Raw genomic sequence first — 114,460 nt, 5'->3', positions numbered from 1 at the left:
AGTCAACAGAACCATACCAGTCAACTCTAGCCGGTTTTGCAAAATAGCCCCTCGGTTTTCTTGAAATCAACTCGTAGTCCGCCCTAGTTCAAAAGCAATTAGATCTAGGTCCTTCTTCTTCTGTTTTAGCCCTTGAACTTTTCTAAAATATAACCCGCCATCCAAATCTCTCTATTTTCAAATCTAAACCCTAGATTTTAAGTTTATTTATGTTTTAGCTCTCGGTTTCTTCATTCAGAGCCCTTTTTATTCCAAATCTTTTACAAATAAGCCCTTGGAACCATGTTTTAGCCGTAACTTCTGCGTTTTAACTCCATTTTCATCTATTCTTGTGCTCACGCAATCCTTGCGATGTGTACAGTAGCTTTATAATGTTGTTTTGTTCTGTTTACATTGTTTGGTGTACTGTTTCTTATTTGTTGTACTTATTTGCTTGTATGAACTTGTGTGGTGCGATAGACGGTGCGCAATTCAAGGATGCACAAGGCCAAGGCTTTGAAGATGCCCTTGAGCAGCAGCCCTGCTTTGAGGAATGGAAGTGATCCTTGATCATACTTCGGTCTCAATAATCTTAATACACACCTTTACTTTATATGCATGCATGTGTTTATAACATGATGGATCCCAAACTAAGGATATGCCTAGTTTCTCTTGTACTTCCTTGATTAAACCTGGGTTGTTTTACTTTATGTTGTAGCTATACTAGTTGCTCATCTACTTAGACTTTGGTTGGTTAACTTGGAAACAATGCTACACTTATTTTACTTCATGTTCTGGAATACTTTATGGTGATGATTATAAGATCATTATTTTAATTGGAATATGGAGAACCACCTAGGAAAGCAGTGCAACCACAATACTACATGGCTCTGGTCTTGGCTAATTAATTAGAAACTTTAGCTTATGATAATCTTACCGAAAGGGCAAGAGGGGTTGCATCGTCGGGGTATAGCTTGGCCCTCTTGATGTGATGATATGGTTCTGGTTAAGGCATCTTCCTCATTAGGAAGAGTTATGACCGCTTTGACTTGAAACCTTAGCGGATTGTTATAAATTAGGGAATCTTTGTAAAGATCTCGTAGTGAATCCCTGCCACTCACCTCGGAAGTGTTTAAGGGCCTTGCAAACCCAAGCATCAAGGGAAACACGAATTGTGGGTAAAGTGTACAACCTCTGCAGAGTGAAAACTGATATATCAGCCGTGCTCACGGTTAAGAGCGGCTTGGACCCTCATATGATAATTGAACTTGAGGATCATCTATATTGATGTTCTTTATTTATGTTGTTGTTACTTATCTCTTTTACTTACTTAAGGGTTTATGATATATACTTACACTTAGTTAATGCTTGCTAAATAAAACTTGACCAACTAAAAGTTCTTATCGTAATCAAATGATATCAGCTATTCCTTGAAATTGGCCTTGCATGTCATATAATTTACTCCACTTGTTGAGTACCAACCATAAATGTACTTACGCCTGTTTTGTTAAAACCAATGGTGCTCAGAACAAGATAGTTATCCAGAGTTCCCTAAAGACTTTGAGGAGTTCTAGGTGTATGTCTCCCAGTCATCTGCCTGCGAAGATGAAGTTCCGCTGCTAGTTAAAGACTTTCATTGGTTTGCTTAAGATTAAGACTTTTGGTCATGTAATAAAGTACTTTAACACTCTCTTTCATTATGATATTATTTTGGATATACACTTATATCGTCTATCATATGTGTGTGAACTTGATCCTATCGTACATATGAGATGCATCTGGTTTCTTCTTAAAACCGAGTGTGACAACATTTCAAAAACTAAGTAAGCAATAAACAAAAAATATTCACAACCACATAGACAAAATAAGTTTACAGCCACATAGACAAATTAAGTTCACAACCACATAAATAAATTAAGTTCACAACCACAAAGAAGACATAAGTACTACTTGATTTCTTGACAGCCACTTAAACATAGATTCCTAACTATATAGCTTGTTATGAGCACACATTCTCTTGATCCAATCTAACTTTTCTTCATTTGTTGGAATGGGCTTGAAGACCACCCTGTTATACTCATCTTTCAAGAACAAGGTACATCCAAAAAGCTCAACACTGTCCGGTGCTGTCCCACACTCCATAGCCAAGTCCATGCAGAACTGCACATCAGCCCCAAATTTGTCCATCTTTCTTGCTTTCTCCTCTTTTTATTCCTCCTCCTCATCTTCCTCTCCTGGTATGTAGGAAGTGGTTCCATCAACAGCCACATTCTTGAACATGATCTCAGGATGAGTGCAATCATCAGGCTCCCTATGGATTAGCTTGCTCAACTTAGCTTTATTTTGCTTACCGTGCAGTATGACAAACAAGTTCACAATCAAAGAAATTTAGTTCATCAAAATAAATACTTTGAACATGCAAATAAATAATGTACCTCAAGGTTGGTCTTCCACCAGTGATGACTGGCTATTACTTTCCCACGAGGACCACAGTTAATACCACTAGAGTTGTTACACATCTTCCAGAACAGGTAGAATTGTTTGAGTATACCAACATAGTTCCTGAGTTGTTTCTTATCATGCCTCAAACCAGTTCTTGCATAATATTTTTCAGACACAATCTTATATCCTCTTCCACTCATAGTGCCACTGTTGCAATTCCCTACCTCTATTTGGTCACCACAGCTCACACAAGGTGTAAAGATTTTCTTCTGACCAATCGGCCTTGTAAATGCACATCTAGTAAAACAAAAAAATTATTGGAAATAAATACTAATATCCCTCCATGAACAACTCTAAAAACTAAATGTCACCAATCACTGCATGGATCAAACAACCTGCTGCAAGCATCAAACAACCTAATCCAAGCATCAAACAACCTACAACAACCATGAAACAGCCAATTGCATCAAGGATTAATGTGAAGTGAAGGATAAACTTGCATTGGAGCTCCCTTAGGCAACTTCTTCTACATCGTCTTCGTCGCCATCCCAATCATCAGCAGCGTTGCTGCCGGCAGGCCTTGCCCTGCCCGAGCCAGATCGAGCAGCACGAGGTCCTACGTGGGATCCATGACCAGATCCACGGGAACCTGCTCCATGCCCGCCGCGTCCGCCGGTACCATGTCCATGTGGATGAGCTCCGAAATCCAGGGATCTTGCGAGACCCTCACCAACCCGACCTCCTCCACGGGCACCTTGAACAGATCGAGCAGCGCGAGGCGGGCGCACCGGTAGGATCCTCGTGGCGGCACCTCCACTTCTCGGCGCGGATTGGAGGATCTACTGGTATTGATCCATGTACAAGAAATCCGCCTGAGAGTTGAGATCCAGCGCCGCCATGCCTCTCCAGGGACCATGGACGGCCGGATCCAAGGAAACTGCCTGAGAGAACAAATCAAAGCTGGCGGCAGGACCAGGTTACGAGAGGTACTCCGGGTAGCCGTCGTTCCCATCTCCGTCCATCTCCCAACGAGGTTGAAGGCAGCAAGCAGGGGCGGGGATGGGGGCGTGCAGTGGCGGGGGAACCACGGCGGCGAGGGAGCTTTACGGTGGCGCGTAGGGACGGGTGTGCGCGGTGGCGGTTGGAGCGCAACGACGAGGGCCGCCGGGAAGGGAGACGTGGGACCGCGCGCGACCAGCGGACGGACCGCGGCGGCGACGGCGGAGGATCTGCGAGCGCGAGGGGCGGAGAGGCTGCAAGCGCGAGGGGCGGAGAGGCTGCGAGCGCGAGTGTGTGGGATGCGGGGTAGGTGAGGGAGACGTGGGTAGTGGGAGAAAAAAGGAGATATTTTGGTGGGGTCCACAGAAAATAAGCCCCGTAAATATCCCTTGGAGGAGCTTATGGGGCTTATGGACATAAGCCTCACCTATAAGTTCTCATTTTTGGATAAAAAAATTTATTAGGAGGTTATAATAAACCCTTTCAAACTAAACACTCCTGATAATGTACCTATGGTAGGAGGAATAATAAATAGGGTACCTACATTTGATCGCGATTCGTGAATGCCGGTATCATCACTGATCACTGTTTACAGTGCAAGTTGTGCATTGGGGGATTTGTGAATGGAGTTCGAGAAAGTAACCCGAGGTTAATTAATTAGAGAGCAGCACGTACACTAACGGATTTTACTTGATTATTTTCCGTGCAGTTTTAATTTGTACCATCTCAAGAGATAAGCATAATGTATGTCAAATGCTCCTAACGATGATAATAATCACAAAAAAAAATATGAAATTCTTTTATGATAAAGGATATAATGTCAACAGCCACTCTACGAGAAGATTGTGTGTGGGTGTGGGTGGCTGGGGATTTGCAAATTTCATTAGGGGGATTTTTTTTTAACGAACAACATTCGACGAGTGTATTTGTATTGATATAACAGAAAAGTACAATGTTATATCCCTAAGTGGTCATAACAAGGAAAAAGAAATATAAAAAAATAAACCGCGAAAACAACACCGGCAGGTTGGATTGGGGCATCAACACTCGCTGAACTCATCAACTGAACACAACTCACGCTGGTCTAACTGGAACATCGACACAAACCACGCATACATGTCTCCACGAGCAAACTTAATTTTTTGGCACAGTAATGTTGGTGAGCTATTCTCATGGTTTATGTGTGTATCCTCCAAGAACCAGTATTTGAAGCCCATTTATATGTATGCGTATGGGCGGCTGAACGAATTGACCTGAATAGAATTGGTATGTAATGTGTACTCGTACAGAAAGCGAGGGTGGGAAGCTATCAATAATAAGCAACTTGACCCGGCCGGATTCGCACCCGTGTGTTGGGGCTTGCGGCTGTGGGTTGCTGCAGGTATATTTGCACGGCTCAGATATATAGTGGTATCTAAACAAGTTCTCAGCCGCTTGATGCAAGCTAATTGTTTTTCCTCAAGGTTTGCAAGGCTGGACAAGGACTTGGTCGGCAGGGAGACCGCGCGCCTGTTCGTCATTGTACTTAGCATGCAGGCGTTCACCAAACACCAATCTGAAGTCTGAACATTTGAAGAGTGGTAGCTAGTCAAAAGTCAAACTGGCAATAAGATATTCGATCTATCTCCTCGCCGAAAAAAAGAGAGAAGCATTTGATCTGCAAACCTGGTTTGCAGTTCTGACCCGGTCGGGTTGAATGAAACAGGATTACACACACCTAATTCTAGTTTTGTTTTGCTTTTTTGGGTGGGGGGTGCGGGTGTAGGCGGAGAGCTTAAAAAAAAACTGAACTGGTTCGCTTGGGAGCATCCAACAGAGATTGAAGAAGAGGGTGAGGCAATGGCATTGACGTGGTCGGAGGAGGAAGAAGAAGAAGCATCGCTGCTGTGGTGAAGGAAGATGACAGAAAAATGGCCACCAAGCTGGAATTAGTGGTGAAGAAAGCTGGACAGCATGGAATGAACTACCCTGAACGGATTTCGTCGAAAGCCCGGCGACGACGATGCACATTGCATTGCGCGGGCATGATCACGTACTGTGCGTGGGCAGTTTGTTTCCGGCGCAACTGCTTCCTTATCCCCCCCACGTTGTAGGTGCAGCCGTCGTCTGTCTTCGACGGGCGGCGCATGACGTCATAGACTCATAGCACAGCGAAGCACGTCGCCGATGCCCTGGAGAGATTCTCTCCGGTGTGCTCGTCGCCGTCAATCTCTCTCTATAGCGGGTCCCACGGGATCGGAGGCGCAGGCCATCGTCCGCGTGGCCGCGTCAACCTCACACAGTCACACTCCCGTGAGAAAGCAATGGATCACCTTATTAGTTATTCCTGAAATCAAACAGATACCGTGTTAGTTTATTACACGAGATCTCAAAGTCTAGTCAAAGAGATCGATGATGTGGTCGAAAGAAATTTGATGTTCGTGAAAACTAAACCGATTCAATATAGGTAGCATCACGTGGTTTGAAGAAAGAAGTTTAGAGCAATATGAAGAAAACAAATTACTACTTATACGAGCAGCAGTACTATTGATAACGGCGCGAGTGTTATGCGTTGACCAGAAATTTCAAAAGGGTTTCAGTTTATTTGTCAACCAGCAGCTCACAAAGAATAAAGTAATTGTTGCTATACATATAGCTCATTTGTACAATTCACATTGAACTATCCAAATTACTTGTGAGTCAAAATTATCCAAACATTCAAACCACATGGCTTCATACTTCTTACTCTAGAAATGGTGCTTAAACACTTTGGTCTATGCACACGGTCAAGGGCTTGTTTTCGTCTTCATCTCTCTTTCTTTGGAAAAATCGTTACTTCTTTTGTATCGATCTCACACCGCTAGTGCTCGTCAAGGTTAAGTTCAACCAGCGTGTTCGCTTCACAGCCTCATTAGCCGCGTGTGATAATTAAGCGACTATAGTGGACATATAAAGATAAGAACACCGCATATGATAGATGCACTCTATACCGTGGAAAAGAAAGCTAGTAATAATTTTCTAAGTAAAATTTCCGGCCGGTTTTTGAACTTGGCTCGTAGCACCATCTAGATCACTAAAGTTTCAAAATGCATATTAAAATCCTTCAACTTGCTAACTGTATCACGTGAACTCCAAATCACCATTTTTAAATTATAAAGCGAAAATATTTTTGCTAATGTCAAGCTTACGTGTGTTCCCAAATTATAATTTTGAATTTTTATGCTCAACTCTTATATTTTCTAAACTTCCTTCAAAAATTTCCAAAACTTTATGCTCGAATATTTTTCTAATGTTTCCTCCAAAATTTGTTCCTTTTTGCTATTTTTTTTTACAAATTCTGTAGTACGAGTTTCATTTTCATACAATTTTTTATATGGATCTTATATTTGAATATATTTGTACAAGTAAATTTGCTATAAATTTTTGGCGTGTATACGTTTTGTACATAATTTTGTATTTGAATAAATTATATAACTTTCAATTTTTCTTAAGTAACTGTGGTTTTGACCTCACGCAATACGATTAGCAAGATAAAGACTCTAAATGTACATTTTAAAAGTTTACGGATGTGAATGATATTCTGAGCCAGATTTAAGAATCGACGATGCATTTTACTTTAATTTTCTTCTCGAATTCGATAAACAGCAAAAGGGCTATTATATTTATGTACATGTGGGCTGATCTCCATCACATTATTTTTGCAGAAGGCCGTTTAAAATTTGTGGAAATTTGGGATATATACTGGTTCCTCCTTATCCTTTTTCATTGTTCAGTTGCCGCCTCAGAATACGTACGCAATCAATATCATGGCACCATTAATATGATCAAGACTGTCGATACAAATGCGTGGAAGTCTGCAATACCTGTGTAGCTGGTACTGCCATACAAACACAGCCATGAAACAAAAATTGGTCGTCGGTGCCCTGGGAGCCATACAAACGCATGGCCCGGCAATCAAAACAGCAGGCCACAGGCTGCCATGATACGGGTGATGAAGCCACACAAGCCGGTCGCTCGGCTCGCGTATAACAAGGAGCCCAGGCCAGTCCGTCGGAGACGGAAGCGTTTATTCCTAGCATATGCGTATGCTATATGCTATTGGAATTGATCCAATCGTACACGTCGATGCCTCCACCTTCTCCGGCTTTCTGCCACTGCCACCGCTAATCACCTTCGACCGAGCTTCTCCGTCCGGTCCCTAACCCACCGGATATCAAGCTGCAGACCCTGGCCGGCGGTATCCCCACCGCCGACCAGCAACCCACCACCGCCGCCAGGCTTCCCTGCCCCCCTCCCTCTCTTCTAAGGCCCGGTGGCCAGCGGCGCCCTAGCAACCCCATCTCCGAAGTTTGGCCGCCAGAGCTTAGGGAGAAAGACGAACAAGGACGGGGATGCTCTTTGCGATTGGATCAATTCCACTTACATATGTAAGGAATAAATATTCCGATTGGAGGCACCCAATGGCGGAACCAGAGGGGCGAGCAGGGGCCACGGCCCCCTAACACTAGTGAAAATTTTTAACCTCCTGCCTATATTCTAAAGTCCAACACATAGATCATCAATACAACAATGCTTTGCACTTAAGTTCTTCAGCTATCATCTTTAACGTATCCAACAACACATGCTCAACGGTGCATGTAATACTCATCTAGCTAGGCAGCTAGCTACATACTAATCAAATCTAATAAGAAGACTTCGATATGGACCACTGAGGTCTAAATCTCTGACAATAAATCGAATGTCACTCGGCGCTCACGCGCATGACAGCTTCTGCCTCGGTTTCTTGCAGGCTGCAGCGGGAAATATTGCTGGCTAGCCAGCATAGGGTAGCATGGTATGCAGTCATGCAATTTAGCCCTTGGCAAGCAGATAATGCACGGACATATAATTCACGCATATATAGGCAATCAAGCATAGTAAGCGATTGTTATTCTCAAATGTCCATGTTTATTTTTCTTATCTTAAATACACATAGTATAATGGAAAAATTAAAAATTATGTTTTAATCTTTTCAGTGAATATTGCTAAACTAAAAAAGAAGACATTTGTATTATTTTAGAAAGGAAAGAACGTTAGCAGATATCTGGTTGTATGCTACAAAATTTATAAGTTCAAATAGAACATATGTGAAGTATTTTCTCTATCTAAAATGTTGATGATATATATATATATATACACACGATGAGACTAAAATGCAACAAGATGCATTCTTTATGCAAAATACACCCACCCTGCAGTTGCAACCGAGAAATTACATCGATTGCGACCGGGAGAATAGACCAATTGCAGCTGGACGAAAATGATTGCAACTGGGCACAAACCAATTGCAACTGGACGCGAATTAGTTGCAACTCAGACCGACCCGCTTGCAACTGGACGCGAACCGGTTGCAACACAGACTGATCCGGTTGCAACTCAAACCGACCCGATTGCAACTAGACACAATCCAATTGCAACTAAAACTATCACAATTGCAACTGAGAGGGTGGGTGCATTCTCTATACAAAATGCGCCCGAGTGCATTATAACAAAATAATATATATATTAATGTATTTTCTCACGTATAGTCGATGCCTCTTATTCAAAATTGCTGGTTCCGCCGATGGAGATACCGGTACGTGCATGTCAGGTACCGCAACAACGACCCGGTGGGCCGCCCAAACTTTTCCAACCGTGTCGTACAACCACCCAACAAGCTGACAAGCATTTATCTAGCGCCGATAAATGGCTGTGGGCCCCACATCCGGGCCGTGGCTATGTGGGGCCCACTTTCGAACCAGGAAACAACGACCGTGTGTATGGCTCCCATCGCGTGCTGTTGGAAACTTGGAATGGGGTTGCTCGTAGTCGAAGGTGATGGTATGTAGCAAAGAGCTGCATTTGACCCTTTTTACTGGCTGGCCGGCTAGCACCCTCAGCTAGGTCTCATTGTGTTGACCTCCATGTGTCACTGCTGCTTCCCAAATTGTGTATTGTGTGCATTGGAGGTTCTACTTAGTAATCCAACAATTCATCCACTAAAAAGAGAGCCACAAATCTATTTTTCTCTTTCTGGTTCAGAACGAAAAATCCCTCCCAAACCTTCTTGTAGTCGAGGAAGGGAGTGCTGGACTGCTTCGTCTTCCTCACTAGGGGCTGAGCCTGACGGCCTTGATCCCTGTTCCTCACAGTGCAGCCTTCTCGTCGTGATGTAGGCCGACAGCTAGCGTCTCCATTGTCGATCGTTCAGCTGGCCGGTTGATTACCTCATTGACTTTGTCAAAACTCATGCATGGAAGAAACATGGTATGAGCGATCACGTGTGAAGAACATTACATTAACATGGTATGAACGACTCAATATTGGAAGGAAAAAAAACAATGGATTATCAAAGAAATAAATTACCTTTTACATTAACAAAGAAATAAATTATCAAACTGAAAGAGAGTACTTGTGGTCAGTGGCGGAGCTACGGACAAATCAGGGGCGATTCCATGTAAACAACTATAATTAACAATTATATGCATGCATGAAACCGGCCTACCACAAGGTTCTTTGAAAATCCCTTGGGGGGGCCGGAGCCCACTGTGACCCTAACGTAGCTCCGCCAGTGCTTGTGGAAACCAATAGATCCAGCTCATGGCGTCTAGGGATACAATGTCTTTCACCCTGTTACCGTGGAAGTTTTCTTTGTATGCTTTTGGAGCTACTGGGCGGTGGCACCCCCATTATCAGCTCTGTAAACCTCATATGTTGTCTTTTGCTTGCTTAAGACAGTGGTAGCTAGGTGAAGTGCGGGTAGCTCAACTGGTAAGGTTCCTTGTGATGGAACCTGTCCATCCAGATTCGAGTCCTCAACTCGATACGAGTGTTCGCATTTTTCTATATTTATTTTATAATTTAATCGGCACTACTCTTCCAGTGGTAGGCGACCTGTCTGTCGACAGCGAGACATCTTTGGTGACTTCATCAATCTCGAGGATCAGCCGGCTTAGTCTTTCGGGGATGATCATAAAGGTAGGGTTGCGTGCGTGTAATATTAGAAAATTTATATCGTGCATGCGAGGCTAATTATGAATGAAAAAACATGATGCTTCAGTTTTGAAACACGTGCTCCTTGTAAAAGGAAATGTAGGTTCAGGGAAGATCCCATTATTTAAAAAAACAGAGAGAATGTCCCCATTGGGCTGCACTGGCACATACATACATACACTGCTACAGATCGGAGCATTAGTACCGGACGAGAACCCCTGTTGCTACAGATTGGACCATTAGTACCAGACGAGAATCCCCTGTTAGTACCGGATACCGTCTAGGCGGTACTAAGGTAGCATGCATTTAGTACCGACTGGTAATACTAGCCGGTACTAAACTGCTCGCCTCGCAGGGCAGTTGGGGCGGCAGTTTAGTACCAGCTGGTGTTTACTAAGTCGTTTTTTTGTTTTATTGTTTGCTTATTTTTTTCTTTCCTTTTCCTTTTTAGTTTTAATTCGTATTCGTATTCGTATTATCCGTCTGCATATAGCTAGCATTCATATTCGTATTCATATCTTGCATAGCAAAGACTACGTATATATTAATACTTTATATACACTTCAAATATTACACTTGGAATCAAATATTACAAATATTACAAGTAGCCACATAAGTTGTTTCATTACAAGTACTTTAAATATTACTCTTGTTCATCGTCTTCCTTGTTTTCATCCAATTGACCCACGCTTAACCTATAATCGATATAAAATTCACCAGCAGGATTTATCACCTCATCCACCAAGAATCCACAAAGTGATTCTTGAATTGCCCTGAATCTTTCCGATTCGATGAGGCCTTCTTTCATTTTTCAAATCTGTCACATGCAAACATCATTATTTAAAATTCATACATGTACGTAATTAAATGCAAGAAATTGTTATTAATTTGATACGTACATCGAAATCTTTTTGTGTCATTTTCTTTGGGCTGGTAAAGTCGTAGATCCACCCACATACGTAATAGCCACATAAGTTGTTTCCTTCCGTCTATCTCGTACACTATATATAGATGGGTTATAAAATATTCATGGTGTTTAAAGAAATGACATTAGGTGTGCGAATTGTATCCATACCGGAAAATCTGTCTTGATATAAAGATCACACGGCGTGTCTACGACTCCTATATGCTTTTTGATGAAGCGACCCCATGCCTTCTGGAGGATGTCTATGAAGTTTTGATATTGTGTTATTGGTGTCCTCTTTCCATCAAACACCACAACTCGGGCTCGATCAATCTCGATACTGAGCAAGATCCAGTGAAAACATATACAGATTAAATGTTGGATACACTTATTATCAAATTGAAGGGATGAAAATAGAGTCGAAGTACTCACTTGAAGTTGTACGGCAACAGAATGAATGTACAAGTATGCTGCCTATCCAAGCCCTGAATACATTGTTCTCGATCTGAATTGGCCATTTGTTTACACTATTCTCATTTATAATATCTAGGTCCATGAAGCCGATGTGACAGTACCCCTTTCTTCGGCATTCTTTCACCTTCATCCTACACGGTAAAAAAAAGGAGGGAATGAGAAAGCACATAAGTAATTGAGCTATAATATAGAAATGAGAGGAAACACTTCCATAAGAAATACACTGACGAGGGACTTTTCCAGGGCGTCTTGATGGTATAGAAACCAAAGAATCTCAAACTCGATCCATACGTCAGCTAGCCCCTGATGTAAATCTCTATCTTTAACTCAAGCTGTGAACATTACGTCTCCATCTGCAGTGGTCCTCATGTACCATTCATTCAACTCACGCATTCTCGTTGGTAGCATGTTTAGCAACTCAGGCCACATAAGAGGTTCCCCCATTACAAATCGTTTTCTTCCTACCCCTGGGTGAATCAGGATAGGAACATCCCCTAAGAGTTGAGCTTTGTGAGTTTCATTTCCTCCACGAACTCGGCCGTAGCTTCATCCTCTTTTGATAGCATTTGGAGTGGAGGTATTGATTGTTGGGGTTGTTCTCCGAGCTGGGGAATGTTTTTGGCAGACGATGACTCTTCTTCTGATAAGACTTTGTGATTGAGCGGTTGTAGTCCGACAGTGTTTCTTTCTCCCTTGGTTGGCACATGGTTACGAAGAACTTCTGCCCGACTGGATTCACTAGTTGCTTTGGCTCAGGCTTCCTTAGCGCGAATTGTTCTCGAACCTCCTTTCGTACATGCTCATTCAATTCCTGTTGAGTCATTTCATATGCTAACTTTGGAGGTGGAGGCTTCTCTTTCTTCGTAGCTGGGTTATTCTTCGCCTTAGGAGGTGGCGGTGGCAAGACCCAAGCCTTTGTGTTCTTCTTCGCCTTAGGAGGTGGCGGCGGACTCATGCTAGGGTCCCTTGGAGTGTGTGGTGACTGCGGATCCATGCTGGGGTCCCTTTGTGCAGGTGGTGACGGCGGACTCATGCTGGGGTCCCTTTGTGCGTGTGGTGAAGTTGGACCCATGCTGGGTGTTTGTGTTGGCGATTTTGGCTCTAGGCTCTGAGCCGATGCTGCGGGATCTATGGCTCCTTGCGGAAATCTTATGTAGCGCTTGTTCCAACAGATCCAAGTGTGGAGCGCATGTTGTAGTTCCTCTTCTCTAACACCTCCAGGGATATCGAGGTTGAAGTCTTCCCATCCTTTCTCGACCCGGTCAACCATGACTCTAGCATATTCTTTAGGAATCAGCACGCGATGAAATGTCCCGCCTTGGACAGGTACTTCGGCAATACCGTGAGCCACTAATTTGACCTTTTTCGTCTGCTGACAAAGAAGCTCGAAGGGGGTCCTCATGGTGATGTCGTCCATGGGGTAATGTTGTTGATTGTCCCCAACCATTTCAGTTCAGTCTCCGCCGGCCGGATGCTCCGTGGAAGCGATGCTGCTATGGCGTTGAGAGCCGGGGCTGCTCTCCATATTAGGAGCTGAAGGAGCTTCTTGCAGTTGTTGGCTAGCTGCCATTGCACCTTCAATCGAAGCTACTCGTTCTTGTAAGGCATGCATCTTCTCTTTCTGTTCAGCCTTCCTTCTGCATCGGCTTCGATAAGTGTCGATATCTGCACTGAAGCCATGCTTCCATGGAAGTACGCCCATGCCTCGGACACGTACTGTGTGCTCTGGTGTTCCAAGAGCATATGTCAGCTCGTCTTTCTCTCTATCAGGCTTCAAAGTGCCTTCGGCAACGGCCTTTAGTGTCGTATCGAGCTTGTCGACCGCTTCTCTTATTCGATTGGTAGTCACGAACGATCCATCTTCAATGTTTAGTGTGCCTCCATGAGCATAGAAGAAATATTTTGCTCACAATGGCCAATTGAAAGTCGCCGGTGTGATTCCTCTTGCCATTATCTTCTTCCATTTCAGAATCGCCAAAGAATAACCTCCTTGGCCAAGATGATTGAAGTGCTTCTTCTTACCCGCATTGTCTTTGTTCTATCTTGCTCGCTCCTCGCTTTCCTCAGATAACTTGTACTGCACGAATTTATCCCCAAAAGGACGTTGCTTCTTGTAGTTATTCTCAAAGTCTGGCGTGAGGCCCTTTTTGACATAGTCTTTGCTCAAGTTTTTCTTGAATGTCTAAAAAGCAATAGCCATCTTCTTCATGACCCAATCCTTCAAGAATTCCTCTTTGTCCTCTGGAAAATTGAAATGCAGTTTCACCTCTCTCCATAACATTTCCTTCTCCGTGTCGGGGATGATGTCTATATCATTATCAGTAACTTTATTTTTCTTTCATAGTTTGTATCTAATGGGGATATTTTACCGGATAAAATATCCATATTGATTGACCAATGTCCTGTCAACACCCTTGGGAGCTATTGGTTCATCGTCCTCTTTCAATAAGGTGATGTTTGTATGCCCCGCCATATTTTTCTTCGAGCCTCATTTCCATTTTGCCTTCCTCGATTGAGATGCCTAGAAAAATATCTATTAATGCACGCATTTCATACATAGAGAACTCATATATATATATGTATGTATATATATATGTATGTATGTATATATATGTATATATATAGGAAAAATCCATTCTACACGTACTTGTAGCTACTCCTACATGTGTATCTCATGATGGAGGGCGTATCTGATCCAACAAAGGTACGTACGAGGTGTATATGATCATACTAGATCATCTGTGATGGTATATACTTTAAGTATGTGATCATACATGGAGTATATGGACATACTCATTTTTATATACTAGTACTGATGTATAACATGATATATTTAAAAAATAGGGATGCTTTTGAAATTTTTCGTACATATCCCTTTGAAGTATCTTAGAATTAGTATATGAACATATTCAAAGTGATAAATGAGTATGCGGATATATGTATGGTGGTATATTGATGATGAGTGTAGCTATATAGGTATATATATATATATATATGAAAAATCCATTCTACACGCGCTTGTAGCTACTCCTACATGTGTATCTTATTATGTAGGGCGTATCTGACCCAATGAAAGGTATGTACGAGGTGTATATGATCATACTAGACCATCTGTGATGATATATACATTGGGTATTGATGAGGACATCACCACCAACGATACATCCACACCTACACCAGCATCTACTTCGCCAACACCACTTGGTCCTATTACTCGCGCTCGTGCTCATCAGCTTACCCATCAAGTAAGTTTACTCTTAAGCTCAGGTGCATCATATTTAGACAAACTTGTTTTACTCAGGACCAATGGATTGGATCAAAAGGGAGGAGGCATCACGCAGGCTGGATTCGGACTGCAGAACAGACACAATTTGTGACGGCCGCCACGACTTCTTCCGGACTCCCTTTTGGGTGTTCAAGTACTTCTTGAAAAGCTTATCAAATCTACTTTCTAACGGATCTGAAATCACCTCCATATCTAGTCGGAGTCAACCGCAATAGTCAATTTACTGTAGAGTCCTTTTCAGCCTACGGTGCTGCGTCACCCTATTTTGGTCCAATGGGTTGTGTATCAAGTTGAGTCCAATTCGGACGTGTCCTAGGGTTGGGATACGATCCCAACACCCTTGTGGTCGTTATTCCACTTTCTTATAACCCTTAGCCGCTGCCAATAACACTTGGGTTTTGTTAGATGTAAGTTTAGCTTTTGCTACTTCCTTGTTGCGCGCGTGCTGATCTAGCCGCCCGTCTACTTGTTTTCGGAACCCCACCATATTTGAGATTTAGTTTGAGACCTTCAATTGCATCTCGTATTTTCAGTACTTGCTCTAATTGTTATTGCTAGTTCTTCGATTGCTTTCAGGATGAGTGCCCTAGTGGTCGGGTGTCACGCTCCACAAGATCACGGCAACCATAGGAGCTGGTGTATCGGTTGCTAAGGCGCAGCATCCTTGGAAGGCTGTAGTCGGGCCGTGAACGTCGTCTCCTCCATCAATCGAGTTATCCCACGCCTCTTATCGAAAGATCTGGAACAAACCCTAGCGGGTCATATCAGGTATATGACCACACATAGGGTATGTGGACATACTCAAATTTATATACTAGTATTAAGGTATAATAATATATATTTAAAAAATAGGGATGCTTTTGAAAATTTTCATATATATCCTTTTGAAGTATCTTAGAATAAGTATATAAATATACTCAAAGTGATAAATGAGTATGTGAACATAAGCACGATGGTATACTGATGGTGAGAGTAGCTACACGCGAATGTAGAAAAAACTCATCCTATATAAATATATATATATATATCATGTTCATTTAGATATCATTTTATATGTGCATAAATTTCATATACCTCAGCTTGAACCTCTTCCTGAGCAATTTCCATCTACTCATCATCTCCTTCGGCAGTATCGTTGAGATATTGGCTGCCATCATCCTTGGGTGCATCATCTTCAAGGGACGGTGGGTGATTGGTACCTTCACGAATTACATTATGAAGGAACTCCTCGTCGTCATCAATAGGACTCACTTCGATTCCTATGCGAACAAAATATGCAATGTCTATAATATTCTAATATATTCAATAATTTTCTACTATTCCCTACAAGTTTTCACCTTCTTCTACACTATTCTACATTATTCTACCATTTTCTATAATATTCTAAAAATTTCTATAATTTCCTACAATTCTCTACTATTCCCTACAATTTTTCACCTTCTTCTAAATATTCTACACTATTCTACAATATTCTACAATAAATATATTTTTCTACAATATTCTACAATTTTCTACAATTTCTATGTTTTCTACAATTTTCTAAAATTTTCTACAATATTCTACAATTTTCTACTTTTTTATAATTTTCTACCACACTTACAAAATTTATTAAAAAATAAAAAATAGGCTGACGTCAACACATTGTAGTGCTGATGTCAACGTGGGGCTTACGTAGGGGGCTCAGGGACTCGACAGCGCGCGCAAGGTTGGCGGGCGGCCGGGCACGGGGTGGCCGGCGGCCGAGGGCGTGGTGGCGGCGCCGTGGCGCACATGCGGCAGAGGCCGGCGGTGCAGGGCCAGGGCCGATGCGACGCGACGGTGAGGGGTCGTGGCACGGCGGTGCGGAGGCTGGACGCGGGGTAGGGCGGCGCGCGGTGGGGAGGGCGGGCCGCAGCGGTGGCGGGCTGGGACGGGGACGAGGCGGAGCGGCGGCTGGCGATGGAGATGAGAGGGGCCAGGACTAGGCATCGATTGGGATCAACGCCAAGTCTTGTGCACTATATATAGGGCAGGACGTTTAGTACCGGGTCGTGGCCGTGCGTGGTACTAAACTGGCGTAGTCGCCATTTAGTATCAGGCATAGCTAAGGCTCGGTACTAAACTGCCTCCACTGGCGGGAAATTCTGGTGGAGGCAGTTTAGTACCGGGTAATTTTTCGTCCCGGTAGTAAAGAGGCAAATTCCAATATATTTTTTATGTTTAATAAATTAAATATAGGCAAAAATATAAAAATATATAATATTTTGAGCATCCAAAGTTATAGTATTATATAGTTTACATCACTTGGCACATGACATTGTTATCGCCGTATTTTGACCGGGCCAGAAGTGGGCCATGGAGCAAGGTGGGCTTAGAAGGCAGTCGTGACAAGCTTGCGAATTAGGCCTTGTGCGGATAATGGAGGCCAGTAAGGCCGTGTAAGTTAGGAATAAGCAGTTAAGATTCGTGTCGTGTTAGGATAGGGTTAGTTAAAGAGAACAAGTCTACGGACTATAAATATGTATCACGAATAAACAGGAGGGACAGAATCGTTCATCATCAACTTTCGGCGTATCGCCTCCCCTGTTCTAGGGTTTCTCATCGGGTGAGTGCCATGCGACCCCGATCACGTTCCGCGTGATCGGGGTAGCATTACCCTTGCTCGTACATTCATACGTTGCTCGTGCTGAAGCCTTGTAGATGGCGAGTAGCGTTATTTATCTTAGCGTACATAAAGTGATCTTTTTCTTTTGTGCTTTAATCATGCTTTATGTGTTGCTCCTGCAAGTTTGATCGTCGTATTCGTTTACGGATACGATGGTTTCGTCTTGTTTTGTATTTATCAGTAGATCCAATCTGTTATGGCTGGTTTCTATTTGTTTAGAAGCTTGGTTTAATATGTGCATGGTTAGGCCTTGCAAACGGGTTGAATGATCCGATGATATGCTTTGTATCGGCTTGTCGCTTGAATAGGGGTTGTTTCAGGAATCGGCTTTCCAGTTGTTTCTTCGATCTCTGTTTAGATCTTTATTCCGATGCTGTCGCGTATTTATTAGGCTCAATTACGTGTAGGATGTTCCGGTCGTGCAGTGAGAGCTTAGTCGTCGTAGATTGGATTAGATTGATATTTATGGAGCAAGTTATATTTAAATATATGCATATGTTTCTATATTGCCTGTTCCAAGGATCCGATCCGGTATTGATGCAATCGGCTCCTTATAGCCGATACCGGGGAGGAAGTGATGAGCCGATCACGGCTCGGTTTAATCTTTACACATGTCTGTGCACGCAGGAGTTTGACACGTCACACCCTCCTGATCGGGTGCAGGATCAGGTGGCACGCCTAGCGACTCCAAGCCAGGGCGTGTGCCGGATCGCTGGGCCGTTGACCGAGGGACCGGGGCCCACCAGCCGCCCCGGAAGCCTCCCGGCTCCTCGTGTTGCCTGTCGCTGCCCGCCGGCGGGTTTTGACCGACAACACATTCTGGCACGCCCAGTGGGACACTCTTCATCGACTTCGTCATCATCATCAGCATCATCTACATCGACTCCGTTATCTTCGTCGACTCCGTTAGTGGTGGTCAACAAGATGGCAAGGGATGATCCGATCACTTACGAGGAGCTCTCTGCTGAACACAAGCAGAGGTACGACGAAATCAGGACTCAGATTGAAGCTGATCTAATCGGCTCTTTCGAAAGGACTCGCAGCCACGGTATCAGGTGGAGAGGGTTTTCACCTGAAGGTGCTCTTGATGGAGTAGATCTATCTACCCCATCCGAGGATCGTACCAGAGCTCTGCGGCAAGAGGTGAATTATGCAGTGGCTCATTCGTTGCACCGGCATTCAGAAAGTTTGGTTAATGCTTTTGAGCGTGTAGCTTTACGGGTGGTCCAAGAAATTATGAAGCATCAACATTCTCCGACTGGGCCTGCTCTGGGAAGCCATAAGGGAGAGTTGCCGTTCCAGACCAGACCTCCTTTGCCTTATGCGCTTGCAGCGGCGGAATCACACGGTGCTCCAGCTTACGTGGTTTACAAAGTGGGAGGTGATCCCACGGACCATCAGTTCTTCAGTGAGCCGCCCAAGGAAATCCCACATGGTTACATGTGCGCATACATTCCGGATAGCAATAACCCAATGCATCTCTCACAGAAAGTAGCTGGGGGGGTTTCTGGAGCTGACGCGGACAAACAAGCTTGGCTAGCAACTTATGCTACAGGGCCGAATCATGATAGTATGCACTCGGCCCCCGGGTTACAAACGGCGGAGCAAATTGGTGCCATCCTAAGGGATCAGTTTGGCATTTTGCCAAAAAGGAGAGCGATCGGCTATACAAAGCCGTATCCAAGCGATTATGACCTGATTCCATTACCACCCAAGTATCGGCTCCCTGAGTTTACCAAATTCAGTGGAGCGGAGGGTTCTAGTTCTATCGAACACGTGAGCCGATATTTGGCACAGTTAGGTATGATTTCTGTGTCGGATCCGCTACGAGTAAGGTTCTTCTCACAATCACTTACGGGATCGGCCTTCGGGTGGTATACGTCATTGGGTCCTGACTCCATCTGTACATGGAAGCAGTTAGAAGAACAATTTCATATTCAGTATCATTCGGAAGCTGCAGAAGCAAGGATTGCCGATCTGGCGCAAATGCGACACAAGCGTGGAGAAACTGTGGTGGAATTTATTCGACGCTTCAGGGAAATGAAGAATAGATGTTATTCAACACGGATCCCAGAAAAGGAAGCTGTGGAATTGGCATCTCTAGGGTTATTGAAGCCGATCAGAGATCTGGCTTTTCAATTGGAATTCACTTCACTGGCACATCTCGTCCAGAAGTTGACGATGCATGAGCAGCGTCACCCTGAGTTGTACCAGGAAAAGTTCAAGCGCCAAGTAGCGCTAGCTGACACTGAAGAAGCCGATGACTCCGGGGAAGAAGCAGAAGTATCGGTTGCAGAATGGGCTCGTGGTGCAAATCCCGTATCGTGCAAGTGGGTAAAGCAAACAGGACCAGCAAAGGGGTTTGATTTTGATGTGAGCAAAGTGGAGCAAATTTTTGACTTATTGTTAAAAGAAAAGCAGTTGAAGTTTCCAGAAGGTTACAAACCCCCTACGGCGCAAGAGTTGAAAGGAAGATCATATTGCAAATGGCATGATTCTTTCACCCACAGCACAAGCGATTGTAAGGAGCTCCGTCGGCAGATCCAATCGGCTATTGAGCAGGGCCGATTGATCCTGGGTCAGACCGCTATGAAAGTTGACACTCAGCCGTTCCCTGGTGTCAATATGGTGGAAAGTAACAATCGGACGGCAAGACGACAACTGGACTTCGCGCTGGGCATCAACATGGCGGGGGTGGCATCACGCCGCCAGAGCAGGGATGGAGAGGCTGATTCGAGCAATCGGCCCCAAAAAGAAAAGAATGAATATGTTACAGAAAGACAAGTAAGGTACGTGAAGAATCAACGGCCAACTTCTTCTGATCTTCTCAGGAAGTACGAATACCAGTACCAGCAACGTCTCCAACGGGAGTCTGAAGAAGAGGAGTATGAGCGCCGCACCGGGAAGCGCCTGAAGAAGCACGAAGATACCCGCGATCATTGGCACTGCCCGTTTTTCAGATACTGTTGGGATTCAGGTATGAGCCGATTGCCTACAATTAGGGATTGCCCAGAGTGTGGAACAAGGAGACCAGAAGCAAGGGATTCGGTTTTCCAGTGGATAGGACCTGCCCCAATCCGGCAAGTGCGGGTTCGGTCACCACGAAAGGAAGACGAAGAAGAAGATAGGTATCATCGTCCTCGTTGGTGCCCCGATGGACTTAATCGTTCCCAGAAGTGCAGGGTTCAGCGGCTGCGTAACTTGGAGGAGGCCGAAGCCAGGTACATCGAAACTTTAAGGAAGGCGCGGCCGAATTTGGCAGAACAAGTTCATTATGTGCAGGAAAAGGAGTCGCGCCCGCCCAGGAAAGAATGGCGGCCCAAGTCAACAAAAGCCGACAAGAAGGTATCGGCTGATGCACATATGGTTTTTGTGCTTCCTGCAGAGTTCCATGCTCGGCCTCAGGAGGAGCCATCGGTAGCCCAACTTGATTTGGGACCTCGGCCGGTGATATTCGAGAAGCCGCAAGCTAAGAATTACAAACACCTGAAGGCCTTATATCTTAAGGGGTTTATTAACGGTCAGCCCGTGAATAAGATGTTGGTGGACACGGGAGCGGCGGTCAACATTATGCCGTACTCAGTCCTGCGCCGTTTGTGGCGGTCCACTGCAGACTTAATCAAGACCAATGTCACCCTAAGTGATTTTAATGGGCAAACTTCAGAAGCCCAAGGTGTCCTCAGTGTGGATCTCACCATTGGAAACAAAACCGTCCCAACTTCGTTCTTCGTCGTCAACAGCAAGAGCACCTACAATGTTTTACTCGGCAGGGATTGGATCCACACCAACTGTTGCATCCCTTCCACGATGCATCAATGTTTGATCCAATGGGATGGAGACGAGGTGGAAGTGGTTCAAGCAGACGACTCGATCGAAATTTCACATGCTGCCATGAGTATTTGGGATGCAGAGGACCAAGAGCCGATTTCAGGGATAAGCCTAGAAGGGTGTGACCGCATCGAGGCTACAAAAAACGGAGTAAGGCTGGTCTTATCCACCGGCCTCACAGAGTAAAAGAGCCGCCAGGGGCGACATGTTGTAGCGAAACCATAGAGGCCGATTCTCGCAATCGGCCCCGAAAAATCGAAGTTGTAAAGACAAGTATTTTACATGGTTGTTATGAGATGGCCAGCATTGGCAGCCGGCCTTATTCTTTTTACAAAAACTTGGAAAACAATGGGATGTGTGGAACGGCCGACCTTAACGATCGGCCGAGTTTTTTTTACGCTGTGTCCTCTCTTCATCTGCAATGTTGATCTAACGGAAGAAGGGAAGTTAGGGTATGGTTTCACATCGGCTGATGAACTTGAGGAGATAGACATCGGTCCTGGGGATAAGCCACGACCAACCTTCATAAGTAGGAAATTACACCCGTCACTACGAGAGCCGATGATAGCTTTGCTGAAGGGATATGCCGATTGCTTCGCCTGGGATTACACAGAGATGCCTGGACTGGATAGGAGTATAGTAGAGCATCGGCTCCCCCTTAAGAGTGGTTTTTGACCGTTCCAGCAGCGGGCACGGTAGATGAAAGCCGAAGTCCTGGTTGAAGTAAAGAAAGAAATAGAAAAGATGTTGGAAGCCGGATTTATGAGAACTTGCAGGTACGCTGAATGGATTTCGAGCGTCGTGCCCGTATAAAAGAAAGATGGCCGATGGAGGGTGTGCGTGGACTTCAGGGATCTTAATAGGGCCACTCCAAAGGATGAATACCCGATGCCCATTGCAGAAACATTGATCAATGCTGCCGCTGGCCACAAGGTTTTGAGTTTCATGGATGGTAATGCAGGATATAATCAAATCTTCATGGCCCCTGAAGATATACACAAAACTGCGTTTAGAGTGCCTGGAGCAGTGGGTTTGTTCGAGTACGTGGTTATGACTTTCGGCTTGAAGAACGCTGGTGCTACGTATCAACGGGCTATGAACCACATCTTCCATGATTTGATTGGCAACCTAGTAGAAATTTATATCGACGACGTCGTGGTAAAGTCAGCATCGGTCGAGGGACATCTAGACGACCTGCGGCGGGTTCTGGAACGAATTAGAAAGTTCGGGCTCAGGATGAACCCAAAGAAGTGCGCTTTTGGTGTGTCGGCTGGGCAGTTCCTGGGATTTCTGGTTCATGAAAGAGGAATCGAAATTGGCCTAAAAAGTCAGGAAGCCGTACGCACCATGGTGCCACCCACCACCAAGAAAGAGCTCCAGCAGCTCATTGGTAAGATTAACTTCGTCAGGAGGTTTATCTCTAATTTATCTGGGCGAATTGAGCCTTTTATGGAGTTAGTTAAGATCAGAACCACTGACGAGTTCCGCTGGGGGGTAGAACAGCAACGGGCATTCGAAGAGATCAAAGAATATTTGTCAAAACCGCCTGTGCTGGTGCCACCACAACAAGATAGACCATTCTATATATATTTATCAGTGGGCAACACTTCTATCACTTCAGTAGTGGTACAATTATATGATGGCAAAGAAAGAGTGGTCTTTTATCTCAGTAGAAGGTTGCTGGATGCAGAAACAAGGTACCCCGATATGGAAAAACTTTGTTTATGTTTATTTTTTACATGCACCAAGCTTCGCCATATCCTACTATCGGCTGAAGTGGTCATCATCTGCAAATCGGATGTCATAAAACACATGCTATCGGCTCCTGTTCTGAAAGGCCGATTGGGGAAATGGATGTTCGCGTTATCAGAATTTGATATCCGATATCAACCTGCAAAAGCGGTTAAAGGGCAGGCGCTAGCGGATCTCATTGCTGAGAGGGTTAACACCAGTATTGCAGCACTTTCTATACGAGCCTGGGCTATGTACTTTGACGGATCAGTTTGTGGAGATGGATGCGGCATCGGCGTCTTACTGGTATCGCCTCGGGGGGCAACGTATTCTTTCTCGATCAGATTGCTTGCTGCCTGTACCAACAATCTGGCGGAATATGAGGCGGTACGAAAAGGTATGGAATTACTTCTGGAGGCCGGAGCCGAAGCAGTGGAAGTTTTTGGGGATTCAAAATTGGTGATTTCCCAGCTTACAGAAGAATACAGGTGCGAGAGCGAGTTGTTGTTTCCAATGTGGGTCCAATGCCAGGAGCTAATAGCTCAGTTCAGGTACATCAATTTTTATTGGATACCTAGAGCTCGGAATACCGAAGCCAATGATCTAGCACAACTGGCTTCAGGGTATAAAGCCGATGGGTCACTTCATCAGGCATATTTCCTGGACCAGGGAGATTGGAGAGCCGATATCTTCTATTACTTGAAGGATTCGGCTCGGGGGGCACCCAAGAGGATACGATACAAAGCTATGAAATATGTCCTCATAGGGGACGATATGTTTTACAGGACCTTGGAGGGGTTACTGCTTAAGTGTTTGGGGCCAGTTGAATCCAATCGGCTCCTGCATGAAGTTCACGAAGGAACATGTGGGACCCATCAGTCGGCCCACAAGATGAAGTGGCTGATTAGGCGATCAGGATATTACTGGCCCACCATGCTTGAAGATTGTTTTAAGTATTACAAAGGATGTCAGGCATGTCAGAGGTTCGGAAAGATCCAGATGGTGCCAGCGTCCGTTATGAACCCCATCATTAAACCATGGCCGTTCAGAGGCTGGGGTATGGACATGATCGGCAAAATTAATCCTCCATCTAGCAAGGGTCATCAGTTCATCCTAGCTATCACAGATTATTTTACCAAATGGGTGGAAGCGGTCCCGATGAAGTCGGTGGCATCCAGGGATGTTATTCAGTTCGTCAAGGAGCACGTCATTCACAGATTCGGGATTCCACAGACTATTACAACAGATGGTGGCTCGGTTTTTGTTTCAGAAGAATTCAAGAAGTTTGCTGCTGATATGGGAATCAAGCTGATTAGATCGTCCCCATATTATGCTCAGGCAAATGGACAGGCCGAAGCGTCCAACCAGAGTCTTATCAAGTTGATCAAAAGGAAGATCGATGAGTACCCTAGACGTTGGCACGAAGTCCTGTCGGAAGCACTTTGGGCATACCGCATATCATGTCACGGGGCAACAAAAACTTCTCCTTACCACCTGGTCTACGGGCAGGAGGCCGTGTTACCATGGGAAGTTACGGCCGGGTCAAGGCGCGTGGAATTCCAGAATGACTTATCCGCTGAAGAATATGCTACTCTGATGAGTGATAATGTGGAAGATCTCACGGAACTCAGGCTATGGTCACTAGAGAAGATTAAGGAGAATAAGGCTAAAGTGGCCCGTGCATATAATAAAAGGTTAAGCCAAAGGAGTTCCAAGTAGGAGACTTGGTTTGGGAAGCAGTATTACCATTGGGAACTAAAGACGCGGCATATGGCAAGTGGTCCCCAAATTGGCACGGGCCGTACAGGGTTGACCAGGTCCTACCTGGGAACGTGTACATGCTTGAAGAATTGGACGGCGTTAAGTTCCCAGTAGCAGTCAATGGCCAACACCTTAAGAAATACTTCCCAAGTATGTGGGCTAATGAACAATAAAGCCAATGATACCCATCAGGCCGCAAGCCGATGCGACCAGCAAGCTAAGTAGGGGGGCAAAGGCTGAGTCAACAGCGATCGGCGTTGGCGATACAGGAAACGAAGAAGGACCACTAAGTATTGATCGGCTCGATCAGATTAGAACAGCCGATGCGGTGCCATTGACTTTAGAAGTGCGCTTATGGCAATCAAGCATAACAGATTACCAAACAGCCGATGTGCCATCATCGACTCTAGGTTCGCTACATAAAAACACTACAGGTTCACCACACAAAAGCAAAGTTTATCGTGGACAGGACTGCAGAAGGAAGGCATCGATGGCAGCAATAGCATCAAGGCGGATGCGGTCAACCTCAGCGAGCACTGCTTCATCTTCTTCGTCTGCCCCTGGCACCACCTGTTTGTTTAAGCTGTTCAGCTCGGCCAAGTCCGTCTTCAGCTCGGTGGTCAAGACTTCTGCCTCCTGCTTGGAACCCGCGATGAGATCCTTCTCCTCCTGGATGCGCTGTTTGGTGGCCCGGACCTTAGCTTCAAGGTCTTCCAGTTCTTTCTCCAAGAGGTGAAGCCGATGGGCAGAAGCAGATGTATCGATCTTAGCGTCGAGTGCGGCCTTCTTCTTGTTGATCGACTGACACATCTCAGCGATAATGGCCCTTAAGAGCGATTGGGAACGCCGAGTCTCGATCCTGCGACGAGCTTCTGCCACTTTCGCTTGAAAGGAAGAAAGGTACCCTGCCGGTAAGATCTTGACCTGGAGGCTTACAGGGAGCTGGGAGTTAACCTCGTCGAGGATCTGCTTGATTGCACTGGAATCTTGAATCAAAGTGGAGATGGGACCCGACAGAAGATCCTTCACGCGGAGAAGTTGATCGGCAGCGCTGGTTGGGCCTGAGGAAGAGTCATCGGCCTCCAATATGGTTGACCCGATCGAGGCAGGGTCAAACGCAAGGAGCTCCGAAAGATCCAGGTTCTGAAAGGAAAAGAGGGTAAGATAGGCATTACGGGAAAAGACCAAAATGGTTACAAAGAGAAGACGTACCTGTCTTGAGAAGGAAGTGGCGATGGCCAACGAAGGGGCAATCGGTTCCCGGGAGTGTGTTCCTTTCGAGGGATGAACGGTGGTGGCAGAGGCCATATGGGTTGCACCTCCAGAGGGAGAAGCGACAGCCGATGGAGCAGCAATCGGCTCTGCGGAAGCAACAGCCGATGAAATGGCGATCGGCTCCGTTGAGCGCACCTCTCACGCAGGGGAATCAGCAATAGCTGGGGCAGGAGAGGGTCCTTCCAGACAAGGGCCGACGACCTGCAGGCCTGGCGAAGCAGCTAGGGCAGCAGCCAATGCAGAAGGGCCCTCCAAGTTCGTTGCACCAGGATCATGGAGGGTGATCAAGGCCCTGATGGGTACATCCACATCCTCTGGCGCTTCCGAAGACGAACCTTTCTGGCACGGGGGCTCCTCCCCGCTAGAGACTTCTACAACGGCAGGCTACAAGGAAAGAGAGCATCACTAAAAGGGATATGAGCAAAAAACACCGATTGCAAAGTGGGAGAAGGGGCCAAACCTGGTTGGTGACTGGAGAAGGTGGATTAGGGGAAGACGGCGCAGTTTCCTTTCGGACCTTTCTGACGAGAGTCTTCTTCGTCTTAGTGTGGGCCCGGGGGGCAGCAGCCTCAGAAAGCCGTTTTCGCTTGGGGGTCAACTTGGCGGTGCTCGGCTGAATCTGCATCACACTCTTTGATGGAGGGGGTGCGTTCCTGCCAAAAAGGACCACAGGAGCGACCGCCCGGAAACAAAAAGGGGATCCATCTTCATTCATCGGCTCTGGGCCATCTTCTTGCTGCAGGAATAAAGTGAATTCAGGAGGGATCCAGCAAATCTTAAAGAAGAAACATTAATTCAAAAGTCGGTACCTCTCCATCGGGGATGTCATATTCGGGATGAATCTGTTGGAGCATCGGACCCAGAGCTCTTCGGAAAACGTGAGTTTGCCACATCGACCACCATCCCTCAAAGTCAACAGCCGAAGAGGTAAAGGTAAAATTGGCAGGCACAGATAAGGAAAGGTCCGCAAACAGGCTATAGCATCTCTGGGCGGTCAGAGCGTCAGGAAGATCCACCCTGTTGGATGTCAGCAGGTGGAGAAGGAAGTGGGGAGGCACTTGTGCAAGACCAAATTGCCGGGCTGCTACGACCGGCTGGTAAAATTCATAACCGGGTTTGAGAATCCGGTTAGAGGTGCTCATGCCGACTGGGAGAAGGCAGGGCCGAACCATAATGGAATAAAGGTGCCTAGTGTCAGCATCATCGGCAATATCAGCCAAACGGAAGGTAGCCGGATTCTCAAAGAGCTCAGAATCGGCATAAGGAAGAAAATCAGGGTTGTCAAGGCCTGTATAGAAAATCTTGAACCAACGAGAAGCATCTGGAGGATTCAATTTCCCACCAGGAAGACTGTATAAGGCCTGCCCGAAGCTAGTACACCTAATTTGTCTTCCACTCAGATCAGGGAAGGAATTGCTGACTAAAGGGGGGAAATCAGGGTCAGAATTGTGGAAATAAAGACGAGCCCACAATTGGATGAACCACCATGGGCCACCAGTTCTGATTTTCTTCTGAGTAAGGAGGCTGGAAGTCATCAGATGGAGATATCTGTAAAGTTCCCCCAGAAATAGTTTACCAAGGCCAACAAGTTGACCCTTGGCCAGTTCATAGGCCAACGAGAGGTAGTTTTTGGTCGGGGCAAGGGAAGGACCACAGAAGAGGAAGTGTTCAAGCCATAAGTTCAGAAAGGCCGTGTGCTCCTTCTCTGATACAGGGCCCTTGTGTTTCTGGTGTTGGCTCAGGTATGTGCTCCAGTTGGTGCATTCAGTTTTTGAAGACAGTTTGTAAGGGACTACATGGAGGCTATAGGTAGAAGGGCAAGCTGAAGATATGTTCAGGCCGGTGATCATTACAACATCTAACAATGTTGGTGCCAATGGGCCATGCCCAAAGAGGAAGCAATTCAAGGCGTCAGACCAGAAATAGCCGATGGTCTTTAGAAGGTTCTCATCTTTTTCAAGGGGCGAGAGGGACAAAGACAGAGCATCGGCTATCCCGATTGATTCCCATAAGGGCTGGTAGGTGTTCGCTACCCTGTTGTACCAAACTGTCCAGTTTTCAGGGGGGTTTGGCCAGGCGCGGAGGCTATCCGACCAAGATTCTAGGTCTACATCCTGGCTCACAAAGGGGATCCGGTTGGCCTCACACGAGATCAGATCTACGGGTTTCTCGTAGGAACGAGGGCCAAGGCAGAAGGAATCGGGGGAAGAAGGATGTGGCAAGAAGATATCGGAAGCCTGAAAAACCCCAAGAAATCAAGATTGCCGAGGGAAAAGTCATTTAACCGCGCAGTGAAAATTTGCGGATGCTGCATTAAATTAATGGGGGTCGGAGTTTACCTTCAGACCAAAGGCGGCGGCGGCGGTACGCGAGGATTCCGCCATCGGGAATCTTGAATCGAGACCTTGGAGAGTGGATTTAGGCTCGGCGGCGCAAGATCGGTCGGGTGTCTCAAGGATTAGGGGGGATCTTGCGGCTAGGGTTTATGAGCGAAAAGGAGGTCGGAGTTAACCTTCAGAGATTTGCGCTGGATTGAAAGGCCGGCAGAGGGTAAAGTAAATTGAAGAGCGATTTCAGATCCGTATTGGTATACCCTAAGGCCGATGCGTTGCCATCGGCTCTTGAACAAATTATTATACACAAGAAGAGGGGCCAATACAAAAGCAGATTCCATTCATAACAAGGCAGTAACAACAAAAGAGGAGCTAGCTACTCCTAAACTAGCAGGGATACTACGGTCTACCACCAGTACACATCGGAGGTCTTGCGGCGTTTGGATGGTGGAGCAACACTAGCGTCGCTGCTGCTGCTACCATTGTGGCCATCATCGTCATCCTCGCCATTGCTGTTGGTGAAGCTGTCGTCATCGTCGGCTCCTTCGCGGCTGTCGGAAGTATCGTCCGATGACCTGTCAAAAAGAAAGGTACCTGCCATCGGGTCTTCCTCGGAGGAGATGGAATCGGATTCTTCCTCTGAGAGAGAAAGGTCTTCTCCCCAAAGGGCATCGTCTTCCTCTTCCTCCAGCTCGGCTCCGAGGAGGAGTGCGAGATCCTCGCCATCAGTCAAAGATTCGTCCTCCTCCGACTGGTAATGGAAGTCCCATTCCTCTGCATCCCAATGCAGAGGGGCATGGACCTCATAAGCGGCGATTGGGTCATATTCTGGAGTTGGTACACGAGAGGATTCGGACTCATAAGTGATGACGGAGGAGGCAGAAGAGGAAGAGGCCATGGTAAAAGGAGGAAGAAGGAGTTGGCAATGGCCGCGAGAGGAAGTGGTTAAGGAAGGTGCTGGAATCGAGTTTATAAAAGCCAACGAGTGGGTGAAATGAATCGGCACCGTAACGATTCCCTAGGAAGCCGACGCAGAGCAGTCACGTCCGCCGGAAGTCGAAAGGGCACGGCTGTACGGATCGGAAGATGAAGGGTCAAGGCGGTGATGATTTCGGAATTACCATTACCGAAACCAGGGGGGCATGTGTTATCGCCGTATTTTGACCGGGCCAGAAGTGGGCCATGGAGCAAGGTGGGCTTAGAAGGCAGTCGTGACAAGCTTGCGAATTAGGCCTTGTGCGGATAATGGAGGCCAGTAAGGCCGTGTAAGTTAGGAATAAGCAGTTAAGATTCGTGTCGTGTTAGGATAGGGTTAGTTAAAGAGAACAAGTCTACGGACTATAAATATGTATCACGAATAAACAGGAGGGACAGAATCATTCATCATCAACTTTCGGCGTATCGCCTCCCCTGTTCTAGGGTTTCTCATCGGGTGAGTGCCATGCGACCCCGATCACGTTCCGCGTGATCGGGGTAGCATTACCCTTGCTCGTACATTCATACGTTGCTCGTGCTGAAGCCTTGTAGATGGCGAGTAGCGTTATTTATCTTAGCGTACATAAAGTGATCTTTTTCTTTTGTGCTTTAATCATGCTTTATGTGTTGCTCCCGCAAGTTTGATCGTCGTATTCGTTTACGGATACGATGGTTTCGTCTTGTTTTGTATTTATCAGTAGATCCAATCTGTTATGGCTGGTTTCTATTTGTTTAGAAGCTTGGTTTAATATGTGCATGGTTAGGCCTTGCAAACGGGTTGAATGATCCGATGATATGCTTTGTATCGGCTTGTCGCTTGAATAGGGGTTGTTTCAGGAATCGGCTTTCCGGTTGTTTCTTCGATCTCTGTTTAGATCTTTATTCCGATGCTGTCGCGTATTTATTAGGCTCAATTACGTGTAGGATGTTCCGGTCGTGCAGTGAGAGCTTAGTCGTCGTAGATTGGATTAGATTGATATTTATGGAGCAAGTTATATTTAAATATATGCATATGTTTCTATATTGCCTGTTCCAAGGATCCGATCCGGTATTGATGCAATCGGCTCCTTATAGCCGATACCGGGGAGGAAGTGATGAGCCGATCACGGCTCGGTTTAATCTTTACACATGTCTGTGCACGCAGGAGTTTGACACGTCACACCCTCCTGATCGGGTGCAGGATCAGGTGGCACGCCTAGCGACTCCAAGCCAGGGCGTGTGCCGGATCGCTGGGCCGTTGACCGAGGGACCGGGGCCCACCAGCCGCCCCGGAAGCCTCCCGGCTCCTCGTGTTGTCTGTCGCTGCCCGCCGGCGGGTTTTGACCGACAACAGACATATAGTTTTATGCACTTAATTCAACATAAGTGTTTTAAATATTTTTTGTGTGTAATAAATTAAATATTGGTGCAAAAAATGCAAATATATAATATTTTGAGCATGCAAAATTATAGTATTGTATAGTTTACATCACTTGGTCACATGACATATAGTTCTGTGCATTTAATTCAACATATTGATTCCAAATTGCCTTTTATAAGTGTTTTAAATATTTTTTGTGTGTAATAAATTCAATATAGGTGCAAAAAATACAAATATATAACATTTTGAGCATGAAAAATTATAGCACTGTATAGTTTACATCACTTGGTCACATGACATATAGTTCTATGTACTTAATTCAACATATTGATTCCAAATTGCCTTTTACCAGTGTTTTAAATATTTTTTGGGTGCAATAAATTAAATATAGGTGCAAAAAATGAAATATATAATATTTTGACCATATTGTCTGAATAGTATCGTTAGTCGAAAGATAGGACAACACACATTACATAATCACCCAATAGAACATAATGGTTAAAAAAACTACTCATCGTTATTTAATGGAACATTGATAATCTTCCGTTTGACGAAGGAATTGTCATCCCATACCGGTCTATCGTCATGCCTCCTCCAGCTCGATTCATCCATTGGCAGCGAAACAAAGGAATCTTCAAAGGTCCATAGTCTAGTTCCCATATCTCCTCTATGACACCATAGTAGCTGTCCTTTTTTCCATCATTGCATATTGCATCTATACGCGCACCACTATTTTGGTTCGTGCTCTGGTGTAAAATGTATACCCATTTATCTCGTACCCTTGGTATTGCATGATTGTGATTGATGGTTCCCTAGCCAACCATTGAAATTGTTCATCAATCATGCTATCACCCATGAATTTTCGTCTGAGCCAAACAGCAAAGGTATCTATGTGATGACGTGCAATCCAGGTCTTAGACTTCCCTGGGTTCTCAGACCGTAAAATATTCATGTGCTCCTCCATATATGGAGCCATTAGGGATGAATTTTGTAGAAACATGAAGTTTGCTTTGCGGATTCCATTGTCAGGGATATGCATATTAGATTTCTTTGCTAGTGTGCCTTTTCCCTTCAGTCTCCCTTCATGGCATGACATGGGGACCCTGATCGGATTGAGATCATCAATAAAGTCAACACAAAACTCAATGACCTCCACTATTCCGTAGCCCTTGGTGATACATCCTTCTAGACGAGAATGATTGCAAACGTACTTCTTTAGGTCTACCATGTACCTCTCGAAAGGGAACATATTGTGTAGGAATATAAGACCCAGAATATTTATCTCTTTCACAATGTGAATCGAGCAGATGTGTCATAATATTAAAGAACGAAGGTGGAAACACCATCTCAAAACTGACAAGATATTGGACCACATCATTTTGTAGCTTTATGATCTTATTTGGATCGATTGCCTTTTGCGAAATTTCATTGAGGAAAGCATATAGCTTCACGATCGCCAATCATACATTCTCCGGTAGAATACCCTTAAGTGCAATCGGAAGCAATTGTGTCAGCAGGACGTGACAGTCATGAGACTTTAAGTTTGTGAACTTCTTCTCTTTCATATTTATTCTTCCTTGTATATTCGAGAAGTATCTGGACGGTACCTTCATACTGTTCAAGCAATCAAACATGCTTTCCTTCTCCTCTTTGCTGAGAGTGTAGCTAGTAGAACGCAAGTAGTGTTGTCCATTATCTCTCTTTTTAGGACGTAGGTCTTCTCGTTGTTTCATCTCTTTCAGGTCACGCCTTGCTTTGATTGTATCTTTTTCCTTCCCTATATACCCAGGAAACCAAGCAGGTTCACGCAAATATTCTTCGTCACGTGCATCATATCAATTGCGTTGCGGACCTCTAATACTTCCCAATAAGGTAGCTCCCACAATATAGACTTTTTCTTCCACATTGGTGCTTGTCCGTTTTTGTCATTCGAAACTTGTTGGCTGCCACGGCCCTTTCCAAACACTACATGCACATACTTTATCATCGAACATAGGCTTAGCATGAGTTTCTGGTTCCCCTTTAAAATGTTTTCCTTTCCCTCTTAAGGGGTGATTGAGCGAAAGAAATCAACGATGGCCCATATACACGACCTTCCAACAATTTTTCAAATAAAAGCTTTCGGTTTCTTCTAGACAGGAGGTGCAGACCTAGTATCCCTTGTTCAACTGTCCCGACAGGTTACCAAATGCAGGCTAATCATTGATGGTTACGAAAAGCAATGCTCGGAGGTTGAAAGTCTCTTGTTTGTACTCATCCCACACACATACACCTTCTTCCTTCCACAATAGTAAAAGTTCATCAACCAACGGTCTTAGGTACACGTCAATATTGTTGCCAGGTTGTTTTGGGCCTTGGATAAGCACCGGTGTCATGATGTACTTCTGCTTCATGCATAGCCAGGAAGGAAGGTTGAACATACATAGAGTCACAGGCCATGTACTGTGACTGCAGCACCACTCGTCGAATGGATTCATTCCGTCCGTACTTAAACCAAACCTTATGTTCCTTGCGTCATTATCAAAATCTGGAAATTCTTTATCCATGTTTCTCCACTACGACCCATCTGCGGGGTGTCTTAGCATCTGATCCTGCTTACGCTCTTCTTTGTGCCACCGCATCAACTTTACGTGTGCCCTGTTCCTGAACAAGCGCTACAAGCGTGGTATTATAGGGAAATACCACATAATCTTAGCGGGTATTTTTTTTTCTTGGTAGGCTCCCTATCGACATCGCCAGTATCATTCTACCTGAGCTTATATCGCTTTGCGCCACAAATAGGACAAACATTCAGTTTCTCATATTCGTCGCCGCTATAGAGCATACAGTCATTAGGACAAGCGTGAATCTTCTGTACATCCAATCCAAGAGGGCAAACAACCTTTTTTGTTTCGTACATTGTTGAGGGCAGTTGTTACCCTCGGGAAGCATGTTCTTTACGATTCCTGATAGCTCCTCAAATCCTTTTTCGGTAATACCATTTGCTGCCTTCCAATGCAGCAATTCCAGTGTGATACCCAACTTTGTGTGATCCTGTTTGCAATCTGGACACAACGACTTTTTTTGATCCTCCAACATCTTCTCAAACTTCTTTGGCTCCTTCACAGTGTCACTACCTTTATGTGCATCTAGCAACACCTGACCTAGTTCATCATGTGGTTGCTGTTCTACGATATTTTCTTCAGCCTCGTCCATTGGTTCGTCATCAAAGGCACCTGCTTCATACAAGTGAGCCAAGTCTGGAATGTTGTTATCATCATCAGCATCTTCATCGTCTTCCATCAAAACTCCAGGTTCACCGTGCTTGGTCCAAAGAGTATAGTTATTCATGAAACCCCTTTCAATAAGGTGGACGTGTAGAGTGCTTTCTTCTAGACAATTCCTTATTATTTCTGCAAATGCGGCATGGACAGCACATGAAACCTTTCGATGACCTGTGAGCCTCAGCCGCATCGAGAAAAGATGTTAGGCCATTAATCCATGCCATGGTGCACCGATCGCCATACATCCATTGTCGGTCCATCTGCAATCATATTATCCATGCAATATGCACCGATCACACTAATTTTAATAAGGAACTATAATCAAAGATGCACATTTTAACTATTACAATTACATTAATAATTAAAAGATCTAAAATCTCCATAAATTAAGAGGTCCAGTATTAAAAGGTCCAAATAAGACAAAGGTCCAACATGCAACCTAAAAATTAATGCAACAACACAAAGTTCTTCAACCATTCTTTGGTGGGAAAGCAAAATGCTCTGACAGATTTTTTGCTGGGGCCGAAGAAGATGGCGGAGCTAGAACCTCCGGATTTGGTGGTGATGGAGCATAACACCTCAATAGGTCCTCAATATCCAAAGGAGGTTCCTCGCCCCTTGCAACATATTTTCATGTTCTTTTTTCAAATAATGGAGTTGTGCTCTCACCCAAGCTTCCGGTTTCTTCGACTTCTCATGAGGGCCTATTGGAGTTTTGCCCTTCCTTCGAGTCGAACCATGATCACCCCCACCAGCCCCACTTGCTCCAGCATCAGCCACGTTGATTGGAAAATACTTGTATTTTTTTAAATACGGTGAAACATTATAAGTATTATGAAGGATTAAATTTTATTTCTATCATCATATTCTATATTAAAATGTGCAAATATACATCCGGTGCGTTTCAATTGATTGCGTACCGACGCCTGAGCGGCGGCGCTCCAATGCATCACGTTGCAAAGCCATTTCTAGGGATTAAACTATCCAAAAAAAGTATACACATGTCACTTCAAAATAATTGAAAAAAATCACTCTACATTTGCCACATGCAAGCTATCCAAAAAATCTTCTCTCAAATTCAAGTCATCCCTTTTATATATCTCAAGTGAGTGTATAAATCAAAAAATCGTGCTCATTCTCACTCTTTCTAATAATCACAAATTTCTCTAACTACTGTGGCAGAACCAACCTGAATTACACCGGCTCAAGTACGCAAATCCTCTCTCAAGGGCTCTAACGTACTTCAAACGGTGTAACCCCTTGGCCTGTCGGGTAACGTCCTGATAAACCACCGAATGCAGGATCAAACAAGGTATCTCGCACGAAGGCGAGTCCAGAGATAGAGTTGCCATCATATTTTACATCACAGGCATTTATATTACAAGAGTTTCCAAAAGTAGCATAAGTTCGAAACTGATAGAAATTATTACAAACTATTTTAAAGTTTCAAGTTCACGGCAGCGGAATTTAAAATACGATAACTATACACGTCGCCAGCACGGACATCATGCTAAGCCCTAGCATGACATCACTCGGTATGATCAGTGTTGGCCGGGGATGGGTCCCATTCCACGGACCAACCATCAGGCAGAGCACAGGGCCATGGCATGGTAAGAGTAGGGTCTTCAGAGACATTACCTGAAATAAAGTCATATTGCAAGACTGAGTACTCTAATACTCAGCAAGGCTTACCCGGGATTAGGGTATACTTAGCCCATAACAAGACCATGAAGGCCTTAATGGGGTTTTAGGTTTTGTCTCAGCTGAAAAGCAACAAAGAGTAGGTCCTTAATTTCATGTTTTAGCTTTCAGGTTCTAGTTCCTTTAACCATTCTAGGTAAGCACCTATGACTACTCAAGCAGGGTAGAGTCTTTTTAAAGCATACCTCAGTATTTCTCATCATAAGATTGCGCTTGTTACTCTATGTGGCAGAAGTATTAAGCAGTCTCAATATCCGCGAGAAACGGACGATTCTAAATCGAATTTCAACCCTTGCAAGGTAAACCTAACTCATACGCTTGGAACACCGACAGGTCATTCCGAAGAAACCGTTTGCCTTTCATTCCGGGTCGTGGAACGATGCCACCACAAGCGACTGCAGGACCATACGCACATCCAATGTGCAGGACATATGTCTACAGCGTGACTGTATGGCCGTATTCCCATCTGCTCTGCAGAACGTACTCCCACACGTCTGTGCGTATAAACATAAAATAAAAGTTGAGTGGTGGGGGACGAGTCCACTTTCTGGGCCGATTGGTTACTAGGCTTACCGCTTACCATATTTCACAGCATGTGGCTAGTACTTTCAAACGCTTAACTCCCACTACCATACACTGTGACCTTAACCAAATTCATCAACACAAACGGGGTATCCTTCCTTTCCATGATACTGCACATAACCCCGTCCGTCAGCCTTATAGTGATTGTAGGATCGTAAACAACCAATTCCTATATCGCGCGAGTGATAGGAACTCACTCGACTTCTGCCGGTCCTATTAGTATGGCACTAGTCGGACTCATGTTCTATTCAATACATAGGTACCTAACAAGGTGCAACTAGGGTTTCATTACAACTCCTATGAACTTAAATGCACAAGTAGACATAAATAGATAGATATATATATATATGAACTGCATTGTTATAATGTAATGGGTTTATGACCGGGGCTTGCCTTCACTGGTGAGGCTGGAATCAGAGACGTTAACAATTTCTTCCGAACTCGGGTTCGGAGCTTTAGTTAAATCTTCGGCGACGTTCCCGGTGTCTTCCGAGACTTCTACTTCGGGTTCCGGGAGAATCTGATAATCTCCGTCGGCGAGAAGCGTTGAGTCTACATGTGATGTAAACGATGCAGTTTAGAAGATGCATAGACTTTTATTCTATTTCACAATAAAGTTGCAATCCAACGAAAACATAGTGAATTCACCAAACATATCATTCATTCTCCTACTGGGCAGTCATTTATCGAGTATAAACTAAATTACCTAGTTACATTAAGTAGCAAAGTTGTTTACCCTAAACATTTAAACTAACTGTATTAGATAGCATGTTTGGTTATCTTAAAAAATTAAGCTAATTACATTTAATAAATTTATTTATTTGATTAGCTAATTATCTTTAATAACCCTAGGTTATTATTTAATTATGGATTTACTTTGACTAATTAGGAATATAGCATTATCATATCAAGTTCTATTTATTCTAGCTGTTCTACACCTGATCATGGGTCGAAAATTTATGGACATGACACACTACTCAAGAGAAACACCTAAAATATTTTCATAATTTTTCATGAACTAGAGCTATTGTTCATGAATTTTATTTGAATCTAAACGTAAATTCATTGCTAAAGCTACATTAGGTTTCTGGCTCTCAAACTTTTATCTTGGATTATTCATGTTGAAACTAGGCTAAGGTAAAATTTTCAGCCACAAACATGAAGAAATGCATTTGGAATTAAATCATAGCTAGAGGACTGTTTTGAAATTCCAATTTTTACACAACTCTACTTATGGCACACACAGCTCATGTTTCAAATTTGAGCCTCAGCATTGTTAGGGATCAAAAGATCTAATTAAAGTACCCATTATCTACTAATTTAATCACAGCACAAAATACATACATTCATCTCATGATCATAATACAAAAGTTGTAGTATTTAACACAAGGATTCAAACCCAACTGATTTGACATTTTTCTGAATTTTCTACAATTTTCTATACATTTTTGAACTTCACAGCTTTTGAATGGGGGGGGCTCTAGAATCTTGCAGGAAAGCCCTTGGAACTTTTCAAATCCTTTCAAATAAGCCCTTGGCTCGTCGGGGAAGAAGGCAGGGACATCGCCGGCCAAATTCCGGCGAGGGAAGCGATGGGGGGTGGAGAAGGACTGGCCCACGAGCATCAGGAGCTCAAAGCGCGTCCAGGGGTGGGCTTGGGAGGAAGAGGGGGTGGCCGGAGGTGGGGTTCCCACGGCTGCCGAGACGGTGGCGAGGAGGAGCTCGTCGGCGAGGGGCTTCCCGGCGAGGAGGACGGCCAAGCTTGGGTCTATTAGCTGCAGCAGGAGGAGGGGAAGCTATTGGGGTGGTCGGATTGGACGAAGAAGGGGCGGAGGTAGGGGTTCGACGGCGACAGGAGCTCACCGGAGAGGAGGGAAACGACGGCGAGGGAAAGCTCCCCAAGGAGGTCGTAGTGGGCAATGGGAGGCGGACGGCGGCGGCCCACGGAGAACAGAGAGTCGCCGGAGTGGAGGAAGGGGGCGGCGGTGGTGCTCGGGGCTCCGGGCGCGCGCGGCAAGGAAAAGAGAGGGAAATGGATTGAGTGCGGTCTACTGGTGCTACTGGGCAGCAGAGGGAAAGAAGAAGAGCAGGCGCGGGCACGGGACACGGCGGCGGCGAGGTGGCGGCGGCAGAGCCGCGGGGCGACGTGGCACGCGCGAGAGAGGGCCAGGGAGGAGGAGCTAGGGCGGTGGTCGGCGTCCAAGTGCCGCGTGGGGTTTGCCCGAGCAGGAGGTGGCGCCGGGGAGAAGCTGGAGCGGCGATGAGCAGCTCATACGACCGGTGGCAGAGGAGCAGAGGAGCAGAGCAGGTGCCAGAGGAAGAAGAAGAGGGAAAGGGGTCCGAAACACTTCCTTGGAATTTGCAAAAATCTTAGGGACCTCACTGTAAACTGAATTTTTCCACTGATCCAAAGCTCTAATGAGGAAATGATCAAAATAGAAGTTGTAGAGTTTTTCAAATCCTACAACTTTGCTTTAGGGCTCAAGTTCAAAAACCTAAAGTACACAGCTTTATTTTACAACTTTGGACTTAAATCAAACTTAATAAATTTTTTTCCTTAGTAAGGTAAATTTTATGTAGTTTTGGACTTAACTGCAAATATTTATGGCAGGTCATGATGACTTGCATTTTTACATTTTAGCCCTTAGTAACTTTGAAAGTTATCTTTGTAATTCAACTACTTGCATAAAAGGACTGGTATTTTTGTGAAATTACATAAATACCCTTATTTTCATAACTTTACTCAAATTTCACTCAATTCAAACCATACACAACATTTTTCCTATTGGCTTGCTATAATTAACACCTAGGTTGTCACAACCTTCCCCCCTAAAAGGAATCTCGTCCCGAGATTACAGAAATGATATAATAAGATGATAGATACCTAAGAATTCTTGAGGAAGTCTGGGAAATTCTTCTGAAGATAGTCTTTGGTTTCCCAGGTAGCTTCTTCCGTATGATGACTCCACTGGATCTTAAACATCTTGACTGTTGCTCTTCTGATACTTCTTTCCTTGGTATCTAAGATTCTGATTGGATGCTCCTTATAGGAAAGATCAGGTTCGATGTCGATGCTTTGTGTATCAATGATTTCGGTAGGAACACGGATACACTTTTTCAGTTGAGATACATGGAATACATTATGAATGGCTGCTAGCTGAGGAGGAAGTTGAAGTCGATAGGTTACGGGTCCACAAATTTCAAGGATTTCAAAAGGACCAACGTAGCGAGGAGCGAGTTTGCCTTTGATACCAAATCGTTGAACACCTCGAGTAGGAGATACTCACAGGTATACAAAATCACCTACTTCAAACTGTATTGGTTTCCTCCTTTTTGTCTGCGTAGCTCTTTTGTGTTGATTGAGCTATTTTTAAATTATTCTGAATGATCTTTACCTTTTCTTCTGCCTTGGTGACAAGTTCAGGCCCAAAGATTTCGCATTCACCAGTCTGAGACCAATTTAAAGGGGTTCTGCATTGGCAACCATATAATGCTTCAAAAGGAGACATTTTGAGATTCGACTGATAACTGTTATTGTAGGAGAATTCCGCCAGAGCTAAGCATTTGTCCCAATGCTTGTCGTACTGGATCACACAGGCTCGAAGCATATCTTCTAGGATTTGATTTATCCTTTCTGTTTGCCCATCTGTTTATGGATGATATACGGAGCTTCGGATTAACTTGGTTCCAAGAGTTTATTGAAATTGCTCCCAGAAACGAGCAACAAACTGTGCTCCACGATCAGAGATGATCGTTTTAGGTATCCCATGGAGACGCACGATCTGATCTAGATAGATTTTAGCATACTTCTTAGCATTGTAAGTGGTATGTACTCGAAGAAAATGAGCGGTCTTGGTTAGTCTATCCACAATCACCCAAATGGAATCATGCCTCTGGGAAGTGTTGGGTAAACCTATGATAAAATCCATACTAATATCTTCCCATTTCCAAGAAAGAATAGGTAGAGGCTGTAGCATACCAGAAATCCTTAAGTGACTGGCTTTAACTCTCTGACAAATATCACATTCAGAGACGTACTTCGCTATTTTTCTTTTCATACGAGTCCACCAGAAATTCTATTTCAAGTCTTGATACATCTTCGTACTGCCAGGGTGCATAGTAAACTTAGATAAATGTGTTTCATCCATTATCTGCTTGCGAAGCTGATGGTTTTTGGGTACAACCATACGTCCCTTAAACCGTAGAATCCCCTTAGGATCTCCTTGGAAACATTTATACTTTTCTTCTCCTTGGGCTAATTGTTGTTTGATAATTTTGACTCCCTTATCATGTAGTTGTGCCATAATGATATTATCCTGGAGTATAGGCTCAACTGCTATATGATTCAGACTGCCTTGAGGAATGATCTCCAGATTAAGCTTTCTCATTTTCCAGCAGAGAGTGTTGTTTAAAACTTCTACTGATAAGCAATGACAATGTGACTTGTGGCTAAGTGCATCCGCAACCACATTGGCTTTGCTTGGATGGTAGTGTACTTCAAGATCATAATCCTTTATAAGCTCTAGCCAACATCTTTGCCTCATATTCAAGTCCACTTGTGTAAAGATGTACTTTAGACTCTTATGATCCGTACAAATATTGCACTTGGTACCCATAAGATGGTGTCTCCAAAGTTTAAGTGCATGTATAACGGCTGCAAGCTCAAGATCATAAGTAGTATAGTTCTGCTCATGCGTTCGAAGTGCTCTAGAGGCATATGCAATCACGTGGTTATCCTGCATAAGTATACACCCAAGTCCGATGCCTGATGCATCACAATAGACATCAAAAGGTCTGGATGTATCTGGCTGAGCCAAAACTGGAGCAGTAGTAAGATGTGCTCTTAAAGTGTGGAAAGCTTCCTCACATTTCTCATTCCAGAAGAATTTAACTCCTTTCTTCAATAGTTCCGTTATGGGCTTGGCTATCCGGGAGAAATTTGGAATGAAACGATGGTAGTAACCAGCAAGACCAAGAAAACTGCGGATTTGATGGACCGGAGTAGGGGGCTTCCAATCCATCACTTCCTGGACTTTACTCGGATCAACAGATATACCATCCTTGGAGATAGTATGACCCAAAAATTTGACGGTATCAAGCCAGAATTCACATTTAGAGAATTTGGCATACAGATGGTGATCTCGTAAACGTTGAAGAACAACATGAAGATGTCTAGCATGATCTTCAAGATTTTTGGAATAGATCAGAATATCGTCGATAAAAATCACGACGAATTTATCGAGTTCTGGTATGAAGACAGAGTTCATGAGATATATGAAATATTCTGGTGCATTGGTAAGACCAAAGGAAATAACCAGGTATTCATAGAGTCCATATCTGGTGGAAAAAGCTATTTTCGGAATATCACTTGGCCTAATCTTTATCTGATGATACCCAGAGCGAAGGTCAATTTTGGAGAATATCTTGGCTCCGGCTAACTAATCAAACAGGATATCAATGCGGGGAAGAGGGTACTTATTCTTAATAGTAACCGCATTGAGAGGGCGATAGTCAACACATAGTCTAAGACTGTTATCCTTTTTCTTAACAAACAAAGCAAGGCATCCCCAAGGTGAAGCACTTGGGCGGATATAACCTTTATCAAGGAGTTCCTGAAGTTGAAGTTTTAACTCTCTGCCAGTTCATTAGGCGGCATACGATAGGGTCTCTTAGAAATGGGGGTTGTGCCAGGTTGTAACTCTATAACAAACTCAACATCTCTATCTGGAGGCATTCCGGGCAAATCGTCCGGAAACACATCGGGGTACTCACACACAACAGGGATGTCTTCTAATTTGATCCCTTTTATGGCATATATACCAGAGCTGACATATTCCTGCTGTGGAAGATGAAGGATGGTATGTCTATATTCCGAGGAGTTTATCTCAACTATTCGAGAAAAGATATCTAGAGATACCCGATGTCTGGTCATCCAATCCATACATAGGAGAATATCCATTTCTTCTAGGTTTAATGAAATTAAGGCTGTTCTTATCAGAGTGCTACCCAACTGGATTGGTATACCTCTACAAATTTGATTTGATGCAATTCTACCTCCAGGGATTGTTATCATATATGTTCCATTAGTGGGGTAGAAATCCAAACCTATTTTGGTCTCAAACTTTATACTGATAAAACTATGGGTTGCACCATAATCAAAAGTATAATAGCAGGGTGATGGTGTAGAGTGAATGTACCCATCATCACTGGTGCACCTTCCGGAAGTTCCGATAGAGTAGTGAAATTCACTCTTCCTTGATGGACCTGCATAACCTGCCTCTTGCCTTTGTTCCTGGAGTTGGAGTTGGAATTGGAGTTGGAGGCCTGTCCGGGGAATGTTTTACTTGGTTGTGGGCAGTCTTTAACAACATGCGTCGGACTACCACAGTTGAAACATCGATTGATGTTATTTCCCTGATTAACCTGCAGGGGGTTTGGTCTTGGACCGAATGGTCGTTGCTGCTGCAGAGGTTGAGGCACTGGTGGCCTGTTGAATCGGGCTGCTGAGGAGGCCTAGCTACCCATCTGCCTGCAGGAACACTTCTGGGTGGAGCTCGGGGAACTGGGTTCTGGATCAACCGATACCTCGAAGGTTGTAATTTCGAGGGTCCAGGCGATACTTTCTGCCTTTTCTCAGCACGATGGGCTGAAATACAATCTTCTTGGGTAATGGCCATGTTGACCAATTCATTGTAGTTGTCAGCCCTAACCAAGTTCAGGTGTTCCTTTAGCTTGGTGTTCAGTCCGTGACGGAATCGATCTCTTTTCTTGGCGTCCGTATCAGCATGATAGCCTGCGTACTGGCACAGGTGATTAAAAGCCTGTGCGTATTGAAGTACAATGCGGTTTCCTTGGGTAAGTGCCAAAAATTCATTGAGCTTTCGCTCAATGAGTCCTTCCCGGATATGGTGTGCCCTAAAGGCGGCTTTGAATTCTTCCCAGGTGACAACATGTCCATCCGGTAGCATGGCATAGTAGTTGTCCCACCAAATGCGAGCAGTACCACGGGGCTGCGAAGAGAGTTTTGTTTGCTTCGGAACATGGGACGGAGAGTAATGCAAATTTGGATTCGATGGTACGGAGCCATGCATCTGCATCAAGGGGTTCTTCAGTCTTATGGAAGAGCGGAGGCTGCGTACTGAAGAAATCCTGATAACCAGCCGATGGATGTTCTTCACGTCCACGTTGAGGAGGACGGAACTGATGTTGCTGGGCCTGCACTAACATGTCCAAGAGTTCGGTCTGACGGGCCATTACTTCCGCTAGATTTGGCGGTGGCGGAGGTGGTTGTTGTGAACCACTAGCCTGGTCTGGTCTGAATCCCTCCAGGGTTCCGCGCGTAGCGCCAACCATCTGAAATATAGAAGTTGTCCATTAGCATCTACCAATACTTGCTTCCATTTTTAGAAATCATACGGTACCAAAATAACATATACTGTAACCATGCCGGGTAATAAATCCAATTCACAAAGTGTTAACTCAACCATCCAAACAGCAACTCAGATTTACATTACCAACTTAAACTTATTCCATCTTACATCACATTGTTTCTTACTACAAACCCAACTGTACACAGGTTTGCCACATATAATACAACAAGTGGCTCGTAGGTCATCTAACTACTCACTCCTATGTCACACTATGTTACATTATGTACACCTAGGATGTCGTCAACCCAAACAAGATTAAAAGTCATCGAGATTGCCCACGGATGACTGACTACCGGAAGAGGAGTGATGGGGACTAAGAATAGGATCTCCATGCTCGGAGTCGATCTCGGAGACTCCTTCAACTTCTTCAGGTTCTTCTTCTTTTTCTTCACTCTTAAACTCATCAACAACAGGCTGCACTAGTTGCTCATGAAGCATGTTAATATGGTCAATAGCTTGGCCAAGATTAAGGTTGAGCTCGTGAACTTGTTCCTGGAGAAAGTCAATGATGGTGTCACGCTGAACAATGAGAGCATCGCTCTCAACAATCTGATCCTCTCGATGCTGAATGGTTTCTTCCCGCTGGGTAATAATCTCTTCCTTGGTAGCGACAGTGGCTTGGAGTTCCTCAATCTGCGTATTCTGCCAGCCAATCTGAGTACGATATCCCTAGGCTATGCTGGTCAATCGATATATACCATGCTGCTGAAGTGTCTGGCAGCGGTACTGTGCATTCATAAATCTAACTGAAGTGCGTAGAGTCTCTCCGGCCAAATTTCTAGTAAGTGATCACAGTATGTCACCCTAAAAGTCCATTCTGGGTCACGAGAATCCATTGCAGGAAATAAGCCGATAGGATGTCCTGCAACTTCCTCAGGATGCAGATCACAAAAGATGCGGATAGCTTCCATAGCTGCTGCTTCAAAAGTATCGGCGAGGCGATGACCGACCACATTAACTTCAATGGGTTGCCATAGAGATAAAGTAGGGTGCGGAAGAACATTCATCTTCACTCTGCACCGAGGAACACCTTCTTCATCATACTCTATTCCATCATAAGGTGGAGGCTCAGTGTAGCCAAACATCGGAAGGGACTCCCACAAAAGACGAGGAAAACCCTCCCAATGCAAGGCATTGGTATGAGCGTGTCTTGCAGAATCCCAAAAGAATCTTGGAAGCTCTGCCATCTGAAACAAGGATTCAAATGGTGAGATTATAAGTTTTCAACCATACACCTTGAGAAGACTGCGGAAAAATGTGAGTTAGACTTATGGGATGACTGGAATGCCGCTATCTAGCTAAGAACTTACAAGGTAAAAGAAACAAGATGACCTATTCTGATAATAGCAGAATCTGAAAATCGGAAGATTGTTCTAGATCTTGAGAATGAAACAATAAAGGTCGAAATACTATAACATAAGGCTGTTGGTATGACTATTTCAAGGCTGCCCTAGTGACTAACAACACTCTAGACATCCTTAAAACAACAAACCATGCCACTCATACAATCAAATCAAGGAATATGCATGCACTTGCTACGCGTCCTCACAACTCAAAATAATTGCCAAATATGTTTGGACTTACGTGATTAGTTTCGGTGGCACAATATGTTCGTCTCTCCCTATAATAGCTAGTCGGATATCCTTATTTGTCTTAGCCTATTTAACCGTGGTTAGCATACCTGCAGAAAACCATAATATATATGAACCTTTCATGCCAGCACTCATGAAAGCGTCCTCAAACATTACTGTTCACTATAGAAACAGCATCTGTACAATTATCGCCGTACAGACGACCGTTATCAAAATAACGTATTCACGGGGGTACCGCAAAATGCGGGGGTATTGCTGTTCATACCCTGCGCCTAACCATATACTTCCAATATAGTCAACCGAAGTTGATACATTGGCAGCATCTCAAGTAGGCCACTGCTTGAGAAACAGCATTCGGTTCGCATCACCGACGGGAAGACTAACTCCCTAGTTAGCTAAGGATCCTTACCTTCTTACCTCATCGTCGAAGGCGTATTTACAGAACGTAAGGTTGATTGTGCATAAATTTAAGGTTTAACAGAAAAGTAGTGCTGGAAGTTAGAGTTATATACATATACTATTGCCACCTCTAATTCCCATATGATAGGGCTTTACGTACTAAGCACAATCCTTAACGGCATCAACGTAGTTTTGTAAAATACTTTGTTGATCCAATTTTATACTAAAAACACTTTTAAGGTCAATCATATCTCCGGAGTACACTTATTAGCTCTGATACCAGCTGTGGCAGAACCAACCTGAATTACACCGGCTTAAGTACGCAAGTCCTCTCTCAAGGGCCCCAACGTACTTCAAACGGTGTAACCCCTTGTCCTGTCAGGTAACGTCCTGATAAACCACTGAATGCAGGATCAAATAAGGTACCTTGCATGAATGCGAGTCCAGAGATAGAGTTACCATCATATTTTACATCACAGGCATTTGTATTACAAGAGTTTCCAAAAGTAGCATAAGTTTCAAACTGATAGAAATTATTACAAACTATTTTAAAGTTTCAAGTTCACGGCAGCGGAATTTAAAATACGACAACTATACACATCGCCAGCACAGACATCATGCTAAGCCCTGGCATGACATCACTCGGTATGATCAGTGTTGGCCGGGGACGGGTCCCATTCCACAGACCAACCATCAGGCAGAGCATAGGGCCATGGCATGGTAAGAGTAGAGTCTTCAGAGAAATTACCTGAAATAAAGTCATATTGTAAGACTGAGTACTCTAATACTCAGCAAGGCTTACCCGGGATTAGGGTATACTTAGCCCATAACTAGACCATGAAGGCTTTAATGGGGTTTTAGGTTTTGTCTCAGCTGAAAAGCAACAAAGAGTAGGTCCTTAATTTCAAATTTTAGCTTTCAGGTTCTAGTTCCTTTAACCATTCTAGGTAAGCACCTATGACTACTCAAGCAGGGTAGAGTCTTTTTAAAGCATACCTCAGTATTTCTCATCATAAGATTGCGCTTGTTACTCTATGTGGCAGAAGTATTAAGCAGTCTCAATCTCCGCGAGAAACGGATGATTTTGAATTGAATTTCAACCCTTGCAAGGTAAACCTAACTCACACGCTTGGAACACCGACAGGTCGTTCCGAAGAAACCATTTGACTTTCATTCCGGGTCGTGGAACGATGCCACCACAAGCGACTGCAGGACCATACGCACATCCAATGTGCAGGACATACGTCTACAGCGCGACTGTATGGCCGTATTCCCGTCTGCTCTGTAGAACGTACTTCCACATGTCGGTGCGTGTAAACATAAAATAAAAGTCGAGTGGTGGGGGACGAGTCCACTTCCCGGGCCGATTGGTTACTAGGCTTACTGCTTACCATATTTCACGGCATGTGACTAGTACTTTCAAACGCTTAGCTGCCACTACCATACACTGCGACCTTAACCAATTTCATCAACATAGACGGGGTATCCTTCCTTTCCATGATACTGCACATAACCCCGTCCGTCAGCCTTATAGTGATTGTAGGATCGTAAACAACCAATTCCTATATCGCGTGAGTGACAGAAAATCACTCGACTTCTGCCGGTCCTATTAGTATGGCACTAGTCGGACTCAGGTTCTATTCAATACATAGGTACCTAACAAGGTGCAACTAGGGTTTCATTACAACTCCTATGAACTTAAATGCACAAGTAGACATAAATATATATATATATATGAACTGCATTGTTATAATGTAATGGGTTTATGACCGGGGTTTGCCTTCACTGGTGAGGCTGGAATCAGAGACGTTAACAATTTCTTCTGAACTCAGGTTCGGAGCTTCAGTTAAATCTTCGGCGACGTTCCCGGTGTCTTCCGAGACTTCTACTTCGGGTTCCGGGAGAATCTGATAATCTCCGTCGGCGAGAAGCGTTGAGTCTACATGTGATGTAAACGATGCAGTTTAGAAGATGCATAGACTTTTATTCTATTTCACAATAAAGTTGCAATCCAATGAAGACATAGTGAATTCACCAAACATATCATTCATTCTCCTACTGGGCAGTCATTTATCGAGTATAAACTAAATTACCTAGTTACATTAAGTAACATAGTTGTTTACCCTAAACATTTAAACTAACTGCATTAGATAGCATGTTTGGTTATCTTAAACAATTAAACTAATTACATTTAATAAATTTATTTATTTGATTAGCTAATTATCTTTAATAACCCTAGGTTATTATTTAATTATGGATTTACTTTGACTAATTAGGAATATAGCATTATCATATCAAGTTCTATTTATTATAGCTGTTCTACACCTGATCATGGGTTGAAAATTTATGGACATGACACACTACTCAAGAGAAACACCTAAAAATATTTTCATAATTTTTCATGAACTAGAGCTATTGTTCATGAATTTTCTTTGAATCTAAACTTAAATTCATTGCTGAAGCTACATTAGGTTTCTAGCTCTCAAACTTTTATCTTGGATTACTCATGTTGAAACAAGGCTAAGGTAAAAGTTTCAGACACAAACATGAAGAAATGCATTTGGAATTAAATCATGGAACTTTTATCAATATGAAGCAAAAATATCTAAATATCATAGCTAGAGGACTGTTTTGAAATTCCAATTTTTACACAACTCTACTTATGGCACACACAGCTCATGTTTCAAATTTGAGCCTTAGCATTTCTAGGGATCAAAAGATCTAATTAAAGTACCCATTATCTACTAATTTAATCACAGCACAAAATACATACATTCATCTCATGATCATAATACAAAAGTTGTAGTATTTAACACAAGGATTCAAACCCAACTGATTTGACATTTTTCTAAATTTTTATAATTTTTTATATATTTTTGAATTTCATAGCTTTTGAATTGGGGGGGCTCTGGAATCTTGCAGGAAAGCCCTTGGAACTTTTCAAATCCTTTCAAATAAGCCCTTGGCTCGTTGGGGAAGAAGGCAGGGACATCGCCGGCCAAATTCCGGCGAGGGAAGCGATGGGGGGTGGAGAAGGACTGGCCCACGAGCATCAGGAGCTCAAGGCGCGTCCAGGGGTGGGCTTGGGAGGATGAGGGGGTGGCCGGAGGTGGGGTTCCCACGGCGGCCGAGGCGGCGGCGAGGAGGAGCTCGTCGGCGAGGGGCTTCCCATCGAGGAGGGCGGCCAAGCTCGGGTCTATTAGCTACAGCAGGAGGAGGGGAAGCTATTGGGGTGGTCGGATTGGACGGAGAAGGGGCGAAGGTAGGGGTTCGACGGCGACAGGAGCTCACCGGAGAGGAGGAAAACGACGGCGAGGTGGTTCCGGTGGAAGTCCGGCCACGAGAAGTGGCCTGGGAGCGTCAGTGAGGCGAGGGGAAGCTCCCCAGGGGGTCGTAGTGGGCCATGGGAGGCGGACGGCGACGGCCCACGGCAAACAGAGAGTCGCCGGAGTGGAGGAAGGGGGCGGCGGTGGTGCTCGGGGCTCCGGGTGCACGCGGCAAGGAAAAGAGAGGGAAATGGATTGAGTGCGGTCTACTGGTGCTACTGGGCAGCAGAGGGAAGGAAGAAGAGCACGCGCGGGCACGGGACACCGCGGCGGCAAGGTGGCGGCGGCAGAGCCGCGGGGCGACGTGGCACGCGCAAGAGAGGGCCAGGGAGGAGGAGCTAGGGCGGTGGTCGGCGTCCAAGTGCCGCGTGGGGTTTGCCCGAGCAGGAGGTGGCGCCAGGGAGAAGCTGGAGTGGCGATGAGCGGCTCTGACGACCGGCGGCAGAGGAGCAGAGGAGCAGAGCAGGTGCCGGAGGAAGAAGAAGAGGGAAAGGGTTCCGAATGACTTCCTTGGAATTTGCAAAAATCTCAGGGGCCTCACTGTAAACTGAATTTTTCCACTCATCCAAAGCTCTAATAAGGAAATGATCAAAATAGAAGTTGTAGAGTTTTTTAAATCCTACAACTTTGCTTTAGGGCTCAAGTTCAAAAACCTAAAGTACACAGCTTTATTTTATAACTTTGAATTTAAATCAAACTTAATAAATTTTTGTCCTTAGTAAGGTGAATTTTATGTAGTTTTGGACTTAACTGCAAATATTTATGGCAGGTCATGATGACTTGTATTTTTACATTTTAGCCCTTAGTAACTTTGAAAGTTATCTTTGTAATTCAACTACTTGCATAAAAGGACTTGTATTTTTGTGAAATTACATAAATACCCTTATTTTCATAACTTTACTCAAATTTCACTCAATTCAAACCATACACAACATTTTTACTATTGGCTTGCTATAATTAACACCTAGGTTGTCACAACTACAGAGCATGAAACGAAGCATAAAGACCATCAAAGAAGAGAGGATGAAGTTGCTAACCTTTTGAGCACTTGGATGAGTGAAATCTCCACAAATCTTGAGAAAAAATGGGCAGCATCTCCTCTCTAAAATGCCATGGAGAAGAAGAAGCCCGAGCTCGGTCAAATGGTTGGCTAGAGCTCGAGGAGGAAGAAAGTGCTGAGATATAGAAGGCAGATTAGTACCGGCTGGTGGCTCCAGCCGGTACTATATCTCTCCACTTAGTACCAGCTGGAGCCACCAGCCGGTACTAAATGACCTCGACTCTATTCGGTACCGGCTCTAAATTGCTGCTGAGAGGTATCTAGCCGTTGCCCCCGGTGTGTGTGGGTTACTTTAGTAACGGCTGGAGGTTACAGCCGGTACTAAAAGACTCCCTCGCGAACTGTTCTTGTAGCCCGGTACTAAATGCATGCGTTAAATGCATGCGTTAGTACCGGCTCAAAATATAGCCGGTCATAACACTAGGCACAAATGCTTACTTCTCTTGTTGCGATACATCCAATGGATATGCATGTGGTTCAGGAAAGATCGATCTTGATCGGAATCCATAATGTACGGTGTCAAATTTTGTGGCTGGAGATGGCCGAGACCTTATAAAACTGGTCTGAGACTGGCGAGATATATTACATCACGTACGTGCTTTGGGAGATCTGAAACGCTGGTGGCCACGTGACCGTACAGGTCCATCTATTTGTTCGCCGGTTCAGTCTTTTCCGTAGGGAAATCTACCGGTTCGCACGTCATCTAAGGATTTTGGTCTTTTATCGATGAACACGTCACAGAGACTGATGAACCTGTAGATCCTGAGATGACTTGCTGGCACGTTCTTCCGGTTACGAGTATTGTCAACTATGAGAACGATCGAAGAACACTTTGCCGGACTTGCAGTCAGCATGTAGCATGTGCGAGACAGCTTACAGAGGAGTAGCAGATTTCACATGTTTTATAGCAAACAAAAGTACATATAGTTGATCCCATGCATCTCGAAGAAAAAAAGGGAGCTCGATCAAGATGTGTGCGGTTCATGCTGAACAGTTGTGGCATACGCATGTGTTTGTTTCTCCTGCTTGTAGTTCTTCATTCAAACTTGCCATGCCATGCCACGCATGTGCCTATCGGCTACTGGCTCCTCTGATCCTGTCCGTGATCGACGATGTATCATATTCATTCTATATTTCTATGATTTTGATCTCATGGTTGTCTGCTTGCTGATGGTTTTCTGACGAAGTTATTCCCAAACATGCGCCACTGAAGAGTTGGTAGTACGGTAGCACCAGCTTCGCAGTCTAATTGCGTAGGACATGCAATTTGGATCCATCTTGGCGGTCATGGGGCTGGACGAGCGAAGAATCAGAAGGATCAGGTGACTACTTGAAGAGCTGCAGTAATGCGCCTCTTGGGCTACTCTCAATTGGAGTGAGCTGTCACAAGATAAAAAATGATGACATGACAGTAATCTAATGAAGAAAGAGAGTAAACTAGTTCCATCAAGATGAAATCATCTGGACACTTTCCAACTTTTTTGAAATCCCTCCATCCTCCGTCTTAGCCAATGGGTTTCATTCATTTGATATGTAACTAACTATATGATAATTAAGTATCACCATTCACCACATGCCTATGAAACAATATCATGAAACAATGCGTTGGAGAGTTTCATTCAGCAATGTGCTGCTTTGCATTGTGCCTTGGAAACATAAATCTGAAACACCCCATTCGGATTGGCCACAGAGCCCTTGCCGTTTGCAATCAAACGAGCTGGTTCTTTAACAGTGACACATCAAATCCTATTCCAAATTACCATATTCGGACCACTATGACTGTATGACATACAACATATCCAACTTTGGATCAATGCAATGAAATACTACAAGAGCTATTTCCAATGTTACTTATAGATAGACGTCTATACATGTTACGAATATCTTTTCCAATGACACATAATTCTACAACAGTAACAAACAGTTTATTCCTTCCGAAACACTTTGTCGTGGTAGGATACAGCTAATAGCAGTCTTAATCTGAATATCTTGACTCTGAAAATTGTATTTCCCAAGTCACCACTAATGCATGATGTCAGCAATCAGCTAATCAATGCTTGAAGAATGTTCAGAGTTTCCCTGCATACTTCTCCAAAATATGAATTCATTGTATCGCATTGTCATCTGGTGAAATCATAAGGCCAATAGCAGATTCTCACATACTCAACTGATAATCGTCACAGCTTCTGTTCCAGAAACAAGCGTATCTTCTAGGAATGGAACGGTCTTCCATACTTTCAATCCTATAGGTAGCCGACCATTCCCAGAACCTGCAACATGCACCAACAATAAGTCACTCACACAACAGCACAGACAGTTTTTCTGCAAACCGAAAATTTTGAAGCACAAACCTGAACTTCTTGAGTCATCCTCTATACAAACTGCCATGTAATGAGAACTATTTAGCTCTGCAAGTGCAAATTGCCAATTCTCGGACAAACAGTCACAAGTAGAGTCAGAATCCTTGAATACTTTTGGTGCCTGGCAAGTGCAGAGAATTAAGACAAATCAGATTCTTAATTTCTTTTTAGACACAAGACTTTCTAGTTAAGTTGCATTTGTGTAACAGTAAAGCTTGTAACGTTGCTACACATAAGAACATGATATTTTTTCATCGAGAATTCCACAACATCAACCAACAGCTAGGAGAAAGACAAGCAATACACAAAGGGTTCAGACTCCAGACGAAGATATTTTTCAGTGTGTGACCAGGAGCGAAAATAAATAATCCCCACATGGGTAGCACTCTCCTGAAGGCCCACAAATCTTTGTCTGGCTATTTTCAACCTTGACAAAACTATGTTCAAATGCATAGCACACATAGTTTGGGAGAGTCCCTTTGCATGTGGCACATATGGAAGATGACAAGGATGAAGAGGAAGGGAGAAAAATTGCATACCACAGAAATCCGGATTCCAGTCTTTGCTGCCAGTTCGATTGAGAACTTATTGAAAGGAGCGCCTGAAAATCCCCTTCCAAGAGCTTTTACGTATGCTTCCTACAAAATTAAGACATCATGATAGGCAATCCATGGAAGCAACATCTTGTCTTCCGTAGCATCATATCAGTAAATTGTTCTTGCAACTTGGAAGTCTCCATATTAGGAAGGACATATTGACTAAAAAATCCAATGAGATTTCAATGAATTAGATCACAGGTGTATGAGAAGATGTATCCTTCATAAATAATTCATGAAATGGCCACCCATGTGACCCTCATATCTCCTTGAATCTAATCCATCCAAAGCTCATTCAAATGGCTCACATCCAACAGTTAGCAAGTTAACAGAAAAAAATAACTGCACTAAATATATGTAAGCAGTTCTACATATTATGACAATGTAATTGGTCATAGTATGCTTTAAGTGGTAGCTGACTCATTCAGTTAAGAATTTTCTGCTTTGCAAGGGACAAGTACTACTGATCAGTGATCTGAATGGTGATACAAAAACATGAACCGAACGAATAAGGAAGTTATATCGAATAGAGAACCAACAAAAGACTCACTTTAAGAGTCCACAGTTTTATGAATTCCTTTTGCTGAGCATCAGGATCCGGAATTTTAGCTAGATAATCAACTTCAGATGGGGTGAAATAACGGCGAGCAAGAGATAAAATATTCTTGGCTGTCTTTCGTTTCTTCTCTTCAATGTCAATGCCAATCTGAGATAGATGAAAAACAGTAATATTGATTGCATAAGTTCCACAGCAACAGAAGTATGGACATTTCTAGTTCTCTAGTTTAGGTAGTCAAACAATAATTAAAGGAACATACAGGAGTATCCATGGTTATGCCACAGGCAATCAAAGAAGATGTGTGTGAAATATTGAAATGCAAAGGCCATTCCATCTTGCTGTCATCAGATTGCCACAGTATCTGATTAAACAAGGCAACAAACAAAAGCAAATTCAATAGAGCAAAAGCTGCAGAAAAAGATAGTACTGTAAAGCTTAGCTTCTAACCTCTTACCTCAGGTTTGCCAAATTTGTTTTTCTTAAACTCAAATGATCCTGGATCAACTTTGAAATCTGTATCTAGTCTAGTCCAAACAAATCAACAGAAGCCGTGTCAGTAATCCTATAGTGATATACAAAGATATATCCAACACTATATGAAATAGTGGTAACAAGAATGTACTGTTCAAATGATCAAGTGCCAAACGGAAACACTGAGTACACGCTTAAACTGCCATGAGACAGGTTTAGTAGCAGAATGGTAGTGCTCATTACACTATTTGTAAGGTTGCTAATTTGATGCAATGCCTTGTTTATGTTGTTCTGTATAGTTGGTATATGAATCAGACAACCAATGGCATTTGCATTATAGGATTATGCATCAAGAGAATGGGAATATTATAGTATGTCCTAGACTATTAATAGAGACATGAATCCATTCATGATCAATACAAGAATTATACATGGTTCATCATGATTCATGATTTGCATGAATATACAATAGGGATAGTTGCATGCACAAACAAAGGTCTTCACCATATAAATGCGAGGCTTGCAAAAAGTTACCTACTTTTCCGTGTCTTATGAAATAACAGGTTCAAAAATCACAACATTAAATGAAATGATCACAGGTACCACCACCATTGGCAATTTATAAATCCCTATAGTCCTAACCAACAGAAAATGAATCTAGCACCTTTAGTTTATTTAATAATTTAAGAAAACATGATAGCAAAACTACATAACAAAAACTAAATAAAGTAACACACATGAAGCACAAATGAAATGCAAAATTAAATTTAACAAGTAGCTGATTGTTTCATACATCTCGAAAGTGTTGTGCGCACCAGTGCACGGGACAGCACAGCACCTTTCTGCAACTTCTCTCCATTCATAGATAAAGCAGTCTTCCTTTCAGAAGGTGAAAGAAGATCCATGTACATCTTCAGTTGGGAGGCATCATTCAACTCATCAGGCAAAAGATACCAAACATGCACCTCTCTGTGAAAAAATAACTCATAGTTAGTTGTCTTTAATGTCCTGATGCACCATACCACAATTACTAGAAATAATAGTAAAATGCTTTCCAAATGTGAAACACATGAGTTATATTCTTATTAAGCCAAGCTTATTGCCCAAAATGAAGAAACACTCAGCCAAGAGCATCTCCATTTACTTTTTGTGTGTTTATTGGAATTGTGCCCTCAAGATTATAACTCCAGCATCATTTGGTAAGAAAAGACAGAGGCATTGTTTAGCTTACGCCCACTACTTTCAGGTTTTAACATCAAAACTTGCCGCAGAAACTTGCCCCATCACAGAGACGCAGGTTATTAATCTTGTGTTGCACATTTGTTGTTATCAATCAGTCAATTCTTAACACTACAAAATTCTTTAACCACTTTTGAGAAGTATTTTGTTTGCAGCTTTTCTTCACGCAAGATAAAATAAGACATATGAGGTACATTGGAGCTCTTGAGGAATGGACTAAACAAGGTCAAATTAATTCAGAAACCAGGGGTGTCAAGAGTGCAGAAAATAGTGAAAAAAACAACAGTCAGCATGCAGACATGAGCATGGCTCTAGTCCAATAACCTGAACGTGGTTTAGAAGGGAAAGATCTCTGAAGACTCAACTTCAGCTAAATGGCACCATTAAATTCCCCTGAAACGATCCCATCTTATCCAGGTTGTCTATGATAAGAGTGAAATAAACCACACAGGTCCAAGGCAAGAGAGTAGCAGCAACTACCACATTCCAGAAGTTGTAACGCAATCTCAATCCATAGATCACAACATTGAACTTAACAAGCGAATCATTGGCCTACCTTAAGGCACACATATGCACTCATGCCGGACTTGAAATCACAGCAGGAGGGGAGGGGCTGGAATTTTCCGCCCCATTTCGGATGCCCAACAAGGTCCCGACCTCACGGATCACAACACCGGTCCAACCTCTACCAAACTAGAGCTCCTGACTGCAAAACCCAGCAATCTCCCAGGAAATTCTCGCCGCATTTATCCCATCCCATCACTCTCTTCGAACGACACGAATCCGCGACTACCATCTAAACTGGCTCCGCTCGAAGGCCAATGTCTCAAAACAACCAAAGGATCAGAGAGCTATCGGACGGAAGGAAGAGCTGGGCTGTACCTTCGCGACTGGAGCGGCGGCGGCGGCGGGAGCGAGGAGAAGAGGCGCCCGCCGGCGACCCCCGGCGTCCGGGGCGCAGGAGGCGTCGGCGGCGGGAGCGGCATCGCGCGGCGGAGCAGGCGGTGGCGCATCGGCGGCGGGCTCCGCTTGGTTTATAGCGCGCGGGCCAGGCGGCCGGCGGCCTGCGAGTGGGGTCGGATCGGCGATGGGAACGAGGCGCCTGTCGGCGAAACCGATGGGCGGGCGGGGCCCGTGGGTCGATGAGTCCACCGTGGGCTGGTTTGTCGACGGGCCGAGCTCGAGCGAGCCTTTTGCACTACGCAGACCAGGTTCAGGGGCTACTGGCCTACTGCAGGTATCTACAAACAGGTCCACCCTACATTACCGAAGTCTATCCAGGATCACTGCAGCCAACCATTCACAAATCATAATAGTTGATCATGAAAACAAAAGCGTCGGGTGTCAACGGTTCTACTCCCTTGTTCAAACTATTGCTCAATTTAGTTATGTCTTATGATAAACTACGTTAACTTAGATCAAATTTTGAAAAATATGTTGCTCCCTCCATCCTAAAATATAGCTACGTTAAGATTTTTCAATTTTAACAACAAATTGCGAAAAATCATAGAGACTAATAATATAAAAATTATGTTAGTAGATTTACCTAAAACAAACTATTATAATATATAATATTTTCCATTTAAAATAATCTATTTTTAGAGATATTGTTGGTTAAAATTAAAAAAATAAAAAAAGCTAAACATAGCTATATTCTAAAATGGAGGAGTAACATCTATGATAAAATAAATATAAAAACAAAACATATTTCATGATGTGTTTAATATAACTAATTAGATGTTGTAAATGTTAGTGCCTCCTCATATAATTTCGATCAAAATTAGAGAAATTTAACTTAATTCAAATCTAAAATCAAGGCTTCGGACTAGTAGTAGTTAGTATAATAATAAAGATTCGTATACAAGCTTAGATATTTTTATGCAAAGGAGCAACCTTATCGGGCTAACTCCAAGATGTTGCATTAATTAGCTTCTCTATAATCGGAAAATCAACGTCGAATACGCCAAATAAACAATCGCGCTCCTACCACACTCCCACACCGCCACATGTCACGTGCTCCTACCCCCACCCTATCAATGGCCGGTGGCCCCATCAGCCCAGCCCAGATCTCCCATTCTCGCCGGCACTGACATCACGGCCCCACCTTACCGTTGCCGGCCTGCCCTTCCAAGCCCGGCAGACCGCCCCACCGTCCTCCCCCTCCATCTTCCCCTCCCTACCATTTCAAATCACTCTCTCCACCCCCCTGCTCGTCGTCGTCGATTCGTCATCCATCCCCATCCACCCATCAACTCCCAGATCTCTCTCCCCCTCTCGCTCGCCTCTCTCTCGCCGTGGATGTCCTCGTCGGCGCGCTTCGACCTCCGGGTAAAACCCTAGCCACCCCACGGACCCCAGATCCGCCGCCCTCCCCTTCGCCGCCGAGGCGACTGACATCCTCCTCCTCCTCAATGCAGGCCTCGTCGCAGCAGCTGCAGGCACCAGCGTCGCACGCCGGCATGAGGTGAGCGCCGTCGCGGCCTCCCTCCTCTCTCTATTTCTCTCTCGGTTTCGAGGTGGCTCGCTTGGTTCTGAATTCTGATGGTGGCACGCCCTGCTCGTGCAGCGACGGTGGCGCGTTCGCGAATGCGGGTAACCTGGAGCACTGCGCCCGGTACCTCAACCAGACGCTCGTCACCTTTGGATTCCCGGCCTCGCTCGACCTCTTCGCCACCGATCCGGTCAGCTCCGCCTCCCTCTCTCAGCCACGCTCACTGATGCTTCAAGACTACGCATTCGTTATTGCATGGGTTTACGGGTTTTCTCATGTTGTTTTTTGGACAAATTCCCGAGGCTAATGCGTGATTGCTCTGGTATTTCGCCTCTGTCCGTTTTGCTAGATAACGGCTTGTTATTCTTCTATTGTTAATTTCTTCCCAGTATTTTCATGCTTTGTGTTTTTGGGTTTGGGCCCTGCTTTTCCAACTATTTGTTCTTTCTCCAGTGGACATGTTATTGTCGAATGTTTTTTTTTTATGCAGTAGGAGGGGATGGTGAGTTATTGTCGAATCTTATGTTGTTCCACTATTTTTTTGGTCAGTTATTCTGATATATTATTTTCCAAAAAATAATGTGGTTCTGGTTGCGGAGGTAGAGAGATAGATTAGAGCAACTTCTTTTGCTATTTGGAGATAGATGTTGAAGAGGCTGTTAATGTTTCATGTGCCTGTTCTCTGAACATACCACACTCCTTTGGGTTCTATTGTGCAGGTCTCGATTGCAAGAACATGCAACTGCATCTACGCACTGCTGCAGCAGCGCCAGAGGGACATTGAGTTCAGGGAGTCCACAAATGATCTGCGGCAGCGGTGAGCCTTGTGCTAATCATTTCATCCATTGATTTTTCATGTTGTAATTAGGATGTTCTTAGTGAGGTTAGTTATGAATTGTTCACCAGATCTGGAGGGTAGCACTGATTAGTGAGAGACATAGTACTGCATCTGCAGCACGAGACATAGTACTGGTTGGTAGTGATAGATGCTGATTGTGCCTCTCACATGACATTATTGTTCTCATTCATTTTCGTTTTCTTGACCTTTGACATGATGATGATGGTTGGTTGAATCTCTTAACTGTACTCCCTCCCTTTTTGAATCTATGATGTTTAGGACAAGCTAATAGCTTAGTATACAGCGTTTAGGACAAGCTAATATCTCATCCTAAATGTCATGTATTTAAAAACAGAGGGAGTATCAATTAACTGTAAGAGTATTGGTTAGGCCCATGTTATGAAACCTGAAATCTGCCTGGTCCAGGAGAGCTGCTTGACATCAATTCTTACCAAAGTTTTTTTGGTGTATAGACTGAGAGGAAAGTCCTGAGAAATTGAAGTGTTTTTTTTATTCACTCTGTTAAGTAATAACACATTTCCTTAAATTTTTCAAGTGCAGGTTTCTTCACCAATTTTTTGTACTCAGTGTTTGTTTTTTTTTTGTTTTCCTACTGAACCAACCAATACTTATATCTCAGACATAGTAAAATGAGGCTTAACTTTATTGAATAAATTTGACTTAAGCTAGCATTAGGTTAGTACTTGCTGTGTGTGTTTATAGCCGTGTTGAGTCTTGATTTTGCTTGCCTGTAAAGTTTGGTTTTCACAGTGCAATTCTGCCTTTGAATCAAAACTAGATCAGGCAATTATGTACTGTTGTCCTTGACATCACGCTACCATAGATTTTCTTTTCTCTGACGGTACCACTTTCTGCCATGAGCCAACCCTGTCATCTCCCTTCCTTTTTTCCTTTTAACAATGATTCCTACTGTACCTTTAAAACTTTGTTGTTCCTCCTCTACAATCCTGTCGATATTGTAATTTCATTGCTAACATCTCCTATTTGTCTGATATAACCTGTTGAAAGTTTTAAATATGTCTACCTTGTAATTAGGTGCACCTAACAACTAAATGATTTGTTCAATTTTCATCATTAGTTGCACCTGCATGGTACTATTTGCCCACAGCCCATTCCCTCACAGCAGTGTGCTGTAGGACACTGTTTGCTTGCCATGTTATTAGATTGACATAGACATATCCGCTCTTTCCTATGTTCATGCATGCGAAGTTAATAGGCGTCTTTTGTTTCGTTAGGACAAGACTTTGACTGAAAATTACTCTGCCAAGGCCATTTATGTAATACAAAATCATACGCATGAGTAAGTATTTTTCAATATGAATCTAAGGATATCAATTTTGTATTACAAAAGTCATATATCAATAAAAGTTGTTGTCCAAAGGCTCGTCCTAACAAACTGAAATACACATACTAATTTCAACTGGAGGGAGTATATCAGTTAGGTGAGGAGGCTAATGCAGTTGATTGCAACATTTGGACAATTTCCACCAGAATATTGTCAGCTTTTGGAGTAAATGAACAAAAGTCGGTTGTCTGCTTTATTCCATTATACATTCATGCCATTCAATTAGGTGGCAACATAAATGCAATTGACGAATATTTGCCTAATGCTGCGTCACTTTATTACTATGAGATTATGGCTAATGGTTCTGTAACTAACTGTGCACAATTTTCAGTATGCAGTCTGATATTTCACGGCTGGAAGCCAAGATTGAAAGAATGGATGCTCAATTAGCAGCCAAAGATCGGGAGCTAGCCACACTTACTCGAACGGTTCATTCTTTCATCAATTTCTCTTTGGATTCTTTACCATTCTTGGGATTCTAAATTCTTTTCAATTACCAGGAGGCAAAAAACACTGCAGCTTTGAAATCTCAGATTGATAAGCTGCAGCAAGAACGTGATGAATTTCAGAAAATGGTTATTGGAAATCAGGTTAGACTCTGACTTATTTTATTACTTTCCTTTGAAAATCACCCTAGCATGTTTGTTTTCTTTGTTTACGGTGAAGAGAATTGCATCAATGTTTGGTGATGAGATGACATGAACCTTTACTGACTTGCTATGATTCTTTTGCAAGCAAGTACGCACCCAGCAAATCCATGAAATGAAGAAGAAAGAGAAGGAATACATAAAATTGCAGGCAAGTATTTGTATCTTTAAAAGGTGATGCTGTAACAGCGACAGCATAGTAATTGTACTGAAAGCATCTTTGTCTAATTTGCAGGAGAAGCTAAACCAGGTACTGATGGAGAAGAAAAAGGAGTCATCCCGTTCTGGAATGGAAATAATGAACTTATTGCAGGTTGCTTATGAATCTTCTTGATTGTTATAATGTGTATTCATATTTTTATTTTGAATTTGAGTCTTATGTTTATTTGGACACCAACTTCAACAGAAAGAAGGACGGCAACGTGGAACTTGGAATGGAAAAAAGAATGACAATGATTACTATAAAATGATTGTAAGAAGTAATGCATTTTTGAAACTTAGACCGGATTGAATATATTCTAAGCTACTTGATTGCATATCCAGGTTGATGCATATGAAGTGAAAAAGCAAGAACTGATGCAGGAGAATGCTGATTTACGGGCACTCTTGCGTTCAATGCAGGTAAAAGCAATTCCATGTTTCAATTTAGTTTCCTGCTTTTGTATGTAATGTGTTTGTAACATGGTTCCATGTCATATTGTTGCTTTTATATTGCACATGATATTCTTCAATATTCTAGAATTTTTCCTTAGTCATTTATGCTTAATTCATAAAAAAAGACACTCGATCAAGAGGAGAGACGTCCCTCTAATTTTGTCTTAAAGAAGCTGATACCAAGATTACAACCTGGGCTGGCAACAGGGGTTTCATTGACCCCTATAGTTCAACGCTCTAACCATTACGCTGTGAGAATCTTTGGTGTTATGCTTAATTCATTGAATGCCTGGAAAAATAAGTAACAGTTTTATAGTTTCTCGTGTACATATTCTGTAATTCCATTATTTGATGGGCCAGAAAACCGCTGTAACATTAGGAGTCATTAGTGCCACTTTTTTTTCATCCCTCAACTATCGTGTGCAAAATCTATCTGAAACAAACTGGGGGATGAGAACTGAACAGTTTGGAAAGATGGAGGACGAAAATTAAACTGTAAGGATAGTTGAAGGACTACAAATATATAGACTAGATTCGTATTTATAAAATATTGAACAGTGTGTTGACCCAAGTGACAATGTTTTACCTCAGATGGACATGCGTGAGTTCCTCAATGCTCCGAATGGATCATCCCAGCCTACTGTTGCTGCTAATGGAAGAAAAGAGGCAGGGTCTCCTCAGTCCCCGCTAGGTGGCAAGACGGTATAATATGAACGATTTTTCATTATGTGTTTAACTGTTTGTTTCCCCCATCCTTTTTGTTTCCTTTTGAACTCACGTGGTTCTTTGCCATGTATCAAATCACACTTTCTCTTTCCTTATGTCTAATTACTTTTGCTTAGTTGGAGTCACATGCTCACTCTTTGATTCCTTTTTTTGTTTCCACATGTCAGGATGTCTTTGACCTGCCCTTTCACATGGCAAGAGACCAGATAGAAGAGAGTTTGCGCACAAAAATGGCTTCAATCAAGGTAGGAACCACTGGATTAAGATTTATATCTTACAATTGTTGTTTCAGGATGCATACTTGTTTTCATTACATCATGGTGTCCATTTCCTATTGCTACCAGGCACGAATGACGCAACTTCAAGATGCTCAAAAAGGTGCTGAAGTGACCTCTGAGGCTACTGAGCGTGAGCTTGAGCTCGAAGCTCAGCTGGTTGAAGCAAGGAGCATCATTCAAGAGCAGGTTTGCGTTTTTTTTATATTTTTCCTTACCCACTTCTGAATGACAGTAGATCTCTCGCATGGTAATTGCCAACACTTAACTGCATGGAATCCTGTTTATAGTTGACATGCATAATGCTGCGTGTATGCTTTAACTGCGTACAGTTTTGTCATGAATAACCTTACATTTAAGAACTAAATGTGCAGGCCTCCATCATGTCCAAGCACTTCACCAAGTCTGATAAGCCAAGGTGATTTGATACGTCTTGTTTCCCCTGGTTCTCTTCTGTTCCCTCCAACTAGACCCTCCAATTTATGGATTCCCTCACAGCGGCAGGAGGCATAGTGGTCTGGATGGCGAGCGAGAGGCGTCTGCCGAGGTGTGAAAATGTGCCTGTGGCAAGGATAATGTCACGCAAGACCTCTTTTTTAGTAAGCGCTCAGGTAGTATGTTGCAGGATAACGTCGTCCTGGCATGATAGCCTGAGTCTAGGCACCGTCGATGCAGTATGATGTGCAGGAGCATCTCCTGCGGTGCATGGCTAACCCGGTTCACCTCTAATAGTTACTTGTAGCGTAAATGTAATTGTAATCCTACCGTGTGAAATTATGGCAGGGTAGCTACCTTATTACATCCCTGGGAGGAATGGACCTTTTGGACGATATGGCTTAGAGAAGTGTTGTTGGCATGCCATGTTAGTAACTTGGTACATGCAATTAGTAGTGGCTAGTCTTCAGAATGCGGACTGCAGGCTGCCACCTGTCGCTGCTTTGGCACAATCTGGCTTGCGGCTTGGTGCAGTTACCATTAAGATTGAAATGGGGCTGAACCTTTGCTTGAGTGCCAGTTCGTGCTTGCGGAATCGAGTTTGTTACTGGAACGTTATTGATCTTGAAAATTCTTGTCCACCGTAATACCAAACGGGGCCTGAGAGGGAGCCGTAGCACGCTACTTGCCTGGTCAGATGGCATGGCGAGGTCAAAATGTCTGGCCTGACTCGATGGTTGCAACTTCTCGCTGATGGGTGATCCCATTTTCTCCAGAATCTGAATGCACACTGGATCGTAGCAGATGAGTCTTCAATCACCGTTTGGGTGCCTATCACTGTGTCAAGGACCACCCGCGTCGTGTTGTTCGTACCAATGCCCCCGGACTAGATGCGTCTGCGTCCACTGTCCAGCTCCAGACGCGCAGGTGCCAGAAAACTATGGAACGTCACAAGTGCCGCAGGGAACCGAACGACAACCGTGGCACGACACAAGTGTGGCTACGAACGCTCAGCGCTTGCTTGGGACCTGGGGCACGTAGAGCCTTCTGTCCTTGGGAATTGCTGGTGCCCGAATTTCTCATTTGGTTTTGGGATGGGCGTGGAACGGGGGATTTGGCTCTTGGTTGCTTGCACGCATCACGTTCTTCAGATCCAGATCCACGCGGAAGCTGACACGGCCTCGTGCGACCGCGCACCAGGAAAATGTTGGATTTAATTTCGAAAAAAAAAGTTGTGTTTTTTCTTCGCGAGGACTGACATCGTCGTACCATTTCCGCAGTAGAACATCGAGCGCAGAAGAAAGAGACAATAGATTAGAGAGAGACAAGAGAGCCCAGTGACAGATGAAAAATCAAGATTTATCCGTACGACTTTTTGAAAAACTTTTTCTGTAGAATGTTGGATTTAGTTTCCAAAAAAAGAGAAAATGTCATGTTTTTCTCATCGCGAGGGCTAACGTCGTTAAGTCATTTTCGCGGTAGATCAACGAGGGCAGAAGAAAGAGATATAGAACCCAGTGACAGATGGAAAATAGAGATTTATCTGTACAATTCTTTCTTTTAGATGTATTTGTACAATTTAGTGGCAGGAAAAACACGCAAGCTGTTCTCTGGAATCTTGAAGCGCACTCTTTTTTTCGAGAGGGTGCCTTAGCACATATTTCATTAAGAAGAAAAAGAGACAGAACACAACTACTGGTACAGAAGGACCAGACAGCTCAACAACAGTCCAACAAAAGAGGAAAAATTCCTTGTGCGCAAGAAATCGTCGATTCTGCACTCCTCCATGCGTGCCAAAAATGTGTATGATTGATGGTGTTGAGTTGAGTTGAATCTGTTTCAAATTATAGGACATTTTGAATTTTCTAGTAGATTCATAAATTTTGCTATGCATCTAAACATACGCTATGTTTAGATTCATAAATTTTAATATATGTATGTAAAAAAACTAAAATAACTTATAATTTGGAACGGAGGAAGTACCAAATATGCATCTCCTTTTTGTACAAGTTTGGTATGCAAATTTGTAACGTCAACAAATGCATATTTGGAGTGCATGCTTTAAAGAGAGAGCTAGGGATTGGATGATCTGCTGACTCATCAACTCTGACAATTTGGCTCTTTGATTTTAATTGAAAGTTTGGTGGAACTAGAAACATAATTCTGTAATGCAGGTCTTCCTCGCCATCTTTTTCTCAACAACTTTAACATGTAAACATATTATGATGGCCATTCTTGTCACTTGTATGTCGCATATATAGCGTGCGAAAACACCATCAAATAAATTGATAAAATAGACAGCAGATTCTTCAGCCCACTCAGCCGTTTTTGTCTGAAGATTTGTAGTATAAACAATGCATGCTCGACTAGCTAAGGCAGTCCCTATCTGGATAATCCAATCAACGCATCTGTCATCTTCCTGCTTTTATTTCGCTCAACCGTAGCCACCAGGACAAAAAGGTAGGGCAAGAGGAAAAAGTGATCGATGGATCTTGAACAGTCATGTTGATTGCCAATCCAGCACACTGGTAGCGTACAGATCAATCATCCCACAGCAAGATGCTGAAAATCAAACGAAATTACAACTACCAAGATCATCACTGCACAGTGGCGAATCCAGCCACGGAGTGAAGAGGGGGTTCATCTCTCTTCTTTTCTTCTTCCTCGCTTTCTCTTCTTCTTCCTTCCCCTTCTTCTTCATTCTTTCTTCCCAAAAATAGAGAGGAGGTTAGGAGGTATTCATTGATCTTGGCAAGGTATGGGCTTGAGCCCCTCTAGCCCCCCTAGCCCCCTAGCCCTCCCTTACATCCGTCCCTGCCGCTGCATGAAACTATGTTTTCTTTGAAAGATAAGTCCGTATAAATACTGTAAAATTTTAGTGAATACAGTGCGTATAATTTTCAAAGCCTCATTTGTTAGGCTCATTAGAACAGTAATGCAAAAAATATTTTTTCTCGAAAATGCAGGAGAGCTGGTAATGCAAAACAGTATCTCATCATATAGTCAAATGCTTATCCATATTCATAGAAAAAAAGGTGAACAAAATGCTCATCCACTCGCTTCAGATCCAATCCTTTTGTATTTGAGGTAAATAAAAAGTATCTTCCTCGCGATGAAAACGAAAGCAAAGCGTTTTCTAGTGGTGAACTAGAAGACTATGCCATAAAAAATACAAGCACGATAGCCAATCATGATGTCCGAGCCTATCTTCTCTGCCTAAATACAAAGTAGAGAAAAACAAGAGTGGGGAAAGGATGATACTCCTCTGCAGTGTGCTTTTACATGAAAATTTCAAAATCATTGTTGTATTTGGTAAAATAAATAATCTGCTAAATTCAAAGGCTTTGCAAACTACATTTGGCAGCTTCATTTTCAAATTTGAGGAAGGAGTTATCAATCTAATCAAGAGAGTAGAATTTGATAGACACAATGGCCATCCTTTGGTAGTTTGGTAGCATGTATTTACAGATGCACCTGATTAAATTTGAAGTATTAAGTGAATAAACATATTTGTTGTCCATATACGACTTGCTGAATTTTGACTATGAACCAAAGGCAAGTTGTGCACCAACTAGAATTTAAGATGCTAGATCCAATAAAAGAAACATAATAAACCATTGTTAATATTTAAGATTTATTATTTTAGCACTATATCGAATCAAATTGTGTTTCATTAGTGATATTTATATACCCTCGCTAGTTCTAATCTAAATTATAAAAGAACTGCTTCAGTCGCAGTGGCGGAGGCAGGGGGGCCGGCAGGGGCCATGGTCCCTAATGATCCAGATAAATAAGCTTAGGTTACAGATTTAGACTAATCATAAATTATTTAGGTTTTTTAATAATTAGAACTTCTAATCATTAGAACCAAGCACTGTTAGATTTTTATAGATATAAATATCATGTTCTACTATCCTATTTACCAGACATACAAGTTATTTTTTTCGATAAATAAGCTACACATTATATTAAAATTGTTTATTCATCTTTTGGCCATCCGTGATATCAATGGAATATAATTATCCATGCTACATTACAATATAAATAAGTATTCTATCATTCTATATATTCTAGAACCATAATTATTATTGGGTTTGTTTGGAACTGTGTCACACCGCAGCACATTCTATATGACTGTGTTCAGAAGAGCTGCTTCTCGTGTTTGTCCTTTGGAGCCCGCGTCCTGATCATTGTTCATTGTGAAAAAATATGTTTGGCGTAGTTTTTTACTGACGCCACATTCTAGATACCGTTATAGATAGATTTATTATTTATTGATTTGATACGGCTTGGCTCGGCCCCCTAAGTTTGATTCCTGGCTCCGCTCCTGTTCAGTTGAAACATGAGAATCTGTTCATTTAAGCGATTATCAAAGTTTAGATTTGAATGCAGAAGGCATGTATATATGAATGGCATATGAAGTATTTACCTATCAAATTCAAGATTTAAGTACAAACGAACATACCCTATCCATCATTCAGAAATAAATACAACCATGATCTCGATTCATTTCACAATTTCGGTTCACCAAATTGTACACTAAAGATTGCGAATTAAAAGCACGTGCCTTTTTCTAGAATAAAATTTTTCCACAGGAGAACTCGGTTTGTCCGTTCCCAATAATTGTATGGTTAGCTCCACGTTGCTATTTCTCAAGATGTTACATGTGCTTCGTCGTCTTCTTTTCATCACTCTATCCGCATTGTGCAATACTTTTTTTTCCTTAGATTTTAGTTCTGATGTTGATTTTTGTCAGAAATACTTGTACTTATTATAGTAAAGATGTCGAATTATTGCACTAACTTTTGATAATCGGATTGGTTTTGTTGTATTCCTTTGTACTCCCTCTATCCATCTCTGATCATCGCACTAGACTAATTATAATGGGGTTTCATGGCGAGTTTTATAGTATTAATTACCATAACACATCAGCATTTTTGATGATATGGCACTGATTTAATGAAGGAAGAGAAGGAACTTAGTTTCATCCCTACGACACTCTGCTAACTCGTTTCTAAGACATTGAAAATAGCGTGAAACGACCACTGTGACCGCCGTTGTTTCATGGGGGATCCCATGCACCACTAGATCAACTAGTATTTAATTACACTGGTTAGCTTTGGAAACGGTAAAATGAAACTCTCCATTAAGGCATAGTATTTTATTCATCTTCCAAGGTGACGTGACATTCTTGAAAGGAATACGAAATTCCATTATGATTAGACCAAGGAACAAGCCCCCATCGGTAATCCATTTATTAATTGTCAACGCTTTTTACCATGAAGCGCACACGAGATTGAACACTGGGCCACATCCGTAATCACGCGACCAATCGCCTGCATCGTTGGGCACGAGCTAATACCTTCTATTTGCTCTGCATGCGAACCGATCCAGCTGAGATAAAACCGGACTCCGCATGCGCTAAGTTTTTGGACTTCTATTTTTCCTTCAGACGAGGATTAAAATTGGATGGAGGGAGTATAGGCCACACCCGCTAAGCTTTTTTTTTCCACATCTGCCTATCATCAACATATATGTTGGATGGAAATTATGTTTATAAGATAAATATATTGGTTTCTTTTTGACAAATTTCTACTCAGATATTATAAAAATATAGTAAGTGCATTTCTTAAAGAAAAACCGCATTGACGTAAAAAACCGTAGAATTACACAAAATTCATACAATCTCTGGCCTCGCAGTAATATAAAAAGAGAAAATAGTATAGTATTTCTCATTTATAGACAAAAGTGTTTTTAGCCTAGATCCTATCTTATTCCTTGTATTACCAAAAATTTGGGTTATATTTTGTGAAAACTATCCATCTTCCGTGGACCATGGGTCTAGCAACACCTACATTATCCTTCCAGCAGCATCAGCAGGAACCAAACCACCCCCAACCAACTTATCTGCACCTGTCCTCGTCCCCACACCACCGCATTTCCATCCCAGCATACATTTTCTCCTGTTGCAAAACTCCGGATTTCTGTCAGAAAGGGACATCACTCAGAGAGGAGAGATGGAGTAAGATATTTATATCCCGAGAAGGAGTCTTGAGGTAAGGCGGAGGGAAGAGCAGAGAGGAGAGCACGAGGCCACCTCCCATTCCCACCCCCATCCTATGGATAGAGCGGCCGCGACAGCCGCAGACATCCTCGTCATGATCCCATCGCCTTCGCCTTCGCCTTTGTAGCACCGCCTCATCCGCCCGCCCCCTGTTTCTTGGCCACTCGGGTTCCTGGACTGGATCGGATTGGATCCCCGTGCGCCCGTTTCTTGGAGGAGAGATGGCCGAAATGGCCGTGACCGTCGCCGGCGCCGCCGGTACCCTCCGGCCGTGCACTGGCGTGTCGGCGCGCGGTGCCGCGGTTCTTGGCCGGTGGCGGCCTCTTGCCCTGGCGGCGCCTGCTAAGCTGAGGTGAGGGGATTGGTCATTGGCCAAGATTCAGTTTTTCCCTCCCCTTTTGGGTGCTCTAGATTCCGAGCCTTTGCTTAGTACTCCGTATTTTCTTTTTCTGTTATGGTAGGATGTTTCAAAGGTTCGAGCTGTGTCGCAGAGAATATACTTCTGCTCTGTTGGGAACTTGGGATTGTAGCTTCTTTTCCTGAATTTGTTAGGACAGGATGATAATTCACATCATTATGGCACAGCTTGTTTCTTGGATTCTTCGATCCTGTTTGAGTTGCAGAGTATAGTACTTGTTGGTTTGCTTAATGAATAGGGGTCGGAAATTGTAAAGCATTTCTTTTTTTTCCTTCGGTCATATCTTGATGATACTATAGTTAATTGATGGTGCTGATTGGTGAAGTAATGCATGTGCTCAGGAGGCTCATATCAGTTATATGCTGCATGAGCCTGTTCGATGTGTATCGACAGGTGCCTAGTTTCCATTTCACAATTTTGAATGAGGCTCGGAAGTCGCTTCCACAAATCTGCCTAAGCGCTCTGATCTTGTTCTAAGCTTGTTTTAGTCTTTTCTTAAATGCCTAGTTGCATACAGGGAAAACATTAGCTTACTCTGTGAATAAAGCAGTCTAGCCATACATCATTGAATTTCACCCATATGGGTATTTTTGCATTGAGAATTTGACAATATATTATCTTGTCCAATGTCTAGTGCTTTGTAAGGCAAGAGTCACTTTCTAAATATCATGGATTCTGACAATTTTCACGATTCTTATGTATTGATTAAAAGATTATATGGTCTGTTGAATCCATTTTCAGCAACAAGTAGGTTGGTAGAAAGTCTGGGGTTTCCTGGAATTGCAGGGAAGTACTGATTATCAGTCTTTATCATAGTGTAAAACCAAAGTAAGGAGACACTCATAATATGTCGAAAAGACTGCATGAGTTTTCCTTTGGAGGTTCATAGTCTAGTTGCTGTGAGTGCAGTGATGTTAATACTAACCTACAGTCTTTTGTTATTTCATCTTTTCTATATAACCTCCATTATATCTTTCTCTTCAATTTAGAGTGTTTGCAACTGATCTTTTCCTCTCTTCAGATCGTCCTCTTCAGCTGTGAGGGTTCCTAGGGCTACTTCCCCTGCGGCTGTTGAGGTACATAGCATAGGTTACCACAAAGCATTGGATGAACTTGCATGTTCAACTGGATATACTTTGATTAGCAGGATGGGAGCAACACTGATACAGACCCTATCCCGAAAGTTATAATAGATCAAGACTCAGATCCGGATGCAACCATTGTAGAAGTAACCTTGGGTGACCGTCTTGGCGATCTTGTTGATACAGTATGTTGTTCACATTAAATTCTCATTATATTTGCACCACTAGACGATCTTATTAACATCTCCGATATCTTAGATTGTGAGAATTGTCCTGATAAAATACAATCTGTTTAACGTGCAGATGAGTGCCCTGAAGAACTTAGGGCTAAATGTTGTTAAAGCTAGTGTCTGCCTCGATTCTACCGGCAAGCATAACAAGTTTTCTATAACTAAATCGTAAGTGGTTCTTCTTTCCTACGCTGTTTCATCAAATATGTAGAAAATGACATGAGGAATCTCCCATATAAGTTCAGTGTCCTACTTACAACAGAATATGACGTCTTTCTTTGTTGTACTTTTCTGCATCTATCAGTTCTTGCCTAGAATGAGTGACAGGAATGCTCTACAGGTCCACTGGCCGCAAAATTGACGACCCAGAGTTGTTAGAAGCAGTACGATTGACGATCATTAACAACATGATACAATATCATCCGGTAACCGCCTTCAACTTTTGCTCTATCTTTTTTTTTTTACTTTTATAGATTTACAGTGTCGCTAATGTGAAAATAGTCTTGTTAATTTGGTACCAGGAGTCCAGCAGTCAATTGGCTATGGGAGCAACATTTGGGCCAGAAGCCCCTGCAGAACAGGTATTGCCTAAACTCATTGGCATCAGTGGCTCACCTTTTATTAATTCTTCACATATTGAACTGAAACCGTCTCAATGTCTCTCTGGAGGTCCACTAAACCAACTTATTCATCTATATCTATCGTGAGAAAGAAAGAGCACACAATGCTGTACAAGACACTCATTTCTAAGTGTCCTCTTTGGTTTTCTTTTTGTCCGTTGGGTAGGGGTGGGGGTCTGCTTCATTGCTAATCTTAACTGAATCAAAAGGTCTTATCTGGTATCACTTCATATCTAGATCTGTTCTCTATAGAACATGCTTGACTGGACTTCACATGATACAATGGCCATGAAATTGCGATCAACTATAGCGTCAGAATTACGTCTCTGTTCTGGAGATTTGTAAACCTTCCCTAGTTATAAATGTTGTTCACTTGTTAATCGGCAGGTCGATGTGGACATAGCAACCCACATAGATATCTTCGATGATGGCCCTGAAAGAAGGTACGTCATCTTTCTTACCTGGTGCAACATAAGAACATATTTGCCATATTGTGCCTGAACACTCTGAATGAATAACACATTGCCTACATGCATTTCAGTTTCTGTTACAGATGTGCTGTGCTTTCCTTGCTTGACCCGTTGCTATCATTTCATCAATGGAAATGCTGGATTATTTAATAACTCCTACCATAATGTCAAAGTGATTTGATATCCTGTGTTGTTCCATTTCAGCTTACTTGTGGTGGAAACCGCAGATCGTCCAGGGTTACTTGTTGATCTTGTTAAGGCCATCTCCGATATCAACATAACTGTCCAATCTGGAGAATTTGATACTGAGGTGACACTAGTTGTATGAAGTCTCTGCTCATGCAAGGAACCATTCATCTCCTGACATATTCTATCTTTCAGGGGCTACTGGCTAAAGCAAAATTCCATGTCAGTTATAGGGGCAAAACTTTGAGCAAGGCTTTGCAACAGGTAAAGATTACAGTACCTATTCTTTTGGCTAGAGAATCTGACTCAGCAAACTCATGCTAGTACGGAATTTTAGTACCACCTTTCTGATTTATATCATAAAATGATGTGGGCTACGGGGAGGTATTAAATACCCCACCTGAACACATGTGAGGAACCAGGATTTGAACCCTAGTCTGCTAGCTCTTCCGCAAGGACACTAGCCAGCTGCACTATGACAGCTTCTCCTGATTTATCTCATCTCTGCAGGTTCTTTCTAATAGCTTGCGTTATTTCTTGAGGCGGCCGACAACAGAAGATGCCAGCTTCTAGCCAGATGACCATGAATGCCTCGCTCAGTCATTTACTTAATTTGTGTGATGGGATTCACATGAATTGGATAGTATCATCAAAGTTGTTGAAATACGCACAATAATTTTTTGAAGATGGATCGGAGGAGGTATACTTGATGTTATGGTGCCACACCTTATGGTATTTTTCGTTCGAACGAAGGGGCATCTGCTGTATGAAGTTTAGAAGATTGCGATGCTTAAAGCATGTAGCACATGATTATTTTCTACCTGGGATGCACATCTGGTGATAAATAAAGATGGAACATTTTGGGGGCCATCATCCAGATGCACATCTGGTGATAAATAAGATGGAACATTGTGGGGGCCATCATCCAATGTCGGGATAGAATGCTGTACTCGTTTTGTACATTTAATTGTCAGATTAATGAAGTTACATTTAATCTTCTGGTTAACGATTGGACAATTTCTTTGAGAGTGCTGACCAGTGACCAGTCCAAAGGTTTGGCAACCGTCTTTGGGCCATCATCTCTTTTTTTTTTTGCGAGTAATTAATTCACATGTACTACTCTTCAACGCGTTCAACAGCTTAGAATGGTGATGACATCACAGTGTGGAAGGACCTGGCTTCATCACAGCCATTGCATTTGCGTCTCTGCTGTTATTTCCCAGTTTATTCAGAAATATACTACACTTTGTGGCAAACAAACTGTGCTGTTACACATGTAGCTTTTACACCTCCCAAGTGTTAACAAACTGCAATAAGCCAAAACCAACGTACTTAAGACAAGCCTTGCGCCGTTAATCATCAGCAAGACAGCCTAGGACGAAATTCAGTTTACAGGCGGCGACGCCGGCGCCGTGCCGTCGCTGAAAATGCGCGACGGGGCACGGGGTGGCGGCGGTGGCGGCGGCAGCGGCCGGATCCGGCGATCGCCAGCCACCATCGCGTCACACGGTGTAGTGCTGCTGGATGCCCTCGATGTCGAGGCCCTTGAGCTTGACGACCGACTCGACCTGCCCCTTGAGCGTGCTGAGCTCCCTCAGCCTGGCCACCTCGGCGCGGCGCTTGGCCTGCTCGGCGATCTCCGAGAGCTCGCGGTAGCTGCTGCGCTCGTTGAGGATCCCGGCGAGCTCCGGCGTCTGCAGGCCGTGCAGCGTCCGCTGCGCCGTCGCCCACTGCGCCTCCCGCTCCTCCCGGCCGTAGTCCTTCTTGCGGGTGAAGGCGATCTTGTGCTCGAACAGCGTGTCCCACGCCCGGCCGCTCAGCGCGTACCGGATGCCGAACTTGAACACGTCCAGCGGCAGGAAGGTGACGGCGCTGTAGACCCAGATCGCGCCCGCCCAGCCCCACCCGACGCCGCTGATGTGCGCGAACCGGATCGTGGGGTACACCGCCACCAGAGTGGCCACCTGACAGCAGCAGCCATGGATGGAGGTCGTCGGAGGTCAGGGATGGATCATGGATGCTGGATGGCTCGCCGGCAGTAGGGAGAAGAGATAATGGCGGCATACGATCTGGGCGACGACGAAGGCGGCGCAGAGGAGGAGGCCGGGCACCTCGGTGAAGCACCAGCCGCGGGAGCGTGTCACGAAGATGAGCGCCTGGCTGATGATGCTCACCTGCAGGTACAGCGCCGACATCATCTCGTCTTGGCTGCCGTGCAGCGACCTCACGCCGAACGTGTTCTGTCGCCGGAGCAAACAAGGTTTACATTATTAATTCGTCAGCGTCTTGCACGGAAAGAATCTTGACAGAAACGATGATGGGCACTGCTAGGGAGAGAGAGAGATCTAGAGAGCTTACCGTGAAGAAGTCGGTGCTGCGCATGGCCCAGAAGAAGATGACCGTCATGAGGGCGAGGTAGGACCCGTACACGATGCCGGTGATGAAGATCTCGTTCAGCTTCCAGCTGTCTGGGTGTGGGGACGGCTTCACTCTGTCCTTGGAGATCGTCATGATCGTTCCTGCATCCATCCATTTCATCCAAACAAAAACTTTCAGTTGAGCGTGCCAATGGCGTCATCGAAGGTGTCTTTCAAGTTGCATGTTATGCGATGCGAGCTCACCGTCGTTGAGGATGGCAATGACAAGGATCATAAACGGTGAGAAATCAAACTTCCATATCAGCGCTATGAGCATGAATCCGAGCTGCAGATTGCCATCAGGACAAATCAAGCCGTCTAATAAATCTGACAAGTGCGCACAAGAACAGAGATCGACAGAGTCATCCTTTTTGCGCTTGGGAAAAAAAAGTAAACTTACCACGATACGGATTGTTATCGACACAGCATAAATCTGAAAAAAAAGTGACAAGAGAAGAAACATCAGTCTAATAAACTGTATCTGAATGTAGCAAAACCTACTTTTCGCTTGTTATGTCGATGCGCTGCTTACTGTGTAGTTCTTCATCCTCTGGAAGATGGCCCGGCTGGTGAGCACGGCGCTGATGATGACGCTGAGCCCAGGCTCGGTGAGCACGATGTCAGAAGCGCTCCTGGCGGCATCTGTGGCGTCGGCGACGGCGATCCCAATGTCGGCCTTCTTCAGCGCAGGCGCGTCGTTCACGCCGTCACCGGTCATCCCGCAGATGTGCTTCCTCTCCTGCAGTTTCTTGACGATCTCGTACTTGTGCTCTGCATTACCAAGGTGCGAGTTCAAGCCGAACAGTAAAATTATGCAAATATTAAGTGGAAATTCTAATCGTGCTCATTCTCACCAGGGAAGACGCCTGCGAAGCCGTCGGCCTTCTCGATCAGATCGTCGACGGGGATGGAGGCGATGGCTTCGTCTTTGCACTGCCCGAGCAGCGCCGACGAGGGGTACATGTTGGTGCCCATCCCCAGCCTCCTTCCCGTCTCCTTGGCAATGGCGAGCTGATCACCTGCAGGAATCATTCAGTGTCAAGTCACGTAACACTTGGTGCCAGCATATGTAACACCCCAATTTTCAAACTAAGAGTTTAAAATAAATTTTGTTTGGTCTTAATTAAAATTCTTAAGGTTTCATTAAAATCCTTTCGAATTTAGAACATTTACTTCACTTAATAGTATTTTATTTATCTATACAAAGAAATATAAGGAAACATAGGATCTGTGCATTTCACGCCTCATTGTATTGTTTTATTGGTTGTTTGCTATTTGCTTTTAAATTTCAAATTCAAATTCAAAAATATTTGAATTGCATTCTTTTCCCTCTCTTTTTCCCTCTTGGGCCGGCCCAAACTCTTTTTCCTTTTTCTCTTTTCTTTTCTTCCCTCGCGGCCCGACCCACAGCCTCCCCTCCTTCTTTTCCTCCCTCGCACGGCTCGGCCCGAGCGGCCTTCTTCCTTCTCCCCTTTCTCTCCTGCGTGCGCGGCCCATCCGCTTCCCCCGGCCCACCTCCGTGCGCCGGCCTCCCTCTCCCCGCTTCCCCCTCTTCTCTCTCTAGCGGGCGGGACCCACCTGCTAGGGTCATCCCCGACCTCGAGTCAGACTCCGCCTCGAGGCCGAGCCCTACCCCGGCGCGGCACCGCCGCAATCCGCCTCGGGCCCGCACGCCCAGGAGCCGCTGCCCCTATTTAAGGCACGGACGCGAGCCCTAGCAGCCCCAACCCGCAGCCGTCGCTTTCGCAACCCTAAACCCTAGCAACCCGAGCTTCTCCGCCACTGCCATCGCCGCCGCGTTCGGGAGCTCGCTGCGCCGCCGCACCGCTGCTTCCCGCCGTTGAACAACCCCCGCAGGAGCATCACGGTGGGGTAAGGAAGCTTCCCAGCCAGCTAATCCCCATCTCCCCTCTTTCCCGCGAGCACAGAACGCTCACCGCCGCCCCGTGCCGCCGCTCGCCGCTGGCCGCCGCTTACAGGCCCCGACTCCCCTCCGCGACACCCCAATTGGGTTCCCCATCACGCGGACTACCTCCTGGTCCAAATCCGAGCCAAACCTGAGGCTAGAATCGCGATTTTGCGTTCCTCCGGCGAAGCTCCGCCGCGCAGCGTCGCCCGAGCCGCCGCCATCCCGCACAGCCCTCGCGTCCTGGCCGTTGGATCTAGATCCAACGGTTTAAATCTAATCGAACCCGATTCAAACAGATCTGTTACTGATCAACCCGTGGTCTTTTTGCAGTTAGCCCTTAAATTTTCTAGAAATCAATCCGCAGTCCATGTTAGTTCAAAAGTATTCACGAATAGATCCTTGTTCTTCTGGTTAGGCCCCTGACTTATTCAAATATAGAACCCGCAGTCCTAAATCCTTCTATTTTACAATCTAACCCCTAGGTCTACGGTTTAACTATGATCTAGCCCTCGGTTTCTTCTGTTAGAGCCCTTCTAGTTTCAAATCTTTCACAAATAAGCCCCTGGAATAATGTTTTAGCCTTAATTTCTATGTTTTCATCGATTCTTGCGCTCACGCGATCCTTACGACATATGCAGTAGCTTTATTACATTATTTTGTTCTGTTTATATTGATTGGTGTACTGTTTCTTATTTATTATTTTTGTTTGCTTGTATGTATTTGTGTGCTACGATAGACGACACGCAGTTTGAGGGTCCGCAACAGCCAAACTTTGAAGAAGTTCCTGAGCAGCAGCAGTTTGCTAACGAAGGCAAGTGGTCCTTGATCATATTTCAGTCCTAATAACATTACACTCGTGCACTTTTACTTTATATGCATGCATATGTCTAGAATATGATGGATCCCAAGTTAAGGATATGCCTAGTTTCATTTGAACTTCCTTGATTAAACCTAGGTTATTTATATTTATGTTGTAGTTACGCTAGTTGCTTTTACTTAGATGTTGGTTGGATAACCTGGATATCATGTTACACTGGTTTACTCATGTTTTGGAATATTTCCATTGGTGATAAATAAGATTATTGAATTAATTGGAACATAGAGAACCACCCAGAAAAACAGTACAACCACGATACTACATGGCTTTGGTCTTGGCTAATTAATTAGAAAACTTAGTTTATGATGATCTTACCGAAAGGGTAAGAAGGGTTGCATCGTCGGGGTATAGCTCGGTCCTCTTGAGGCATATGGCTATATGTGGTCCTTGGCTAAGGCGTTTCCTCATTAGGGAGAGTTATGACCGCTTTGGCTTGAAACCTTAGCGGATTGTCATAAGTTAGGGGATCTTTGTAAAAGTCTCGTAGTGAATCCCTGCCACTCACCTTGGAAGTGTTTAAGGGCCTTGCAAACCCGGGCATCAAGGAAAACACGAGTTGTGGGTAAAGTGTACAACCTCTGCAGAGTGAAAACTAATATATCAGCCGTGCTCACGGTTAAGAGCGGCTTGGATACTCACATGATAATTAAACTTAAAGATGATCTAAATCGATGGTTCTTGTTTATTTATTTATTTATTTGTGTCGTGGATTGATTTACCTCAGATAGTTTATTTAAGGACCGGTATATACTTACACTTAGCTAAAGCTTGCTTAATTAAAACTTGACCAACTAAACATGCTTATCGGAGTAAAACTATATCAGCTTTTCCTTGATCATAGCCTTGCATGTCATATAATTTACTCCACTTGCTGAGTACCATCCATAAATGTACTCACACTTGCTTTATTAAAAATAATGCTGCTCATAACAAGATAATTATCTGGTGTTCCTCGAAGATTTCGAAGAATACTAGGCGTATGTCTCCTAGTCATCTGCCTGTGAAGTTGGAAGTCCGCTGCTATTTATCAATATTTATTTATTCATTTAAGATTAAGACTGTCGGTCACGTAATAAAGTACTAGTATACTCTATTTTGTTAATGCATTGTTTCGGATATTCGCTTGTGATGTTTACTGTATGTGCGGAACTTGATCCTAGCGCACATATGGGATGCATTCGATTACCTTTTCTGAACCGGGTTTGATAGAAATGGTATCAGAGCAATGATGACTGTAGGACGTTAGCCTAGTTAGTAATGGTCGAATTCTAAGGCTTATCTTGCTTAGTAACCTAGCTTCTGCCTGCTTAATTTTGAAAACTGCTTATTTCTTGGTTATATCACTACCTTTTCCTCCTTGAACTCCTGCTTGTCTCCCAAGTGTGCTGATATTTACAAAATGCAATCTTGCTTTAAGGTCACCCATAGTATTTTCTAAATATCCTCTATCTTGTGCTGCCCTCACTTTTGATACGGATGGCCAGAAATAAGCAGACCGCCCGCAAAAGCACCCGTGGACCGCCGCGTCCGATCCATCACCCACAGGAGGTGTCTGACCAAGAGGACGACTACTACTATAACCATCCTAATGGGGGATGGGTGGACACCGACCCTGAGGAGAGTTGCCAGAGGACCATCCTGAGGTCTCAAGTGGCAGCAATGAGGGACCTGCAGGAGGAGACGGTGCTGATTCAGGTGCTGCAGATGGAGATGAGGATGAAGATGGTGACGACGACTCAGGTGCACCAAATGGTGGTGACGATGACCATGATGATCCAGAGCCAGCCGCCACCACAAGCCCACCACCACCTGAGCCCCACTATGAGAAGCAGATACTTCACTTGGACTCTGCTAAGGGTCCATTCCCCACGCTTCTCTGGAGGGCATGCAGAGGATTGGCTTCCCGCTAATGCCATGCTATGAATCCCACTTGTTCAAGAATGCACAGCAGGAGGAGGAGTGGTTGGTGGCAGTGGTGATCTTTGTTCTGGATGAGAGGCCTGGCTGCCGGGTGGAGTACTCCAAGCACATTAACGATGTGCCTAGGAGGACCTTGGACGCAGGGACCAGTGAAGCTGCCAGGAGAGCGCTTTACTTTCTCTGCCACGCTTACAAGAAGGAACTTCAGGGCACTGAGTTCTAGATGTTCCCACGGCGCCTGAGGGGAGCCACCTGTGCGCGGATCCCTTCTCCACTCCCTGGGACAGGGAGCTTGCTCCTGGACACTATGCAGGAGTTGGTCGCTGCCCTCAGTACGGACCTGGATGCCGCTGGAATTGAGATCCAGGAGGTCAAGAGGAAGCTGAGGAAGACCATCAGGGAGAAGGCGATTCTGGAGGCTCGGCTGAGGGGAGATCCGGAACTGCCCCCGGAGTACGACAGCGATCCGAGGAAGTACCTGCTAGAGTCACCTCCTCGCAAGCGTGTCCACTATGGAGAGCCCAGCTACCGCACCCACTATCGTTAGGGAGGATAGATTTAGGAATTAAGATAGGAGTCTATTTTCTTTTTAGGTAATTTTTTTTAAGATTCTTTTGTAATCGCTAGTCCAATCGGTCTTAATAGTGTGTTAATTTAGATTAATGAGAAAGTGTGCTTGGTTTTGTGAAAACAATGAGATTTGGATCTTTGTAATGATTGCGATAAATTGTGGAGTAATGGCCACAATTATATTAAGTTATTAATACAAATAGATAGTTTAGTAAGAGCTTGGGTTATCTATTTTCTTTACTATCTTTATCTTATCCTTGCTTGTACCCTTTTTCCATGATTAATTTCATGAGTCTCATTTTTCTAACCAATCAGATGGTGAACACCAGGTCCGGGTCAGGAGTTGATCAGCCTGCAGTGCCGCGATAGTGAACGCGCAACAACACCAACCCCGATCCGCAACCAAGTCGACCACACCAGGCGCTACCTGCAGGGATGGAGCAGTTTCTCGCTGCCCAGACTCAGCTGCTTACCCAAATGGCGAACACTATCGCCAACATGCAGGCTCAGATGAACCAAGCTCCACCACCTCCACCGCCACCAGCAAGGGACATACACAGAGAGTTCATGAGCCACAAACCTCCCTCATTTTCTCACTCATCTGATCCTCTAGAAGCTGATGACTGGATCAAGACAGTGGAGAAAATACTGAACATCGCTCAGTGTACTGACAGAGAGAAGGTCCTTTATGCATTGGGCAGGTTGGAAGGGACCGCAGCAGATTAGTGGGATGCCTACACCACAGCCCACGGCACCCCCAACACCATCACCTGGCAGGAGTTCAGGAATCGGTTTCGGGAACACCACATACCTAAGGGTCTGATGAAGCTCAAGAAGAAGGAGTTCCTTGCGCTGAAACAGGGGTCTATGTCTGTGAGTGGGTGCCAAGACAAGTTCATCCAATTGTCTCGCTACGCTCCCGCAGATGTAGCCGATGACGAAGAGAAGCAGGATCATTTCAGGTAGGGTCTGATTGGTCCTATCAAGTATCAGCTGATGGTGCATACTTTTGAGAATTTCTAGAAAATGGTGGACAATGCCATCCTGGTGGAGCGTGCTCGCCAGGAGATGGGTGATCAGAAAAGGAAGTTTGAGTCCTCAGGGAAGATCAACAACAATTCCCGCCCTCGTTACACGCCCCCGCAAGAGACACCTTTCCGCCTAGGAGGGCAGAATGTCAACTTCGGGTAGAGTCAGTACCAGTGCTTCAACCAATAGGGCCAACCGCAGCAGCAAGCTCAGCATGCCGGTCAGTCAGTGCAGCATCCCAACTTTCTGCAGAATCGCCAGGGCACTCCTACGGGTACACCGATGAGGAACAACACCCCTGCTCCCACCGGTGGTAATACTTGCTTCAGATGTGGCGAAGTGGGACATTACGCTAACGGCTGTCCCAAGAGGAACATTCAGAACACTCCGGGTCAGTTCAACAACAGTGGATAGAGATAGACTCCGCAGCAGCAACTGCCCAGGAACAACAACCAGACACCACAGAGCAACAAGGGTCAACAGAACTTCGTCCGTGGGCGGGTGAATTATGTGGCCGCGGAGACCGCTTCGGAGGCTCAGGACGTTGTGTTCGGTATGTTTCTTGTCAACTCAGCCCTTGCATCAGGTTTATTTGATTGTGGAGCATCGCATACATTCATCTCTGCTGAGTATGTTGCTAAATACTCTATTCCTCTATGCACCATGCCTAGTTCCATGCTAGTAAATTCACCTGGGGGAAATATGAGGGCTGTGTATCGGTGTCTTGGGGTAAAAATACAGATCATGAGCAGGGAGTTCTGTGCAAATCCGATAGTCTTCCAAACAAGTGGTATTGATATTATTCTTGGAATGGGATGGTTGATGAAGTACGACGCAGTGATTCACTGTTCCAAGAGATCTGTGGTTCTTACTAGCTTAGAAGGTGAAAGGTTTGAGTTTGTTACAACACTTCCATCGGCAGCAGATTGTGCAGTGAATCAGTTGAAGGCAGATTCAATTGAGGACATCAGAGTTATCTGCGAGTATCCGGACGTCTTCCCTGATGACTTACCAGGTATGCCCCCTGAACGTGACATTGAATTCATCATAGATCTTCTACCTGGTACTGCACTTATTGCTAAAAGGCCATATAGAATGTCAGTTGGTGAATTAGAAGAACTTAAGAAACAATTGTAAGAATTGTTAGATAAACAGTTTATTCGTCCTAGTTGTTCATCTTGGGGAGCATCTGTGATATTCGTGGGAAAGAAAGATGGTACGCAGAGGATGTGTGTTGATTACAGGGCCTTGAATGAGGTTACCATGAAGAACAAATATCCACTGCCTCGCATAGAAGATCTGTTTGATTAGTTGAAGGAAGTCAGGGTATTCTCCAAGATTGATTTGAGGTCCAGATATCATCAACGGAGGATACGACCCTCAGATATTGCCAAGACAGCTTTCGCTACCAGATACGGGCTTTATGAATACACAATCATGTCGTTTGGGTTGACTAATGCTCCAGCTTACTTCATGTATCTGATGAATAAGGTGTTCATGGAGTATCTCGACAAGTTTGTGGTGGTGTTCATCGATGATATTCTAGTGTACTCTAGGAGTGAGGAGGAGCACGAGGGACACCTAAGGCTGGTTTTGCAGAAACTTAGGGATAACCAGTTGTATGTGAAGCTCAGCAAGTGCGAATTCTGGTTGGAGGAGGTCTCGTTACCTTGGTCATGTTATCATCAGAGGAGGTATTGCAGTGGACCCAGGAAAGGTCAGAGATGTGCTAAATTGGGAACTGCCAACGACAGTGTCAGAGATCCGGAGTTTCTTAGGGCTCGCTGGATATTACCGGAGGTTTATTGAAGGCTTCTCTAAGATAGTGAAACCCCTTACATCGCTACTAGAGAAAGACAAGAAGTTTGTATGGTTAGAGGCATGCCAGAACAGCTTTGATGAGTTGAGAAAAAGATTGACAACCACACCGGTGTTGGCTATGCCTGATGTTCACAAGACTTTTGACATCTATTGTGACGCTTCCAAGCAGGGTCTTGGCTGTGTGTTTTTGCAAGAGGGACATGTAATTGCATATGCATCCCGTCAGTTGAGAAAGCATGAGCAGAACTATCCTACACACGACTTGGAGTTAGCAGCAGTGATACATGCTCTGAAGATATGGAGGCATTATTTGTTGGGTCACAAATGTCAGATATACATCGACCATAAGAGTCTGAAGTACATTTTCACTCAGAATGATCTCAACCCGAGATAACGAAGATGGTTAGAGCTCATCAAGGATTATGATCTGGAGATACACTATCATCCAGGGAAGGCAAACGTGGTTGCTGATGCCTTCAGTCGCAAGAGTCATGTGAATGCGATCATGGTTAGCTAGATGCCTCGGGAGTTGTGCGAAGAGTTTGAATGGCTCAATCTGGGGTTCGTCGCTCACACGGGAGGAATCACTATAGAAGTAGAGCCGACCCTCGAACAAGAGATACGGAAGGGTTAGCTTGAGGATCCTAGGATACAGGAGATAAGGGAGATGATAGAAGCAGGCAAGGCACCTGACTTCACCGAAGATGAACAGGGAACGGTACGGTTCAGAAAGAGGATATGTGTGCCTGATGTGGATCACCTCTGAGAGAAAATTATGAAGGAAGCTCATGACTCGGCTTATTCTATCCATCCTGGCAGTACCAAGATGTATTAGGATTTGAAGGAGAGATTTTGGTGGTATGGTATGAAACGTGATGTTGCTACTCATGTGGCACTATGTGATGTGTGTCAGCGGGTCAAGACAGAACATCAGAGACCAGCCGGTTTGTTACAACCATTGAAGGTGCCAGAATGGAAATGGGAAGAGATTGGTATGGATTTCATCGTGGGTTTGCCTCGCACACGAGACGGTTATGATTCCATATGGGTTGTAGTGGATCGATTGATCAAGGTAGCCCATTTTATACCAGTGAAGACTACTTATACAGGGGCACGATTAGCGGAGTTTTATATCTCCCGGATTGTGTGTTTGCATGGGGTACCCAAGAAGATAGTGTCAGACAGAGGTACTCAGTTCATATCTCGGTTTTGGCAGAAGCTGCATGAGTCAGTGGACACGAAGTTGAACTTCAGCTCCGCTTATCATCCGCAAACTGATGGACAAACGGAAAGGACCAACCAAGTGTTGGAAGATATGCTTAGGGCTTGTGCCCTAAAACATGGAGGCAGTTTAGATAAGAGTTTACCGTTCGCAGAGTTCTCTTATAACAACAGTTATTAGGTCAGTTTGAAGATGGCACCGTTCGAGGTATTGTACGGCAGGAAGTGCAGGACTCCGTTGTATTGGAGTGAGACAGGTGAAAGTCAGTTGTTTGGGCCTGAGATCATTATAAAGGCTGAGAGACAGGTACAGGTTGTCCGTGAGAATTTGAAAGTGGCTCAGTCGAGGCAGAAAAGTTATGCAGATACCCAACGATGAGAGTTGACTTTTGAGGAAGGAGACTATGTGTACCTGAAGGTGTCACCTATCAGAGGTTTGCGCAGATTCAAGGTCAAAGGGAAGTTGTCGCCTCGTTACATTGTCCCGTTCCGGATCTTAGAACGGAAAGGTGAAGTAGCTTACCAGCTAGAGCTACCTACGCGATTATCAGACGTGCACAATGTGTTCCATATATCCCAGTTGAAGAAGTGTTTGAGGGTACCAGAGGAACAGTTGCCACTGGAGGAACTGGATATGCAGAATGATTTGACTTATACGGAGCACCCGGTCAAAACACTGGACACAACAGAGAGAATTACCCGGAGTAAGAGGATACGGATGTGTAGGGTTCAGTGGAGTCACTATGCAGAGGATGAGGCTACTTGGGAACGAGAGGATGAGTTACAGGTAGAATTTCCCCAGCTCTTTGCTAGCCCAACCGAATCTCAAGGACGAGATTCCTTTTAAGGGGGTAGGTTTGTAACACCCTAATTTTCAAACTAGGAGTTTAAAATAAACTTTGTTAGCTCTTGATTAAAATTCTTAAGGTTTCATTCAAATCCTTTTGAATTTTGAACATCTACTTCACTTAATAGTATTTTATTTATCTATAAAAAGAAATATAAGGAAACATAGGATTTGTGCATTTCATGCCTCATTGTATTATTTTATTGGTTGTTTGCTATTTGCTTTTAAATTTCAAATTCAAATTCAAAAACATTTGAATTGCATTCTTTTCCCTCTCTTTTTCCCACTTGGGCCGGCCCAAACTCTTTTTCCTTTTTCTCTTTTCTTTTCTTCCCTCGCGGCCCGGCCCACGGCCTCCCCTCCTTCTTCTTTTCCTCCCCCGCATGGCCCGGCCCGAGCGGCCTTCTTCCTTCTCCCCTTTCTCTCCTGCGTGCACGGCCCATCCGCTTCCCCCGGCCAATCTCCGCGCGTCGGCCTCCCTCTCCCCGTTTCCCCCTCTTCTCTCTCTAGCGGGCGGGACCCACCTCCAGGGTCATCCCCGACCTCGAGCCAGACTCGGGCTTGAGGCCGAGCCCGACCCCGGCGTGGCGCCACCGCAATCCGCCTCGGGCCCGCACGCCCAGGAGCCGCCGCTGCCCCTATTTAAGGCGCGGACCCGAGCCCTAGCAGCCCCAACCCGCAGCCGCCGCCTCCGCAGCCCTAAACCCTAGCAACCCGAGCTTCTCCGCCACCGCCATCGCCGCCGCACCGCTGCTTCCCGCCATCGAACAACCCCCGCAGGAGCATCACGGTGGGGTAAGGAAGCTTCCCGGCCAGCTAATCCCCCTCTCCCCTCTTTCCCGCGAGCATAGATCGCTCACCGCCACCCCGTGCCGCCGCTCGCTGCCGGCCATCGCCTACGGGCCCCGACTCCCCTCCGCGACACCCCAATTGGGTTCCCCATCACGCGGGCTACCTCCTAGTCCAGATCCGAGCCAAACCCGAGGCCGGAATCGCGATTTCGTTTTCCCCGCCGCCGTCCCGGACAGCCCTCGCGTCCTGGCCATTGGATCTAGATCCAACGGTTTGAATCTAATCGAACCCGAGTCAAACAGATCTGTTACCGGTCAACCCGTGGTCTTTTTGCAGTTAGCCCTTAAGTTTTCTAGAAATCAACCCGCAGTCCATGTTAGTTCAAAAGTATTCACGAATAGATCCTTGTTCTTCTGGTTAGGCCCCTGACTTATTCAAATATAGAACCCGCAGTCCTACATCCTTCTGTTTTATAATCTAACCCCTAGGTCTACGGTTTAACTATGATCTAGCCCTCGGTTTCTTCTGTTAGAGCCCTTCTAGTTTCAAATCTTTCACAAATAAGCCCCTGGAATAATGTTTTAGCCTTAATTTCTCCGTTTTAACTCCATTTTCATCGATTCTTGCGCTCACGCGATCCTTACGACATATGCAGTAGCTTTATTACATTATTTTATTCTGTTTATATTGATTGGTGTACTATTTCTTATTTATTGTATTTGTTTGCTTGTATGTATTTGTGTGCTACGATAGACGACACGCAGTTTGAGGGTCCGCAACAGCCAAACTTTGAAGAAGTTCTTGAGTAGCAGCAGTTTGCTGACGAAGGCAAGTGGTCCTTGATCATATTTCAGTCCTAATAACATTACACTCGTACACTTTTACTTTATATGCATGCATATGTCTAGAATATGATGGATCCCAAGTTAAGGATATGCCTAGTTTTATTTGAACTTTCTTGATTAAACCTAGGTTATTTGTATTTATATTGTAGTTACGCTAGTTGCCTTTACTTAGATGTTGGTTAGATAACCTGGATATCATGTTACACTGGTTTACTCATGTTTTGGAATATTTTCATTGGTGATAAATAAGATTATTGAATTAATTGGAACATGGAGAACCACCCAGGAAAACGGTACAACCACAATACTACATGGTTCTGGTCTTAGCTAATTAATTAGAAAGCTTAGCTTACGATGATCTTACCGAAAGGGCAAGAGGGGTTGCATCGTCGGGGTATAGCTCGGTCCTCTTGAGGCATATGACTATATGTGGTCCTTGGCTAAGACGTTTCCTCATTAGGGAGAGTTATGACCGCTTTGGCTTGAAATCTTAGCGGATTGTGATAAGTTAGGGGATCTTTATAAAAGCCTCATAGTGAATCCCGGCTACTCACCTTGGAAGTGTTTAAGGGCCTTGCAAACCCGGGCATCAAGAAAAACACGAGTTGTGGGTAAAATATACAACCTCTGCAGAGTGAAAACTGATATATCAGCCGTGCTCACGGTTAAGAGCGGCTTGGACACTCACATGATAATTAAACTTAAAGATAATCTAAATCGATGGTTGTTCTTTTATTTATTTATTTATTTGTGTTGTGGATTGATTACCTCAGATAGTTTATTTAGGGTCGGTATATACTTATACTTAGCTAAAGCTTGCTTAATTAAAACTTGACCAACTAAACATGCTTATCGCAGTAAAACCATATCAGCTTTTTCTTGATCATAGCCTTGCATGTCATATAATTTACTCCACTTGTTGAGTACCAACCATAAGTATACTCACACTTGCTTTATTAAATATAATACTGCTCAGAACAAGATAATTGTCCGGTGTCCCCGAAGATTTCGAAGAATACTAGGCGTATGTCTCCCAGTCATCTGTTTGTGAAGTTGGTAGTCCGCTGCTATTTATCGACGTTTACTTATTCGTTTAAGATTAAGACTGTCGGTTATATAATAAAGTACTACTATACTCTATTTCGTTAATGCATTGTTTCGGATATTCGATTGTGACGTCTACTGTATGTGCGGAACTTGATCCTGACGTACATATGGAATGCATTCGATTACCTTTTCTAAACCGGGTGTGACGGCGGTCTCAATTGTAATCTTGAACGGACAAAGCAGGACGTACCAGTGATCATCTTGACGTTGACGCCGAGGTTGAGCGCCCTCTTGATGGTCTCGGCGCTGTCGTGCCGCGGTGGGTCGAACAGCGGCAGCAGCGCCACGAACTGCCATGTACCGCCGGGGCTGTCCTTGCGCTTCTCCGGCACTTCCTGTCTGGCGACGGCGAGGGACCGCAGGCCGCGCTCGGCGTACTTGTCGATGATGGCGTGCACCTTGTTCACGACGTCGTCTCTGCAGCTGCAGAGGGCCATGATCTGCTCGGGAGCGCCCTTGCTGACGCGGTGCCAGGTGCCGTCGGCGCGGCTGATGTAGGTGAGAGCGGTGCGCTTGTCGACGGGGTTGAAGGGGAGGAAGTGCACCTCCTGGATGCCGTCCCTGGCCTCCTTGGGGTCGCTGAGCATGCCGACCATGGCGGCGTCGATGGCGTCCTGGTTCTCGACCCTCGAGGCCCTGGCGGCGAGCAGGATGACCTCGATGGCGTCGACGCCCTTGACGAAGATCTCGATGAGGCCCTTGTCGACGCTGAGCTTGTTGACGGTGAGCGTACCCGTCTTGTCGCTGCACAGCACGGTCATGCCGGCCATCTCCTCGATGGCGGTCATGCGCTTGGTGATGGCGCCCTGCTTGGCCAGCCGGTGCGAGCCGATGGCCATGGTGACAGAGAGCACCGTGGGCATGGCGATGGGGATGCCGCCGATGAGGAGCACCAGGAGGTTGTCGATGCCGTCGCGGTACCGGCGGTGCTGGATGGCGTACATGACGACGACCTCGATGAGGATGCCGACGGCAATGGCGGCGATGCAGAAGTTGCCGATGGCCTTGAGAACCTTCTGGAAGTGGCCGACCTGGTTGGTGCTGTCGACGAGGTGCGCCGCCTTGCCGAAGAAGGTGTGCACGCCGGTGGCGATGACGACGGCCTCGATCTCGCCTTGCTTGCACGTGGACCCCGAGTAGACGCTGTCGCCGGGGCCCTTGGTCACCGGCAGCGACTCGCCGGTGAGCGCCGACTGGTCGATCTTGAGCGGGTCGCCCTCGAGCAGGCGCGCGTCGGCGGGGACGATGTCGCCGAGCTTGATGCTGACGACGTCCCCGGGGACGAGCACCGCGGCCTCCTGCTCGCTCCAGCGGCCGTCGCGGAGCACCTTGGCCTTGGGCGCGAGGTTGGCCATGAGCGCCTGAGCCGCGCTCCCGGCGCTGGACTCCTCCATGTAGGAGATGGTGGAGTTGATGATGAGCAGCACCACGATGCCGACGAAGTCCTGCCAGTCCGGCGGCTCGCCGCCGCCGTTGGCGAGTGCGATGGCCATGATCGCCGCCGCCTCCATCACCCACGACAGGGGGTTCCACATGAACCCCAGGAACTTGAGGATCTGGCTCTCCTTCTTCTCCTCGAGCTTGTTGGGGCCGAAGACGGCGATGCGCGCCTGCGCCTCCTCCGAGGAGAGGCCCTGCTTGGTGCATTTCAAGGTCTGGAAGACCTCCTCGACGGGGATGTTCTCCTGCCATGCCACGCATCGTTACAAACAAAAGTAAGGACGGACGCCATGGAAAATCTTTGGAACAGCGACGTGTCCATGTAATCAATGATTAGTTTGTTGCAGTGATGGCAGTGATTAATGAGTCCAGCCGGAAAAAGCGCGGTGGTTGCAGATCACAAGAACAGGGAAAAGAAAAGGTGCAGTCTTTGCAGTTGGAAGAGAAACTGGAAGCCGCATGAAGCGGCTTGTAACCCGTGAGTCAAGCAACGAGAAAAAGGGAGCGAGGCATCTTTATCATATCCGCTAGCTTCACATGAGCAAAAGAAGATGAGTAAATCTGTTCTAGTATGAGCTACACTGGCTGAGCTGGGTGACGATTCGAGGCCAGGTATATGTTCTTTCCGAAGGCAAAAAAAAAAAAGAACAGATTAGAACTATCATCACACGAGTAATAATTCGTACTGCTCATGTTTTCTTTTTTCCTTTTAAAGAAGAAGTGTTTGTTCTTCGTGATCTATCACTATCTAATCGTTAGAAAGAAACTTCGTAGACTATGGATTAACGAACAAACTAGATCTAATTGTACGATGACTGACGACTGACGACTCTGCAAGATCAGACCATAAATCTAGGACGAAGGAGATACGACAGTAGGAAAGAAAGAACAACGACCAACAAAGATAGCAGCTAGCTAACAGACAGCAAGCTAAGGTCATTCTTGATGATCTAGGGAGTCTGGGATGAGTGCTTGCTCGTACCAGATCGACGGCCTCATTCTTGATCTCCTCGAGTCCCGCCATCTGAGCAGCCGGCCGCAACCGCCGCCGCAGCCGCCGGAGGGAGGGACGACGATGAACGCGCGGCCGGTGATGAGAGGAGGGGTGGGAAGTGGGAACGCAACGAGGGGCAGCATCTTATATAGGGGCCGGCCGCGTGTGGTGGGCCCCGCTTCAGCCCGCCTGCGTATCCATCGTCTCGTCTGCTACGACACGTACGTGTCCGTGCTTGTGCTAAGGATTATCGACGGCCGTGATCCGATCGACATCAATCACGTCCGCCGTAGACGAAAGAGAGGTCCGTACTACTAACTACAACCGTATACCCATAAAAAAATTACAACGGTATAAAATGTTGGTTGAATCCAGTTTTCAACATTCAACTTCGAAACTGTTTACCTTTTCATCCTCCTCCTACCAAAACCGTTCACTTTTTCTGAAAACAAACCGTTCACTTTTAAATGATTATGATGATTTTGGGTGACACTGATGTAGCCAAGGATAAAATTTAGAGATTTTTTTTTGCCAAACACGGTACAAACAGTACACATATTTTATAAAATTGGTAGAGTGTAGTAAGATACCTTTTTAATTTAATTTCATATAGAGCAAATTATTTTTTTAGTATGTACTCATATATGCATTTGATATTGTTTCTGAGTTGTTAAAAAAGCAATATACTAAAATTTCAAATTGGAGCATGGTTTCCAATGTAACTTATGAGGGATTCAATTTTTTCCGGAAAGTTCTACAGCAAAGTTCAAAACCTGAATCACTTTTTTATGGGGTTTACTGCGACCAACATAACAAAAAGAGTTTAGTTTATTAAAACCAGTTTTTTTGTTTCACCTATTCTTAGATGTTATATAGGAAATTTTCAGAATTCTAAAGACATTTACTAGTTTTTAAAATTCAAATAATACTTTGGTGGCTGATGCTTGAAAAGTCAACAGTTTGGTAGATGAGGGGTTGAAGCTCTAGTAAACCCATAGTTGATGGTTGCAAGATGGACGCTTTATCTATAAATTTTCAACACTAGAAAAATACTTTGCATCCAAAGACAACTGTAACCCAATAATTGGGCCACTATGAAAACTTGAAGCTTCAAACAGCCACTTTCAAATTTAAAAGCAAAAGGCACGCAAGCCTGCCAATTGTGTGTAGGTGATGCATGAGAGCATCTCCAGCAATTCCCAATAAACATCTCCCAATAAAATATTATTGAATATCCTAATACTATTTTTATGGGTTATTAGGGATATACTTTTACAGTTTCCAATAATATCATTCCAATGCTGGGAGAACCGAAATTCTCCCTTTATTTGAGGGGAGTTGGGGTAAATGATTGGGACGAACCACTAATTATTGGGGAAAGGGAGATGTATTCGAGAACTGATGGAGTATATCTTTTCTCAATATTGACGATTTATTAGGAAAAGGGAACTGCCGGAGATGCTCGTTGAAATATTGGCTCAAACCACTAATTATTGTGGAACAGAAGATGTATTCGAGAACTGCTAGAGCATATTTATTCCCAATATTGATAGTTTATTAGAAAAAGGAAACTGTTGGAGATGTTCCACGCCCATATGCCTGTGCTTTTAGCACTAATATAACAAGGATGTAAGTTACGTGATTACAAGTTGGGTGCACAGCTTAAAACAAGTCTATGGGTGGTGTTAAGTTCTTTTTACAGCACTAACAACTCACGAACATAGTTGCAATTGCATTCATATTTTACTATTATAAGTCGAGCAATAATACATAAGTTGTTTGACAGATCAATCTTTCTGACATCCGTGAGAAGTTTCATATAAAGGCCAAAAGTTTTCTGATGATATGGTTGAGCTCTGGTATACGTCTACATAAATCATTTGTTTCTACATTAACACTACATCAATGGAAGAACATCATTGTTCCAGGTTCCATGTGGTGACATGCCCCCTATTCAGCACGAGTTCTCGTATTTTCAGATATTTAGTTTTCAGTGCTACTTAACATGTTTGTTGACAAGGAGACATTTGTGGTACCTTTTTCAATATCAAGATCTGTCAGCTTGGCCCGTTGGTGTGTTCATACGAGTAGGTTGTATTTGTGTATGTTGGTCTCTTAGTATTACAAATAAAAAACGTTATTGTTGCGAGCTTGTGTGGCTATTTACAGGGCGCAATTGAATAGAACAGGCAGGGTCTATGTGTAAGGAACATGACCCCATTAGGTTATGATTGTGATTTTGGTGATTGCGTGACAATATAGTCAATGGGACTAACAAGTTTGTGAGCTATTTCTAGGTTCCATGGATGGAGTCCATCCATATACAAGATGGTCTAAATTGCTATCAAGATATTCAAGTTGCAGTGAAAATGCAGACATGATTTGGACTAGGTTCAGCATGTATTCATTCGTCGGTTAAACCGACGGCATCATATTTGAACCGTGCGGTGCATTAGACTCCGCCTCGTCTAACCCTAGAGGCGCGGGCTCGACCTCATCTGACCCCGAGTGTACGGACGCTGCCGCGCACGTCTCAGGGACATGGGGCCACCGTGGGAGTTAAAGCTCACGTCGGAGGTCAAGCCTCTGACATGAGAACAGGCGGATGCATGCCTCAACATGACCTCCAGAGGTGACAGGCCATCACGGTGAGCCCCCGTCGCTCGCCGCGCTGGGGGTTAAGCCGCAAAACATACCGGGGGCTCACGCCGCCCATCTTGTCAGAATGCACGTCGCCCGCTGTGCACGCCGGGGGCCCTATAAGGCGCACATCGCACGTCACACCAAGGAGCGGCGCTGGAACACCCCCTGCATCATCTACAGGGCCCATGGGGCCCACTTAAAGGGAAGGAGAGCAGTGGGATCCCGGTGCCCCTCCTCTTTTTTACTCTCTTTCTCATGTATCCGACTCTTGCCCCTTGGCTTATAAAAGGGAAAGGGAGGACCCCCGTATGGGGGATCGAACTCTCAGATACTTACGCACTCGCATGACACTTTGCCCCTAGAGATTTGGGAGCCCGTTCCCTCTCTTGACCATTTGTAACCCCTACTGCAAACCAGTGCAAGAACATGAGCAACCCGAACTGGACATAGGGACATTCCAGCCAAATCGGTATAAACCCTTGTGTCTTCTTTACAGACCATCCGAGCCAGACATGCAAACACAAATTCACTAGTTGGCAGTTTGAAAACCCAATAGTTGGCGCGCCAGGTAGGGGCCTTTTGCGCATCTCGTCAATTCCACCAGGCTGGGGATGGCCAACCACGCTGGAGGATGGGCCCCTGGCGCGCTCGTGGGTTTCGGGAGCCTGGACTTCATCATTTTTGATGTTTTACCACCACGCCCACTGAGGGATACCACCGAGGTGGTGAGTTTGTAGGTAGGGTGTCGCCGAGATTAGGAACTCGAAGGTGTAAGAAACACAATGTTTAGATAGGTTCAGGTCGCCGAGAGCGTAATACCCTACATTCTGTGTGGCTTGTATTGCCTTAGGTGTTAATCAGGTGATCTGATGTATGGAGGGGGTCCCTGCCCGCCCTTATGTAGTTTGGGGGGACAGGGTTACATGGGAGTCCTAGTCAGATACGAGCTCAGGAGTCCTACCCGAGTAGTATTCGGATAGTTTTCTTCTATTCCGACTAGTTTCACTACCGTATGAGTAGTTTTACTACGATACGAGTAGTTGTTGACAACGGGGGCCCCCGACAGGCAGTGTCTCCCTCATCATCAAGTTCTCCCGAACTCTGACTTGAAGGTGCAGTACTAGTCGACGAGTACTTTGCGTCTGAGTCCAAGTAGTGTTCCAAAATGGGGCCCCACCCAACAGGCGGTGGCTCCCTCATCTCCGAGCTTGAGAAGATGATCTAAGTCCTTCTCCAAATCAGAGAGGGACTCAGACCGTGTAGCCTCCTCAGATCGGTATGAGTCCAATCCGAGTAGTCCTTGGTTATGCCGATCGGCTTGAAGCCCTCAGGGTACTTGTAGCTGCTGAACCGTGTAGAGAAAGCTGGAAAATGGTCGCTGTAGTCAGTACCTTCTGTCTCGACTTCTTCGCGCACTTTGCGCCTGGAATCGATCACGGACCGTGCATCGCAGCCTTCATTGATGCGCTGGCACAGATCTTCTGGAGGAGGCCGATGATTGGCCTGTCGCGGGTTACCTCCTGGAGGTGGCTGCTGCCTCCCGCTAGGGGCCTGACTCCCGCGAGCGTTGTCGTTGTTGCTGCGCTGAGGTCGAGGACGGCTGCCTGCCGTTCAGCTATGAGCCTGGCTTCGGCTTTCACCCACACGCTCCTCCTTGAGGGTAGATGCCGGGTTTTGCTGATCAAGCTGAATCCAGGCCCTCTGCGCGTAACAAAGTGCTTGACGCATGTTCGGATCGTTACTATGCTCGAGTATGGCCGTAACCCTGGCGATGTTGACCACCGGAGTCCTGAAGCCTCGCTCGCTTACGGCAGTGAATTCGGCGTCAAGCTCGCGATGCATGGATCGCATGCGCTCATTGACCCTCCTTCGGTGAGCTGCGCGAGCTCTGTTTCGGATCCTCCGTGCCTCACGATCGGCGTCGTTTTCATCGCCGGTGTTGGCTGTGGCCTCATCTTTGGATACAGCATCGAATTCGACGATGGGCAAGTCGCCATCATCCTCGCCTTCTTCCGCCACCAGCACCTAGTGTGAGATGAGCTCATCAGAGCTCGCGTCGACTAGCTCAGTCGACTCCTCCGCCACGGTGGCTAATGGCCTACCCTCCTGAAAAGGCAAAGGCTCGAGGTGTGCCACAAGTCTATCTTCGGCCTCGAGTAGATCAGAAAGTTTCATGCCCTTCCAATGCACGAAACGCCCCTCTGAGGTGGAGGTGATCATCAGACCGTTGGCACCAAAACATCCGAAGCCCCCCGACGTGCGGTGGTTTCGGGCTTTCTGAGTTGGAGTAGAGTGTCCAAGTCTTCCTCCAATGTGGAGAGGGACTCGGAGATGTTGGCCTCCTTGAGATCAGTGGCCAAATTGCGTAGACCGAGTCACGATCAGCTACACGAGTCTTTAGATTGGAACAAGTCCAACCCAAGGAAGGTTGTTGCAGCGTCGGATGAAGTCGCACTGGAAGTAGACTCCTCGATCCTCGTAGCAGATCCAAGGATTGACAAATTGTCGAGATCATCAACGAACTTGTCGAGGTTTCTATGAGAACCCACCGTAGGAGTTTTCAGTGTCATGTTGACGAGGAATTGACAGAAACTGCCTGCACCATCTGCGACGCAGACCCACGAGCCAAAAACAAACATCATACCCTGAGAAGGTACTGACCTGGTGAACTGGAAAGATGCCATCGAGTTCACTAGTGGATCTTCGATGCGCTCCCCTACCTGGCGCGCCAGCTGTCGGTGTTTTACCGGCTGCCCACCGAGAGGTATCCTCGAGGTGGCAAGTTTAGGTGAGGAGACGCCGAGATCAGGAACTCGAAGGTGCAAGGAACACAAGATTTTAGACAGGTTCGGGCCGTGAGGTGCGTAATACCCTACGTCCTGTATGGTGGTTTGTATTCCCTTGGGTGTTGATGTTGTATTTTGAATGGATCCCTGCCCCCCTTATATATCCGGGAGGTCAGGGTTACACGGATCTAGTCAATACTAGCCAAGGAATCGTACCCGAGTATAACTCGAGTAGTTTTCTTCTGTACCGACTAGCGTTATCTCCTACTCAAACGAGTAGAAAACAACATAAATAAGAGATAAGACGGGTTTTATCTCTTAACGCTGTTTAAACTATGTTATGTACACAGCCCCGTAGCCCTGGGTCTGACACCCCGGTGTGATTTGGGAGCAGCAACTCATCGAGGCTGTCGACAAACTTGTCGAGGTCGTTGCATCAACTTGGTGTAGAGGCCTCCGGCTTCCTAGAGTCGGTTAGATGGCCGTTTCAACCACCCGAGCCATTGGCGACGTAGATCCAGGAGCTGAAAATGAATGTTGTGCCCTCGTTGAGCATGGTGCTGGCGAGGTTGAAAGATGGCATCGAGTTCTTCAGTGGATGCTCGATGAACACCTCTACCTGGCGCGCCAACTGTCGGTATTTTACCGCCAAGCCCACTGAGGAAAACCCCCGAGGTGGTGAGTTTGTAGGTAGGGTGTTGACGAGATTAGAACTCAAAGGTGCAAGGAACATAAAGTTTAGACAGGTTCGGGCCGCCGAGAGCGTAATACCCTACGTCCTGTGTGGTTTGTATTTCCTTAGGTGTTGATGTCACACCCAATTTTGAAAAGGTATCCGAATGCATCTTATATGTGCGCCAGGATCAAGTTCCACACATATGATAGACGTCACAAGTGTATACCCGAAACAATGCAATAATAAAATAGAGTATAATAGTACTTTATTACATGACCGACAGTCTTAACCTTAAGCAAATAAATAAACGTTTATATCTAGCAGTGGACTTCAACTTCACAGGCAGATGACTGGGAGACATACGCCTAGTACTCTTCAAAATCTTCAGGGAACTCCGGACAATTATCTTGTTCTGAGCAGCATTGGTTTTAATAAAGCAAGCGTGAGTACACTTATGGTTGGTACTCAACAAGTGGAGTAAATTATATGACATGCAAGGCTGTAATCAAAGAAAAGCTGACATGGTTTGACTGCGATGAGCATTTTTAGTTGATCAAGTTTTATTAAGCAAGCATTAACTAAATGTAAGTATATCCACAATATAAATAAATAAATGAATAAATAAGGAACATCAGTTTAGATCATCTCTAGGTTTAATTATCATGTGAGGGTCCAAGCCGCTCTTAACCGTGAGCACGACTGATATATTAGTTTTCACTCTGCAGAGATTGTACACTTTACCCACAATTCGTGTTTCCTTGATGCCCGGGTTCACAAGGCTCTTAAACACTTCCAAGATGAGTGGCAGGGATTCACTACGAGGTCTTTACAAAGATTCCCTAACTTGCAACGGTCCGCTAAAGTTTCAGGCCGCAGTGGTCATAACCCTCCCTAATGAGGCGGTGTCTTAGCCAAGGACTATACACAATAGCCTCCAAGAGGAACGAGCTATATCCCATCAACGCACTCCCCTCTTGCCCTTTCGGTAAGACCATTTCAAGCTAAAGTTTGTAATTAATTAGCCAAGACCAGAGCTATATAATATTGTGGTTGCGCTATTTTCCTGAGTGGTTTTCCATGTTCCAATTAATGAAATGATCTTAATTATCACCCATAAAGTATTTCAGAACATGAGTAAACCAGTGTAGCATGATTTCAGATTATCCAACCAAAGTCTAAGTACTAGCAACTAGCGTAGCTACAACATAAAAATAATAACCAAGGTTTAATCAAGGAAGTTCAATAGAAACTAGGCACATCCTTAGTTTGGGATCCATCATATTCTAGACACATGCATGCATATAAAGTAAATGTGTGTGTTTATAAAATTATTAGGATTGAAGTGTGATCAAGGACCACTTGCCTTCGTCAAGAAAATGCTGCTGCTCGGGAACGTCTTCAAAGCTCGGCTCTTGCGGACCCTCGAACTACGCACCGTCTATCATAGCACACAAGTACATACAAGCAAACAAATATAATAAATGAGAAACAGTATACCAAATAGTATAAATAGAGCAAAATAATGTTATAAAGCTACTGTATATGCTGCAAGGGTTGCGTGAGCGCAAGAATCGATGAAAATAGAGTTAAAACGGAGAAGTTATGGCTAAAACATGATTCTAGGGGTTTATTTCTAGAAGTTTTGAAACTAGAAGGGCTCTGACCAAAGAAACTGAGGGCTAGAACATAATTAAACCTTAGATCTAGGGTCTAGATTGTAAAATAGAAGGGTTTAAGATGGCGGGTTCTATTTTTGAAAAAGATAGGGGCCTAAACAGAAGAAAAATAATCTATTCGTGAATACTTTTGAACTGCCGTGGACTGCGGGTTGATTTGTATGAATCTCTGGGGCTAAATTGCAAAACTACCTCAGGTTGACCGGTATCTGGTTCTATTGACTTGGGTTAGATTTAATCTAACCCGTTGGATCGGGATCCTACGGCGGGGAGCGGCTGATGGCGCGGGGGTGGCGGCGCTGAGCGCCGGCGGTGAGGGGACGCGGCGGCGAGCGGTGGCGGTTTTCTGGAGTAACGCGTAAACACGTTTCTGAGCGTGGTTTAGACTCGGGTTTGGTCGGGGAGGAAGAGTGCGAGGCGAGGAACGCATCTAGGGGCTCGGGGGTGGCGACAGTGGCCGGAGATGGTGACCGGCGGCGAGGGGCGGCTCGGGACGACGGCGAGCAATCTACGAGCACGAGAAGGTGGGGCAGAGGGGAAGAAGTGGCTGGCGAGCATCCTCACAGCAACACGAAGCTCCTGGAGTGTTTGCTCGATGGCGGGGAGCGGCGGAGTGACGGGAACGACGGCGGCCGGAGCGCGGAGGCGGCGGTGGCGGGGAAAGCTTTGGCTCTTAGGGTTTTTCGGGCGGAACGGCGACTGCGGCTTGGGGGAGAAGCTAGGGCACGACGACGCTTTAAATAGGGCGGCCGAGGCACCTAAGCGTGCGGGCTTGGGGCTTCGCGCGGCGGGCATCCACGCCGAAGGTCGGGGACGACCCTGACGGGCGGGCCCCGCCTGTCAGCGAGAGGAGGGAGAGGAGTGGAAACGGGCTACGCGGAGGGACTGGGTCGGGGAAGCTGGGCCGCGCACAGGGGAGAGAAGGGAAGGAGCCAACGGCTGCTGGGCCGCGCGGAGGAGAAAAGAGAGGGAGCTGGGCTGGGCCGCATGAGGAAAAGGAATCAAGCAGTAGTATGATATAGATCTACTGCAAATTCGGAATACTCCTCTTCTATCACACACTAAAATATTTAATTATAGGATGTGAGTATCTTTTATAATGTGTTCATCCATCTTTAGGGTTTTTCGAGAATTTTTCAGATTTTTCTGGCAATTATTCTCTTTTTCTGTAAAGCTAAATCCATTTATTGGAAAGTTCTAAAAATCTATTTCTCAAATTCCAAGTATTTTATTTGGATTCCTCATGACCCAAATTACCTCCCAAGTTTTCCTCGGAATTTTTAGGATTCTTGTGGATATATTTTTCATGGTTTAAAAGATTTATCTAGACTTTTCTAGATTGATTTTAAGCTTGAAAGTATGTTGTAAAAATGAATTCATTTTCTTTTCATCTCGAGCTGGACTTAATTCATTTTTGGTCCAATTCGCCCCAAGACCGTAGAACCGTGCTGTTGAGCTCGGCCATCGCCGTAATCTCATCATCTGCCATGTTTTGTCGATAAAAAGTAAATCAAAAGTTTCTCCTTGAGGTACTGAAGCGAACACCCTTATTCTTGGCTTTTGCCTTTCCTTTCCGAAGCTTAATAGCTCGTCAAAGCTACCTGACTGACACTCGCCGTCGATCATCTTGCTTCGCCAAGCTGGAGTTATCTAGAAGCCTTTTCATTTGCCCTTTCTTTCTTTCTTTCTCTATGTAGTTCCTAATATCTCATCGTAGTCGGACCAATTCGTTTCTTTAGTATCCATCATGTTTCCTCTATCCTATCCGAGACCATAAGATGCTCCATCGAGTTCCTCATTCTCTAATCCTTCTCCCCAATCAAATCATGCTCGACACATAGCTGTAGCCCGACTTTGGTGTTTTCCGATGATGGTCCAATGTTGTAAGTGTTAGCTCTGGCGACCTACGTCGCCGCTGCATGACCCTGGCCTGCCTTGCCAACACCTAAACCTGATCCGACCCAGTTCGCCCACCACCATCCCCATCCTCTCTTTTTCCTTCCTCGACACGACAGCTATGTCATGAAAAACTCAACTTTCCAGTGCGTGCGTGCTTGGACTTGCCGATCGAGTCCAATCTAGCCACACATGCCCGACCTCATCCTATTCTTGTATGTCACCTGCAGACCGAGCTAGCTGTTCGTGATGTGCTATTTTGGATTTCATCCGAGACTGGATGGCCGGCATTGCTAGCCTCAGTTTGCGCATCATGCAAGCCCAACTGTCCGTGTTCAATAAAAAGATTCAGTTCACTCGACCCCTCTCTCTTTTCTATTTCATGCTCTCGAACATCCTGTATGGCTTCGAACAGCTCATTTCTTTTTTCGACCTTGCCCTCCCGAACTCCCCAGCCCAGCTCAGCATTCCTGCCCAGCACCCGCTTCGACCTTCAGCCCAGCCCGACCTAACCTGTGTGCTACCCAGTCCACTAGCCCAGCCTCATCACCCTATAAAAAGGCAACCCCACGCGACCCCCTTCTGCATCGCCGACCCTAGGCCTCCACCACGAACCCCTATTCCCCGCAGCCCCCTGCGTTGCCCCTCTCCCGAGCGTACGCCGCCACCAGGATCTGAGTAGAGGCCGCTGTCACCCCTCTGCGTGACCAAACCTAGCGCCCGCCCCTGCACGCGACATCAGGCGCTGCCAGGAATCACTGCAGCATGCCCGCGGAGACCTGCTCCGCCTCCCATCGCCAGGATGCAGTGCTCCTCCACACCCTGCCCTGCCCCTGCAGCAGCGCCCCTTGCAGCCACGCCTTCCCCCATGCAGCTGTGCCCTGGCCCCCGCACACCCCTGCAGCCGCGCCACCCTACCTCCTGCACCGCCCAGGCCTCCTCGCTACAAACAGAAGCGCCGCCGCCTCTTCCCAACGAGATTCCCGCCGCCATGGTGCCTCTCCGCCATGGGTAAGAGGTAAAATCGAATCCCCTCATCGCTGTCTTTCTTTTCCCCCGCTCCCCATGATCTCCCATGCCCAGAATCACCGGGAATCCGACAAATAGTGGGCGCCGACCACCATGGGAGCTTGTTGCCCAAGCTTTTGCAATTTAGCCCCTGAAAGATTCTGTAATTCCTGCAGTTTTCTATGTCTTGCAAACTTCGTAGAAAACCCCTGGATCTATTGCATCTTTTCAACCCAGCCCCACCAGTGGTCTTTTTCAGATCTGATCCTAAACTTTTCCTAATTTGCGAGCACTGTTTCTGTATCTTGCAAATCTTCCCTGGTAGCCTCTAAAATCTATTGTTAATCGCGAGTAGGTTCTTGCAACCTTGTTTCATGCGTAGCTTCCTCGTTTTAGATCCGTTTCGATCCGTTCATTTTGCATTAGTCTTCTAAAACCATAAGCTATCATTTTGTAGCTTGTTGCATCGTAGTTCCTATTTTTAAAATTAAAAATAGATTTAATTTGATTAATATCCTCTCAGCTAGTTTTTTCCAATTAAAATTCAATTCAGTCTTTACTCCGGTTTTCTTAATTAATGTTAATTTGATTAATATCAACTTAAATTTATTTTAATTATAATTTGTTTAGTTCAACACGAATCATAAAGTTATGCGTTTAGATGCTCTCACAAGTTCTTTTCTAATTAATTATTTAATTAGTGTAATTTGTACATAGACAATTATATATAACATTTGACTAAGTTGTATCTCATCTTTATAAATGCAAATATAATATGAGTTAATTATAATTAGAGATATTCTCTTTTGAATATCTTTTATATTAGTTTTCTAAATTAAAATAAATAAAAGCATATAGTTCTTTTATTTATTTTATAACACAAATCTTCTGATATTTGTTTCTTTTCAACCCTAGCTCCATTTTCCTTGTTTCTTGCGCCCTCTTGACCGTAGCAATGAGCCCTATTCTTTAGTATGCTTTTTTTAAGCTTTTCTTTCATTTGGTGTGTTGTTCTTAGTTCTTCTTGTTTGTTTGTTTGTTGTTGTGCTTTGGTTCGATGCTTGTGTGACGTTAGAAGGAGCGTGATCCAAGAGCTTTGAAGATTTAGAGTTTTAGGAACAAGAGTTGAAGACTCTGAGCAGCTATTCACTAAAAGAAAGGCAAGTGTTTTCTTGATCATTCTTTTATCGTAACAATTACAATAATACAAATTTTCTTTTATGCATGCATGTGTCTTAACCTGATGGATCCTAATTACGGATATGCCTAGTCTTTATCATCATTCCTTGTCAACATAGGTTTTATCTTTGTTGTTGGGTAGCTTCCTATCAGACTCGGGGCTATGGGGCTTTGTACATAACATAGTTTAAATAGGATTAAGAGATAAAGCCCGTCTTATCTCTTATTTATGTTGTTTTCTACTCGTTTGAGTAGGAGATAAAGCTAGTCGGTACAGAAGGAAACTACTCGAGTTATACCAGGGTATGATTCCTTGGTTAGTATTGACTAGATCCATGTAACCCTGACCTCCCGGATATATAAGGGGGGGCAGGGACCCATTCAAAACGGAACATCTACATCCAAGGGAATACAAACCATCACACAGGACGAAGGGTATTACGCGCCTCGCGGCCTGAACCTGTCTAAATCTTGTGTTCCTTGCACCTTCGAGTTCCTGATCTCGGCGTCTCCTCACCTAAACTTATCACCTCGGGTATATCCCTCGGTGGGCAGCCGGTAAAACACCGACACTTCCTGCTTAGTTGTTATAACTGGTTCTGCTTTGGAAATAATTTATAACCATGATGACAACAATGATAATGCTACACCTATTTTATCCATGTTCATGCTCTTTGTGTTGTTAATTACAAGATCATATATTTAATCAGAACATGGAGAACCACCCAGGAAAATAGTGCAACCACAATACTATATGGCTCTGGTCTTGGCTAATTAATTAGAGACTCTAGCTTATGATAATCTTACCGAAAGGGCAAGAGGGGTTGCATCGAAGGGGTATAGCTCGGTCCTCTTGAAGCTTTATGATATATGGTCCTTGGCTAAGGCACTTCCTTATTAGGGAGAGTTATGACTACTTTGACTTGAAATCTTAGCGGATTGTCATAAGTTAGGGAATCTTTGTAAAGGTCTCGTAATGAATCCCTTGCCACTCATCTCGGAAGTGTTTAAGAGGCTAGCTACCTCGGACAAATTGGGAGACATGAATTATGGGTAAAGTGTACAACCTCTGCAGATTGAAAACTAATATATCAACGGTGCTCACGGTTAAGAGCCGTTTGGACCCTCACATGATAATTGAACTTGAAGATGAATTAAATAGTGGACCATATTTATGGTTGTGGTTATGCTTCTGCTATATCTCTTCTATTTCTTTTAATGTGGGTTGGTACGAACTTATACCTTAGTAATCAGGTGCTAATAAAATTTGACAAGCTAAAATTGCTTATTGCAGTAAGCCAGTCAGCCTTTTCTTGATTTTGTCCTTCATATCATATAATTGCCAACACTTGCTGAGTACGAACCATAAGTGTACTCACACTTGTTATAATTGCTGCTCAGAAGAGAAAGTTGATGTGAAAGTCTTTTAAAGATGATGCTGAGTTCTAGGCCTGCACAACCCCCGGTCGATTGCCTATGAAGTTTGGAGTCTTCATTTCCAGGATAAGCTGTATAACTCTGATAATCTTTATAGTCTTTTAATTCTCTTTTTTGATACTGTTGCTGATTATTCACTGATGAAGTCACTATATGTATGGAACTTGATCCTGCCATACATATAGTAACGCATTCAGTTTTGTCGTTAAAATTGGGTGTGACATCTGCACTATTGGGGATGCTGCACCGCAAGAAGTCTTTTACGACCCCAAAGTTGGGGTGAATATGATGTCCAAGACTTTGGCAGATCACATTGCACCAGAAGAACCCCTGACTTTTCATAAGCACTAGAAGTGGATCGATGGCCAGATCGTGAAGAGCACAGGAATCCTCCATGTTACGCCCTTGAAGATGGGACGTAACAAGGTGTTCTTGGATTTTCACATCTTCGATATCCCTGAAGATGAAGAGTTCGTCTTGATTGGGCAGCCAATAGAGCTACCTGTCAATCCAAACAGAGACCGAACAAGCCTCGAGGTAAAGGTTGGCAAAGACGGAATCCCGATCAGCCTAGTTCGTTCATGCAACACCATTGCAGAAGCTAGACCGGAGCAAGACCTAGTGGAGGAAGCAATGAGCATCATTCAAGAGGGGACAACTCAGCCCAATAATGCAGAAGATGCCATTCACTTCACCTAGGAAACAGATCCAGACGGCCAGAGTAAGCTCAACGAAGAAGAGAAACCGCAACCTCCTCTTCCTGAGTTGAAGCCGCTACCTTCTGGTCTGAAGTATGCTTTCCTCCACAACAACAGAAGCACGCCAGTCATCATCAGTGATAAGCTGACAGAGAGTGAGACTCGGCGGCTCGTTGCAGTCTTGGAGAAGTACCGATCCGTCATCAAGTATTCTCTGCAAGACTTGAAGGGGATCAGCCCCAACTTATGCACCCATCGCATTCCAATGGGACCGGACCATAAGCTGTCAAGAGAGCATCAGCGACGGCTTAATGATGCGATGAGGGAGGTAGTAAAGAAAGAGGTTCTAAAGCTACTGCATGCGAGCATCATCTACCCTGTGCAAGACAGTGAGTGGGTCAGCCTAGTTCAAGTAGTTCCAAAGAAGGGAGGCATTACAGTAGTCCAGAATGAGAGAAACGAGCTCATACCTCAGAGGACATTTACTGGATGGCGGATGTGTATCGATTACTGGATGCTCAATAAGGCCACCTGGAAAGATCACTTTCCTCTCGACTTCATTCATGAGATGCTTGAATGGTTGGTAGAGCACTCATTCTTCTGCTACCTTGATGGATACTCTGGTTATCATCAAATTCCTATTCATCCAGATGATCAAAGTAAGACTACCTTCATCTATCCCTACGACACATTCGCTTATAGGCGAATGTCGTTTGGCCTTTGCAACGCACCAGCTTAATTTCAAAGGTGTATGATGGCGATTTTCTTCGACCTGATTGAGAATATCATGGAAGTATTCATAGATGACTTCTCAGTCTATGGCAAGAGCTTTGAAGAGTGCCTTGAGAATTTGTACAAAGTTCTCAAGAGTTGCCAAGAAATACACTTAGTCCTTAATTGGGAGAAGTGCCAGTTCATGGTAAGAGAAGGGATTGTCCTTGGAGAAAAAGTGTCAGAAAAAGGGGTAGAAGTGGATCGGGAAAAAATCGAGGTCATCGAGTAGTTGCCGCCCCCGACGAACGTCAAGGATGTTCGGAGTTTTCTTGTGCATGCAGGCTTTTATTGGAGGTTCATCAAGGACTTCTCCCATATACCCAGGCCTTTGACAAGTCTTCTTGCCAAAGAGACCCCATTCAACTTCGATGAGGATTGCCTCATAGCCTTCTACACCCTTAAGAAGGCACTGGTGCCCGCACCTATTATACAACCACCAGATTGGAATCTTCCGTTCGAGATCATGTGCGATGAAGTGACTACGCCATCGGCGTAGTGAGGGTCAATGCAGAGACAAGCAGCATTATGCCTATCATATGCTAGTAAGACATTGATCGGACTCCAGTTGAACTATGCAACAACGGAGAAGGAACTTTTAGCATTGGTATTCACCATTGACATGTTCAGATCCTACCTGGTTGGTGCCAAGGTGATAGTATACACGGATCATGCTGCACTAAAGTACCTCCTAACCAAGATGGATGCCAAGCCATGACTCATCCGTTGGATTCTGCTCTTACAAGAATTTGATTTGGAAATCAAGGATAAGAAAGGAGCAGATAACTGTGTGGCTGATCATCTCGCAAGGATACAAGTCAAAGGATCAGATTTACCAATTGATGACTACTTGAGAGATGATACTCTTCTGAAGATCACTACATCCAGTCCATGGTATGACAACTTAGTGAATTTCATGGTGACCGAGAATATACATCTAGAAGAAGACAAAAAGAAGTTGATTCACCTTAGAAGATATCACCTATGGAATGACCCCTATCTACTTAAGGTTTGTGCTGATGGTTTACTGCGCCGCTGCATCTCGCTATGTGAGACCCGTAAGATTCTAGAGTGTTGTAACTCCTCGCCATATGGAGGGCACTACGGAGCATTCCGAACCCATGCTAAAGTTTGGCAGAGTGGATTCTTCTAGCCAAACATGTATGGAGACGCCAAAGAGTTTGTGTGGCGATGCCCAAGATGTTAGAAACACGGGAACATCAATTCCCGAGATGCTATGCCACTCAAGAGCAACCTTCAAGTGGAGATCTTCGACGTATGGGGAATCAACTTCATGGGTCCCTTCCCTGTGTCAAAGCAGTGTGAATACATCTTGGTGGTAGTGGACTACATGTCCAAATGGGTTGAAGCACTTCCCTGCATTTCGGCCGACTCAAGGAACTCGAAGAAAATATTCTAGAAAAGCATATTTCCTCGCTTCGGAGTTCTTAGAGTTGTGATCAGTGATGGAGGCTCACACTTCATTGATAGAACATTCAGGTAGTGTCTTAGCGAGTTGGGAGTAGATCACTAGGTTGCAACTCCATACCATCCCCAGATGTGTGGTTAAGCAGAAATGTCCAATAAACAAATCAAGAATATTCTATAAAAGACAGTCAATGCCATGGGGGAGAGATGGAAGAGCAAATTACCTGAGGCACTCTAGGCATATCAAACTGCATTCAAGACCCCGATAGGAATGACACCGTACCAACTGGTTTATGGCAAAACTTGCCATTTGCCAGTTGAACTTGAGTTCAAATCCCACTAGGCGATCAAGAGGTGAAATATGGATCTCCAATCAGTTGGAGTCAAGAGACAAATCCAAGTAGCTGAATTGGAAGAATGGAGGGAGAAGGCCTACCACAGCTCCAAGCTCTAAAATTAGCGAACGAAGTGATGGCATGATAAGCGAATCAAGATCAAGCACTTAAAAGAGGGAGATAAGGTACTGCTCTTTAACTCTCGTATTCGTTTGTTTGGTCATGCTATGCTTAGAAGTAAGTGGCAAGGGCCTTACCTAGTAATTAATGCTGCCGATCACGCCGCTATAACCCTCCAAGATAATGATGGGAACGTTTTCAAGGCCAATGGCCAAAGATTGAAAATATTCCTCGAGCCCAAAATACCGGAACTCAAAGATATAGACGTCTACGAGTTATCCGAGCTAGAGCCCACATCTGTGGTCATCGCCAGACCTTAAAAGTGCCATATCTTAGGCTAGATTTCTTTCCCTTTCTTTCTTTTCTTTATTTTCTCCCATTGTAGCCCATTGTGCACCCATAAACAAGAGATAGGAGAGATAGAGAGATGCTTTAAGAAGACCGAAGGCCACACCTGACAAGGTGGGGCCAGCCTGCCGGCCTACCCCAGGCCGGCCAGCCTGGCCTTGAGCCCGAATTCAAATGTTCGAATTTGAATCAACGTTATTCGGGATCCGCTTCGCATCTCCGAGAGAATTGGAAGGAGGAGCATCATTTTAAATCGAAAGCCTCCCCCTTCTTCTTCCTCCTAGAAATTTCCAGCCTTCCTCACTTTGAAACTCTCTGAGATCACCACCATGGCCTTGCAATCCTCACCCACGACACCAAAATTGGCACCCTTGACCACTCCTTCCTCTTTGGCATCTTGCAAATCAAACCACAGTCGAGCATCCTCCAGTAGCGTCCGCATTGTCGAGCCCTGGGTGATGGCCAAGGCCTTCACCTTACTACCTGCTCGCCAGAGGCGCCAACCTTAGGCCGGCCGGCCTAGGGGAGGCCGGCCGGCCTCGCCTTTGCGCCACCCATCGCCATCTTGCACGGTGTCTCCCTCCAGAAGCCTAGGAGAGGGGGCCAATGTGTGCACCAGAGTGCGCACGTCGACACGCCCAACCATTGGGGTTTTGTCCCCTAGGAAGGCAATCGGCAAGAACCTCGTGCCTTCTTCTTCGGGAGGGCGTGTGGCGTGAGTTGCCGCCCTGCAGATGGTGGAGCCCAAGTCGCCGGAGTACACATCGGCTAGCCCAAGTCCGCCACACTACTGTGTGCATGGACAAGTGGGCATTGGGAAGGTGCTCTCGCCTCCCCTAGACCGTGGGGTGAGGGAGTCAATTAACTCCACTCTAGGTTTAGTGAGGCGCACCCATTCACTGCCACCTATCCGTGGCCCTCTAGAGATTTGGGCATACACGGACAGCAGCGAGGAAGAGGAGGAGGAAGGCAACGAGATCAAGGAGCTGAGGGAGCAGCTCGCCACGCTCAAGTTAAAATTGAACAACATGGACGAGCGTGTGGCCGAGTCTGAGATTGAGTGCATGGATCTTGATGACAAGGTGGATACCCTTTGCAAGGCCGTTTGTTCCAAGATCAAACGCCTCGTGAAGGCGATTGGAAATGAGGACCCCTATAGGGTCCCGGACCCAAGGGTTTAGGATAGGCTAGATTAGTTCTAGGTTTAGGTGCTGCATTTTAATTTTGCCCTTTCCAAATTTTGTTTCAAACTTTGTAATTCTAGCAGCACCCCACTTTTGAATTCAATAAAATAAAAAGTTTTGCTTGTTTAACTCCCTGTCTCTAGTGGTTGGTGCACATTTGTGTGCCAACCACACCCCTATTCTGATCTTCGGTTAAGTGCGTAGAGAACTGAGGAAAAACAGCACGCCGATGAGTTTCCTGACGAAGACGAGCACGAACCGAAGCAAACCTGAGCTGGGCGGCCTGCACCCATGTGAAAATGATCAAGTGTAGGTTGCAATAGGCCCCTGGGACCGAGCCTGTTCATGGGGCACCTGAACCTAAGGGACAAGCCACAAGAGCTTGCCGGCCGGCCTACTCCAGGCCAGCCGGCCCCACCTGTCAGCCGCCTGCTGAGCCCTAGCTTCACACGGAGGTTTGCAACCCCCTTGACTTATCCCTTCCTGGGTTTGATTCAATTTTGCACCAGAATATATGAAACTAAAATTTGAATAAACCACCTAGGAAGAGATGAAATCTTTGCATGTTTGCCAAAAGAGTATTTGAGTCTTATTTCGTATGTAAAGTACTCTGTGCCTTTGGAACTTTATGATAGGGTCACTTGATCTTTTGCTTATTGACCTTCATGATATAATGACTTGTGAGGCTTGATCTTTCCTAATTCAAAGTCTTGGAGAATTTTTATTGTGAAAATGAAAAGTGAGGAAACTCTCATTCATGCTCAATTTTACCAAAATCTATCCAGGACCATACACATGCATCCTTGATATAGTTTAATCCACAGAGCTATAATTTACACCTTAAGATTGATCAAACACCATTGCCTCTGAAATTTGGTCATGTATCCTGATACTTTGGTCATACACGAACACGTCCATCAAACAAAGTCCATGAATTGTGGTTCTCAAGTAGCTCTCCATCCCCTGAAAAAAGAGCAAGTAACTATCTTGCTCGTCTAAGAGAGAGAGAGAGAGAGAGAGAGAGAGAGAGAGAAGAAGAAGAAGAAGAAGAAGAAGGGGAAGATGGAAGAAGCTAGAGTCAAATACCAATCAAAGACATTCATTCTCTACACTCACTTGCACTTGACAAAAGTTCTCGGGTGGCATAGCCTCTCAGAGACAAGCTTTTTGATCTTGCAACATAGGTGGTAAAAGATATGCATATCTCAATTCTTACCTTAAGCCCTACATGCAACCTTTTAGAAGTAGAGAGGCTTCATGAAAAGCCGCAGTGAGGTTCAAACACTTTGAGCGACTGAGTGGTTTTGAGAGAATGAGAGTATGCCTCCAAGTTTTGAAAATCCTGCAAAAATCTCCAAGTACTGAGAATAGGAGGAATCATGTTCACAAAGATTTGTTATGAGGTTCAATAGGAAGAGGAAAAGGTGTTAGCCACCAGGAATCCAAGGTATGAGGAAAAGCTTCGAAATACATTCTCAAGCACACTTTGGTTTTCATGACCCTAGACTTACTCGATCCTCTGGATCTAATGCAACCCTTTTGCTCGGGAGGAGCAAAGTCTAGGTTGGGGGTGTGTTGGCGGTTGATTTCCATGATTTTTACCACCAACATTTCCCTGGATTTCATACTTTTATGACCAAAGTCATGCATAAATTATTTATCCTGATGAGTTCCACTAGTTTTAGTGATTGTTTAATTTCAGGAGCTCACTACATAAATTTTAGCCAAATTAGCAGAAAACCCAGGCCGACCAGCCTCCCTTAGGCAGGTCGGCTTGGCACTATGGCAAATACATGCCAAACATAGCCAGCAGGGCCTCAAACACAAATCCAATCAACCTTGACCAGCAACACATCATCAAGCAAAACATCCTATGGTTGAAAGGCTTGAACCATGGATTGATGGGCCCACCTGCAGCAAGTAACAAGGTCTTCAGGCTCAAAACCGCCTTCCTGAGGCACCTACAAATGATGACCAACATGTTGGTGCATCGGAGGGCTGAGAGGAGCCAGAGACAGGCCGACCGGCAGCGAGGCTGTACAGTGCCACGTGTCCATCTTTGCGTACAAGCTATGTTAACCATCATACCTGCTTATAAGACAAGCTAAGCAGCGAGTACCGACCTTGAGCGGCTTAAATAGCTGCCCAAACCTCCATTCACAACACACCATCCCGGGAGAGAAGTTGAGTTGTTAGTTTAGTCACTCTACCTTAGTGTAGAATAGGGAGAGAGTGAGGTGAGAGCTTGGGTGAGAGCCAAGCTAGGAGAGGAGCCGGGTTCCCTCGATCCTACTCCGACTCTGTAGCTACCTTGGAGGAATAAAGCTTATTCAAGTAAGTTCCTCGTTTATCTTCAGTGTCTCGCTAGTCCTTCTCTTACTTTCAGTAATTTATTTATTTACTTTCGTTGATATGCGGGATCCCTTGTCTGCGTGGTTACCAAGTTCTATACATTTGGGGTTTCTTCTAGCCTTAACATGAGGTGGAAGTCAGTGACTCGATAGTTTAGGCATGGTGCTTAGGCTTGGTTAGTTATCTCGGGTTGTGTTTCACCCCACAGGACAGTGTAGTAGGCGCCAGGTCGTGACAGCCCTATCCATCCCTCGATGACCACCATGTTCGGGTGTTTTCATAGCAGTATTAGTAGGTTGCCATTGGACTCCCCTCTCACCCCTTTTTATAGTCCTTCCTCTTCCAGCCGCCGAAGCAGATCAAGTTAGTGAATAACAAGTTATCTGGTAACGAGTTGGCTAACTGAAGTTAAGCCTTCTACCCTCTTGCCTCTTTTCCCCTAGTGGGTCCAGTTGAATAGTTCTAGGTCTGGTCGCGCTTATCATTCCTTGGATTCAATAACCCAGGTAAACTCTCTGGTGAAAGCTACATTGGTATCCGTGCGCTTGCGGATTAGTTCGTATAGGCTAAGGAGTGCCAACACCATCCACCTCCCCTTCACTGCACGCCCTACCCCGATTGCTCTCTTTCTTGCGCCCGCTCGCCTTCTCCCCCACTGAGCCGCCATGTTCAATGCTCAGTGGAGCAGCCACAATCCCCAAGCCTCCTTGTTCTGTTTCTCTCCATCAAGGCCCTCCCTTGAAGGCCATAAATGGCGCACCCGAGCTCCACCCCTCCTTCTTCCCCCCTGTGCCGCCCCCTTCCCTTCCTCTCTCACTCTATGAAAGGGCAGCGCCCTCGGCCCCGCACATCCGCAGCACCCTGCACCCCCTCCTGCCCGCCCAGCGCTACCAGGATGCAGCACCAGGCATGTGGGGCCATGCGCCTATGATTTTGCCATGCCCCTTGCTGCCTGCGCCCCCTGAGCACCCACGCCTCTGTCACACCCGGTTTTGAAAAGGAAACTGAATGCATCTCATATGTGTGCTAGCATAAAGTTCCACACATATGATAGACAATACAAGTATCTATCCGAAACAATGTCATAACGAAAGAGAGTATCATAGTACTTTGTTAGATGACCGAAAATCTTAATCTTAAGCGAAATAATAAACATTTATAATCTAGCAGCGGACTTCAACTTCACAGGCAGATGACTAGGAGACCTACGCCTAGTAGTTTGTCAGACCCGGGGCTACGGGGCTGTGTACATAACGTAGTTTAAACAGGATTAAGAGATAAAGCCTGTCTTATCTCTTATTTATATTGTTTTCTACTCGTTTGAGTAGAAGATAAAACTAGTTGGTACAAAAGGAAACTACTCGAGTTATACACGGATATGATTCCTTGGCTAGTATTGGCTAGGATTCATGTAACCCTGACCTCCCGGATATATAAGGGGGGGTAGGGACCTATTCAAAACACAACATCAACACCCAAGGAAATATAAAACCACCATACAGGACGTAGGGTATTACGCACCTCGCGGTCCAAACCTGTCTAAATCTTGTGTTCCTTGCACCTTCGAGTTCCTGATCTCGGCATCTCCTCACCTAAACTTACCACCTCAGGTATACCCCTCAGTGGGCAGCCGGTAAAACACCGATAGCTGGCGTGCCAGGTAGGGGAGCGCATCGAAGATCCACCAGCGAACTCGATGGCATTTTTCCAGTTCACCAGGTCAGTACCTTCTCAGGGTACAACGTTTGTTTTTGGCTCGTGGGTCTGCGTGACAGATGGTGCGGGCAGTTTCCATCCCGCTGTGAGTTCTCATAGCGACCTCGACAAGTTCGTTGATGATCTCAATGATTTATCAATCCTTGGATCTGCTACGAGGACCGAGGAGGAGTCTGCTTCCATCATGACTTCTTCCAGCGCTGCAACAACCTTCCTTGGGTTGGACTCGTTCCAATCTGAGGACTCGCGTAGCCGATCACGACTCGGTCTACGCAATTTGGCCACTGATCTCCAGAAGGCCAACATCTCCAAGTCCCTCTCCACATTGGAGGAGGACTTGGACACTCTACTCCAACTCGGAAAGCCCGAAGCCACCGCACGTCGGGGGGCTTCGGGTTATTTTGGTGCCAACGGTGTGATAATCACCTCCACTCCGGAGGGACATTTCGTGCATTGGAAGGGAATGAAACTTTCTGATCTACTCGAGGCCGAAGACCGACTTGTGGCACACCTCGAACCTTTGCCTTTTCAGGAGGGCAGGCCATTAGCCACCGTGGCGGAGGAGTCGACTGAGCTAGTCGACGCGAGCTCTGATGAGCTCATCTCATGCCAGGTGCTGATGGCGGAAGAAGGCGAGGATGATGGCGACTTGCCCATCATCGAATTTGATGCGGTATCCGAAGATGAGGCCACAGCCAACACCGGTGACGAAAACGATGCCGATCATGAGGCACAGAGGACTCGGAACAGAGCTCGCGCAGCTCGCCGAAGGAGGGTCAATGAGCGCATGTGATCCATGCATCACGAGCTTGACGCCGAATTCGCTGTCGTAAGCGAGCGGGGCTTCAGGACTCCGGTGGCTAAGATCGCCAGGGTTACGGCCATACTTGAGCCTAGTAACGATCCAAACGTGCGTCAAGCACTTCGTTACGCGCAGAGGGCTTGGATTCAGCTTGATCAACAAAACCCGGCGTCTACCCTCAGGGAGGAGCGCGTGGGCAAAAGCCGAAGCTAGGCTCATAGTCGAACGGCAGGCAGCCGTCCTCGACCTCAGTGCAGCAACAATGACAACGCTCGCGGGAGTCAGGCCCCTGGCGGGAGGCAGCAGCCACCTCTAGGGGGTAACCCCGACAGGCCAATCATCAGCCTCCTACAGAACACCCGCGCCAGCGAATCAATGAAGGGCGCGATGCGTGGTCCATGATCAATTCCAGGCGCAAAGAGCGCGAAGTAGTTGAGACAGAGGGCACTGACTGCAGCAACCGTTTTCCAGCTTTCTCTGCACGGTTTAGCAGTTATAAGTACCCTGAGTGATTCAAGCCGATCGGCATCACCAAGTACGATGGCAAGCAAGCTCCTCAGCAATGGCTACGTTGCTACTCTACCGCCATTGAAGTCGCAGGGGGCTCCAACATCACCAAGGTTGTCTACTTCCTGATGGCTTTGGACCCCGCGCCGCTCACATGGTTGGAGAGCCTCAGCAATAACTCGATCGACTCCTGGGAGCGGCTCAAGAAGGTCTTCATCGACAACTTCTAGGGGGCGATCACTCGTGCAGGTACTCGTCATGATCTTGCTCAATGTAAATAGGAACGTAACGAGCTCCTACGGTCCTATACGCGCTGTTTCTTCGATGTCCGTGCTACCATTGTGAATATCTCGGAGGAAGACATTATCGACTGCTTCTACAATGGCATAACCGACTCAGGCATCTACAGAGACATCAGGCGGAACAGACCGAAAACTGTCGTGGGGCTTCGTGACACGATGCACGACTGGTCCGAGCAGAAAGAGAAGATGCGGGAGCGGTTCCCGAGATGCAATGATAGCAACCTGAGGCATCCCAATGACAACCGCAACGACAAGAGCCAGCAGGACTATTCGGGTTCATCTCAAAAATGCAAGCCAGATGATATCATCGTGGTTGTGGATCGTCCCTCGCGAGGCAAGAAGTCAACAATGTAGGAAGAGTTTGAGAAACTCCTGCAAAAGAAATGCCCATGGCATCCAGGTGCCAATCATGCGGCAATTGATTGCTACCACCTTCGGAGGACATTCAGCAATTCCGGTGGTGGCAAGAATAACAAGAAGCCAGTGGACAAAGAACCCGAAGATGATGACCAAGGGAACCAAGCGCGCAACGGGAAGTTCCAGGATGCTTCAAAGACCGTCAACATCATCTTCGGGGAAGATGGAGACTTCGGTTTCAGGCGGAAACAAAAACTACTTCTCCGGGAAATCATGTCTATCGAGCCGGCGGCACCGTGACCACTCCGTTGGTCAGAGTTGCCCATCTCGTTCTCCCACGATGATCAGTGGATAGGCTTTTTGCAGCCCGGTAAGTTCCCCCTGGTCCT

The 114,460-nt window shown here is 45.0% G+C and overlaps 4 protein-coding genes across 8 annotated transcripts; 2 read left to right on the top strand and 2 right to left on the bottom strand.

Moving 5' to 3' along the window:
* Positions 1-51,927: 51,927 nt before the first annotated feature.
* Positions 51,928-56,681, bottom strand: LOC112898455 (4'-phosphopantetheinyl transferase HetI-like). 3 transcript variants are annotated; one of them, XM_025966780.1, is made up of 8 exons: positions 56,442-56,681; positions 55,114-55,289; positions 54,304-54,368; positions 54,109-54,210; positions 53,841-53,996; positions 53,234-53,332; positions 52,686-52,815; positions 51,928-52,604 (listed from the first exon to the last, which is right to left on the bottom strand). In XM_025966780.1, the coding sequence occupies exons 1-8, from the start codon at positions 56,570-56,572 to the stop codon at positions 52,498-52,500; spliced, it is 966 nt and encodes a 321-aa protein (XP_025822565.1). In that variant the 5' UTR covers positions 56,573-56,681; the 3' UTR covers positions 51,928-52,497. The 3 variants fall into 3 exon arrangements, with proteins under 3 accessions (XP_025822565.1, XP_025822566.1, XP_025822567.1); XM_025966781.1 differs by having other exon boundaries at positions 51,991-52,604; positions 55,159-55,289; positions 56,442-56,672; XM_025966782.1 differs by lacking the exon at positions 56,442-56,681 and adding an exon at positions 56,116-56,134 and having other exon boundaries at positions 51,991-52,604.
* Positions 56,682-57,668: 987 nt separating this feature from the next.
* Positions 57,669-63,622, top strand: LOC112897490 (afadin- and alpha-actinin-binding protein). 2 transcript variants are annotated; one of them, XM_025965795.1, is made up of 15 exons: positions 57,669-57,887; positions 57,977-58,023; positions 58,126-58,240; positions 58,770-58,867; positions 60,586-60,682; positions 60,755-60,844; positions 60,990-61,052; positions 61,137-61,214; positions 61,308-61,373; positions 61,445-61,522; positions 62,147-62,257; positions 62,449-62,526; positions 62,626-62,745; positions 62,931-62,974; positions 63,061-63,622. In XM_025965795.1, the coding sequence occupies exons 1-15, from the start codon at positions 57,858-57,860 to the stop codon at positions 63,107-63,109; spliced, it is 1,164 nt and encodes a 387-aa protein (XP_025821580.1). In that variant the 5' UTR covers positions 57,669-57,857; the 3' UTR covers positions 63,110-63,622. The 2 variants fall into 2 exon arrangements, with proteins under 2 accessions (XP_025821580.1, XP_025821579.1); XM_025965794.1 differs by having other exon boundaries at positions 57,670-57,887; positions 63,055-63,622.
* Positions 63,623-69,042: 5,420 nt separating this feature from the next.
* LOC112897491 (ACT domain-containing protein DS12, chloroplastic-like) lies at positions 69,043-73,067 on the top strand. Of its 2 annotated transcripts, none has more exons than XM_025965797.1 (10): positions 69,043-69,407; positions 70,495-70,549; positions 70,621-70,740; positions 70,859-70,953; positions 71,126-71,210; positions 71,307-71,366; positions 71,793-71,848; positions 72,080-72,185; positions 72,257-72,325; positions 72,572-73,067. In XM_025965797.1, exons 1-10 carry the CDS (start codon positions 69,277-69,279, stop codon positions 72,632-72,634), a joined length of 840 nt encoding a protein of 279 aa, XP_025821582.1. In that variant the 5' UTR covers positions 69,043-69,276; the 3' UTR covers positions 72,635-73,067. The 2 variants fall into 2 exon arrangements, with proteins under 2 accessions (XP_025821582.1, XP_025821581.1); XM_025965796.1 differs by having other exon boundaries at positions 70,618-70,740.
* Positions 73,068-73,240: 173 nt separating this feature from the next.
* LOC112897489 (plasma membrane ATPase-like) lies at positions 73,241-89,961 on the bottom strand. Its single transcript, XM_025965793.1, has 9 exons — positions 89,839-89,961; positions 87,607-89,101; positions 75,333-75,497; positions 75,011-75,249; positions 74,879-74,911; positions 74,683-74,764; positions 74,420-74,580; positions 74,128-74,301; positions 73,241-74,025 (listed from the first exon to the last, which is right to left on the bottom strand). The coding sequence occupies exons 1-9, from the start codon at positions 89,878-89,880 to the stop codon at positions 73,564-73,566; spliced, it is 2,853 nt and encodes a 950-aa protein (XP_025821578.1). The 5' UTR covers positions 89,881-89,961; the 3' UTR covers positions 73,241-73,563.
* Positions 89,962-114,460: the final 24,499 nt, after the last annotated feature.

Source organism: Panicum hallii, chromosome 6, assembly GCF_002211085.1.
Source record: "Panicum hallii strain FIL2 chromosome 6, PHallii_v3.1, whole genome shotgun sequence".
Classification (NCBI taxonomy): Eukaryota; Viridiplantae; Streptophyta; class Magnoliopsida; order Poales; family Poaceae; genus Panicum; species Panicum hallii.
Note: the sequence above shows the minus strand (reverse complement) of the source record. Positions and strands in the feature narration are given on the sequence as shown.

Excerpts from the sequence above, each read along its gene's own strand:
- LOC112897491 (XM_025965796.1), top strand. The coding sequence starts at position 69,277 with ATGGCCGAAATGGCCGTGACCGTCGCCGGCGCCGCCGGTACCCTCCGG. Across the intron at positions 70,741-70,858 it reads TTGGCGATCTTGTTGATACA|ATGAGTGCCCTGAAGAACTT; the intron begins GTATGTTGTTCA and ends TTTAACGTGCAG. Across the intron at positions 71,211-71,306 it reads ACATGATACAATATCATCCG|GAGTCCAGCAGTCAATTGGC; the intron begins GTAACCGCCTTC and ends ATTTGGTACCAG.
- LOC112898455 (XM_025966780.1), bottom strand. The coding sequence starts at position 56,572 with ATGCGCCACCGCCTGCTCCGCCGCGCGATGCCGCTCCCGCCGCCGACG. Across the intron at positions 53,333-53,840 it reads TAAAACTGTGGACTCTTAAA|GAAGCATACGTAAAAGCTCT; the intron begins GTGAGTCTTTTG and ends TTAATTTTGTAG. Across the intron at positions 52,605-52,685 it reads GGATGACTCAAGAAGTTCAG|GTTCTGGGAATGGTCGGCTA; the intron begins GTTTGTGCTTCA and ends TGCATGTTGCAG.
- LOC112897489 (XM_025965793.1), bottom strand. The coding sequence starts at position 89,880 with ATGGCGGGACTCGAGGAGATCAAGAATGAGGCCGTCGATCTG. Across the intron at positions 89,102-89,838 it reads AGAATGAGGCCGTCGATCTG|GAGAACATCCCCGTCGAGGA; the intron begins GTACGAGCAAGC and ends GTGGCATGGCAG. Across the intron at positions 75,498-87,606 it reads CAACGTCAAGATGATCACTG|GTGATCAGCTCGCCATTGCC; the intron begins GTACGTCCTGCT and ends TGATTCCTGCAG.
- LOC112897490 (XM_025965794.1), top strand. The coding sequence starts at position 57,858 with ATGTCCTCGTCGGCGCGCTTCGACCTCCGG. Across the intron at positions 57,888-57,976 it reads CGGCGCGCTTCGACCTCCGG|GCCTCGTCGCAGCAGCTGCA; the intron begins GTAAAACCCTAG and ends TCCTCAATGCAG. Across the intron at positions 62,258-62,448 it reads CCCCGCTAGGTGGCAAGACG|GATGTCTTTGACCTGCCCTT; the intron begins GTATAATATGAA and ends TCCACATGTCAG.